This window comes from Mustela putorius, unplaced genomic scaffold (genome assembly GCF_011764305.1).
Source record: "Mustela putorius furo isolate JIRA1106 unplaced genomic scaffold, ASM1176430v1.1 tig00003898_pilon_pilon_pilon, whole genome shotgun sequence".
Classification (NCBI taxonomy): Eukaryota; Metazoa; Chordata; class Mammalia; order Carnivora; family Mustelidae; genus Mustela; species Mustela putorius.
The window spans coordinates 11,793,930-11,910,318 of record NW_025422047.1 but is presented as its reverse complement, the minus strand read 5'-3'; the positions used below and the strand labels follow the sequence as shown (position 1 = coordinate 11,910,318).

At 43.2% G+C, this 116,389-nt stretch overlaps 2 protein-coding genes across 3 annotated transcripts; both read right to left on the bottom strand.

The window, feature by feature from the left end:
• Positions 1-11,473: 11,473 nt before the first annotated feature.
• SQOR (sulfide quinone oxidoreductase) lies at positions 11,474-62,496 on the bottom strand. Of its 2 annotated transcripts, none has more exons than XM_004751317.3 (10): positions 62,122-62,496; positions 41,004-41,254; positions 37,433-37,603; positions 30,505-30,558; positions 28,242-28,436; positions 25,586-25,795; positions 19,571-19,754; positions 13,583-13,650; positions 13,110-13,288; positions 11,474-11,792 (listed from the first exon to the last, which is right to left on the bottom strand). In XM_004751317.3, exons 2-10 carry the CDS (start codon positions 41,235-41,237, stop codon positions 11,735-11,737), a joined length of 1,353 nt encoding a protein of 450 aa, XP_004751374.1. In that variant the 5' UTR covers positions 41,238-41,254; positions 62,122-62,496; the 3' UTR covers positions 11,474-11,734. The 2 variants fall into 2 exon arrangements, with proteins under 2 accessions (XP_004751374.1, XP_004751375.1); XM_004751318.3 differs by lacking the exon at positions 62,122-62,496 and adding an exon at positions 61,843-62,092.
• A 13,589-nt stretch (positions 62,497-76,085) lies between these two features.
• Positions 76,086-94,422, bottom strand: BLOC1S6 (biogenesis of lysosomal organelles complex 1 subunit 6). Its single transcript, XM_013055509.2, has 5 exons — positions 94,201-94,422; positions 89,440-89,581; positions 81,363-81,450; positions 79,260-79,346; positions 76,086-78,814 (listed from the first exon to the last, which is right to left on the bottom strand). Exons 1-5 carry the CDS (start codon positions 94,280-94,282, stop codon positions 78,695-78,697), a joined length of 519 nt encoding a protein of 172 aa, XP_012910963.1. The 5' UTR covers positions 94,283-94,422; the 3' UTR covers positions 76,086-78,694.
• Positions 94,423-116,389: the final 21,967 nt, after the last annotated feature.

Below are 116,389 nucleotides of genomic sequence, written 5' to 3'. Positions count from 1 at the left end.
TGCAAGTGACCAAGAGAACCCTTGCGGAGAACTCACTCTCCCTTAGAGGCCGAACCCATCTCCCTCACCTGAAGACCCTCGCAGCCGGCCAGGCCTCGTACATCCGTATTTGCAGAATGAATGCATAGATTCATATTGGTGGTGGAGTACAAAACAGGATGTATCCGCCTTGTTATCCTTGTAATAAAGCTAGGTTTTCACCTCTAGCATCTCACGGGAGAATCACTCCCTTCCCGCACGCATTCTCAGTCCCTGTGGCTCACATAGACCTGACACAATCCTCTTCCCCAAGAGTGGGCACATGATTGGTTCCCAAAAAAGTCACAAGCCCAGCTGGAATCATCAAATCTCTTCTTAGATTTTTCCCATTTCCACAGTCAGAAAAGAGGGACTGTTGCTTTAAGGACAAGGGAAGCCTGCCCCGGCCTGGGAGGACTCCGTCCTCCAAAGGGTCCTCCAAAGATGGTGCACTTGAGGAAGAAACCAGCACAAAGAAAAGCAAACTGAAAACAAGAGAGGGGGACTTTGAGCCTCTGGATCTGGCCATGCCTGATCTCCTTCTCAGACTTCTAGATATACAAGCCAATAAATTGCTTTTTTTGCTACTTGGAAAATGAGAGGATTTGTACGGAGGCATTTCTTCTTTTTCTTTGAGTCCTGAGCAGAAATATGATAAGGCTGAACCCTAAGAAGCCTTCCAGTGTAATCCTGATATCAATTTTTCCAAGATACCGAAAACAGACTGAGTAGATCCCTGTTCTGCTTCTCATTTGTTACATGATCTTGAAAATCTTTCAGGTCTTTTGACAATGAACACATAGTTCCTAGTCACAGATGACAGCCCATTTCTAGACTTAAAAATTGGATTCAAAACTTTCATCCTAACCATAACCATTCGAATTACTAGGTTTTTACAATTACTGATGTTTAAGCAGTAAACCTACAGTATTGTATTTGCACATAAAAACCATTAAAAGGCATTCCTCGTTTAGAAGACAGCCACTAATTAGTCAAACCTAAGGTGAATTAGTAGGATGTAAGGATGTATTTACAAGCTGGACTGGTACCAATTTGGAGAAAGTAAGCTAATAAAATCAGCTTTGCTGGAGCGAAATGGCACACAATGAGGTCCTTGAGTCTCATTGCTTCCATTTGCTCAGCTAAGGAAGGAAGAGGGTAAGGAGAATTTCTACCACAATCCTGTTAAATTTCAAAGCATGGTCCCCAATCAACAGTAAGGCATTGATTCTGGGAGGAAGGGCCCTAGCTGACCACTGAGATTGTAAACAAGGTGGGTGCAGAGGGGTAAGGCTGGTCAGCAGTTGTCCCAACACCTTCTCCACACATCCTCCCATCATCCCATATGGGGATTGATGATCTCGTCCCTGCCTTTTTTTTTTTTTAAGAGACTTGTGAGAGAAAGAGAACATGAGAGGGGAGAAGGTCAGAGGGAGAAGCAGACGCCCCGAAAAGCTGGGAGCCCTTTGTGGGACTTGATCCCAAGATTCCGGGATCATGACCTGAGCCAGAGGCAGTGGTTTAACCAACTGAGCCACCCAGGCGCCCTGATCTCTCCCCTTTATAATGAGACCCATTCCCAATTGCACCACTCTCTCTCCTCTCCATCCTTGGCCTCACGACTTCTTTATCCAGTCTGTTCTTCTCACTCCTTTGCTTTGCTTCAGGCCTCCCTCTGCCATTCGCTGTATTTTGCAGGCCAACAGGGTCATTGGGCCAAAGAGATTGCCAACATTTTCCAAGTCCTAGAAGGTCCCCATAAATCTACCAAAAGGAAGATTTATAACTGTTTTTGCCTGAAAGCTGGATATTCATCAGCTGTGGGAAGATCCATTAATCCCAGGTTTGCAATATCAATTTTTTTAATATCAAAAGTATTCCAGGAAAATCACTGAGTGAAGCGATCTGAGTAAAATCCCACTAGGGCAGATGGCAGCAACTCCACAGTTGGCAGGGGTTTGGGAATCTATCCTCCTGGCAGTGCCTCCCTTCCCGTCCAGAATCTTCTCTTCAGCTCTTCTCCCTCTCCATGGTGGCAATACCATCCATCACAGTCACCCAAGCCTGGGAGTCATCCCGAGCTCCATATCCCTTGCCCTTTGGTAGTCATCCCAAAGTCCTGGGCTTTTATATTACCCCTGTATTGAGGAGGAAACCTGGGAAAAGACAACCAGTTTCACTAAGAGTCTGCCAGCAAGAGAGGGCCACTTGCACCAGACTGAAAAGCAGAAGAGAAGAACCCTCCCCGCTCTGACAGTAATGGCTTGTGTGTTTGTAGATGTGAGGCTTGCATAGATCTGCAGGCAACCACCAACTTCAATGTGTCGGACAACTGAGAGCCATGGAACCAGCATTCGCTGCCATGTCTCAGCCTCCTGACCTCCTGAAAATGTACAGCAGTTTTCCATGATGTTTGTTTCCCAATGTTCCAGGAGTCAGCAAACTTTCTGTGAAGAGCGAGATAGTAAATATTCTAGGCTTTGAGGGCCACATTCAATCTCTGTCACAACTGCTCCGCTCTTCCATTGTAGGGCAAAAGCAGCCCTAAGCAATACAGAAACAGCGATGCCTATGTTCCAATAAAACTTTATTTATAAAAACAAACAGTGGGCTGGATTTGGCTCACATATCCAAGTTTGCTGACCTCTGTAATCTTCAGTTTCTTTCTGCCTGAACTATTTATACAGTGGTCTCTCTTTGCCTGATACAATTTCCTAAATATCCATGAATTTTCCCCTACCCTCCTTCCTTAGTGCCTTAATTCAAGCCACTATCATCTCTTACTGAAGCTTGCTGGCCCTGGATTTGGTCACTCCATCTCTAGCCTTCTCAATCCATACATCACTCATGCTGCTACAATTCCCAGTCATTTCTGTGTAAACTCCAATGTCTCTGCATCCTTTGTCGGGGGCACACCTAAGTGGCTCAGTCTGTTAAATGTCTGCCTTTGGCTTAGGTCATAATCCTGGGATCCTGGGATCAAGACCCATGTCTGGCTCGCTGCTCATCAGGAGTGTGCTTCTCCCACTCTCTCCACCTTTTCCTTTCTCATGCTCTCTCTCCCCCATCTCTCTCTCAAATAAAATCTTTTTTAAAAAAAAGTTAACTTTGTGTCAGTCAGGGTCCCCATAAGGAGCAGATGACAAGCCAAGTTAGGATCATTCATGATAGGCTTATTAATTTACACAGGGGGCTTGGATTAGGGGAGCCATTTGGGGTTTGTATCTTGGAGCTGTTTCCACCATTAGGCCCATAGGGACGGTGCAGGAGTAGTCACTGGAACCCAAAAAAGAGTCGTGCAGAAAGACCAGGTTTGGAGTTTTTGTTTTCATGTCATTTGATTTTTTTAAATCTAACTCTTCTCAGACTAGTACTTTCATAAAATACAATCAAAATTTATTAGAAGAAAAAGTGATATTTGAAAACACATAAAATACAAGCTCAGTTTTTTATTATTAGATTCAACAGATATAAAATATATCTGCCAAATTGCTATAAAAGTTTATAAACTCTTACTCTCAATTTCTGTTATTACCTCATCATGGGCCCAAGACATCCCACAGAGAAGGGGCCAGCCCCACCTGGAGCTCTCGTCCCTCTCTTTCATCTACCAACAACCTCCACTGTTGTTGCCAACAACCAGACACTAGACAGTAGGAGACAATCTCCACACTGCCCATGCCATCAGTCTCCCAGGGCAGAGGACAGGGCACAGAAGGTAAGGATGGAACTGGAGGAACAGAAAGCAACATAAATCCCAGCCCTTTCACCGAAGTACAACAAGTAATCCTAAAGTTTGTATGTATGAAAACACAAAAAACACCCTGAATAGCTAAAGCAATCTTGAGAAGAAAGAACAAAGCTGGGGGCATTGTGGTCACTGATTTCACACAATATTACCAAAAAAGCTAATGTAATCCAAACAAGATGCCATTGGCATAAAAGGAGACACCAGTGGAACAAAATAGCCCAGAAATAAACCCATACATATATGGTTAGTTAAATTACAACAAAGGAGCCAAGAATATACAATGGGGGAAAGGACAGTCTCTTCACTAACTGGTATTGGGAAAACTGTACAGCCATAAGGCAAAAGAATACAAAAATGAACTCAAAAATGGATGAAAGACTTCAGTGTTAGACCTGAAACCATAAAACTAGAAGAAAACACAGGCAGTAAGCTCCTTGACATCAGTGTTGGTGTGATTTTTTTGGATTTGACGTGAAAAGCAAAGGCAACAGAAGCAAAAAAAACAAGTGGGACAACAGACTAAAAAGCTTCTGTACAGCAAAGGAAAACATCCACAAAATGAAGAGGCATCCTACTGAATGGGAGAAGATATTTGCAAATCATACATATGATAAGGAGTTATATCCAAGATACATAAAGAACTCACACAACTCAATAGCAATAAAAAGAGAAAAAAAAATTTTAAATGGCAGCGGGAGGGGGACACTGCACGCTGCACCTGGCTGGCTCTGTCGGGGGGGGGGCCGTGCAGCTCTTGATCTCAGGGTTGTGAGTTTGAGTCCCACATGGGGTGTAGAGATTACTTAAATAAATAAAAGACTTAAATAAGTAACAAATAAATGTTACAATGTAACAAATGTTACGGTTTGTTGCAAAACAATTAAGTGAAAATGGACAGAGGATCTGAATAAACATTCTTTTAAAGAAGACATACAAATATCCCGCAGACACATGAAAAGATGCTCAACCTGGCTAATCATCATTAGGGAAATGCAGATTAAAACCATGATGCAGTATTATCTCACACTGGCCAGAACGTCTAGTATCAAAAGACAGTAGCAAGTGTCGGTGAGGATGTAGAGCAAAGGGAAGCCTTGTGCATTGTTCGTGGGAATGTAAATTGGTGCAGCCACTGTGGAAAACAGTATGGTGGCTCCTCAAAAAATTGAAAATAGAAATACCACATGATCCAGCAATTCCACTATGGGGTTTCTAGCTCCAAGAAAACAAAAACACTAATTCAAAAAATATATATGCACCTTTATGTTTATTGCAACATCATTTACAATCACCAAGCTATGGAAGCCCCCCAATTGTCCATTGATAGATGAATTGATAAAGATCATGCACACACGCACATACACACACACAATGGAATATTATCAAACCACCAAAAAGAATAAAATCTTGCCATTTGTGACAACACAGATAGACCTTGAGGGCATTATGTGAGGTGAGAACAGACAGAGAAAGACAAATACCATATGATTTCACTTATGTGTGGAATCTAAAATGAAAACAAACCAAAAACCAATAAACAAGCTCATAGATACAAAGAAAAGATGGATGGTCACCAGAGGTTGAGAGTGGGAAGTGGGTGAAATGGGTAGAGGGGGTCCAAAGGTACAAACTTCCAGTTATGAAGTAAATAAATCGTGGGGATATAATGTACAGCATAGTGACTGTAGTTAATACTACCCGATTATATATGTGAAAGTTACTAAGAAAGTAAATCTTTAAAGTTCTCATCACACACACAAAAATTTCTGTAACTATAGATGTTAACTACATTTATTGTGGTGATCATTCTGCAATATATACAAATATCAAATCATTATATTATACACCTGAACTAATATGGTATTATATGTCAATCATACCTCAATTTCAAAAAATAGCCCAAAAAAAGAAAAAGAAAAAAAATCCGAACCCAAGATCCTCTATAAGCCCATTTTCTACACTGTCTTCCTATGGTCCAATATTCTATCCATACCAAATTATCTATAGTTCCCTCATTTTCCCACCTCCATCCCTTTACACATTTGTTCCCTATGCCTGGGAAGCTTCCACTCTTCTCCTGGGAAAGTCTCGCCCATGCTTCAGGATCATAGAGGTACTAATGGTTTGGGGTGCTCAAAATATTTTTCTACCAATTTCCTGTTGGTAGCAACCCTGCTCCCCTAGACGTGGAGTGCACACATGGCCAAAATATAGCTGGTTAGTTCAGTTACTTAGCAAATATTTACTAAGAACTTACTTTGTTATATATCATACTGTTATATATCATACTGTTGTATGTGCTATTCTAGATCATACTCTTCTAGGTACTATTAATACAACACAGAACAAGATAAATCCCCTATCTGAATGATGGAGGAAACACATTTGTTTATTATGTGAAAGTCATAATCCTTCCCCCGAAATGGTTCATGGATATTTAAAAAGCAAAGTTCCTCTTTTCCCTCTAGGAAAGTGAGGCTGGGAGGACATGCATATAGTTCTCATTCCTAGCCACACTGAGAAAGCTTGTCTGCCACAGAAGATTGACTCGGGGAAAAAGAATTGGGAGATGGAAAGAGAAGTATCTTGACTATATTATTTGACTCCTAGATCTAGCCAAGCCTGAAGTCTACCCTTGGATTTCCTAGTTACATGAGCCATTAAGTTCTCCTTTTTTGCTTAGGCCTATTTGGGTTAGATTTCTGTCACTTGCAAACAGATGAGTCTTAACTATACAGGGACTTTATCTTTTTCTGGACATTTTCCCTGAATGACTAGTATAAGTCAGTGGTATGTTCTGAATTCTATGAGCACATACAAATGGGACATCTATCTTGGCACTTGACCTAAGTAACTAAACAGAGCTCACTTAGGACAAAGACTTTCATCTTTGAATCCCCAGGGTCTTGTATATATTAGACACTTCCAAACTGTTTGTGGGTGTGATTAATAATGAATTCTCACAGTTATTAAATCCCTGGAGAGAGAGGTTGATTGAGATCAAGAGAGAATTAATACAAAGGGCCTTCTAAGATCTAAACTAGCTGGACTCAACACAACTTAGGTCAGAGCAGCTGCCCACAGGACCCCTCCTGTAAAGGCACCCATCTGTTTCTATGAGATATCTCATTACAAATCACTAGGAAGCAGCCAGTCCACTTTTTTATTGACTTGAGGCAATTAACAGCTTACACCTAGAGCAGTGCTTACTATTTGCTGAGCACTAAGTAAGAGTCCTCACAGTAACCCAGGAAGGTAAATACTACTACAGTCCCAAACTTTATAGGCAAGAGAACAGGGCCTGGAGAATTTCCCCTAGATCACACAGCTCAGTGAGACTCCGGCTCAATCCCAATCTGTGCTCTTAGCTACAACTGTGCACTGGCTCATCTGTATCACCAGGAAATTCCCAACTCTGAAAGTCTGTTGAAATGAGGCAGAGAGATATACTATTGAGTCACACAATCCACCTGGCTTCCAGTTAGGACAAAGATGTTGAAGTCCCCTGTCTTATGACCCCCTTTCTCCCAGGCAGGCAAGCATTCCTAGTCTAAGGGGACGTTGTATTTGAGTGCTTTGTTCAGAGACAACAGTTAACATCATAATCTTCAGTGTCTGTGCTGAACTGCTGAAAGCTACACCTTGATTCATTTGCTTACCTCAATTCTGTGAAGTAGGTGTTACCATCCACTCTTCAGGCCCCAAGGTGATGGTTAAAAAGCCTGAGCTGGGGGTGCCTGGGTGGCTCAGTGGGTTAAAGCCTCTGCCTTCGGCTCAGGTCATGATCTCAGGGTCCTGGGATCGAGCCCCGCATGGGGTCTGCTCAGCAGGGAGCCTGCTTCCTCCTCTCTCTCTGCCTATTTCTCTGTCTACTTGTGATTTCTCTGTCAAATAAATAAAATCTTTAAAAAAAAAAAAAAAAAAAAACCTGAGCTGAATGCTGAGATGCTAGTGAATGGGTCAGGACCCATGAGTCAGGACCGGAATCCAGGTCTACAGTTCCGAGTCCTGTGTTCCGTTGGGCTGCCCTTCAAGATCTGAAGCCAGTGGTACCAGCACAGCAACTGCAGGTCCTGCCTGTCTGCAGCTTCTGCCCCCTGTTGGCCTAGACAGGGCCCCAAATTGTACTGAGGGATGCAGTCGCTGTTCTACTACGGGCAAATATGGGAAGCTATCACTTAATTTAGGGTTTTTGACATGTGCTCTACTCCAAGGAAGTTAATTTAAAAATCAATATTGAGGGAGAAAACTATCCAGTATTTCACCATCCATCTTTCTCAACTGTCTCTTCTACCTCTCTGTTGCAAAGTATTAACCTTGACTTTCTCCTGCTTATTACTGACAAGCATTCTCCTTAGCTACTCGGCAGTTAACCTAACTAGAGAGATCTGGTTTTCATTAATCCACTCAAAGAGCTTCAGCTTGGGGGACACCTGGGTGACTCAGTCGGTTAAGCATCTACCTTCAGCTCAGGTCATGATCCCAGGGTCCTGGGATCAAGTCCCACATCGGGCTCTCTGCTCAGTGGGGAGCCTGCTTCCTCGTCTGCTCCTTCACCTCCTGCTCTTGCTCTCTCTCAGATAAGTAAAATCTTTTTTTTTTTTTTTTAAGATTTTATTTATTTATTTGACAGAGAACACAAGTAGGCAGAGAGGCAGGCAGAGAGAGAGAAGCAGGCTCTGCACTGAGCAGAGAGCCCGATGCGAGGCTCGATCCCAGGGTCCTGGGATCATGACCTGGGCCGAAGGCAGAGGCTTTAACCCGCTGAGCCACCCAGGCAACCCAGATAAGTAAAATCTTTAATTAAAAAAAAAAAAAGCTTCAGCTTGGGGTGCCTGATAGCTCAGTCCATTTAGCATCTGCCTTCAGCTTCTGTCATGATCTCAGGGTCCTCAGATGGAGTCCTACATCATCTGCTGCTCCCTCTGCCCCTCCACACCCCCACTGCTCACTCTCTCTCCCTGTCTTTCTCTCTCAAATAAATAAAATCTTTAAATAAATAAATAACAAAAACTTCAGGTTATCCAAAGCATTCCTCTTGTTCCTTCCTTGCCTGAGATGATCACAATGAGTTCATCCTGACTGAAAGCTCCAAGTGGTATCTTAGGGCGTGAACAGGGAACTTTGCTTCAAAATCAGACTGGAGTTATCCAGTGCATTAAAACAATCAGAGAAGCTACTCTTAAATGTTGGATTACAAAAGCTACCTTCCTCAAAAAGAAAAAATTCCACGTCTTTGATAATTTTGTTTGTAGGATTGTTGCAGGATTATGTGAGGAAAGTATCTAGTACTGACTATACCCCAATTCTCTACTAGGTATGAGACATACATGTGTTACATTAATTAATTAGTAATTCTCTTAGCCAACACAAAGGATCTGTGCTCCTCATATAACTAATTACTCGCCAGCCTACTCTCTACAACCAACCTCTGGGTCTTCAACACATAGGAAGTATAAAATACAAATAGTACTTGCAGTGTGATTTGTTTGTTTGTTTGTTTGTTTTCAGAAAGTTGACATGTGATAGTTAGGTCAACAGAGAAAAAGACACCAAGACTTATTAGTTGCTATAACTGGGGGATGGATTTGGAGTCATTTTTATTTTTTGTTTATCTCTGTTCTCTACATTTTCTACAAGAGTCAGACATAGAGGGTGCCTGAGTGGCTCAGTCAGTTAAGCCTCTGCCTTCAGCTCAGGTCATGATCTTAGGGTCCTGGGATCGAGCCCCACATCGTCGGGCTCCCTGCTCAGTGGAGAATCTGCTTCTCCCTCTCCCTTTGTGTTCTCTCCCTCAAGCTTGCTCTTACTCTCTCTCAAATAAATAAATCAACCCCTTTTTTTTAAAAGTTTGACATAAGAAAAAAACACTAAAAGTGTTTTTAACAGAAAAAAAATCTACTAAATCTGAAACCATGTCCCCCTTGATGACAAGTGCTACTTCCCTCCCTGGACCCCAGTGGTCCCTTAGCTGCCATCCCAGCTCTGTTATTACACCCATAGCTTGCCCACGGCTAATGCCAAGGCAGGAATTTCAACTCCTGGGAAGAAGCTCCTGGGACAAGGTGTGGGGACCAAGGAGAGACTGTTCAAATCAATAGTTCCAGACTGGTGTCCCTTCGGTATTCTGAAGGTATCAGCCTCTGAGTGAGACAGATCTCCTCACAGGGCAGGACCTGTAACCTCACTCCGACAGGGACCCCACCACTAGAGAAACAACCCACCCTCACCTCAATTGTGGTCTTACGTCCTCTTCCACTACCTGATCCAGTAACTGGAGGCAGTCCCAAGGGAAGGTCTCTCCCTTGGCCAACCCTACATTTGTGGTTAAGGAGATAAGGTTTCAAAGACCAAGCTTTTCTGGAATTCTGGCCAATAGCGGTTACCGCCCCCTCCAGCGTTGGCAATAAATTCTGCCCAGCATGATGCGAATCCAGAAGCAATTCCCTGATGCTTGGAGCTTTATTCAGAATACATGATCGTAAGTGGACCCAGGAGGCTCTCTGGTTCACCCTGCAAAGGGTTTCAAATTGACTTGACCTCAAGCCAATGGCGTCCTCAGCCATTCCAAGAATCCCAGCCCATCCCTAACAATGCAGAAACCGTCTTCACCAGCACTTTTGTCCACATCCAGGGAGAAAGTAACGGCTGGCTCTTTCCAGGCCCTCTTGGATCTTGCAGAGGAAGGTCATGGGAGGTAAACAGCATCCAGCTCTCCCTGATTTCACATGCCTGAGGGAATGAGCAGCCCACCAGGAGCCAGCCTGCAGCCACCTCAGGAAGGAGTCAGAGTAAAGGGCAGAATAATCCTGCCCCCCGCCTGCTTCACAGGCACTGGGTGAATGTGCAGGAGGTGATGAGCTCCTTTGCTCTCCCTTTCCAGGCCTGAGGTGGGGTGGGAGGCAGTGAGCGCACCTGTGAGAATGATCAATATATTGTCCAAACAGGACATTTTTGAATAAAAGGGGGCACTGTTAATAGCTCTGCTAGGATAGCAGATGTTAGAGAGGAATACTGCAGACAAGCCAGAGATGTGGCTACCACAGAAAACATCTTCCTTCCACGCCTATAACCGGGGGTCCTCTGCTGGAGTGGTGCCCTGTACCCTCCTGGAACGGAAGCCACTGAAGAAAGTCTGCTTTCCGAACCAACCAAGGTCTCATCCTGCAAACCCTCCCACATTCCAGGAAAAGAGGAGGAAACTATCCCATAAACCTCAGAAGTCTGGGCAGAGCACCCTCTGTTCACTGCTGCGTCTCCCAGGCCAACATCATGCGTGGCAGGTAGAGCTTGCTTTGTAAATATTTGTTGAATGATTGACTGAGTGCCTGAGCAGTTTCTACAGTCATCAGCAGAATTCCAGGAAATCAGAAAGACTTAGCAGTCCTGGGTAAGTAACATTGTTACCTAAACTAGGTAACCGTTCAGGTTTGAACTCTGAATGGTTGTAACAGGCAGCGGCCACCAGGCCCCTGAAGAGGAGGTCTATGCATCATGTGCTCAGGGCTATCTCACACACACCGTTTGAAATAGTATTTTCCCTGGAGTGACTTTTCTGTGAATCCAAGCAGGCTCTGGGGAAATGGCGCCAGCTGTCCGTGGGACACTTATAAGTAGGCAACAGGTAAGCTTCCACCACCAACTCTGGCTCCCAACAGCTATAACTTTTCATCCCACCAGTCAAGATAAAACTGTCTCATGGAATCTCAATCAATGGCAAGCTTTTATTTAAAAAATAGAAATCTATCCTCTCATTTGAATATTTCCAAAGAATCAAACTCATCTGGGGCAGACCACATGGTGGCTATCCAGAGGCACTGAAAAGGGAGGCATTTGGTCACCATGATCCAGCAATTAAGTCTTTGCACAGGGTTAGGTTTTAAGTTCTTCTTGCTGCTCTTGGTCAGTCAGCGACTGTGATTTGGGTTCAGAAGCCATCCAAGGAGAGCGAGGGTTGAGCCCTCCTTAACTCATACCCAGATGGAACACCTTCCTCAGAAAAGCTGGTCCTCCCCAGTAGCCCCTGGAAGAAATGACAAAGAAGATTATTTGCATCAGAAAAGATGAGGGAGACTTCAGCAGCAGGAAGTTGAAAGGGAGGCGAGGTTGCTCTGGAAGCACGGGCTTCTCAGCACGGAAAGCAATGTCTGTCTAGTGAAGTAGAAAGATCCCATGACCACAAGGGGACAACCTACTTTGGATCCTGGCTTTAACACAGACTTGCTGTGTGAGCCTGGACACGCAGACTCAGTTCAACAAATTGTTATGAAGTCTTTGCTGCAGGCGAACTGCAATCCTCTCTACGTTCGTTTGCTCGTATATTAAGTATAGGTCAGGGTTTCTCAACCTTGGCCCTGCTGACATTTTGGACCAGATATTTCTTTGCTATGGGTCTGTCTTGTGCATTTTAGGATGTTTAGCAACATCTCTGGCCTCTGCTCACTAGATGCTCCTAAGCATCTCCTCCATTGTGACAATCAAATATATCTCCCAATATTGCCAAATGCCCCCTCAGGGGCAAAATCACCCCTGGTTGGAAACTACAGGTATACATATCCTGATTTAACCATCTCTTAAGGGTTTGGACAAGTGAAATGAGATTGTCACTTTTGGGACAAAGAAGAACTATTAATTTTTATTCTATTTACTGAATGCCTACTATGTAGCTGTCTCTGCATCATCTCATTAATCCTCATCCTGTGAGGGAGGCAATGTTCCTTTCATTTTGTAGATAAGAAACTTAAACATAAAAAAGAAAACATAAAGAAACTTAAACAGAGTGTTTAAGCAACTTGCCCTAGGACACTCAGTTAGTGAATGGAAGAAGCAGGACTCAGACACAAGTCTGACTCCAAAGCTATGCTCTTAATCACTAGGTTTTCTTTTTCCTGGCATACAATAAAAACCAAAAGTGGCAGATGAAAAAGTATTTGACACGTGGAAGTGATTTACTACTACTACTACTACTACTACTACTACTCTACTACTACTATTATTACTATTACTATTAATCTAGCACCAAGAGAGAGAAAGGGCATGGAAAACAGAAGATTTGATCACTGCCACTAATGAAGAAGGGAAGAGGCTGCCTCCCCCTGTGGCTGGCAGATGTGGAATGATTCCTTTCTTTCACCCAGAGCGGCCTCTTTCCCACCAAGTATGTCTGAGGTGAGAAGACCCTGGGCCGCCATCACTCATCCAGGAGAAAACACAACAAAGCAGATGCCATCTTCCAGTTCTGCTCTGGGTCCTGATGGCTCCTACAGCTTGAAGTCCTCCTTGAAACAACCATCCTGCACAAGTCAGTGAGGTGTGTCTCTACCCTAGAAGATGACCTTACCTCAGCATCATATTCCAATACAGGAAAGGCATCAGGTCGGCCTTCATGAGGTACATGGTAAGTCGCTCTCTGCTCTGGTCAAAGGGGAAGGTTTCCAGCGGCTGAGCATTGTAGTCGAACTCCGCAAGAATCACACGGTTGTAGCCAGTCACCAGTGGACACGAGGTGTAGCCATCGTACTAAATTTGCATGTGAGACCAAGTGAGAAAGTGACTTTTTTCATGGTATGACAGAAATACTTGAGAATTTATGATTTACTCTAGAGAGTGGCAATTTTCTTCCTTTTTTGTATATTTTCATTTTTTATACAGTGAAAAATGTAAATTATCTAACAAAAATACATACTAAAGAGGCAAAAATTAAAGTGCCCGTATGAAAGAAACCAATTAACAAAGTGGCAGATTGTGGGAAAACACTGCTTTCACACAGAAGAGATGTTAATTGAGCTAGGGCTTCTTATAAGGCATACAAACCTTTTTCATTGGTTTTTGATTCTTCATAATCAGAGAAATTGTTCTGTCAAGTATTCCTGACTGGGCAGCTAGGAGAGAAATGGAAAAGTCAGAAAAATATACGCATCTAGGTTTTCTAAGAAAACTAAGTTGTAGGGCGCCTGGGTGGCTCAGTGGGTTAAGGCCTCTGCCTTCAGCTCAGGACATGATCCCAGGGACCTGGGATTGAGCCCCACATCAGGCTCTCTGCTCAGCAGGGAGCCTGCTTCCCTTCCTCTCTCTCTGCCTGCCTCTCTGCCTACTTGTGATCTCTCTCTGTCAAATAAATATATAAAAATCTTAAAAAAAAAAAAAAAAGAAGAAAGAAAACTAAGTTGTAGATAAATACCAACAAGTTAAGAAGCCTTTATTCCCTATCCCTCCAGATTTTTACCTGGAACATGGCTCACCTTACCACTCTGGCTACCAGAAGGGGTTCTTTAATTCACCAAAGGCCCACACAGATGCCTCTGTACGTTTGAAACTCAAGAGCCAATCCTATCTGAACAAGAGAACTGTAACAGTGGCCCTACCCCAAACCCAGTTCCCCTTCTCCTAGGGGTCAATGGTTGTCAACTTGGCCTCTGTGTCCAGAATCCCCTAGCCTATTCGGATGTCCCTCTGTCCTTGTTCAGACGGCCTCAGATATATTCAATTGGGCCAAACAGTGAGTTTTTCTTTGTCCTAGAATGCCCTGGCAGAGGCTGGACCAGATGTAGACAGTCAGACAGGTAGACGGATGTTCTTGGTTTTTGACAGCAAGAGTGGAAGGCTGCCTTTTCTATTATGAAAATATTCAAACTCTACCATTCTTGCTCCTTCTATCCTATCAGATGCTACTGGTTTTTTTCTGGAGTATTTTCAGAGCAAACAATCACATCAATTCACCCATAAATATTTCTGTGTATATCTCTGAAAAATGAGGAAATTTTATTATTTTTTTAAAAGATTTTATTTATTGGGGCACCTGGGTGGCTCAGTGGGTTAAGCCTCTGCCTTCAGCTCAGGTCATGATCTCAGAGTCCTGGGATGGAGCCCCGCATCGGGCTCTCTGCTCAGCAGGGAGCTTGCTTCCCCCCTCCCCTCTCTGCCTGCCTCTCTGCCTACTTGTGATCTCTACCTGTCAAATAAATAAATAAATAAAATCTAAAAAAATAAAAAATAAAAATTTTATTTATTTGACAGTGAGACACGAGGTGTAAAAGTCAGGAGTCAATAAACTTTTTCCGTAAAGGAGAATTATATAGGGGTGCCTGTGTGGCTCAGTCAGTTAGTGTCCAACTCTTGATTTTGGCTCAGCTCATGATCTCAAGGTGTGAGATGGAGCCCCCTCATCGGGCTCCATGCTGGGCATGGAGCCTGCTAAGGATTTTCTCGCCCCCAACTCCTTCTCTAAAAAAATACAATAAAGAAAAACTTTACAACTTGTGGGCCCAGAGGACAAGAGGCAAATATCAAAGATATTATATAACAAGAGAGAAAACAAGACAAAAAATTATTTAAAAAATCCAAAATAAAAAAATAATTTTTTGTAATACAGGTCTACTAGAAGAATGGAATTCTTTTTCTGACCCTCAGTGCTCCCTCTCATCAAACTGATTATAAATGTTAAACGAAAGAAATCATTCCTACAAAAACAGGCAGAACATTGCACCTGTCCAGCAGAGTATAATTTCCTGATGCCCAAATCAAAAGAGAAATAAATGTTTTTCCAAAATGTGGAAGTTCAAAAAAATGAGGAGTAAATAATTCTGCTTAAAAATATAAACTGGCTGGGGTGTCTGGGTGGATCAATCGGTTAAGCATCTGAATCTTTTTTTTTTTTAAGTTTTTATTTATTTATTTGAGAGAGATAGCGAGCATGGTGGGGGGTGGGCAGGCAGAGGAAGAGGGATAAACAGGCTCTCCACGGAGCAGGGAGCCCAATGTGGTGTTTGATCCCAGGACCCTGCGATCATGACCTAAGCCAAAGGCAGATGCTTAGCAACTGAGCCACCCATGTGCCCCAAGCATCTGACTCTTGATTTCAGATTAGGTGATGATCTCAAAGTCGTGAGATGTAGCCCCGTGTCACGCTCTGTGCTCAGTGAGGAGTTTGCTTGATGTTCTGTCTCTCCCTCTGTCCCTCCCCCTGCTTGCGCTCGCTCTTTCTCTAATATATAAACTGGCTGTCCTCATTGTTTTAACATAACTAAAGATCCTATTTCCATTTTGGAAAACTTTGTTCCCTTTTGAAGGCCACAAAGAGTTTGGAATCTTTACTGAAAGACCCAAGGAGGCTTCTGCACCAGGACATCCAGGCCACCAGATGAGGAGAAACAGGGCCCAGCAGATACCACCTGCAGAGAGGCCGGGACCCAGGAAGCAGTCACACTGTGAAGTGTCGGGTATCCAGGTTTAAGGTGTGTGTGCATGAAAGTGTATGGGAGTTGTAGGTTTTCCCTGTATTATAATCCCCTTCTGTTATTCCCAAACCTTCTCTTAACTTTTGTTAAATATCACATCCCGGTCTTGACTGTGGTGTGGGTAATGAAGGGACAATCTTCAGAGAAAGAGGTCTGAGCGACGGGGAAGCTAGATTCAATGTGGCAACATGGGGTCTCACTCAGAGTAGCACAGTGGTCTGGAATGAGGTTCGACACCTGGCTGGGTGGCAAGTAAGCCAAGGATGGGTTATGGAACAAGTGAAAGCCTTGCTAGGGCTACTCAGGACACCCAGGAAAGGGAATCTACTGAGCAATGTGGATCCACCTAGGGAACACTGGGACTGCAGTCATTTCGTCGCTAAAATGTGAAGTGACATATATATATGCATTTAACATGAATGAATGAAAACATTCATGCTGTTTGAAATGCAAATGGACTGGAAACAACATAAATATAAATTAAAGAGTAGACTCATTAAATGAATTCAGGAGCAACCATACAAAAGCATACAGACTGGAAAAAAAAAAACAGATGTAGGGCGCCTGGGTGGCTCAGTGGGTTAAGCCGCTGCCTTCGGCTCAGGTCATGATCTCAGGGTCCTGGGATTGAGTCCCGCATCGGGCTCTTTGCTCAGCGGGGAGCCTGCTTCCCTTCCTCTCTCTCTGCCTGCCTCTCTGCCTACTTGTGATCTCTCTCTGTCAAATAAATAAATAAAATCTTAAAAAAAAAAAAAAAGATGTAAAAACAATGGGGACACTCTCTAAGTGGTTAGGGGGAACACAGAAGCAGCAAATTTTCCACTTAAAACTTTTTGTGTAGGGGCGCCTGGGTGGCTCAGTGGGTTGAAGCCTCTGCTTTTGGCTCAGGTCATGATCCCAGGGTCCTGGGATCGAGCCCTGTGTCTCTCTGCTCAGCAGTGAGACTGCTTCCTCCTCTCTCCTCTCTCTCTGCCTGCCTCTCTGCCTACTTGTAACCTCTGTCAAATAAATAAATAAAATCTTAAAAAAAAAAAAGACAACTTTTTGTGTAATCGTACTTAATATTATCTCTTCAGAACAGTGAATGTAATGTGTCTGAAGTAGGCCACACTCTGGGTAATCTGTGCCCCACGTGTACCCACAGGCATTTTCCACACATAAATTCAGCAGGTTACATTAAAAGAAATGTAAATTGAGAGTATCGTCACACAGTCTGCCTGTAAATCACAAAGAGAAAAGATATCTTTATAGTAGAGAGAACTGACAGGCACCCCTTTACCCACTGATAAAATCTAGCTTCACCAAGGATAAGACAAGCTAACATGGTGGGCCCCTAAGGGGAGGCAGCGGGAGGAACACAGTCTCATGTGTGGAGGGTCTTGCCAAAATGAATCACCTGAATCTAATTTTAAGACCACCACCAAACAATTCTAAATTATGGGATGTTCTACAAGACAACCAATCTCAACTCTTCAAAAAGCCAGAGTCATAAAAGTGGGGGAAAAAAAAAAAAAAAGGTCAGAAGGTCTATTCTAGATTAAAGGAAACCAAAAAGACAGCCCTTAACTGGCTTATGGATTTAAGGGGGGTGACGTGGGGGTCATAAAGGCCATTTTTATGAAAACTGGAGAAATCTGAACTGGATATGAGATGATTATATATGAGACAATACAGTGTTCGATTCCTTCGACATGATCATGGTCTTATAGATATAGAAGAGAAAGTCCTTGTTTTGTTTTGTTTTTAAAGCGAAGGTCAAGCAAAGCTTTATTTCGCACCAAGCATCAAGAATCTAACCAAATGTTCGGGATGCACCTCTTATAAGAGAGGGCGACCCTTCTCTGTTTCACAGACTAGCTTTTAAAGGCAAAGGCCATGCGGTCGGGCCTGGCCACGCACAGGTGGCCAACTGAGTTATAATTTACCCTAGTAGACATTTGACCCAGCCTATCACCTTGGTTGGGATTGGCGCCCAAAAGGCTCCCAAAGGGCAGGGCCCATTCTCCTTGGTAACCAGGGAGACAGTATGCATCCCCCCACTGATCAGATGTCTCCACCTGGCCTGACCCACCCTTATATCTGGGCTTTATTACCTGGAGCTGGTTATCCGGACTTGTTTTTAAGTGAATCCCCTGGGGGAACGGGAGCAGGGACAGTTGAACTTTAATGAAAGCCTCTTGCTAAGTAGGTCCTTACATTCCCCCCTTTTCTTTGGAGACTAGTCAAATCTTTGACTTTTTAGCCAGTTCTATACCCCACCCCCTTTTAACGGCTGATAGACTGTTTTAATGACTCCAGTGTGATTTACCCAGAAACAGTATTTCTCTCCTAAGGTTATGCAGAGCCCCCCCTTCCTTTTATTAGAAGCAGTAAGTTAAGTACCCCCCTTTTTATTTTGCAATTGCTTATACCTCCCACTGTATCTTAACAACAGGGGCAACAATGAATTTAATGAAATCATTGTTTTTTGAGTCTTAGTTTTAGTCCACGATCGGTGGGGTCCATTGGCAGCAGATGGTCTTATGGATATAGAAGAGAAAGTCCTTGTTCTTAAAGAGATATAGGTTGATGTACTTGAGGGTGAGATATTACTACGTCAAAACCCACTTTCAGATGACTCGCCAAAAAAAATATATAGAGAGAGTAATCAAGCCAATGTTACAAAAGATGACTGTTGGTTAATATTTAAAGGCTATCAGAATATTCATTGTACTTCCCAATTTTTCACGGTTTGAGATTTTTGAAATCAAGAGTTGGGGGGGGCAATGATTATTAATAATGATAAAGACATTGAGTGGGTTTCCCAGAAAGCCCTTCGTGGGTTGCAGTAGTGAAAGTAACAGCCAACCTGTTCTATGGGTGTGCAATTCACACAAAATACTCTCATCCCAGCCACGGGAATGTCTGTATTTTATAGCACCCGGAGAAGACAGTTCTTGTCTAGAGAGGACAGCATCTAAAAGCCAATTCTCCTCATCACTGCTAGTGCAGAACATGGAGGGAAAGAATTTAGTTTTCCAGGCTGAGGCCTTAATCGTGCACCAATGATGGCACGCTCCACTGTATTTGTCCTACGAGAACAATTTTCTGGTCTGCAAGCTTTCATTGACTTGCATGTGTTTTCTGTGGAAACAAACACTTCCCCAGCTTTACAGTGTTTCAAGCTAAAGAAAAATAGCCAACCTGCCTTGTGTCACAGGCAAAAAAGAGGCCGGGCAGAGGAGTGTGGCAGGATGAGAAGTAATGGAATTCCAGAGATCTGGAAAAATGGTACCCTCTCCCAAATGCCCCCTGCCTGGCAAACCACTTCTCGGACCCAAACAAAGGCAGATGAGGTCAGGAGGCTCTTTTTTCCTCATAGGATGCGAAAACTTAGTTCACAGACAACCTGTTTCTGTGTCAGGGTGTTGGGGTAGCTGTGTTAGGATGGCTGAAGTCATTTCTAGGCCACAGAAGGTTTATTATTAATGAAATGCCATTTGTGCCAAGCTTTGGTTTTTGTGATGACAGTGACTTCAGGGTGACATCATTCTGAAAGAGTAAGAAACCTAGCTCATTCTCTTACCCACTGCGGCTGCGGTCTTTGACGTGGGAAGGTTGGTGCAGTCCCCGATGCCGAAGACATTGGGGTATTTCTTGTGTTGAAGAGTTTCTTTATCAACGTCCACCCAGCCAGCAGCATCAGCCACAGGACTTGTCTTGAGGACATCTGGCGAACTCATGGGTGGTGTTACATGAAGCATTTCATACTACAAAGGAAAACATCCACATGGGTGTTTTTTCCAGTTATTTGTCCAGCCTCAAAAGTTGTCCCCCAACCTCCCTTATCCAGACACTGAACCGTGCACTACCTACTTCACGTTTGCACTAATCCACACCTTCTCCAAGGTCTTAAATGCTCCCAGGCAGCGTCCTGATAAAACAACTAACCATTCTCTTGCCTGATGTGGTCTCCCCGTAGACAGCTGACGTGATCCTTCTGGGCAGAAGGGATTGGGAATCAGAAACACCGGAATGAACCTCACTAACCCCAATGTGTCTGTTACTCCTAAAAAAAAAGGACGTGGTGGTTCTCAGTTGCTCTCCCTGATCCTTGGCTGTCTACTTGCAAAGTCTGGTACTTCGGTTTTATTTTGCAAAAAAGGTGCTCAGAGTCCCCAAAACCTGTAAAAACTGTGTGCAGAGCTGGTAAGGGAACACCCTTCCCAAATACCGGTGGACTTCCAAAATCTATGAAGAAAACCAACAGAATGCCAATTTAAGGTGAAATAAAGGGTGGTGAGAATATTCACTAGCATTTTGGAGGAGAGAGGAATCTGATTCAGTGAAGGGTTTACTGAACAGTGTAGGGGACAGGGTGGATTTTTCCCCCCCTAAAAAAAATCCTATGTCAACCACACCCTTGGCAGCACTGCTCTAACCCACCATGATCAATTCGGATGGCTCATTTAATTTTTTAAATTTATGTAATACCTTTTTGTTTATATAACATTTCTGTAGTTTATCCTTTTCAGTCTTTTTATTATTATTATGTATAAACTCTAGTGATTTCAACCTGATTTAAGAGTCCCAAAACATTTCATTAAGGTGCAAACTTTAGCCTCTTAAGACAATCCCAGCTTTGTGACAGTCCATAGGTCCTGGCTTCCGTAAGGAGGTCCATGCCCTCGTTAGTGGGACAATCATGGCAATCATGGACAGCAATCACGGACAGCAGAAGGAGTTAAGGAGGTGGCTTGTCTTTATTCCCACTCTCAGCCGGTTAGAAGTGTAATTAGCCCTAAGGCAGAACAGTGCTGTAAATGGCCAGTACTCCTTTCCAAGGGGATCTTGGGTAGTTCTTTATTGGCACAGGCCCCTGAGCCTGCGTCTCCTAATGACCATGGAAACCGAGCACATGACTGCAAGATAATGTATGAAATGGGCCACAGCCATCATCCACCAAATTACTAAGGCTGGGTCTGTTTTTCTATAATTAACCAAAACTACTTTTTCTTTCTTTTTTTTTTTTTAGCTGAGGGAGAAATCTTACCAGAGTCATCTCAATCCACTGGCATCAATGTGCTTAAATTTCACAAGTACACATGAATTCCATACATCTTTGCTAGAAGGAAAGTTAAATGTTTCCATATAATCATAAAGGCATGAAGTTTTAATTGAACTAAAATCCTACAAAAGATATACTAAGGTCTGCTTTACAGATGTATTGAAAATTAACATGGGCATTTAGCCGTAGCTTGTCCTTCATACGTTATTTCCACAAACCGTGTATAATGAAGAACTTGGTTCTCCTTCATCACCAGAAAATAATCTATTCCAAATAGCGGTTTTGAAATTTTCATGTTGAGAAGCAGCATTTGGGAGGCTTGTGGGAAATGCAGGTTCCTGGGGCCCACCACCCCCAGAGCCCAGTGCAGCGGGTCTGGGTGAGGCCCAGGACTCCACACTCTAACAAAATCTCAAACAAAAATAGAGATTCTGACACACAAAACCTGTAGGTCTTAGAAGCTCTGGCCTGAAGGAACAGGTTTGTTTACAATGAAAAACAGGGGGCGCCTGGGTGGCTCAGTCCTTAAAGGTCTGCCTTCACTCCACAGAGCCCCACGTGGAGCCCTGCACTGGACTCCCTGCTCAGCAGGAAGCCTGCTTCTCCTTTTGCCTGCTTGTGCTCACTCTCTCTCTCTGACAAATAATAAAATCTTTAAAAAAAAAAAAATGAAAAACAGAATGTCATTATATGGACAAGCCATTTCACCTTCCATTTGCTTATCTATAAAGAAATACATTATCACTGACCATTGAACAATTTAGGCTATAGGCTTTCTTTTTCTTTTCTTTTCTTTTTTTTTTTAATTCTTTACAGTGGTGATTCTCAATCCTGCCTGTACACGAGAATTATCAGAGGAAATTTTGAAACTCCCAATCATCATTTCACACCCCCCAAACTAATTAATTAAAATCTGTGGGGGTTAGACTTAGCCATCAGAACATTTAAAAGCTCCCCAAGTAATTTCCATGTGCAGTCAGGGCTGGGAGCACTACTTCAACACCTTTTAGCAAATTTTTTGAAATCCCTTGGGTTTGGAAAGAAAATCTGACCTGAAATCCTATCACTCAAAGGGGACCAAATATCCTTCTTCTTTATAAACCCTTTAGAAGAATAACCATTTAGGGGTGCCTGGGTGGCTCAGTGGGCTAAAGCCTCTGCCTTCGGCTCAGGTTATGATCCCAGGGTCCTGGGACTAAGCCCAGCATTGGGCTCTCTGCTCAGCACGGAGCCAGCAGAGCCTCTCTCTTCCTGCTGCTCTGCCTACTTGTGATCTCTGTCTGTCAAATAAGTAAATAAAATCTTAAAAAGAAAAAAAAAGAAGAAGAAGAAGAACCATTTATTTATCCAAGTTCTCATCCACAACTTCAACTATCAAGAGCACAGCTGAGAACTGGAGTAAAAACCACCGAATAACAAAATTAAAGGCATACACTTTGCTCATATAACTATGCTGGGGGCCCTGACTTGTAGCCCATTCACTTTACTTTACAAAGAATTGAACAAGTTTGGCTATCTCATTTGCCAGTCAATAAAGAATAAGCAGCAGCAGCTTAGATGAGCTGAAGCTGGAGGGACCTTCTGAAGTCACTTAAAACTGCCTGACAGCCAGGAAAAAAGAAAACTGAAAAGCTAAAAAAAGGACACATACAAAATCAAATAACAGAGTTGTCTGAGACCCTTTTGGAGGTGATAACTAGCCCCAGTAGGCCCTAGGAGCATAACTATATAAAAAGCTATTCAAAGGGGCGCCTGGGTGGCCAAGTTGGTTAAGCGACTGCCTTTGGCTCAGCTCATGATCCTGGAGTCCTGGGATCAGTCCCACATCGGGCTCCCTGCTCAGCAAGGAGTCTGCTTCTCCTGCTGACCTCTCTCTTCATGCTCTGTCTCTCTCATTCTCTCTCTCTTCCTCTCAAATAAATAAATAAAATCTTTAAAAAAAAAAAAAAAAAAGCTACTCAAAATTAGGACCGTGAGCTGTAGCAAGCAGGTATCAGATGAGCCTGGGACATCCTGTGACACCAGAAAGCAAGAAAATGCTCAAAAATATGGCAGCAACAAGTCACAAGGCCATCGCCATCTTGAAAGGGCTCCTACTGACCAAATCTGAACAATGTGAGCACCAAAATAATTATGGACAGTAAGGAATTATAAACCATTGGGGGTTAAAACAAAATTCATGAGTTCATACCAATAACTAATGAATTAAGAGAGAAGGGAGGGCTTTTGCAGACAGAATGCTAACAGCCTACTGTTAAAGGTAGAGAAAATGCTTAATTGGAAAAAAACGCCATTTTCCAACTGCCATAGTAAAGACTGGATTAGGCAAAAATGATCAGTGGATGGTAAATCCAGTGGGAAACTTAATGAGGAGGGAGTACAATGTTTGCTTGATCTTAAGGTGTTTCCTCACAACCTTTTTTTTAAGATTTTATTTATTTTTTTTGACAGAGATCAAAAGCAGGCAGAGAGGCAGGCAGAGAGTGAGGAGGAAGCAGGCTCCCCGCTGAGCAGGGAGCCCGATGCAGGGCTCGATCCCAGGACCCCAAGACCATGACCTGAGCTGAAGGCAGAGGCTTATTAACCCACTGAGCCACCCTCCCCACAAACTTCTTATTAGTAGCAAGAGGGGAAAATGAATAATAGTTAAACAGTAGAGAAATTGGGCCATCTCTTGACTGTTGATCCAAATGAATATCATCAATGAGGGGCATTTGACCACTGTGTGCTCTCAAACGTGATACCCTAAAAAGACAGGACATCACTTATACAGTACACTTCAGTCTAAAATGCACAGCCAGAAACTGATCACAAGAAAACATAAGCAAACCCAAAATGAGGAGCACTCTATTAAAAAATGAAGCAGTGTGAGGTGGTCTGTATTATTCCAAAATATCAACCAAGGAAGGCCATAGAAATGTTCCAGATCAAAGGATGCTCAAGAGACATCCCAATTATAGACAATACCTGCCTGTGGACTGGGTTCTGCCCTGGAGGGAGAAAAACACTATAAATGCTACTAGGCCAATCAACAAAACCGAATATAAACAACAGACTAAAATATTGTGCCCATGCTAAGTTACCTGAATTGGTAACTGTACTGTGGTTATGTAAAAGAATAGGGCTCTCTTAAAAGATTTACAGTAAAGTATTTAGGTAAAGGGCCATGCTATATGAAGTATATAATTCACCTTTAGAGGCTTTGAAAATATATTATATTATATTATATTATATTATATTATATTATATTATATTATATATTATATTAGGAGAGAGAGAGAGGTCAAATGATAAAGCCAATAGGGCAAAACCCAATAATAAATGAATCTAGGTAAAGGCTATGCAGCACACAGTTTTCTTTGTCCTGGTTTTATGTTTGCAGCTTCTCTGAGTTTAAGATTATTTGCAAATAAAAGTTTAAAATTGGGCGCCTGGGTGGCTCAGTGGGTTAAGCCACTGCCTTCGGCTCAGGTCATGATCTCAGGGTCCTGGGATCGAGTCCCGCATCGGGCTCTCTACTCAGCAGGGAGCCTGTTTCCTCCTCTCTCTCTCTGCCTGCCTCTCTGCCTACTTGTGATCTCTCTCTGTCAAATAAATAAATAAAATCTTTAAAAAAAAAAAGTTTAAAATTATGACCTTGAGTCATCAGTAACATTTTAAATGAGAGTCAATACACACCACTTAAGAAAGGAAAGATATGTGCAATACATTTTCGAACAAGCCTGCACTAAAAAGCTTAAAATGTGAAGTTTTGATGTTTAGAAGATACGTCGTTGACTCACTTCAAAATTCCTTTTTTTAATGGAACCCTTCATTCCTCTAAAGCTGCAGAATGAATAAAATGTCACTGTGAGCCGTTTTCTCATTGCTAATGGCTCTTGCCAGCGTGCTGTAAACAAGTGATTCTCCCACGGATGCTTCTCCAGATGCCTTTACATCCTGCTCTTCAGCCTCATACACGTCTGCAGAAGGACCATTCCCTCTACACGGAAGAAGGAACACGCACACGGAATCCAAGCCCATACACAGAGGCTCCATCTTCCCACATCAGGGCATGGCTCTGCAAGATCCTGCAAGGATTCTGAAGCGCCTCCTCTTGTGCACAGGTGAAAGATGTTTAAAGACACCCCCATCCGTCGTGAACAACCCACAGGCAGGGCTGTTTCTCCGTAAAACAAGACAATCACCAAATCCTCCATTGAAGGAAGCCCTTCCTGAACTCTAGGCAAGACCTGAAGTCATCAAATATTTTTGGCTACTTCAAGTGACTCAGGGGAAGAAGAATGGAGATACAAAACAGGATCAAAAGGCACCTGATACCAGTAGGTAAATGCTCCTCAGCTCCCAGGGACACCACCTCTTGCCCCTTTCTCCTTCCGGTCTATTCTGGTCCACCTCCTCCCCTCCGCTGCCCTGGTGCGCTCATTATAACCAGCCTCCCCCAGCACAAGGATGGCAACTGGGAGGTGGGAGGCATGATGTTGCCAGCATCCAGAGGTGCGTGGGGCTGGCAAGCTTCACTCCCCCACTCACTGAGATCACTTGGGTCTCTCCAGGTTTGTCCAGATTCTCAAAAACAGCCTCCTGTCTATCAGCTCGGACTTCGATGAGGTTTTGCTTATAGTTAACGGTGAGGTTCCTCTCCTGGATGATCTCCTGCAGGGCAGCTGCATACTTCTTAACCCCAAAAATGGTTCCAAGAGAAGTGTTGAAAATGATATTGGCCTTGGATCGCTTCCCTGTCTGGAAAAAATGGAAAGAACAGAAACAACCAACATCAAAGCATTACTCCAGCCACCTTTTTTTTTTTTTTTTTTTTTTTAAGCCTAGACAAGAGGGGTGCCTGGGTGGCTCAGTTGGTTAAAGCCTCTGCCTTCAGCTCAGGTCATGATCTCAAGGTCCTGGGATCGAGCCCCGCAATGGGTTCTCTGCTCAGCGGGGAGCTTGCTTCCCCTTCCCTCTCTGCCTACTGGTGATCTCTGTCGAATAAATAAGTAAAAAATCTTAAAAAACAAAACAAACAAAAAAAAACACCTAGACAAGAATTAAAAGAATTAAAACCCTCAGAAGAGAGCTCACAGCTTGCTCCATCACTATACACTGGTGGGGCAAGGTGTGAACCAATTCACTATCTCCTTATTTTCTGTCAGTGACATAGGAACTAAGTGCATATTTGAGTCAAGGGTGCCATCCATGTGAAGGCCAGAGATGAAGTCAAGTCCAGGGAAAGACAAGCTGAATTGTTTATTGATATACTCATTTGGTCATCCACTCAGTCAGTATTTAATGAGGTCCTAGAGGTGGCTGGTACTGTTCTAGGTGCTGCGGGAACAGCAGTGACCAAAGTTCCCATCCCATTGGCTCATATATGCTTGTATTGTTCATATGTTTCAGAGGCTGGTATTTTCCCAAATGCCTAAGATCTCACAGGGCCTGAAAGAGAAACTTCCTCTTGGCCATCTAAGCCTCTATAGAAAAGAGTTTGCAAAGAGAAGTCCAGGTGGGAAGAAGCAGCTAGTCTCTCTTTTTCTTTGTTCAGCTCCTTTTGGGATTTGTTCATCTGGAGCACACTATTTGCTTGTCTGTTCATCTGGAGAGAAAGAAAGAGGTTGGGGAGGCGCAGGGGAGAGAGAGAGAGAGAATCTCAACCAGACTCCACGCCAAACACAGAGTCCGATGTGAAGCTCAACACTGGGCTTGATCTCATGACCCTGAGATTATGACCCTGCAATCATGACCTGAGCCAAAAATCAAGAGTCAGATGCCTAATGGACTAAGCCACCCAGGTGCCCCTGGATCACACTATTGGAAAGAAGTTAGGTGGGTAGAAACCTCAAAAGCCTGTGCCATCCAGTAATTCTCATGACCCAGAATGACATTTCTTAGAAACAGAAACAATGACTCGAACTGTTCCTTAATTCCCCGGGGTGGCTGGCACGGGTTCGCATAACTCAGGTGAAGGCTTCCCAGGGTGGGTTCCAAGCATTGCATTCAGAGGGCTCTTCTGTCCCAGCTACCTCTCCCCTTCTCTCACCTGCCCCTTTACAGAACCACAGGCTGCTCTGAATCCTGCCATTGCCTCAGGTCAAACTACACTGCAATAAACCAAATGTGACAACCCACACCTCGGTAGGAGGCCGAGAGCCGCTTCCTGCTGCTTCGGGCCAGATGGACTCAAGCTGCCGACATGCTGGAGGCATGTGGAGTGTCCCCACCCAAAGAACTCTTTCCACCCAAGTCTGAAGTTCTAGGTCAACATTTTTTTTTTTTTTTGCCTTTAGAATTGGCATTTTGCCTACTGTGTTTTCTAAGATGTTTATCAAGAGCCAAAAAATATTCATAACTTTGAACTTGAGTGAGAGCAATGGAGGATACTTTTTTTTTTTAAGATTTATTTATTTATTTATTTGACAGAGAGACAGAGAGAGAGCACAAGTAGGCAGAGCAGCGGGCAGAGGGAGAGAGAGAAGCAGGCTCTCCACTAAGCAGGGAGCCCAATGCAGGGCTCCATCCCAGGGTCCTGGGATCATGACCTGAGCCGAAAGGCAGCCACTTAACCAACTGAGCTACCCAGGCGCCCTGAGGATATTGTTATGTGAACAACCAATTATTCAGCTACATGGAAAAATTTAAACAATCTCTAATGTATCTCCCCAGTAGATGTCTATATAGACATTAAAATTATGTTACAAAGATTATTTAATAACAAGTAGCACATCAAAATTTGTATGGCATGATTAAAAGCATGTTAAAAAAAAAATTGGGGCACCTGGGTAGCTCAGTCACTTAAGGCTCCAACTCTTGATCTCAGAGTCCTGAGATCAAGCCCTTCATTGGGCTCAACTCTGGGCATGTATCCTGCTTAAGATTCTCTCTCTTTCCCTCTCCATCTGCACCCCCCATGCTTGCGTGCATGCTCTCTCTTTCTCTCTCTCTCTCTTAAAAAAGGAATGTATAGGGAAAAAATAGAAGGACATGTCAAATTGATAACAGCAGCTATATTAAAGTAATTGGATTATAGTGACTCCCTTTTTTCTACTTTATAAACTCCCAATTATATAATTTGGTGGATACATAATAAAAATTTATAAATAAAAAAGATATTTTGACATGGATAAAATGGAATTCTGGCATTACTGGATCAGCACCGCCTGCCCTCAGTGTCTCTATCCCTGGGGAGGAAGCGTACCTTCTGGAAATAGGCTTCTGACAAATACATGATCTTCTGGGGCGCTCCAGCACATTTTACAGGGGTATTTGGGAAGGTAAAGATGGCATTGCCTTCCTTGAAGTCCTGCAGAGCTTTCCACGTCTTCTCCACCGTCTTCACTGAATAATTGGACCCTATTTTGGGATGGTCAAAACCTTCAGGTAAGCCTTTGATCTGCAAGAAAGCACACAAAACAATTATTTCTTAACAAAACTGCAAATTCACAGGTATAAATTTTCTAAGTGCAAAACTCTTTTTTAGCGCCTTCGTTCTCTGCCATTTCAATAACCAATATTTCAGTGCAATCGTGAGGCCCCAGGATTCACACACACTGGAGTAGGCAAGAGGGCGAGGGACCTGCTAAGATCAGGACTGTGGTGCCTGGAGTCAGGAGCCAAACCACAGAATGGACTCGGCCCACGGGAAGGCCTTTGCCTTGCTGGCCTTGGGAGTGTGGTTTGAACGTATCTCTTCCCACCATCAAGGTGAGGACAGGAAGCCAGCCACGCTTCCTTTTTGGAGAATCAGTTGCCTTACTGGGAAGAAGGACAGGCAGAATCAAGGGCCATATTGTCAATAATCACAAACCTAAACTACCCTTTATCAGTTGTACCAACTCTTGGTAAAGGCAGTAAAGGCTGGCCATTAAAAACATGGACTTGGGAACCACACCGATCTGGCTTGAGTCCCAGCTTTTCCACTTACAAGTGTTATGACCCTGGGTAAATATCAAATATCCCTAAGCCAGTGGGTCTCAAGGGCAGTTCCTGGGAACTTGCTAGGAATGCAAATGATCAGTCCCCACCCAGACCTACTAATTCAGAAACTCAGGGGCAAGCCCAGAACTCTGTCTGGCTCTCTGGTTGGTTCTAATGTACACCGAGTTTATGTTCATCATCTGTAAAATGGGTGTAAAAGTAACTGCTCCAGAGGGCTGTTGGCAGAAGGATATGAGACCACACACAGAAAGTGCTTAGAAAAATGGCACCCACGCGGTAAGTGCCCCACAAAGTGTCTGTGTTCCTGCCAGTGAGATTAACTGGACACTTGACTTGGCTGCTAGAAGGTTCATAGAGTGCTGTGAAGATGGCTGAGTATCGAGCACCAGTACTTCCAGCAAGAGCACAGAGAACCATCAAAAATCAGTGATGAGGGTGGGTTGGTCCTTCAGAACCTCCCAGGCTGTTCTCTAGACTGTAGGGCAACCACGCGACACGCACCCCTCAGCTGTCAAGGAAACAGTGCTAGGATCTCCTCCACGAGGCTCAGTGTGAAAAGCGGCTATTCCTCCGATTAATATTGACCATTATCTCCTGCTACAGTTTAAGTAGTTGTAATAGCAGCAGTTTCAATAGCAATAATTCTCACTATTATTATTTTTATAGAATCTCCTCATATTTTAATGCTTCTGAAGTCTCAGCCCATGCTAACAGTGGATAGTTGTTCACTGCAGGCCTCTGGGGCAGATGGGGAAATCATCCTGGATCCTAGACACAGATGAGGGAACTGAAGAAGAGCGAGGTTGAGAGACCCACACAGAACCAGACGCCGAGACTCTGGACCACTGCCTCAGGGTCCCCTCTTGTGCCCTCCATCTCTCCCGGTTCCTAAAGCAAAATGCACTATCCAAGGGATAAACAAACAGCTGATCTCGTATCTCCTTCATTACTTGTCTCTAGTTTGAAGAGGTTGTTGTTAAGGAAAAAGGTGCCAGAAAGCGGTAACCAAGTTCGTTTTAGAAGACTGGTCACAAAGGGCACTTTATGACCCCTCATCCAAGTCAAGTTGCTTCCCCAGGAACTCTGGAGCAGAGGAGATAGGGACAGTCAGAGAAAGAGAGGCAATCTGATCCCCCCTTTGGCTGACCAGGCCAGGGAGCAGGACATCATGGTGCAGACACCCCGTGGAACTGAAGGGAGAAAGAGGCAACTCAGTTCTACACAGCAAGGGGGTTTTCTTGTGAGTCTGGAAAAGCCTGCTGTTTTACAAGAATTGCCATTAGGGTATGATGCTAAGCTTGGATTAAAGCTTAAAGCTAAAACATATATCATCATGGTTGACATTGTTGACAAAATCTTAAAGATTTTTTTAAAAAACCATAAAAAGACTGCTGCAAAAAGAAAAGCTAAAAGAGGATCCCTTAGCACCCTTTCCTGCCAAAATGAATACAAAGCAACTAAATGCAGCATTTGAACTTGGCATAAGGAGGCCAGTGCAACATAGAAGTAGTTTAAAATCGTACCTTCTCATAGTCCAGCTGAATCCCAAGAGCAATAATAAGGTATTTGTAGGAAATCTGCAACACAAAACAATGGCATTTTAGACCAGGATCCCAGAAGTGGCAGCCGGAGGGGTAACTCAGCCCCAGCCCCATGCCTCCATTTTCTACTGAGGACGCCTTGGGGCTGTGGGTGATGGGCAGGGCACAGGCAGGGAGTCACGCTCCTATCTGCCATCATGTCTGCCAGTCTGTTTCTCACACCTCAGTGCTTCTTTCTCACACCTCAGTGCTTCACAAGCATTGAATAGCCTGCCTGGCCCCCAGAGGGCTTGAGACTCCTTGTTTTTACACAGTGAAGAGGGATACAAAGAAGCAGACTGTTTGTGTGGTGCTTCTGTTAACACCTCCTCCCGCTGAGGCTGAGGCGCTGAGGAGTGAGAGAAGCACTTCCTAATCTTAAAAGACAATCAGTTTTAAAATGTGTGGAGTCAACTGTGAATCCCCGGCAAATCTGACCTGCCATATGGATCGGATCGATTTTGTAAGTGAGAAACTGCTATTTTGAGGGTCATGGAAAAGGATGTGATTTAAAATCCCCTCTTTAAATATGGGTATTGTGGGGCATCTGGGTGGCTCAGTCGGTTAAGCACCTGCCTTCAGCTCAGGTCATGATCCTGGGGCCCTGGGATCGAGTCCCACGTTGAGCTCCCTGCTCAGCGGAGAGTCTCCTTCTCCCTCTCCCACTTCCTGCCACCCCCCACCATGCTTGCGCACAAGCTCTCTCCCTGTCAGATAAATAAATAAAATCCTTTAAATAAATAAATAAAACATTTAATTAATTAATTAATATATTGTGATCACCCATGCCAAAGGCAAAAGTTTCCATAAGTATCATGACGGGAGATGTGGGTTTAAGATCAAAGGGAAGAAAGTTGAGGCCAGAAAGTATAAGCAAGAGAGATGTAAAGAAACAGGACTTGCCTAGAAAACTGGAGGTGGAGAAGGATCGTGATGCAAGTCAGGAGCCCAGCAAAGCTGTTGTAATGAATTGGGTTGGTAATGAATTGGTAACGAAATGGGTTGTAATGAATTCCTGTACTCAAAAGGAAAAGCAGAGCAGCAAGATGGGTAGGTCACAGTTGAAGAGAGAGGACTCTAAGACCTGAGAGTGCTCAGCTCAGGCTGAGAAACCAAGGGCAGCAAGTTTCTGCAGAGGTCCTTCCCTGGGATCCAGGAGGCTCAGCTCCAAGGTCACCTCCACAGTGAGGCCTCCCAACGATTCAATTGCCCTCCCCGCTGGCCCCTTCTGGGAGCTTCCTTAGTGTATATGATGCTTTATAGAACTGGTTGCATTATATAGGAATAATATCTTCCCTCACTACACTGAGTACCCCAGACAATAAAGGTTATGTCTGTCTTATTCAATATTCCTGAAATTAAAGTGAGGAACTCAGTCATGTTTCTTGGATGGACGGATGATTTCAGTTGTTTGTGAAATATGTAATTTATCAAAGCACACAATAATATACACATCTTCCTCTGTGTGATGTGCCTATCCATAGAGCGCTGTACCCTGAAAATTCCTTGTTCCATAGCAGTGTACCAGGCCCATTAACTACCTGACTGAGCTATGCTGAGTTTTCAAGGTCAGTGAGGCCAGATGGGACATGGGATCTAGTGGGTGATGATCTATAGGCAAAACATGAACACGGTCAACAAGAAAAACCTTTGGTTTGTATGCGCCCTGATTGTTTAATTACAGTATAATATTGATTATTTTTAAGGACTGGTAACAGACAAGCTTAATATTATGGAAAGAAAATCATTAAGGGAGAATAAACCCTAAGAGAGCAAAGAACAAAAAGAAAGCCTTAAGCCTTCTAAGTTTCCAGGCCAGATGATTTAAATTCTAAGGAACTGCAAAAACTTGTACACAAGACTTTTGAGCAATTATAGGCAACAGTGCAGATATTGCCAGAAGGCTCAATACGGGCACCTATTCTCATCTTCTACAGGAGGTGGGGGCAGTAAACTCTGATACTAACAATCTCATAAACGGGATTTTCTCCATGGTGAAATTCCAGACTCATCTACCAAATAAATGTCTCCTGGTGATTTGGAAAAAGAACACCAAATAGGTTCACAGACTGCAAACTGCTTTCAGTCAGTCAGGGGTTAAGAACTAGGTCAGCACACAGTGGATACCTAATAAGTATTTCCTTTTTCTTTTTTTTCTCCTGTGTTCTTTAAAAAATAATAAGAGTAACATCTCTTGAGCATTCACTCTGCAGGAGACTGTTCTGAGTCTTTCGCATGTTTTAATTTGTTTAGTCTTCAAAACAACTCAATGAGGTAGGTGGTATTATAACCATTTTTTTTTTTTAGATTTTATTTATTCATTTTAGAGAGAGAGAGCGAGGAGGAGCAGAAGGAGAGGGACAAGCAGGCTCTGCACTTAGCACAGAGTCCAGTGCAGGGCTCGATCTCACGACCCTGAGATCATGATCTGAGTCGAAATCAAGAGTCAGATGCTTAAGCAACTGAGCCACCCAGGCACTCCTTATTAGTCCCATTTTATACAGGTAAAGAAACTGAGACACAATTTGCTCACATATATTTACTGAGCATCTCCTATGTGACATACTGTGCTAGGTCCTGGACATACAACATTGAACCAGAAAGATACTGTTCCCACCCCTCCAAGAACTCAGTCTAGTGGGTGAGATAGGGATTATCAGATAATCATAGAAATAACTACTACATCACAGAATGCTGTGATAGCAGGTCAAGGGGGAATCTGACCTAGTCAAGTAGGTCAGGAAAAGCTTTCCTGAAGGGGTATATCTAAGGTAGAGATGAGTAGGAGTTAGCTAGGAAAAGAGATTAAACTCAGCATGTGCAAATGGCCTGGGGAAGAAGGAACCCGAGGCTTCTGAGGAAATGAGAGGGAAATGTGCTGGTGCAGAAACTATGAGAGAGAGAAAGGAACCAGAACCAGGTTAGGTCTGGAGAAGGACAAGGGCCAGTCCACACAGCCTACAGGACACATTCCGGACAAGCAGACCCCTGCATCAGGGAAGAGTCAGAGACATACTGCGTCTGAATGTCAGCAAAGACTTCAACTCAGTCTTGAAGAAATACTAATGTATAAACTAATAATGGAATATTTTGGTAAAATGTTAGCAAAACATATTTATTAAACAATGTTGATTAATTTTTGCAAGCTAGAAAAAGCTCTCTAGGGACATGTTATCAAATTAAAACCTTGAACTTAAAGAGCTTGAGAACCTTGAGAATCAAGAGCCAAGCCATCATGGATAATGGCTAGGGAAAAAAAATACTAACTGGATGACAGAATTGTAAATCCACAAGATCCAGGCAAGTTGGGAAGATCAATAAAACCAACAAGATGACATCCCCCATGAGTTGTTATATGCAGATTTCTGAGATCTGGCAATAGGAGACTTTTGCTTAATAAAACCTTGGAAGAAAGTCCTGCCAGTTTACACCAACTTCTTCTCTAACCCTAAAACAAGACATTGCAACTTTCCTAACAGTCTGAGCATAAGTAAAGTCTAAGTAAGGTCAGAAGTGAGAACACCTACCAGTGCCTCTCTTTCTCAAGAGATGATATAATTTTATGATTCTTGAGATGCGCATGAATCGAACCACAGAGGGCTCTAAGCTCTATGTGGAATGTGAAGGGGTCTAATCAAGGAGGCAAGCACTGCTATACCAGGTGATGTACGTGGTCAGAGACAGGTATCCTGGACCCAAAGGAAAGGAGCCCTGAACCTCAGCCTTCTGTTTAATACTGTTTGATCTCCTGGAGATTCTGGAGAAAATAAGTCCATCAACAGGGAGACATCATTTGTAAGTTTTATATATATATATATATATATATATATATATATATTTATATATATATTTATATATATATTTATATAAAACATTTATATATATATCAATCTTATATATATCCTCATCTATTATATAGATTCTAATCCATTACATATATCCATATATTAGATACAGATGGAGAAAGCGTGACCTGACACTGGGTCATGTGGGAAAAAAAAAAACAGAAGTCTGAAGTGACCTTAAGCCAAGCATGAATCAGCACTGTGCTAATGGTTGGTAAAAAGGCAAATGCTAATTTAGGCTATATCCAGTTGTGAGAAAGAAGAGTGTCACTCTGTTCTGGGCTGTTCTGTAAACCTGCCTCCTCTTCTGGGCGACCTCTTTCATGGGGCACTGATATCCACAGATGATGTCCACAGCAGGGCAGAGACAATGGCGAGGGCCGTGGAGACGCGGCTGGAGGACAGGAGAAAGTGCTGAGCAAAGTAGGGTCAGGGCACAAATCTACCTGAAGACTAGATGTACCCAGACAAGAAGAGCCACCCTCAAACAGTTGAAGAATTCCTCCACAGAAACTGAATGATACTCTTGGCCACCCTACATACAGGACAAAGCAAGGAACAAGAAAGGCATTAAGCCCCAAAACGCCCTGGGGGCCCAAGAGAATATGAAAGAGGCTACAGAAAGGGTGGGTTCTGGCTCTGCTGAGGCAGAACTTTCATGTGACCCGTCTGTTAAAAAATGGAGACTGATCGCTTGTTGTCAGAGAACTCCTGGACATGTCAATACCAACCCATTTTAAATCCAATCCCTCCCCACAAATGGCCCACTTCCAAATACTGTGCTCTACTTCTTTTCATTAATACTCATTACCTTCTAACACACTGTATCATTTACTTATTATGTCTACTGGTTATTGTATGCCCTCCCCTGCTTAAAATTAAAACCAGGAAAGTGGGGGGCCTAGGTGGCTCAGTGGGTTAAAGCCTCTGCCTTGGGCTCGGGCCCTGATCCCAAGGTCCTGGGATCGAGCCCCGCATCGGGCTCTCTGCTCAGTGGGGAGCCTGTTTCCTCCTCTCTCTCTGCCTGCTTCTCTGCCTACTTGTAATCTCTGTCTGTCAAATAAATAAATAAAATCTTTTAAAAAATAAATAAATAAAACCAGGAAAGTAAGGATGTTTGTTCTTGTTCACTCATGTATGTCTAAAACTGTATTGTTGATAGAAGACACTTAATAGGGCACTGGGCCGGCTCTATCAGACCAGAGCATGCAACTCTTGATTTCTGAGTCATGAGTTTGACCCACACTGGGCATAGAGCTTACTTTAAAAAAAAAAAAAATTTTTTTTTTTTTTTTTTTTTTTTTTTGAGAGAGAGGGAGCATGCATTGTTGGGGGTGGCCAGCAGAGGGAGAGAGAATCTCAAGCAGGCTCCACACTCAGCTCAGAGCCCAACCTGGGGCTTGATCTCACAACCCTAAGATCATAACCTGAGCTGAGATCAAGACTAGGAAGCATCCAGGCACCCCTAGAGCTTACTTTAGAAAAGAAAGAAGGAGGGACACCTGGGTGGCTCAATTGGTTAAAGCCTCTGCCTTTGGCTCAGGTCATGATCTCAGGGTCCTGGGATAGAGCCCTGTATCAGGTTCCCTACTCAGCTGGGAGCTTCTTTCTCTCTCCAGTGTTCCCCTGTTTGTTGTGTGCTCTTTCTGTTTCAAATAAATAAATAAAATCTTTCTTTTAAGATTTTATGTTATTTAAGAGACAGACAGTGAGAAGAGAGCATGAGCAGGGAGATGAAGGAGAGGTAGGTTCCAGCTGAGCAGGGAGCCTGATGCGGGGTTCAATCCCAGGACCCTGGCATCATGACCTGAGCCAAAGGCAGATGCTTAACTGACTGAGCCACCCAGGTGTCCCAATACATAAAATCTAGAAAAAGACAGAGAGAGAGAGAGAGAGAGAGAAAGACACACAGACAGATGGGCTGGAGGGGATAAGGAAACCCCAACTCTGTGCACTCTCTCTCTCTCTCTCAAATAAATAAAATATTTTAAAAAAAAAAAAAAGACTCTCTAAACTCAATGAAATTTAATGCAAAATTTAATCATCTCAGGATCCTGAGATGGAGTCCCAAGTGGACTCCACACTCAGTAGGGAGTCTGCTCAGAACTCTGTCCCTCTTCCTCTGCTGCTCCCCCAGTGTGTGTACGCACATGCGCACATTCTTTCTCTCTCTCTCTCTCAATCTTTTTTTCTTTTAAACTGGTATGTATATGCACTTTCTAGATAAGGCTTTTTATCGGGTGCTCAGAAAGATCCATGACCCCAGGAAGGGTTACAACTCCCTGCAGCCAATGAGTCCCTGTTTAGAGGAAGGGATTGGACTTGGAAACCTTTCAGTTCCCCAACAACTCTCAGATTCTACAGTTCTGTGACAACGCCTACCAGGGTGCTTGGCTCAGGGGCAGACCAGAGGACAGAACCCTGCAGAGGACTTCTGAGTCTGTCACCTCACCATCCTGCTCTCGTGCCTATAGCGGCTTTGATCTCTGGGTTTTAGGAGCAGACTTCTAAGTGGTACTGACACTTCAGAGTCTCAAACTCCAGGAGCAGAAATCTTCCTTAGCCCTTCCTTAGCCCCACACCGTGGGGACTGCCATGGTCCCTTACGACTCCAGCATAGCACCCCTGGCATAACAGGAAAGGTTATTTTCCAAATGTCTTCCTCCTGAGGTCAACTGACAGTGAGAAGCGACTGTTTCAAAAGTAAAAGGAAGGAGGTGCTGCTATTTGAACATATGGTGATAGTATCTGTTGAATAAACACTCAGATGCAAGATACTGTACCAAGCAACCGAGCAACAGTTCCACAAATCCGTGTCTTAGTTGTTCATTTATTCGTCACTCGCTCCTTCCATCTAGCCCACCCTTCACCCACCACACCCCTTCCCACCTCGTGTACTATCAACACACACACACCCATGCACACACATGCATATACGTTGCCCTCCATGTGGCGGTCCTGTTTGCTAATGGCTGTCCATGAACACAAGCCCTAACTAACAAAAGCCAAAGGACCCCAATGCTTACCTCCTTGCCACTGTCTGTGTGGACACAGTTCTTGTCGGGGTTCAGCTCAACCACTCGAGCTTTGATCCATTCTACGCCAGAGGGTATCACACTTGCAGTGGGACGGCCCGATGCGGATAGCTGCTTGGCTCCAGCACCCACCAGTGTCCAGATTGGCTGGTAGAAATGCCTCTGAGAAAGTATTTGAAGATCAGTTTCGATTTGAGACGAAAAGGGTCATAGAGAAAGGTACATAAGCTAGACTCTCAATTATCCCTCCTACCCCTTGCAGCATCCCATAAAAAAGCCTTAGAAGGTTAGTCTCCCCCGAGCCACCTACTGGCGTCTCCCATTATGTTAAACTCTGAAGGGAGTTTAACCTAACACAAGAATTCTGCCAAGATCATCCCAAAAAAGCCATCAACTATCTTTTGTGACCATTTTATTATTTGTTGCTCAAAGCTGATTTGATGCTTAACATATACATGTTATATTATACACATACACACACACACATATACATGTTATATTATACACACACACACATATTATGGATACATTTATATGCACAGACATAAAGAAAAATTAAGCATGGCAGCCTAAATGTGGTTCCTTAGAACCATCTGGAGACATTGGGAAGTCTGGGAAGTTTACAACCACTTTTGAAGAGTCTCAAAACTTCCTGAACTTCCAATGGCGCTTCCCAAGCCCATGGAGGACTGTAGACACTATTGGCCTATTGGCCCTAGGATGTCCTCTCCTTTCTCAGGGTTTTTTTTTTTTTTTTAAGATTTTATTTATTAAAAAATAAAGATTTTATTTATTTATTTGACACAGAGAGAGAGATCACAGGTAGGCAGAACAACAGGCAGAGATAGAGGGGGAAGCAGGCTCTCTGCTCAAGCAGAGAGTCCGATGCAGGGCTCAATCCCAGGACCCTGAGATCATGACCTGAGCCAAAGGCAGACGTTTAACCCACTGAGCCATCTGAGACTGGCACCGTCTCAGGAGTTTTATGCCCGAAGATAGTAGGCACCAGATCTTACCCCCGATGCCAAATTTCCACTATTTTTCAAGAGTTATCTAGAGTTATCCACTGTTTTTCTAGATGGTCCTCACTTAAACTAAGCTAGTTTTTTTTGGCTCATGGGCCAAGGGCAGATTGATCTAACCGTTTCTGAGAATCCTGGTGCACTCATGCAGTGGCCGGAGGGATCAGGAACTCTCAACACGGCAAAATGCCTCAAACTGGCTGGACAGAATTGCCAGCCACAGAGATGCTAAAGAGGATACGAAAAATGCCTTTGCAATCTCCATACAGCCAGTAATAGAGGTGCTCAAAGAGAGGAAGGCAGAGGTCTCCAGTAGTGAGAACTCACTAATTTCGAATCCATCTTGAACAGGAAAAGGAATAAAAACACAACCTCAGATTCTGTTTTAGACTACAAACAAGCACTGGCTCCACCAATCGCTAAACCAGACACAGGAGAGAAAGTATCAAAGACCCGAACCCCTCATAGCACCCCTGAATGACTTCTATCCTTCACCTCCTCACGGGGGAGGACAGCCATGACTCCGGCCTCCTGAATTGTGCCCAGTGCCTCAGAGAGCCGTTGTTACCAAGACTAGCCCCAGTGGGACACGTGCCCATGGGTGAGCTACAACACACCACAGGCCCGATGGAGCTCTCAGTCCAGTGTAATTTAAAACACTGGGGCACCTTGGTGGCTCAGTGGGTTAAGCAGCTGCCTTTCACTCAGGTCATAATCCCAGGGTCCTGGGATGGAGCCCCATGTCTGGCTCCTTGCTCAGCGGGGAGCCTGCTTCTCCCTCTCCCTCTATCCTTCCCTACTGCTCATGCTCTCTATTTCCCTCTCTCTGACAAATAAATAAAAACTTTTAAAAAATTTAATTTTGGGCACCTGAGTGGCTCAGTTGGTTAAAATTTTAATTTAAAAAAATTAAAAATTAAAAATATAGGGGTGCCTGGGTGGATCAGTGGGTTAAGCCTCTGCCTTCGGCTCAGGTCATGATCCCAGGGTCCTAGGATCGAGCCCTGCATCTGGTTCTCTACTCAGCGGGGAGCCTGCTCCCTCCTCTTTCTCTGCTTGCCTCTCAGCCTACTTGTGACCTCTGTCAAATTAAAAAAAAAAAAAACAATTTTAAATAAAATAAAATAAAAATTAAAAAAATAAAATGCTGACCCTGAATTAGTCACTTTAAACAGGAAATGGTTGAGAACACACCCTCTCAGATCACAGCCTATCCATCTGAGACTACAGGCACGCCCCGGGACACCTCACAGTGGCTCTGCAGACTTCTTGAAAAGGAATGAGCTTTTCTTGACCTGCCTTCCCCATCAAACAGGCACTGGATCCATTTTGCTTTCCTCCCAAGGACACTGCTCCCAACTCGTGTACACCCAGCTCCTCACAAAACATTAGTCAAACCACCAAATATCTGGAATATTTTTTATGAAGCTACTGGATCATCTTAAAATGTTTTGCATGAAATAGAGCCTTACACACACTTCCCAGCTTCCTGGCACCTCTACCCTTTTCTGCTTTATAATCTGTTTATAATCCCTGGTTCTTCAATTTCTCAATCCCACTAACATCTTTCCCAGAGGCCTCCCTGACTCTCAACTCATCACCTGTTCTCCATACTAGAACAGAGAAAGAAAGTGTAATGGCCACTGATCTCCCTCTGGATACTAGCTTGGAACTGGGAGACCTTTTTGGGTTGAACTGTCTCTCCCCAAAAGATACCAGTACCTGTGAATATGATCTTATTTGGAAATAGGGTTTTCACCGATGCAATCAAGTTAAGATGAGGTCATGCTGCATTACAGTTGGCCCTAAATCCAAGGACTGGTGTCCTTATAAGAAGGTCACTGAAGACATTAGAGACACACAGAAAGAAGGCCATGTGAAGAGAGAGGCAGAGATTGGAGTGATGCCAGCTATAAGTCAAGGAACACCAAAGACTGTCCACAACCACCAAAGCTAGGAGAAAAGTATGGGACAGATTCCCTCTCCTCTCCACAGCCTTCAGAGGGAGCATGACCTTGCTAATACCTTCGCATTAGACTTCTAGCCTCCAGAACTGTGAAAGAATAAATCTACTGGGGCACCTAGGTGGTTCAGTCGTTAGGCATCTGCCTTCGGCTCAGGCCATGATCCCAGGGTCCTGGGATCGAGTCCCACATCGGGCTCCCTGCTTGGCAGGAGGCCTGCTTCTCCCTCTCCCACTTCCCCTGCTTGTGTTCCCTCTCTCACTGTGTTTCTCTCAAATAAATAAATAAAATCTTTAAAAAAAAAAAAAAAAGAATAAATCTACTGTTTTAAGCCACACAGTTTATGATCATTTGTTATGGCAGCCCTAAGAAACTAATACAGAGAACACGAAAGCCTAGAGATCTGTCCTCTCCCATTCTCCCTCTCCCCACCTTCTCCCAATCCTTTGTACACAGAAGGAGAAGCACTAACATGGGAACAGGACAGCAACAGGGCCTACAGCCATCCACACCCTAGCCTCTAACACGCACGCACACCTACACACAGGCACAGGGATTCAAAAAGGGGAGACTTACCTCACTGGGCTCAACAATGGCGACGTTCTCCGCACCCACTCTCCTCTTCATGCGGGCGGCCATACTGATCCCACCGCTGCCCCCACCCAGCACCAGCACTTCATAGTGGTTCTTGGCGGCAAGGCTGGACCTTGTGTGCAGCTGAAGGAGGCTAATCTGCTGAGTGCCCAGCCTGAGGGAGCAGGCAAAGAGCTGGGCTCGAGGGCCAGACGCCACCGCGGCCAGTGGGGTCATCTTCAGGCTGGATCGGGCTAGAAAGGAACAGATAAGGCTAGGAGTAAGGAGGGACCACTATGGGACCAAAGCCTTTTCTTTCAGGGAGGAAGGGGAAGCTGGGAACTGACCAGCTCTAGTTGGTTCCCACCATCTGCTCTCAAGACCATTTTCCCATCTGGCTGTAGTCAAAAGTCTCCTGGGAACATCACTGAGGCTAACGTTGGGCTAAGCTTTCCATTTCTCTCATCCTCCTTTTAGGACACCTCGGACTCTGTCTGAACTAGGTAGGCCTCACCTTTTAAGTTCTAATAATTTGCCTATACTTATCCTTATCCTTCCATAACCCTAGGGCATCCTGTGGTTTATCTGCCTGCCCCCCCCCATTTTTCCTCAGACATACTCTATTTCTTTGACTTTTTAGTCCCTCAAAGATGTGGGAGTCCACAGAGAGATACCTGTATAATTCCTTACCATAAAGCACACCTAAGACCTTGGGGAATTCCTAAGACACCCACCTTCCGCAACTCAGAGTTCAGACCAAGGTAACTGGGGCATTGGCCGCCCTCAGAAGCCTCCTGGCTCTGCTTCCCCGCAGACATGCAATGTAATCACATCACTGACCACACGTCAGCAAAAGCCCTCCACACCCTTGGTAACTTCAACCAGAAGATAAAAAAGCCATAAAAGGAGCCCTGCCTGGTATCGTAAAGTTATGTTTTATATACAGAATCTGCACGTGCTGCTGACCAGTCTTTTATTATGTCCAATTCAATAAACAATCTTCCCTTCACGGTTCCTCCCAGAGACCCACTTCACCGGTTTCTGTGCTGAGCAGTTAGTGCTTTGCCAGAGAGGAAGTAAGGGCCTCTCGGGACCTGGGCCTGGCTTCACCCCATCCACGCAACGGGTCTCACACTTTGCACACCCTCCATTTGCGTAACTTGAAGGGCCCAGACTCAAAATATCACCCTCTTTGTGTATTCCACTGCCCCAGATTTTACCATCAAGTTCCGTCCTTCAGGTTCAACAATGCTCCAGGAACCCTTTACTAAAATGAGGGTACCCGGCTGGGGGATAACACTTCTAGTTGCTAAGGTCATGAACGTCATCATGGGAACACTTCAATTCCATGATTTTTTTCCCTCCAACTAAAGAAGAGGAAGGCTACACGAGGGGATCACACAAAGCCAGGATGGGAAAGGGATTAAGAAAGGCCCTGAAGGAGGGAGGAATGAACTAGTGGGAAGGACCAGGAGGTGAGAGCTGATTTTGATTAGAATTAACTATTGCAGAGTTTTGGCAAACCCAACAACTTCCTCAGTGTCTCTGCTCTGAGGTCCAAAGTGGAGGTGGGGAAGGGGGCGTGGAGGATTTGGGAGCCTACAGTAAGTGGGGCAAGCTCGTACATTGTAGCTCTAAGTTTAAAATCAGTGCAACCCTTCTAGAAAACAACATTTCTCATCTGGTGACGCTGTGTTTCCATTTCTAGGATTCCAAGCTAAGGAAATAACCTCTAACGCTGAAGGAAAAAATCCTTTACGAAGATACTTCTCACCTACTCATTCCTAATATGGTGAACCTTCAGTTAACTGGTTGTGGACTGGCTCTGATTTCATCCTGGTTACAGAAAACCCACAGGCTCCACTCTGGCTGGGGAAAGCTCAGGTCCCAGACTGTTTTAACCATCACTAATTCATGACTGATTCAATTTAATATGGTATGAAGGGGCAGGAATAGCGGTCTGAATGTCAGAACATTGGGGGAAAGGTTAAGTACCGTTATACATGATAATGGGTGATTTTGAGTTCTTCTGCTTTTCTGTTTTATAAAATCTCACCTATATACATAAATTAATGTTACAATAAAATCTTTATTTTGACAAGAAACATGTATGAAGTCTTTTACATTAGCCTTCAATCTCTGAGTTAGATGCCATTATCATCCCCATTTTACAGATGATAAACTTGAGCCAGGGAGCAGTTCAGTGACTTCAAGGTCATACAGCCCATCAGTGGTGGGCTGTGAACTGAATCCAGGCACTTTGGTGCCAGAGCCTCTACTCTAAACCACTGTCCTCTACTATCTGTGTGATCTTTATCAACAACAGCAAAACGCTGCCTATGTGATAATGTTAAATGAAAAAAAAAATCCAGATATATTTTCCACCCTTCACCATTCCTTTTTATGGTACTGACACCTAACTATTAATGTTGGGGTATTAACTATAATTCATTTTTCTTCTTCTTTGTACATGCTTTTCTCAAGTTTTTGTTAATGAACTCTAGATTTTACATTTTGAAAATCAATTCTTTTTTAAATGATTTGAGGAAAATCGCCATGTAGGATTTTGCTGTCTCATGGGGAGAGAATTTTTTTTTTAAAGATTTATTTATTTATTTATTTGAGAGAGAGAGAGAAAGAGAGTGCGCGAGCATACCAGTGGTGAGAGGGAGAGGGAGAATCTCAAGCAGACTCCCCACTGAGCATGGAGACTGATGTGGGGCTTGATCCCAAGACCATGAGATCATGACCTGAGCTGAAATCAAGAGTCGGAAGCTTTGGGCGCTTTCGTGGCTCAGCTGGTTAGGCGTCTGCCTCCAGCTCAGGTCACAATCCCCGGGTCCTGGGAGAGAGCCCCACATCTGGCTCCTGCTCCCTGGGGAGTCCACTTCTCCTCCCTCTGCTCCTCCCCTGACTCGTGTACACTCTCTCTCTCTATTAAATAAACAAAATCATTAAAGAAAAAAATAGATTTGAAAACTTAACCAACTGAGCTACCCAGGTGCCCTGGGAAAGAAGTTATTTTATGGTGAACAGATACCTATCACTTCCTGCTTTTTCCCTATTTTTCACAAAATGACAGAATCACCACAAAACTCTTCACTTCCCAGAAAAGGGAAACCATTTTTTCATGATCTTGAGGCTACATCTTAAACCCCACTGGAGAGGGTTAAACAATAATGATCTAGGAGGAGGCCTGGCTAAGTTTCTGGTTTCTAGCTGCTCCATCTATGGTTATTTAACCTCCTAGTCCCCCTTCCAGCCTAACACACCAAGTTTTTCTCTTGGAAGAGGAAGAGTTTACACAAATATTTCCTTCATTCGGCCAAGATAGCTAGTTCTGTTCTATTTCAGCAGCTACCCATAGCCTGTTTCTAGATTCAGTATTTTTAAACACAAAGTCCTCTCAACTCCAATAGCAACAGTCATCAAACAGAATGTCCTGAGGATTGACTACAATAAAAACTCCTGAAGAAGATGCTGAGAGCTTCTGAGTTCATGACACATGCTAGGAGGGGGAAGCGCTCCCCGACCCCCATACATATGCTCTCGTCAATGTGGCTCTTTCCGAGTTGTAATAAACTTTAAGTATGTTGTAATAAAATGGTAAGTTTATAACTGGCAAAATTTAAGTTGTAATACTGGTAAGCATGAGTAGTGTTTTCTGTGTGTCATTCTAGTGAATTGCCAAACCTAAAGGGGGATCATGGGAACCCCCAAATATGTAGTCAGCTAGGTAAAAGTGTGGGTAACCTGGGACCACATTTACAGATGATATCTGAAGTGGGGGCAGCCTTGTGGGACTGATCCCTTAACCTGATGTAATTCCAAGAGTTACCACCAGAATTTAATTGTTGGGACACCCACTTGGTGTCAGAGAACTGGCTAATGTTGGAAAAACCATACATTTGGTGTTAGAATATTAGAAGTGGTGTCAGAAAATATCATGCAGGAACCAATAAGAAGTTCTGACATTATCTAAACCAAGTCTATAGCAACAACCAAAAAAAGAAAAAAAAAAAAAACACAACAATGAAAGGAAGCAGCAGTCACACAACCTTAACCAGAAGGCAAACAGAAAAGAAAGACCAAACTTGACCCTGAAGCCAGCAGAAAAGAAACAGAATATTTCTGCCAACCAAATAACGAGGAAGCATAAATCTAATATGACTTCTTAGTCTCTCAAGAAGATTATCTAAAACATATTTACTTATTCAGTTAAGAAATAAGAACTACCCACACAAAACAGACAATCATATAAAAAAATGGGCAGAAGATATGAACAGACACTTCTCCAATGAAGACATACAAATGGCTATCAGACACATGAAAAAATGTTCATCATCACTAGCCATAAGAGAGATTCAAATTAAAACCACATTGAGATACCACCTTATACCAGTTAGAATGGCCAAAATTAACAAGACAGGAAACAACATGTGCTGGAGAGGATGTAGAGAAAGGAGAATCCTCCTACACTGTTGGTGGGAATATAAGTTGGTGCAGCCATTTTGGAGAACAGTGTGGAGATTCCACAAGAAATTAAAAATAGAGCTTCCCTATGACCCTGCAATTGCACTACTGGGTATTTACCCCAAAGATACAGATGTAGTGAAAAGAAGGGCCATCTGTACCCCAATGTTTATAGCAGCAATGGCTACGGTCGCCAAACTGTGGGAAGAACCAAGATGCCCTTCAACGGACGAATGGGTAAGGAAGATGTGGTCCATATACACTATGGAGTATTACACCTCCAACAGAAAGGATGAATACCCAACTTTTGTAGCAACATGGACGGGACTGGAAGAGATTATGCTGAGTGAAATAAGTCAAGCAGAGAGAGTCAATTATCATATGGTTTCACTTATTTGTGGAGCATAACAAATAGCATGGAGGACAAGGGGAGATGGAGAGGAGACGGGAGTTGAGGGAAATTGGAAGGGGAGATGAACCATGAGAGACTATGGAGTCTGAAAAACAATCTAAGGGTTTTGAAGGGGGTGGTGGGAGGTTAGGGGAACCAGATGGTGGGTATTAGAGAGGGCACGTATGACATGGAGCACTGGGTGTGGTGCAAAAACAATGAATACTGTTAGACTGAAAAAAATAAATAAATTTTTTAAAAGATTAAAAAAAAAGAAGAAGAAATAAGAACTACCAACGAGGGATACCTGGGTGGCTCAGTCAGTTAAGCAAGGACTCTTGATTTCAGGCTTGGGTCATGACCTCCCGGTTGTGAGATGGAGCCCTGTGATCTCGGTGCTAGGTGTGGAAACTGCTTAGGATTCTCTCCATCTCTCACTCTCTCCCCCCTCCCCCTCTCCTTCTCTCTCTGCCCCTCCCACACCTAGGGGGGAAAAAAGAATTAACTACCAATGATACAGAAGAATGCAGCCACTTTATGTCTACTTTCTTACAAGGTGAAACACACATTTTTTAAAAATAAATAAGGCAAATTTAACTTGCATTTAACAAGTGCATGTAATACATTTTATAATTAAATGATTTCATGACTCTAAGCTAAATAAAAATTCTTCAGTGAATCCTACATCCATTGAGAGCCTCCTGCAAGGTATCAAAATAAATGCTTTGCTAAAAAAAAAAAAAAAAAAAAAAAAAAAAAAAAAATTTAAAAAGGGGCACCTGGGTGGCTCAGTGGGTTAAAGCCTCTCTGCCTTTGGTCTAGGTCATAATCTCAGGGTCCTGGGACTGAGCCCGCATCCGGCTCTCTGCTCTGCAGGGAGCCTGCTTCCTCCTCTCTCTCTCTCTGCCTGCCTCTCTGCCTACTTGTGATCTCTGTCAAATAAATAAAATCTTAATAAGTAAGCAAGTAAATAAATAAATAAAGGCTTTGCTCTGTCTGTAGTCTAACTGACAAATGAAATCCCTGCTGACTGAAAATAAGACCGTAACCTAGGCATCTCCTACTTACATCACTGGCAGCTGGCTCCCGCCTGGGGCCAGATAAGTCTTTGGGACCCCTCACCTTTCCACTGCTGGCCCTTCCTGCAAAGGCAAAACCCAGCACCTCTGTAGAAACATCCCCATGATCAGGGAGCCCCACAGCCCGGATGCGGGGCTCGACTCCAGGACCATGGGATCATGACCTGAGCTGAAGGCAGACGCTTAACGTCTGAGCCACCCAGGCGCTCCTACTCAGGGCCCTCTTACTGAAAGCTCCACCAGGCCAGTCAGACTTGCAGTTAACCTTTCAGCGACTTCTGCTCTTGCAGAAACAGTGGGTCTCTGTACGGTTCACAGCTGTTTTACCTCAAGCCTACACTACACCGGGCAGAGCCCTCCTTGTAGAACACCTCCAAAATCAAAGCGGAAAAGAGATAAGGAATAGCCTCCAGCTCTGGCCATCCCCTCTGCTCCTCCCATCCTGCCTCTCTGCCCCCGGCTTCCCTGGGCCAGGCTTTCTCTGAGCTGCTCTATCCTGAAAGTCTGAATCCCTGCGGGTCCGGCACCAGTGAGCCTTGTCCGCTCAGCCTCTGTGATGAGACTCCAAAAAGGCTCCTCCTCCTCCACTAGCCCCTCCCATTTGGGCTTTCTAGGCTTATTTACTTAAATCGGCCCTGTGGCTGTCATTAGTTACAGCTCAACCAAATTACTTCCAGAAGATAGTATTTGATAGGAAAAAGTAGGGAGAAACTGTCACAATGATAATAGCTACATTTACTGAGCATTTACTAGTTCTACTTTACTTTCTCTCAGGGACTCCTTAAAATAGCATTGTATAAGGGATGGTGACATCCCCATTTTACAGAAAAAAAATGACGTTTAGTGTAAGGTTGGAGGACTTTCCTGAGGTTACATCACTAATTTAAGCAGGAGAGTTTAATTCAAACTGACTCCTCAACTGAGTTCTCACAGTGTTGGGTCTAAGAGATAATTGGAGGAAAATGACTACTGGCTAAATTGTACTGATACTCAAATTTAAAGTAACTTCTGCCACCCCCCCCCCAGAGGGGTAGGAGGGAATCTACAAATTGAAAGAAAAAAAATTACATTTCTTGAGGAGGGGTGAGATACAATAACAGCACTAATATAATTTTTGAAGAGCCCTTATCTTTTAGAAATACATACTAAGATTCTTAAAAATGAAATGATTTAGAACTTGCTTGAAAATACTACAAGTGGAGTAGGTAGAAGCTTAGAAAACACAAGACTGACCATGAGTTGATAATAATTTGAAGCCAACTATGGATATATAAGGGCATTCTCCATGGTAGGAAAGTGTCCAGAATTAAAAAAAAAAAAAATGAAATAACAAAAAACAATGTGTTAGAATGGGCAGCTCTTTAGTTACTGAAATGATCAGTTGTGGGCATATTTCAAGTAATAGCAAGATAACAGACATGCAAGGAATAGCAACACAATTACAATCATACTTCCCTCCTGTGTGACTTCCCTCCTGTGTGCACAGAGCTGTGCAACTCACCCGGCCCATACCTGAGCCCCCCTGGAGGTACTGATACCACTTTACAGATGGGCAAACCAAGGCTCAGAGAGGAAGGTGATCTTCCAAAGGTCACACAATGTGTCAGCAGCAAGACTGGAGCCACAGTGAGTCCTTTATGTGAACAGCAACTTTTACTGAATGGCCCCTGGAGCACCAATGCAGACATTCACAGGAGCTAGTAAGTCAGAGAACCATTACCCAGCTCGAGATCTCTTCTGGGCTGGGCTGGCCCTGGAAGGGCAGAAGAGTCCTACAACCCCTAGAGGCCCCACACACCATCTCCCAGAGAGGCGGGACTCTAGGCAAGGATAGATCCAGGTTTAACGGTCATCAAAGCCTATACATGTAGGGACTGAAATTACAAACACAAAATTAGATATCATAGTTATTATTAACTTTGAATGAGAAAAGAAATCACAATAACTGTCTGGATTCTTGGTGATTCATGACTCTTCTGATAGCTCCCTCAGGCAATTTATCGGAAATACAAGCACAGAAATATTTCCTGGTTGCAACTTGGCTGCCCCACCCCATCCCCTCACCCCCACAGCCACGTACCCCTGCTAGAACTCCCTGCCCCCACAAGGACCTGGACAAGAGACCGGGCCTGAAGCTTCAACTTCATGTGCTTCTGGAGAAATTCACCTCTAGTGCCCACAGCACGCGTTTAAAGCACTCTGCCCACCCACCCACGTCTCTCTCCTTCTACCAGTCCTGAGTTTTGTCAATCCCCCCCACCCCCTCCCAACATAACATGGCTTGTTTGGACAATCGGAACCTAGATCCTGTGAAACTGGTTCCTCACTGTCCTACGGCAGATTTTTATGTGCTGGGCACTGTGCTGGGCACTGGAGGGAGACATATTATCTTCACTTTACAACCAAAAAAAGTAAGGCTACAGAAAGACTGGCTATATTCTCAAGGGACACAAAGACAATAGAAAGAGAGAAAGAAAAAAAGAAAGAAAGAAAGAAAGAATTAAACAAATAATAAAATAAATAATAATTAAAAAAATAAAAACAGGGGCGCCTGGGTGGCTCAGTGGTTTAGCCTCTGCCTTCGGCTCAGGTCATGATCCCAGCATCCTGGGATCGAGCCCCGCATCGGGCTCTCTGCTCAGCGGGGAGTCTGCTTGCTCCTCTCTCTGCCTGCCTCTCTGCCTACTTGTGATCTCTATTTGTCAAATAAATAAATAAAATCTTTTAAAAAAATAAATAAATAAAAATTAAATAAAAACAGGATTCAACCAGAAGAGACGGTAAAGAGGGAGGTAGAGAAGGAAAGCAAACATCGTCACTTTCCCTGGCGCACGGAGAATACTCCTGGGAATTTGCTCGCACAGCTAGAGAGGCTGACACGTCCGGAGAGCAGCAGTCAGCAAGAGGGAGACCTAGGAGAGCCAATGGTGCTGTTTTCGTCCAAAAGTCAGCAGGCTCGGGACCCAGGAAGAGCTCATGTTGCAGTTTGAGTGTGTAGGCAGAAGAAAACTACTGTCCCAGATCAAGGCAGTCAGGCAAGAAGGATTCTCTCTTGGCAGGATTTTTTTTTTTTGTTCTCTTCAGACCCTCAACTGATTGGATGAGGCCACCCACACTGGAAGGGGCATCTGCCTTACAGATTCCTCCAGAGACATCTTCATAGACCGCCCCAGGATACTGTCTGACCAAATGTCTGGGCACGAATTAACTGTCGACTGTCTGACATAACCTATAAAATGGCAAGTCCAACTCCGGAAAAACCTCAGGAAGTGGAAATCATTACTATGACTGGATTAGTATCATTTTGGGATCTCAAGAAAATGCTAAACATTGTCTCATAAATCCTATGGCTCCTTAATACGATCTCATCTTAATCTACATGCAAATGAAGGATGCAGTCATTTCTGTGGGAATTATCAATGGCACTGGACTAGACAGACACTTCATGAAGCCTTCCTGGAGATGTTCTGAGTCCTACTATATTCATAATGTTTTTAATTGTATTTTATGATTGTTTGACATATGGGAGCCTTGCTAATCCTAGTGAGACTGTCCCTCCAGGGCTAGCTAACCCCTAGAGAGAGTAAATAACTTGTCTGGGAGCACACTTCTGTTATGTAAACCAAACCGTCCACCATACTTCCAACCACTTCCTCCATCTGGCTTTCACATTCCAAGAGGCAATATTCCAATGACCTAATTATCCCCGGGCCAGACATCAGACAAATGGGGTAGGCCCTATACTCCAAAGCCCACTAAAATTATTCAAATTAGGGGCGCCTGGGTGGCTCAGTGGTTTAAGCCGCTGCCTTCGGCTCGGGTCATGATCTCAGGGTCCTGGGATCGAGTCCCACATCGGGCTCTCTGCTCAGCAGGGAGCCCGCTTCCCTCTCTCTCTCTCTCTGCCTGCCTCTCCGTCTACTTGTGATCTCTCTCTGTCAAATAAATAAATAAAATCTTAAAAAAAAATAAAATAAATAAATAAATAAATAAAATTATTCAAATTAGTCAACCCCAAACCTGGTCAGCCCCTTCCCCTTGCCTCACAGTAACTCCAGTATAGGCTTTGCCCATGTCTTCCCCTCCGTTTTCCCCCAGGTGCTTCCCCATGTGGCCAGATGTGGTAAAACATGCTCCCGTCCCTGAAGAAAAGCTGCCTCATAGTCCTCTTGGGACATGATGGAAGATTCTGTATGTTTAGCCAATTTTTTCCTCTGCTCCTTCTCCTTACATCTCCACTCAACAGTCAGGTGGCAGGCATTTAAAAAGTAATCTAGGGGCGCCTGGGTGGCTCAGTGGGTTAAAGCCTCTGCCTTCAGCTCGGGTCATGATTTCAGGGTCTTGGGATCGAGTCCCGCATCCGGCTCTCTGCTCACTGGGGAGCCTGCTTCCTCCTCTCTCTCTGCCTGCCTCTCTGCCTACCTGGGATCTCTGTATGTCAAATAAATAAATAAAATCTTTAAAAAAATATTTTTAAAGTAATCTAATTATATAAGACTGTGGAACACTAGAATTACGTGGATGACTGGACCAAAGTTTTACAACTAAATAACAGATACAATGTGATTTTCCTAATCTAATAATTACTCTGATAAACTAGAGTGCTGGACCTTCCTTTCCTTTGTCATACTCTTATTACCTGCTCTACCTAAATGAGCTATCTTCTCCACCAAGGAAAGTGTTTTCACCTCCTTTTTATCCACTTAACCTTGGTAAATGGGAAGTGTCATCAGTCAGAGGTACTCAGAAAGGCGTTTCATGAACGAGTTTCCTGCAGGATATAAATACATGTGCATATTTATACCTATGCTAAACGTGTCGCAATCATACTGTGCCTAATGTGCACAACCTAAAATCTGCACAAAAAATCTGCAAATTAAATTATATTTAGCTGTGCTAAATGTGTAAGTGTATCTTTATGGAAAGAACAGAGTTATGTTAAGTCCACATGGTGCTAAGACTATTTCTACCAGTATTCACTGAGTCTCTGCTACACACAAGGACCTGTGCGGATGGACAGAAATTTCCCCAACCCATTCCTGCTCCCATTCTCTATTAGCTTTAGGTGCTAAGGGAAGAAGAGCAGATTTGCCAACAAATGCTAATGTAGGCCAAGAATAAGGTGAGGCAAATTTCAGGGGAAATTCTTTTTTAAATATTATAAGGTCCAGTTTGAATATTAGAATGTTTAAAATAAGCCATAAAAAAGCTAGGAGAAAATTTAAATGGACATTTACATCATCTGTGAGTAAGATTTAAAAAAAAAAAAAAAAGTTCTTAGCACAACACCTTAGCATAACAAAAATCAGGTCAATGGTTTGAATATTTAAACATTTTTCAAAACTTCCTTTTCAAAGATTTTTTATTTATTTGAAAGAGAGAGCAGGCCAGGAGAGGGGAAGAGGGAAGTAGGGGGAAGGGAAGGGGAGGGGTAAAGGGGAGAGAGGGAGGGGAGAGGAGGGGAACAGCAGCAGCTGCGGCCTCGCTTATACATAATTTAGGTTATCCAGAAGATGAAACAGAGACTTGGGAGCTGATGAGACTCAGATTTGATTTTGTGCCTTAGTCAATACTCTGATAGGAGACCTCTTCAGGGACCTTGGAGTGAAGATCTTTTGTATATGGGATAAGAAGGAATCTTGGGGAGCCAGAGTATGAACGGTGTGGTGGGCAGAATAATGCCCCTGCCCGAAGACGTCCTCCTCCCAGGAACCTATGAGGTTACATTGCAAGCTAAGGGGACTTTGCTGGCGTGATTAAGTTAGGGACCTTGAGATGGGGAAAGTAGCCTGCATGATTCAGGTGGGCCCATGTATGAATGGGATGGATCCTCGAAAGTGAAGAACCTTTCCCAGCTGTGGCCAGAGGGCAGGCGTGACTCTGGAAGAAAAGTGAGAGAGATACCAAGCTGCTGGCTGTGAAGATGGAGGAAGGGGTCCATGAGCCAAAGATGTGGGCAGCATCTAGAAGCTGGAAAAGAAAAAGGGAAAAACAAAAACAAAACTAGATTTTCCCTTGGAGGTTCTGAAAAGAACGTGGCTCTGCTGGTGCTTTGATTTTCTAGAGAGACGCATGCTGGACTTCTGAACTACTGTACTGTAGGAACGGAAATCTGTATCCCTTAAGTCCATGGTAATCTGTTAGAGCAGCAGTCGGAAACCAATGCACCACCTTACTCAAGCTTCACAACAATCCCATTCGTTAGGTATTGTTATTCCAATCTACTGTTGCTGAAACTGAAACAGGGATGTTAAGTACATTCTAGTTAAATCTAATAGCTTGGATATAAACCCCAATTTTTTTTTTAAAGATTTTATTTATTTACTTGACATAGAGACAAAGATCACAAGCAGGCAGAAGAGCAGGCAGAGTGGCGGGGGAGGGGGCGGTGAAGCAGGCTCTCTGCTGAGCAGAGAGCTCCATCCCAGGACCTTGAGATCATGACCTGAGCAGAAGGCAGTGGCTTAACCCACTGAGCCACCCAGCCACCCCTAAACCCAGATTTTTGAAAGTTAACCCTAACACTCCTTCAACTAACCCAGAGACGGTGGAGGTGTAGAAAATAAAGGTAGCCCATTTTTTGGCAGCTGTTCCTACAGAGACAGCCAGAGAGTTTGGTGCTATGCTCTTGGCAGACTACAAAGGTTTTCTGCCTGCTACTACTCGCTATCCTGACCATCCTAGGGGATGACCAGAACAGTCCAGTGGGGATAAACATGACCAGAGTCTAGAACCAGAGTCCAAAAGCACCAAGAGGTTTCAATCTCTCTGGGAAAAGAGATGCATCAAAATGCCAGCAAATAAATGAGTGGCCACAAGAAAGTTCGAAGAAAGGCAAGGAAGGTAAACACAATGTATAGAATTGGCTTGAACTGGCAGGACTAGAGCAGTGTAAGCCGGACTGGATGTTGGGCCATGGCTGAGATCAGGGTATTTCAGGGGAGGTATAATCATGGGAGGGGGACAAGGGAGCACCATGTACTCCATTCCCCCTGGAAAGTAAGTTCTGTGTGTGCAAGGACCCCATGTGCCATGCTCACTGTGTTAGTCTCAGCACCTAGCACAGTGCCTGCCACGATGAGGGATCTCGGTAATCGTTGAAGCCCATCTAGCCTACTAGAAAATACCACAGACACGGTAGCCTATAAACAGGAATTTATTCCTCACAGTTTTGGAGGCTGGGAAGTCCAGGATCAAGGCACCAGCATAGTCATGTTGATGAAGTTCTAGAACATAGGTGAGGTTCGGTGGGATGAGATCCAGAGCCAATGACCAAGAGAGAATTCTTGAGACATCTTTGGTCCAATATGGTGGCTTATTAAAGCACGGGGACAGGACCCGTGGGCAGGAATTGCTGCTGCCCTGGTTGTGAAGGATGACAGGTTCTGTACCATGCCGTTCTGTACCATGCCTTGGGAGAAGGTAAGGGATACCAGTACTACAAGGTACTGGATACCAGAGATCTTGCAGCGTTGATCAAGGTTGTCTTTCTCTTTTAAGCAAGCCATTAACATCAAGATAGTTGGGGGATTCCTAAAGAATGTAACATGTGTCCCATCCAGGAGTGGTGGGGACGAGAGGGAGATTGCGAGGTGTCAGCCTTTTGCTTTGTCCTCAGCCAGCCTTCTGCTCCCTCATCAATGTGAGGGCCTTTTTTCCCTGTGTCCTCACCTGCTGGAATTGGCTCTGGATCTCCCTGGACCCTCTTTCGGATAGGCAATAATCCCATTCATGAAGGCCGGTGACTTCATCACCACCCAAAGGTCCCACCAACTAATACCATCACCTTTGGGGCATAGGAGTTCAAAGATGAATTTTGGAGGGAGCACAAACACTCAGACCACAGCAGTCATATTTGCTTTGAAACATGAATTAAAAAGATGAACAGATTTATGGGAGTTAATTCATACCAAAAAAATCTACCGAGTATGGAGGAAAACACGTTCTAGGATGTGTCCCTTCTTGAGCTAGTAAGAGAATGCTGTGCACAATTCCCACCCTGCCCTTTAGGGACAGAACAAAGTGCAGTGTAGTCAAAAGGGGCTGAACACCTTAGGAGTTTTGATGAAAAAGTAATCTATGAAAACATGGTGAAACAGACAGAATCTGAGCAGGAGCAGGCAGGAGTTGACAAGTGGACATGCTAGGGAAGGGAAGAGCACAAATCAATGAATCAAAGAGCACATCTCACTCCAGCCTTCTCCACCCTGCGCTGAGCCCTGAGAGCTGACCTGGGAGGTTGGTATCAACCGGCCTGCTCCACCAAAGCCTTAATTCTTATGGGGAGGCCCTCAGCTACAGCTCAGCTCTTTCCTCAGGGTTTTTTGTTGCTTTTTTTTTTTTTTTTAAGATCCTATGACCCTACTATTGCACTACTGGGTATTTACCCCAAAGGTACAGATGTAGTGAAAAGAAGGGCCATGTGTACCCCAATGTTTATAGCAGCAATGGCCACGGTCGCCAAACTGTGGAAAGAACCAAGATGCCCTTCAACAGACGAATGGATAAGGAAGATGTGGTCCATATACACTATGGAGTATTATGCCTCCATCAGAAAGGACGAATACCCAACTTTTGTATCAACATGGACGGGACTGGAAGAGATTATGCTGAGTGAAGTAAGTCAAGCAGAAAGAGTCAATTATCATACAGTTTCACTTATTTGTGGAGCATAACAAATAGCATGGGGGAAATGGGGAGATGGAGAGGAGAAAGGAGTTGAGGGAAATTGGAAGGGGAGATGAGCCATGAGAGACTATGGACCCTGAAAAACAACCTGAGTGTTTTGAAGGGGCGGGGGTGGGAAGTTCGGGGAGCCAGGTGGTGGGTATTATGGAGGGCACGGATTGCATGGAACACTGGGTGTGGTGCATAAACAATGAATTCTGTTATGCTGAAAATAAATTAACTTAAAAAAAAAAAGATTTTATGTATTTGAGAAAGAGACAGGGAGAGAGCGAGCATAAGCAGGGGGAGAGGGAGAAGCAGATGCCCCACTGAGCAGGAACCCCCCCTACGCATGACTCAATCCCTGGACCCTAAGATCATGGCCTGAGAACCAACTGAGCCACCCAGGTGCCCCTCTCAGGGTTCTGGTAATCACACCCTCTGCTTTTTCAGGCCTTGAATCAATACAATCACTTCACCACTCCCACTGGTTTTTCTTAACCTTGCCCATACCTTTGTAAACAGTTATTGTATTAAACCCTGCTTAATAACATGTTTGAATGTGCTGTTTCCCAGAGACTCTGGCTGATAAGGCGGAAAGGCCCAGAACCTGTCTGGGCAATGGAAGACCAACCAGCTTTGGCTGCTGTTCAGAGGAGTAGAAGAGTAGACAAGAAAGAAATATTATAGCCCGATTCTGAAGGGTCACACTAGGGAACTGAGACTTTCCACCAAAAAATCACCTTTGAGAAGTCACAGAATCAAGGGAATAGTTTTGAGAAAATGAACCTGGTATCAGGGGACAATTTTTTTTTTTTTAAGATTTTATTTATTTATTTATTTATTTATTTATTTGAGAGAGTGCAAGCAGGGGGAGGAGCAGAGGGATGGAGGGAGGGAGGGACAAGCAGACTCTGCTCAGCGCAGAATCTGCCGCAGGGCTCAGTCCCACAACCCTGGGATCACGACCTGAGCCGAAATCAAGAGTTGGATGCCCAACTGACAAACCACCCAGGTGCCCCTCAGGGAGCAATTTAAATAGGGGGAGAATCAAACCAGTCCCGGAAATCGGTTTTAGAGACGAGTGCAGTGGTGTAGGCGTGAGTGATAAGGGCTTGATCGGGTACTCGCATTAGAAATGCAAATAAAGATTCAGATAAGAATGAGGCGGAGGAAAGGGAATGAATTGCGTGAGAGGTGGGGAGGGCACCCTGGGGGGAAAAGTCAAAGTTGACACCCAAGAAGCGGAAGAGAGAGGAAGTATATGAAACAGGAAACAGGGCAATCGAGCAGGCGAGGGAAAACCACCTTGAAGAGCATTATATAACTGTGGACAGGAGGAGGGCAGCCTGCGGCTGATAGGTGTCCCCTGGGAAGAAATAAGATTGGAGAAGCATATGGCACTGAAGCTCAGGCTGGGAGCTTAACCCCAGATGACTGCAATCCCATCTAGGGGTCACAGGTCACCGAGCAGCAGTCTGCAGGCCAAACGCAGACCGGAGCTAACCCCCCCCAAAACTCCAGAGTCTTGGCCTGATAGCACCAGGCCCACATTCTCACGTGCCGACCCTCACCTGGAGCTGAGCAGTCCCAGGTTCCAGTTCACCCCAGCTTCCCCCCAGTCTTGGTTGCTCCTCTGCGTCACCTGCCCCGCCCTGGCCAGCATTTGAACTCATGGCCGCCCACAAACGGCAGTGAGAGCCCTTGGAAGTTCTCAACACTGGAGATCCCCTGCGGGAAGCACAGAGGATGAACCGGAGCAATTCAGTTGCGTTCAGCATTTCCGAGTGTCTGCTCTGTGCCGAGCGTCACACTAGATGCTATGGGGACCGCCACGAGATAGTACGATCTGTCTGTCTTACTAGAAGAGACTGGGAATACAAGCCTTCACTAAGTGGCTGCTTCAGAAACTCAGGCACCAGCGAAGGCCCGGAACAGACAATGCGAACAGAGCTGAAGGCAGCAGATATGAAAACACAGGCTGAGCGGGCTTTGTGTGACACACGGACTACAGGGGACCGAGGAGGAAGAATGTGAGCGATGACCTTGCTCCACTGGCTCTAATGAAGAGAGGCTGTAAGTAACAGTGCTGGGTTACTCAGAGCAGAGTCAAGGTCCAAAGTAGGGTGGAAGAGAAGGAAACCACACCTCGAAAAGGGCAGGGAGCAGTGCTCTGTGAAGACCAATGTCAGCCGCGCCCTTCCTCTTGGCACATGTCCCCTTGAGTAATGGCAGAGCTGTCACCACCTGTGTGTTGGGGAACTGGATTACTATATTGCTAGCAAATAAACAAAATGGAGCAATCTTCGTTTAGACCTACAGGGCCACAACGGAATTCTCCAGAGTTGCTATAAAAATCAAATATTTTATTATCTTAACATTAAGTATTAAGCCGTGCAGCAAATGCTCTGGTTGTGGACCAAGAGAAAATCATCCAGGAAACAAATATCATGTACCGCTCCCTCATGACTCAGGGGTCAGAGCCACACTGGGGCTCATTAGTTCCCTAATTCTTTAAGAACAAACCATAAAAAAATGTCTTTGAAGAGTGACTGACACAGTTATCAGTGAGGAGCTGGCCAAGAAACAGCAGTCCCCTTGGCTGCTAAGGAATTTCCTACCAGTTTCCCTTGCCTGTACCCATTTTATAATCAAGAAAGTCTTATAATGTGGGATTGACAATTTCACCAAGCCATGTATTTGCAGAAAATAAAAATTACACTTACACAAGGAAAATGCTTGCACTCTGACTTCAGACAAGGAAGAAATAAGTCAGCTGGATTATTTCAATGGAAAGTTAGAGGGTTTGACTGAGCTGTTGGCAGGTGGGGGGATGCCTTGCTTCCCTGCTTGAGTTAGCCAATGGGAGTGTGGCCGCATGTGTTCCGGTATATGAATAATCACCCTTTAGCTCTCCTTCAAGTCCATCATTCACAGTTGGCCTCTAGTCAAGTATACTGCAGGGTTCCTTTCAACGTCTGCATATGCCTATGTGGTGGGCCCATCCCCAGACTGCAGAACAGGACACACTGGAGAAGGAGGCCTGATGTGGGATTAATTTGCTCCCAGTTACACAGCAGGGGCAGCTTAGGCTGAATCTGATAAATGGTCACAATAAAATTACTCATCAGGCTTGAGAGTGCTGGGCCTCCTGCTCAGTCTCCCATACAAGAAGGCTCTGAAGGGTAGAATTTCATTATAAACAAGGACTGGCCAAATTAATCAGGCGTATTAGTCCCTGGAATCCAGTGTGTGAGGTCTTAATACAATGAGAAAAGACTCTTTAATTACAAGTTATATATCTGCTGTTTGAACATGACTGAAGAGACGCCAAACTCAATCCTTTAATGGTTAGGACAGAACGAGGGGTAGGCTAGGTAACAGGTGTGCCAAGTCGCCTAAGCTGATGTCTGTCCTATGTCTAACCCAATGACGCAGTTCCCCATCCTGGCGAAGTTCTGTTTGAGGGTGTGTCAGGAGTCAGGGAGTCAGAAGACTGGGTCCATATTCCAGGCAGTGCCAGGCAGGGCTCCTCCTGAACCATTCTGGGCCATGCTTTCTTCAGCAATGGATATAGGATTGAACTGGGAGTCTCCCAAAGTCCCTTCCTTTTCAAAACACTGTGATCTTCCAAATGAAGGGGGAAAAGGGAGGCTCACAAGCAGGACTCAAATGGGAATACTTGTTCTCCTAACTCCTGAGATTGATCCCAGCTGTGTATTGCAGCACAGAATCCCACAGGTATAACCAGGCTAGCCCCTGGTATCTCTTCCTTTTATAAAAACATCAGTCATATTGGATTAGGTCCCATCCTATGATCTCATTTAATCTTAATTTCTTTTTTAAGGGCTCTATCTCCAAATACAGTCATATGCCAAGGCCTTGGGGGTTAGGGCTTCAACATAGGAATTTTGAGCAGGCACAATTCAGTCCATAACACACCAGAGTTAGCCCCGGTGTGTTCTAAATTTCCTATTCCTTTCAAAGTTCTCTCCCCATCTTCCAGCCCCCAATTTAGGTAAGAAGAAAAGATGAACAAGAAATGTGCATCTATGCCCAGAAGTGCCTCATCATGGGTCTGTCTCCATTCCCTATTAGACATTTCCTGTGTTACAACATACGGGATTAACAAGCTTAGACACAGTAAAGATGCAAAAGAACTGTTCTGCAGAGGAATGCGGGTTTCCCAACAACATTCAAAATCATTTTCTCAGGCAGAACACCAGCTGCACAGACCCACTCACACGATCCATCACCCCTGACTGACATCCCGAGCACTCAGCTCCAGATGTGTTTATATATTTGTTTAGCCTGTAAAAAAAAAAAAAAAAAAAAAAGCCACCCAAATTTTAAATAGTCGTATCTCAAACCACCAGTTGTCTCCTCAATGAATTTTCAGTTTTTTAGATGTAATCATAAGCAACCCTCTCCAACCTGCTTATTCATTCAATAAATGTTTACTGAGTACCTTCCATATACCAGGGCTGGGCATACCAACCATGATGGCCATAAGCGTGAGGGAGACAGGTTCTAATAAATGGTATTTATTTCACATCTCTGTGCCAGGTGCGGTGCTAAGTACTTAAACAGATGGGAAGACACAATTGTATCTCCACCATGCAATAAAAAAGCTAAGGCGGAAGGATGCCAGGGTGGCTCAGTTGGTTAAGCCGCTGCCTTCAGCTCAGGTCATGATCCCGGGGTCCTGGGATCAAGTCCCACATCGGGCTCCCTGCTCGGCAGGGAGCCTGCTTCTCTCCCTGCCTCTGCCTGCCTCTCTGCCTGCTTGTGTGTACTCTCTCTTTCTGGCAAATAAATAATAAAAAAAATCTTAAAAAAAAAAAAAAAAAGCTAGGGCGGAAAGAAGTTCAAAAGCCAAGGTCAAGCTGCCAGTCAAAGCAAGTGTCAAGACACAGCCATGTCACCTGACCTCCAGGACTGCTCTTTGCACTCTGCAGGGATCTTAACGGGAGGCCTGTGAACTTGAGTGGGAAAAAAAAAAAAATCATATCTTTAATTTCACTAATCTCTAGCTAAAATTTAACATTTTCTTCAGTTATACATGTAGGCAAAAAACCACAGCAATATCAGCAGTACCTATGATTGCCAACAGAAATCACAGGTGGTAGGGCACCTAGGTGGTGCCCTCAGGTAAGCATCAGCCTCTGGCTCAGGTCATGATCCCCAGATGGATCCCTGCCTCTGGCTCCATGCTCAGTGGGAAGTCTGCTTCTCCCTCTAGCCCTCCACCTGGCTTGTGCGCTCTCTTTCTCTCTTGTGTTCTCTCCCTCTCTCTCTCTCAAAAATAAATAAATAAAATCTTAAAAAAAAAAAACAACAAAACCGGGGCACCTGGGTGGCTCAATGGGTTAAAGCCTCTGCCTTCAGCTCAGGTCATGACCCTAGGGTGCTGGAATCAAGCCCCGCATCCGCCTCTCTGCTCAGCAGGGAGCCTGCTTCCTCCTCTCTCCCCACCTGCCTCTCTGCCTACTTGTGATCTCTGTCAAATAAATAAATAAAATCTAAAAAAAAAAAACCAAACCACAGGTGTTTTCTTATATCACAGGTGTTGCCTATATCTTGAAATATCGTTTATGCTCATTACTATTCCAAAATTATGGTAGCTAGATCTGCTGCTAGATCTTTAACGCATTAGGTTTTCTTTAAAGCACATATATTACGACATTATAAATTCTTTTAATATTTTGATAAGTGCTTTGGAAATAGTTCCCTTTACTTTTATTTTATAGCTTTAAAAGTATTGTTCTGAGAAGGCAACCTTACTCTCCCCAGAAGGGCCTGCCAGAGGGGCTACACGGTACAGAAACGGATCAGAACCCCGCATTACAGCAAAGAAGCCCAGGCAGGTGCAGAGGCTCTCCTCACTGCGTCTTTGAGCAAGAAGCGAGGCTGGGATTTTCATATTTAACAGAGAGATGAAGAGCAAACGGTAAGAGCCCCAATTCCGCCAGAGGATTCTCTCCTTTCCACCAATTCCCGTTCAGCACGTGACCTAAATGCTATCTTGTTCCAGCCGAAGCTGATTCCTTGAGTGTCCGCCTCAGTCCGACGCTCGGCGTCGGTGGATAAATGTGCCTCCGGGGCGGGCTGGGGTCAACCTCGGATCCCTGAGACTGGGCACTGTGTGCCGCGACGGCGCTAAGGGACATTTCAACAAGTGGAGGGCGTCACCAATTCCCGCATACCAAGCCGCCAAGAAATTCCCACGCACCAAGACCACGGATCCTTGGGTTTCCAACCGCCGCCCGCAGGTTGGCGTCTCCGCGCCCCCGAAACCCGACACTCCGCGAAGGAAGCACGAGTCCCCACTGCCAAGTTCCAGACAAGGGCAGCTAGAGCTGCGGGCGTTGCGGGTGGGGAAGGAGCGTGAAGCGACGGTCCGCGCACAGTCCCGGCTGCGTGGGCAGAGCGGGGCCACCAACCAGCCTCCGGGGCGATCTGTCCCCGCCTGGCCCCCTCCCCTGGCCCACGGCCCGAGATGGCCTCTTACCCAGGGGCGAGCGGAGCTTCCGGCCACTGTGTTGGCGCAGCAAGAGGGGCTGCTCCCTGCCCGGGCTCACCGCCTCCGCTGGGGCTCCGCCCGCCCGCCCGCCCGCCAGCCTGCCCGGCCCCCGGGCGGATGCTAGGGGCGGGGAGAGCGGGGTTTCCCCCAGGAAAGGTCCGGAAAGGTCCTGCCGCTGCCCCGCCTGGCGCCCCAGCCCGAGACCAAGGCCAAGTGCAAACGGTACCGAGGCTTTGAGTACGCCCGGAGGACTGAGCCAGGGACGCGGGTCCAGCCGGCCCGGGACGCTGCGGGCACGCTGCCCCCTAGCCCTCGCGCACTCCGGAGGGTGGCCGGCGTCCCCACGCGAGTCAGCGAAGGGCACGGAGGCCACCTGTTACTCCCGCCTCCCCTTCCCCCCGCGCCCTCCTGCCCCACCCCCTCTCCCGGCCGGCGCCGCGTAACTGGGAGGGGCGAAGGGGAGGCCGGGCTCTGGATAAAGGTCCGGCAGTTTGGGTTAGGTCCTCCTGGGCGTGCTTCTGCCTGGTTCCCAGCGCGTCCCAGGAAAACAGCGACCCCTGCGCACACTTAAGAGATAAGGCCACCTTGGCCCAGAGCAGCCCAACGACTCGCTTTGGTAAAGACTGGAGCCTCCTCTCTCTTAGCTCGGGGAGCAGGCTGGGGCCAGCTGGCTTCAGCACTGGCCTTCACACCATCTTCCATCCTTTCATGACTGGACATTTTCAATTGGCTGCTTTTTTCAAGGGGGGGCTGCAAAGTGTGGATAAGCGGGTCTCCACCAAAACAGATCAAGCAGCACCTCTTTATAATAAATAGAGGGTGTCCCAGGGGCACATGGGTGGCTCAGTGGGTTAAAGCCTCTGCCTTGGGCTCAGGTCATGATCTCAGGGTCCTGGGATCAAGCCCCGCATCAGGCTCTCTGCTCACAGGAGCCTGCTTCCCCCCCCCCCCCGCCCCTCTCTCCTGCCTCTCTGCCCACTTCTGGTCTCTATCTGTCAAATAAATAAATAAAATCTTTTAAAAATAAATAAATAAAGGATGTCCCAAAAGTCTTACTACAATTTAAACTGCCTGAGACCTTGAAAACTGTTATGAAACTGATGAAAGAAGTTGAAGAACACACAAACGGAAAGACAGTCCGTGCTTGTGGATTGAAAGAATTAATATTAAAATGTCCACACTACCCGAAGCGATGTGTAGGTTCAATGTAAATCTTTCCAAACATTTCAGTGACATTTTTCCCCACAGAACTAAAACAAACCCTCCTAAAATGTGTATGGAACTACAAGACCCAGAATATCTAAAGCAATCTTGAGTAAAAAGAACAAAGCTGGAGGCGTCATGCCTCACCTAAGACCCCTCCTCCTTCTTCCAAGACCAGTGTCTGTAACATCACACAGCCAGGAAGGGGGCTAAGAGTTTGTGCACTCGCTCCTGCAATCATTCTTTCATATGATGTATATACTCCCCAGTCCCCCTGCCTGCTACGTTTCCAGTAAGCGCTGTGCCTGCTCCCTGGTTGTACAGTGAACAAAGCAGACTTGGTTCCTACCCATGTGGGGCTTGCAAAGTAGTAAAGTGTGCTTGCCCTGATGGGGGTCTAGCACAAACATCACTTGAAGTGAAGCTGTTTTTCAGAGCAGAAGAACTAATGTAAATGGAGGGACTTCACCAACTACAGAGGGCTCTATCTCAATCAGCATTCTTGGTTGTGAGCAGGAAACAAGCTCTGGATACCATATGTAGAAAACGGTTATTAAAGACTCTCAGGGGTTCACGGAACCACCAAAATGATGCGGTAATGGTGGCAGGAGAAGTGGACAGTGTAAGGGCCTACTTAGCCAGAGCGAGCCATTTTGTTGTTTATGCAGTAAACTTGGATTGAACCTGCCCCTTCCCCCAAAGAGGAAAGTGCTTAGAAACAGAACTGGTGAAATACGGCCAAATAGCCCCCAATAATGGAGCACAGATACCAGGACATGTCAGGCTGGGCAGAGATAATGGAGCCCAGATACAAGGACATATGGGGCCAGGTGGAAATGTCCAATCAGTAAAAGCGCACGTATTACCTCCCTCCCGCCAAGGATGAGCCAAGCCAGGTGGAGACATTCAATCAGGAAAGCACCTCCCTAACCATCCAAGAATGTGGGCCCTGCCTTTTGGGCACCAATTCTGACCAGAGTGATAGGCTAGTTCAAATAACTACTATAGGGTGAATTGTAATTCAATTGGCCACCTGTGTGTGGCCAGGCTCAACCACATGGCCTTTGCTCTATAAAAGTTGCTTGACCTTCGCTTTGTATCAGTCTCGTCCTTTTGTCCACGGACCCTTTCAGACAGGAATCAAGACAGCTCTGCAGAATCAAAACCCAGAAAGCACAATACCATCTGGTGGCACCAAGAATGTTCCACTGCACTCTCAAATGACCCAGATATAAAGGAAATGAGAATTCAAGTCCTCTGTGGGAGTGTCCACTGGCCAACTCTATGTCAAAAACCAGCCCATTGCTATTGAAGCAGAGTGAGAGCACGTTCCGTCCCTCTTCCACCAGTGTTCTTATGACGGGTGTGGCCCCAAGTGGGGAAAGGGGTGGGATACTGGGCAGGAAAACAGGGGAAAAAAAAAAAAGAAAGAAAGACGCTGTCTACCATACACTCCACAAATATAAGATCTTATTAGTATAGATCGTTTTCTACACACATAAGCAAGGTGGTATGAAAGTGAAAACTCTCAGTCCTAAAGCAACTGGGGGTTCCGCCAAACCTTTCACTGTTAGAATGCTGTAGAGTGGGGGTGTGGCTCAGGGTGGCTCAGACTCTCCATCCACAGCAATCTCCTGGAATATAAGAAAAATACTGGGTCTGCAATCAAGTGTTTCTCAGAAACATAGTTCCAAACTCGATTTGAGGTAATTTTATTTTATTTTATTTTTTTTTTGCCCAGATTTCCTGGTCTATAAACTCTCTCCTCTGATCTCAAGGATATACTAGAAGAATAAACATTGTGTCTCTTGGGCCATGGATACTTCAGAGTGTATGGAACTAGGAAGACCCATATACTCTGGGTTTATGCACCACCAGTCTCAAAGACTGTTATCTGTATCAGTAAAATGGGTATTTTTTTAAAGTGCCTACCTCATAGTTATGCCTATGAAAATTTAAATGAGTTAATACATATTAAAGGAAGGGCACTTGGGCGGCTCAGTTGGTTAGGCAACTGCCTTCAGCTCAGGTCATGATCCTGGAGTCTCGGGATCGAGTCCCACTTTGGGCTTGCCCATCAGCAGGGAGTCTGCTTCTCCCTCTGACCGCCCCCCCCCCAATGATCTGTCTCTCCCTCTCTCATTCTCTCAAATAAGTAAAAATCTTTAAAATAAAAAAAAAAATCATATTAAAGTGATTGGGGCCATATGGGGCACCCAAATGCCCTTTAGACACAAAATTGAACTTGAGAGTGGGAGTGATAATCCCAAGAGATGAAGCAAAATGGGAGGGGAGGGCCCCAGTCCATCCTCCGGGGCAGATACCTGCTGTGTGTGTTCCTTCTACCCCAAGGGCAAGAGCTGGGGAGTAGGAGGGGTTTCTTTGGAGTTGATGCTTGGCTCCTCATCAGCATTGGCTCTTTGCCTAAGATACATTTCTTCCCAAACCTGCCCTAGTGGCCACAGTGAGTCCCATCATTCACGGTCTCTGTTCTTGTGATACTTTATGTCACAGTTACTTACCACTCCCTCTAATAAAGTTATGTACAAGGTGACAAACTGTATCTCTCCCAGAAAAATATAAACCCACTGAAGACAGGAACTGTCTTCATCTTCTTGTCCCCAGGGCTTAGCACTATGTCTTTTATCCAATAAAAGTGTGTTGGGTTCAACAATGGTTTCTAGGTAAGAGTATAAGTATCAAAAGGGGATTCAAAAACAGGCTGCCTCAAAGGAATGTTAAAAATCCAGTAAACTTCTAATTCACATGTGATAGGCACCATGAGGGCTAGTAATTCAAGGAAAAACTCAGAATTTGAGGCAAGTATGGTGATCTAAGGCCTTTGGGACCCCCAGAGCAGGTAGCAATTCTCGAACTTGGCCACTTACCACTGTTCTACATGTTTGAACAACACAGGAAAAGCCCACCTAGAAGGGAGCTCTAGGGGGCTATAAAGTTGCAACAAGCATTGCTCTGGGGGCCTAGAGACTCCCATGGTTCCAGATGCAGCATGAAGAATGGAGGAAATTCGGGCCTGGTTTGTGGTAACTCTATTCAGTTTAGTTGGGCAGTTGACACAACCCTGACAAAGTTACTGGGTGCCTGAACACAGCAGTGAGAGCAGGAAAGCAAGCAGCCTTTTTTCCAACAGCCGAAAGCATTGGCCCTGGGGCCACCAACATCCAAGATCCAAAGGGAGCCCTACCCAGGGTCTTTCTCCAGAAAATGCCACTTTAAGGATTCCTTGTTTTCTCTCTCAGCTATGCTCTACTTTTGTCCTTTCTTAAGTACATTGTCTCTCCTGTTACTGATTTCTCATTTTTTTATCTGGTGTCTCTTTCTCCCCACCCAGGAGTTTTAACCTCTACTACCACCGCATGCCCAAAATACAGCCTTGCCAAAGAGAAGTCATGATGAAAATGGAATAAAAAGGCTTAGCCTTTATATAACCTGGGCCACCCACTTGAAATCAGGTCATTTTGTGAGTAAGCAGTATGATCCAGCTTGGACCCAGGAGACAGGGGGCTAAATTGTTTTTATTGTTGGGAAGAAAGCCCTGGAAGTCATGTGGAAGGATTTGTAACATACATATGTGATAACGGCGGCAGGATTAATGGGCTGTGATAGTCTAGGCATTGTGAGAAGCAGATACCAATACAGAATTAAACATGCAAGGATTTTATTGGGAAGCTCTTGGGAGAGAAAGTGAGGGAGATGGAGAAGACTGAGATAACCATCAGAGCAGGATCCAAGTCTGACCCTAAAAGAAGAGGAAAGGGAAGAAAGGCTGAATGGAAGCTTTCTAGACAGCTGCGTAGGTTCAGCAAAGCTCTCAGGGGGAAGTCAGCTATTAGAGGAGACCAGTACTCTCCCAGGCAGAGCCACCTGTAGTCTCACAGGGCCCACACCTGGTTCAATGTTCTGTGGCTGCCATCTTGAAATTCTCAATAGAATTGAACAAGGGGACCTGGGCTTGCCTTAATATCCCCGCTGAGCTCAGTCATTGGCTCGGAGCAGCCCGCTGGAAGCATAGGTTAGCAAAAATGTGGCAGTGGAATCCAGAGTGAAGTAGCTGAGGCCTTTGTTCCGTTATCTTCCTGTAGCTGGAGAGCTGTGAGCCATAGTCTCTTGGCTTCCAAAGTCCCCCTCCTGTGCCACATAGATCTCCTTCTCCACAAAGGTGCAGAAAGCAGCTCCTCCATGGGCCTCCTGGCCTCCCTCTTGAGGAGCCACTGAGAAGAGGAAATTTACTGGATGAACTATAGTCCCCCAAGATCATCGCAGCTGATCCCAAAGCCACAATGAATACTCACTTTCTCCCTTCTCCAACATCCATTCTAAACCCCTTTCAGCCTCTGCTCTCACTTTGGTGGGTCTTGAGACAAACCTTGATTCCTGAAGGGTTTGAACACTTGATAGTCATAGCCTCTCTTCTCAGGCTGGGTGGCTGCATGTGTCCTAGTCACAGTTACAGTGAGACAAGGGAGTAGAGAAGGTGCCTGCATGACTCACCGGAGTCCCACCCGCATTCCTCCTGGCCCCCGCGGTGTACAATCAGGTTCAGTTACTCCTGCTAGGGTGACAACTCCCCTCTCGCCTGCTTGTCCCAGACAGGAAACTTCAAAGTGCCCTGTCAGCAGCCATAACTTCTCATTCAATGGAGCCTCCATTGTGCCTCTGGTGAGGGCGTTCCCTTTGGGGACCAGGCCCCTCAACCATGCAGAGCCCAGGGTTGCAAAGAAAGAAAGCACAGATTCCCTGGGGATCATCAAGAATGATGGTAAATTAGGCCACTTCTGCTCCCACCCCTTGGTTTTCAGAGCCTTGTGTCCTTCCTACTGAGAACTCAGCACCACACAGAGGGCTCTGATTTAAGAAATGCACCATGTCCTAAAGGACCGCACTCCACCATTTCAGTGTGACTTTAGAAGGCCGTTTCAGCAGTCTAAGTCTCAGACTAGTTAAGTCTCCACTTGAAGTAGATCCCGTGGTTGGACACTTTGCTAAATGGAATTTCACACCTGTGGATGCGACACTTAAGCCTCCAGCGAGAAGCTTTGGCAGAGATTGTGGGCAGGGAAAACAGACAACATTCAGTTGACAGTGTGCTTCAGGTTATGTTCCCGTCCCCACGTCTTGTCATAATACGGTCTGACAGATCTGGGCCTGATATCCAAGAGAGTATCACACTGATCCATTTCACTGATGACATCCAGTGACTGGACAGGACCAGCCAGAGGGGCTAGAATGCTAGCAGGCCGCGATCAGATGCATGCACTCAACAATGGGAGAAAACTCTACAGGGAGTCAGGAATAGGCCATTTCCGTGACATTTTTAGAATTCTAGTCATCAGGGGGTATTCTGGGATATCCCCTCCCCAAATAACAGGCAGACTGCTGCATTGTGCCATCTCGTCACATAAAGGAAGCACAGCGCCTTGCAAACATCTTTGTGTTCTCGAGACAACACATCCCACTCCGCGGGGGGGGTTTGCTGGCCCGTATACTGGGTGACACAGAAGGCTGCCAGCGTCAAGCAGAGCTGAAGCGCGAAAGGGTGTTCCCGAAGGTTCCACCCAGTGCCTTTAGCCCTGCCTCCCTGCCACCACAGGCCGGGAGAGGAGGGGGTCAGGGGAGGGGGTTAGACAGGTCAGTTGTGGGAAAAGATGCAGTATGGCCATTGGGTGGAGCTGTGGCTCCCGCAGGGCCATCATAAACTGGACTTCATGCTTGACCTCATTTTTCATCTGGTCCTCACAGGCCCCCATTCGAACAGGAGGACCATGCCGCTCCTTTGTGTCTCTATGAATCAGGGTCAACTCAGAACCTTTTGTCCAACAGTCCTAGTACACAGTCACCCCAATCAATGGCCATGGGTTCCTAAAAGGAAGAACTGGAGGGACTGTCACAGTCTGTACATGTTAGTGTTGCAGGTTCCTTCCTCCAACCACCTCTTTAGTCAGTGGGTTCCAGACCTCAAAACTGACTCAAGTTTGGGAACTGAGCAAGAGAACATGACTTGTATTTTTTTTTTTAATATTTTTTATTTATTTAACAGAGACAGAGAGACCACAATGAGGCAGAGAGGCAGGCAGAGAGAGGAGGAAGCAGGCTCCCCGCTGGCTCGATCCCAGGACCCTGAGATCATGACCCAAGCTGAAGGCAGAGGTTTAACCCACTGAGCCACCCAGGTGCCCCAAGATCATGACTTGTATTGAAATGACTGCCCTTAGTTTCTTGCTCTTCCAATTCTGCTTAAAAAAAAAAAAAAAAAAAGATAGATAAGGGATCAGTAAAAAATGGTCCATGGACCAAATCAAAACAACCACCACTTTTTGTAAACTGAAACACAGCTACACTCATTTGCTGACATAGTGTCTATGGCTGCTTTTGTACTAGAACAGCTGATGGGACCTATAAAACCTAAAATATTTACTATTTAGTCCTTTACCAAAAACGTTTGCTGACTCCTGTTACAGATACTAAGCTGCACCCTTTCTATCTCCCAATTTGGCCCCCAGATGCAAAACCAACACCATGCCCTGTTACCTATCACCATGACACCCTGCTGGCAAAGCCCACTAACTGCCCTCCAACCTTGCCTTCTGGTGAGGAAGGTAATTCTGGCCTTGGGACTTTTGACAGTTGAATGCCACTCCTGACCTCCACCAGTCTTAACATATGCTAACATGCTCAGTTTATAATCACTTCTCAGAACTTCCACCATCCCTGGCCTGCAGAACTTCCTAGGGATGTTGGTGCCCCTCCTGGTGGTGTGCTCTGTGCTCTTTCATAGGACATATTCCTTGTAGGTCTTCTGGTCTTAAGTAACACACCCTTCCCACATGCCCACTTCCATCCACCTCTTTTCTCCTTCTTATGCTGCCTGCCGGGATGAAGAAGAAAAGGAAGGAAGTTTGGGGGTGGGGGTGGGGGAAGCGTCCTACACTGCTGAACAGAGCTTTGGTAATGCCAAGGGGGAGACCTTAGCCAAAGCTGAGCATCAGAGGAAGGCCCATCTCTCCTAGGAGCAGGCTGTGCTAATGCAGAGAGGCCTCAGAGCATATGGTTCCCACAGGTAGAGGTGTGCGAGACATAGTCTCCTGGCCACAATGGGAACAGAAAGATTAGGGTGGAGGTGACACAGCCTGCTTAAGTGCCAGTCTGCATCCTTCACGTTAGGTGGGACTCATAAGGTGGCACAAGCAGCAGCTTGTCACCTTACAAGTTTGTCCCCTCTCTTGGGGAGCAGAGGGTGGGTCCCCCAGAGAGGCTGCAGAGATAGAGGGTGACTCATGTGTGCTTTACCTCCTCTCCTTACCATTATGCTTTCAACCCAGAAGGGAAAGGGGCCTCTGCCCTCATTTAGAAGCAATCTCTTCTCTACTCCCCTCTTCTGAGAGGGTCCATTTGTGGACCTCAAGGTTTGTCCGAGGCCCAGACTGTGAGGCAGTCAACAGCCAGGAACCTCTCATTCAAGATGAAGTCATTGCCTGGATGTGGCCACAGCAATGAACAAAGACACTGGTGCATCATTAAGTGAAAACAGCAGACCAGAAGCCAAGGCTCGATAGCCACGGAATTCAAGCTGTCTTGTGTTAAGTAGCACTGGGAAAGTGTTAGGGCTCACCTCAGGTGTGCGCACTTACCCCCAGGGGAAACTGAATGACGCCAGGTCCTCCAGTGAGAAAAGCTGGCTTCCAACCTTACCTGTGCTCTTCCCCCAGAGTTAATAAGGTACAGAAGAGCTGGAGCTGAGTGGTACAGGCCAAAGATCCAGAAATGCAGGCTCAGCGAGGCAACATCAAAGGTAGCTTTTTTGACGTGGTGGTGGTGGAGAAACGACTCAGAACAGCCTTAATGGGACTGTCCTTGTCCTTATTCCTCCTAGAGGCTTGGCTTGGCTTCTGTCAACTCCAGCATCATTACCATTTCAAGGCAAGGCTCCTGAACTACGTCGCACCCAGTTCCAGTCTCTGCATCGCTTGTTTCTATCAGAGAGGTGTGGGGCTTTGCAGTCAGCCTTGCAGTTAAATCACAGAGTTCTGTGCTGTCTTCCCACTCACCTCTCTACTAACAGAGATGCTCAGGCCTCCTCCACTTCCGTTCTTGTGATATTATCAGAATGCATTAAGAGGATTAGCAAATGAAATGGTGTAGCCATGTAACTCCCTATCCTTGGTACAGTTTTACCGCAAGAGTTAAGGTAAAACTCTTACATTCTATTGTTACAATCTCTGTGTCTAGGGTCTCCAGCCCAGGGAAATTCCCCTGCAATGCAATAGCTTTGGGTTTTTCCCTAAACCAAATCCCAGCTCCACCCCTTGTCCTCATCTGGAAAATGGTGACAAGAGCAGTGTTATGGGGATGACCTCCTACTACCGCTGGTACAAGGTAACACATGTGTAAAGCGGCACCTGGGATGTGACAGATGCTACACAGAGCTGGGGCTCTGAGTGCTGGGCTTGAGAATAAGTTGCAAGTATAGTGGGATCGGAAAGATGAAAATACTCTAAGAAACTGAACAAGAGAAAAAACCCAAAAAGCAATGAGAACAGATGAGTGGCTGACAGCAGGACTGCACCTGGGCGCTGGTCATTGTCCTCTTCTTCCTTGAATTCCCGGGTGAGCAGGCATGGACATACCTATGCTCCTAAGTAGCATCTTCATTATTAAATTAGTTCATGCATATTAAAACACTTTGAAAATTATAACATTCTAGAGTCACCTGAAAAACAATGACAATGTTAGGTGATTTTAGTTGTAATAAGTGGAGATTTGTTCAGGTGACTTCAGAAATGGGAAAGGTAGGAAGGAGATGGGAGGGAGGCATTATAAAATACTTGTGGAAAATAGTCAACTTAGTTCTGCACTCAAATCCCATAGGAACCTAAGAAAAGAGCCTTCTACAGGAAAATGGCTCAGGATCCATGGCATTTTGAGGGATCTGGTCACCTTGTCGCCTTTTTTAGAAGTGGAAGCTCATGGTTCATTACTCCTCACTTAGCTATTCTCTATCTGCTTTCTATGTCTTATTTCTCCTTCAATGACTAAAGGACTGATTCTGAGTGAGTATTCTAATATATATTGCCAAGATAGTAATCAACAAAGCCAGTGAGATTCTCTGTAGTTCCCATTTAGGCAGTTTTTACTGCGAGGCTATCTTTTCACCAACTGGCCTCTGCATTTGCTGCCATTGGGTTAGGTGCCCATCCCAGATCCTATCAGCTGAGGCCCAATGTGTAAGTTCGGGGGAATAAAAACACAGGACTTGCCCACAGTGAGATCTCTGGCCTGTAATGTTTTTCTCAGAACAGGACACTGAGTGTGGCTGATGATAAATTACACAACAGGTAAAGAAAGAGAGAGGAAAAAAAAATAAAAGCCCTCAAGCCCACCATCAGACTAAGACTCAGGGTCCCTTGCTGGCTCAGTTGGTAGAACATATAAGGTAGTGAGTTTGAGCCCCATGTCAGGAGGTAGACTGACTAAATATTAAAATAATATTTTTTTAAATCTCTAAAAAAAAAAAACCCTCAAAGACTCAAAAAGTTAGAAAAGTGTACTTGTAAACTTTATCAGACATTTCACACAGATTACTTTCAAACACCTCACTGTGTAAGCAAAAGTTCAGACCATACAGAAAAGCATGACTTACCTAAAACTATAGTTGAAAACCCTAAGCCAGGGGCGCCTGGGTGGCTCAGAGGGTTAAAGCCTCTGCCTTCGGCTCAGTTCTCCATCCTGGGATAGAGCGGCACATTGGGCTCTCTGCTCAGGGTGCCTGCTCCCCCCACCTTCTCTGCCTGCCTCGCTGCCTACTTGTGATCTCCGTCTGTCAGATAAATAAAATCTTTTAAAAAAAGAAAGAAAGAAAGAAAACCCTCAGCCAAATTTCATCAGAGACAACACTAGAACCTGTAGAACGAGGGGAGGAAAGAGAACCACAAGATGGCAGCATTATCCCATCCATGCTCTATCGGGTTCTAAATCTAAGTCTGTGTTTGGCTGTTGAACCTGCTCTAGACCAGCTCACCTTCTTCCTTGAAGCTGTTTTTAAGAGACTGGAACAGCCCGTAGTTGACAGAGAATGTATAAATCTAAAAAGCACATTCATTATCTCTGGCTATCATGTTTTTAGTCTAACTGAATTAATGGAAGCAGTAACTTGGATTACCCAAGGATTACAGGCTCCTGAGGCTAGTCTACATTGTAGAATTTAATCTTTTTATTGTAATATTCCTTATTTGACACAGAATCCAGTTTTTTAATTACAGCTATTTTTAATATCTGTATCTCTCTCTCCTACCAGATTCATTTCAGGCTCTTAACCGAGGTTAATTTCCTATGGCAGCTTGGCTAGACCATAGTATTTAGGTATTTGGTCAAATGTCAGTCAGGATGTTGCTGTGAAGGTTTTTCTTTGACTTAAAGAGTACTCTCCCTAATGTGGGTGTACCTTAATCAGGTGAAAGCCTCTATACAAAAAGACTTATTAGGTCCCCTGAGCAAGAGAGAATTCCCTCCAGAATGCCTTTGAACTCAAGCTGCAACATCAGCTCTTCCCTGGGTCTCTGGCCTGCAGGCCTGCCCTGCAGATTTTGGAATTACCAAGCCCCAAAGTCATGGGAGCCAACTCCTGAAAATAAATCTTTCTCCTCTCTCTCTAAACACACACACACACACACACACACACACCCTATTGCTTCTGTTTCTCTGGAGAACCTTGACTAGAACACCAAATACAGACCAAGCACTAACAGCACTATGGAATAATAAAAAAAAAAAGACTACAAATTATCTTTGATCCTAAGATACATGTGAGCATAGAATTAATACTGCAAATGTGAAGGCATGTGCATTATTAAGTACTACAGAACACAAGAAAAAAATTCTTTAGGAAGTGGTTTGGAAAAGACTGCAAAGAACAAATAGGTGTCTCAATGGGCAGACATTACAGGATGAAGGATCCCTGCCAGTGGAAACCCAGGGAGCCAAAATCAACATGTATAAAGGGGCAAAAGAAACACCGCTGCCCTGTGGCTATGTGTGACCTCGAGCTACTCTAACATCCACCATTTCCTGAGCTCTACTTTGTTTTTATGTGGATATCATAAAACCTTATAAATTAGAAAGCCAGAAACACTCATCCCACCTTACAGTTTAGAAAACTGAGGTACAGGGACGCCTGGGTGGCTCAGTTGGTTGAGCAGCTGCCTTCGGCTCAGGTCATGATCCCAGCGTCCTGGGATGGAGTCCCACATTGGGCTCCTTCCTCGGCAGGGAGTCTGCTTCTCCCTCTGCGTCTGCCTGTGTTCACTCTTCCTCTCTCTCTCTGACAAATAAATAAAATATTTAAAAAAAAAAGAAGAAGAAAAGAAAACTGAGATACAGGAGGATCAAACAAGTCCAAGGCCCGAAGATAATCAGGAGTATAAATCACACGAGCCTGACTTCAGAGGCTGCAGTCCCAACCACTATACTCCGAAAACCCCACACACTGTAGTTTTATGGCCAAAGCAGAGGCCAGAACGTTCTGGTCTGTATACGCATTTTTGTTGCTTAGGATTCCCACATTCCCTTGCACAGTGTTCAATACACTTTTTGACTACCTTTTCCAACCAACTGAGCCACCCAGGCGCCCCCTTGACTACCTTTTCCAAAGTTCTAATAAAAGTCAAGCCTAGAATAGGAGTAAGCAGCACCCACACATGCTCAGAGATTTTCAGCCCCATCCTTTTCCAGTCTGAAGCATTGCAGGCCTCCTGAAGCATATTAAGAATATATTTATGATCTAAACCAGAATGAACAGCCAGCTACAACTTTCTTTCCAATTTCGGATGTAGTGATGACAGTAGGAGGGCGACCTTGTGCTAAATAGGTGGATTTTACTAATTTATTATTCTGTATATGCCTATCAGCTTCCCTTCTTTTCAGGCTACACAGGTCTGCAAAACATCATTACCTTTCCTTCTACTTCAGTCTTGGCCTTCCCTTGTCTCTTTCTTGATTACCATTTCCACACTGCCCCAAATTTTACTTCTCTTTGACCTTCTCTTTTACTTCTCTTTGATCACACTGTGTTTCTTCAGAATTTTTGCTCTAAGTGCTTTTCAAACTAGTTATTAGAATGTCTCCCTTGACTACTCTCTTTGCTCTCTTAATGGCTTTGAAATAAACCTAGTCTCATCCAAATGCAAACCCGAAGATTGGATGGCCTCTGGCCTCATACATTCAAACAGAACTAAAAGAGTATGAAAATGCAAGAGAACAAATCTTAAATACCTGATTAATCTGTATAAACATAGTCTTTGAACAAATACGCAACACAGGAACTATCTGGGTGCCTGACTGGCTAAGTGGGTAGAGAATGCAACTCTCTTTTTTTTCTTTTCTTTTTTAAAATTTGTTTGAGAGAGAAGGAATAAAATAAGCAGGGGAAGGGGTAGAAGGAGAAGTAGGTTTCCCACTGAGCATGGAACCTGATATGGGGCTCAAACCCAGAACCGTGGGATCATGACCCAAGCTGAAGGCAGATGGTTATTAGCTGAGCCATCCAGGCACTCCTCTATTATCTTTCCGAAAAGGATTTCATAAGTAGACCAGTCATTTTGTAAAACAATCTACAGAGAACATTAAGAGGTAGATAATAGGAGAGGAAAGCAAAGGAATGAAATGTTTGAAATAATATGCATAAAGGGAAATACACATTGCTATGTACAAAACAGAGCTTCATAAATGACCTGGGATAATTCAAGACCTTTTTTTATTAAATGTGTAAAAAGTAGTCCACATTGTACAAGCTCAAAATCAGACAAATGTACAAGGGTGTATAACTGGCATATTTATGAACTATATCCACCCAAACACTCACTGCAGACACAATCCATATTACATTCAGTGTCTGCATATTTACATAATACCACAAAGTAAATACAAAATTAATTGTCATCATTTCAGTTCAGTATGTATGTGATATACTTCAAAACAAAGGCAATTTCTTCTACCAAAAAACTAAAAGTAATTATTTTCAAACCAAATACCAATTCATTATATTATGCAAAAATATTTCAAGACTAATATAAGGGTTCCATTTAGGTTTAGTCAGTAAAGTATGTTTCTATGCTACTGAAATACAGCTAAAGTTTTAGATTGTAATTACCAATGTAACAGTACTTCTGATTTACAACTGACCTAAAAATAGTAACTGCTAATATATTATTCTTGACATTTTAAAAAATCTTCAAACCTTAAATGCAATTCAAAAAGTATATGTGCCTTGCCACTCACACAATAAACATGATTTACTTTAATACAGGTCACAGAAATTCAACTAATTAACTAAAATTCTGTATCTATTTCCTGCCTGCTATCTACTTCAGTCTTAAATCTGATTTTGTATCAGAAGCAGCAGTTCAGAATTCACTTCATAAGATTAATCCCAAGAGTTACCGGGTAGCTTTTTAAACTATTTCATTCCTTATAAATATAAATCACTAGACAGTCCAGATGGGTAGTTCCCTGTATTGGACTTGTGTGGGGAGCTCTTAAAATTTGCACGGGCCCACCTCAGAACTAATGAGTAAGAATCTTCCAGAATGTCTGTTTTGTTTTGTTTTATTTTTAAGTTCCCAGGTGATAAGGGCATGCAGCCTAGAGTGAACCTCTGACCTAGACCACTAGACCAGTGGGTCTCAACTTTTAAGGTACATCAGGAATCACCAGCGGGGTTTAAAAAAAAAAAGACAAAACAAACAAACAGATCTGCTTCCGTTAGATTCAGAGCTTGGTGTCCAGGAACCAGCATTTTAAATAATCACTGCAGCTGGCCCATAAACCACTCTGAAAAACAATGCACCACCTTTCTAAATGAGGACATTCAGCAATTCAGGTGTTAATGACTCCTGCCCTGGGCAAGTTTAAGCTAGTGCCTGAGGGCAAATGCGGCCTTTTAAGATAAGATCTATTTGTATTTTTAAATATCCAGTAAAGTCAAGTAAATTGAGAGATCATAATTCATTCATTAAAGGGACTGGCTTTCCAATAAACTGTTTAAAACCTGTAAACAGACCAGTTTTGAGCAGTCAGCTTAAATCTAAAGCCCTCTCCCTGATTAATTGGCCTGATATGAGATCAGAGGTAGTGATTCCAGCTTACCAAAATGTAATGTAGACTACAAAAGATACACAGTTCTAAGCATACACCTTTATAGGTTCTGTACAGTCTCTATGTAATAGAGATTGAAGACCAGTTGCATATTAAATAACTCTAAAACAATGAATAATATACTCTCAATCTTAAATGAAACTTCATGTGATATTTCCCTCACATAGGTTCTACTGAAAATATGGAGGGGAACAATCTAGAAAATACTAAAGGTATCATTCATGCTGCCTCTGTGTGAAGAAGCTATTTGCTAATTTTCCACCATTCTTCTTATTATTTATAAAACGATAGTTGCTATAGGTATCATTCTACTTTACGAATTTTTTTTAAAAGCACAAGAAAAATAACCACATGTAAGGCCACAGAGCAAATCAGAGTACAGACAGACCTAGCGACAGACCTTCCAATGGAAAGTTGGACTCGTATCTTATCAATTTGACAACTGGATCTCAGTGTGTGACAACTCTAAGTATTATAAATATTGTAGCCTACTTGAGCACGTGACAGCTCTATCACCCTTGTCAGACATTAGAAGTAGGGATCATCTACTTTCAGCATGGAGAACATACGAACAAAGAGCAACATTAGGGAGCAGAGGAGATGGTTAGCAGGATCTGTCTGGAATCTTGCCCACCTGTCCCACGTCTAAGATGCTATTTCCTGTGTACACATGTCTCCATCATCTTCTTCACAAAGGCTTATACCAACTCTTTTCCAATGGCATATGTGATTAAACAGTTAGCATTTCTTCTTAACCAAACAACAAAAAGGCAATTACCAAAAACTAGCACTGGGTTGCCAGAAAGGCAAGTTATTCCATAAATAAGAAACTGAATCTTTTAAATCCACACTTACCAAGATGCTACAAGACTCATCCTAGTTTTTAACAACTTTCCATGTCCCAGTTTATATATCATTCAAGGCCAAAATAATAAATTTGAAAATTATGCACAACAGAAGTTGGAAAATTACACATAAATACTCAAACCGAGTGATATTATTTCTTCTGCTCAGGGGGGAAGCTTCTTGAGTGTGGAAATGAAGATACAGAGATAGCAGTCCTGGGGAAAGAACTGCAAGACGTGAGACGGTGGTGTAAGGCACTACCTTCACTCCAGTCTACACTGAGGCCACCCTGGATGCCAGCCACACGGGCAGGGAAGCGGGGACACACACACATTCTCTCAGCTTCTCACGTCCTCTTAGCTGGTTTGGCAGTTAACTGCTTTTCTCTTTCAAACTCCTTCTCACGTTGCTGCTCCCTTTCCAACTCTTCTTTCTGCCTCTTCTGCTGCAGTTTAAGGGCTCTTTTCTGTGTCAAAAAATTTAAAACCGAGAGAACAATCAAGGCTTATCAGCTGTGGCCTCATTTCAAAGTAGCAGCGCTCTGACTTGAGGTAATCCACATGTGTTAATAAATTTCATGTTTAACTTTTAAAATTGCTCTGGGTAATTTAACATAAAAATTTAATATAAAAATATTAAATACTTTAATATAAAATATACTTTAATTAATATAAAAAATTAATTTCTTACTCCAAACTTACTGAATGAGAACAGCAGGGAAAATGAAAACACAAGTATCTTAGTCCAGCTATTAGTAGAAAAGCCCAGAGTAGAATGTGTTTTAAACAGTGAACCATGAATTAAGTATGTTATTGAATATGGGTATCTAAGAAATCAGAAAATGAATACTGAAAAAAACAGACAATTAAACCTCTACTTCTATAAAGAATGTGAAAGAATTTTCGACTCACTTTTAACTTGGACGTCTTTTCATGAAGCATCAGCATCTCTTTTCTTATATTCACCAACTTAGCATGATAGTGTTTAGCTTCAGTGAACTAACCATGGAAAAGGAAATGAAAAGTCAAGTTAAAATAGGCTGAAATTTTAAAAAAGGGGGTGGGGGGAACAGATTGAAATAGTAAAATGGATGAGTTATCAATTACATTTCATTCCACCTCAACTGGTCACATCTTTTAAAGCCTTAATTATCCCCACATTTTAATGCCAAAATTCAAATTTCCATTTAAACCATTAATAGGTATTTGAAAACACTGGATTTAGTTCAAATTGAAAACAGTTACTAAACATAAAATAGACATTTATATTGTGTACAGGTAATGTTTTGCTTTAAAAACACACATCAGAATCCCAAAATTTTATTAAAACTATCCAGTAATGCTATCGGTTTCATGTAAGAAAAAGTAGAACATTCTACTATCTTGACAATGGAGAGCCTGAGCCAGGGTACACGGAACAATTTCAGTGAAGTGTCCATCCATCAGAAAAAACCAAGCTATGGCCAGAAAATCCTGAGAGGGCTGTGGACAAACCTGGTCATGTTCCTTGGGCTTCTAAAGTCAGACCAAGCAGAACCACTTCTGTAAGGACACTTTTCTTCCCAAGTCATGCTATATGTAGACATATAGATGGAATCTCAACCAGAGATGGGAGCAAAGGAAAAAAGCACCTCATTCTCAGGAGCCAAGGTTAACAGAAAGAGAAGACCAAGTAACAATAACGAGAGAAGCACCAGTAAAGAAATTAGCAACCTACATATATCCACAAGTAAAGTCTTAAGTCTGATGAGCTCTAGAACTCACAGACTCTCTTCCTTCTCTCTTTCTCTGGGCCTTACAGTTTTCAGATTCTGAATGATAACCGAACCACTCTTGGGCTGAGAGAGTTAAAAACAGGAAGACCCCTGCAGACTGAAGCAATACTATTACACCTTCTTGGTTCATTCATTTAGCATTCATTCACTCAGCAAATGTTTCTTCTGCTGCAATATGAATTCAGTGGGGAAGACAAAAGTAGGTCAGCATAGCCTTGTCCACGTCCTTTACAAGTTAGAAAACCATTAAGTGGAAGACTTTGTATTTACAAAGGCCTCTGCCTAATGCTAGAGAAGATGAACTCTTGTTTTTGATCATTACAAAGGGAAAACATTAATGACCCACATTTGTTCAACAAAAAGTCCATTTTTTTGACATACATATGAAAGTCCATAAAATCACGCAAACCAAGCTATTGCTTAAGGTGAACAGAAAGCTAGCCACAAATTCCTAATTTTTGTTAGCTCCCTGTTTCTTAAAATAGAGTATCAGTTCCTCTCATCAAAAAGCTATAGAGCTTCTGATGAAATTCACTACTATCACATATACTGAAAGATAAAAGGATCTATAAGAGGACCCCCGAAGGGTCCATTTCAGTATTATTAGGTTATGGTATTATGAATACATACAATTAAATAAAGTACTGATTTTTTTTTAAAAGATTTTATTTATTTGCCAGAGAGAGAGAGAGAGTAAGCGAGTACACACAAGTAGGAAGAGAGGCAGGCAGAGGCAGAGAGAGAAGCAGGTTCCCTGCCGAGCAAGGGGCCCAATGTAGGACTCGATCCCATGACCCCAAGATCATGACCTGAGCCGAAGGCAGCGGCTTAACCCACTGAGCCACCCAAGCGTCCCTAAAGTACTGATTTTTAAAAAGTCATGTAACTGATTAGGAAGAGAGATGCACTTTCCTTAAGGGAAAACAGTACCATTAAAGTTCCTTACTTTCGGTTCTTTTAGTTCTCTTTTAGAAGTCTTTCATTATTATGAGCAAATCTATTCCAGACATTCACAAATAATTTCCATTTTCTACTATAAATTCAACATTTGAAAGATAACAATTCAAGACAATGGAAGTTCTAGTAAAGTAAATCAAGGTTTCCTGTTAAAAGACAAATTCTAACCATTAAAAATCAGAGGAAAAGATCCTAAATATACCTAAGTACAAAGTTGCACAGGATAAACCCAGCTTTTTCTAAGCCAGTTCTCATTACGCTGTGTCAACTAAATCATACTTACCAAAGCATTAATATCCAACATAGAATGACATTCTTTAAATTTCGAAATCTCTTGTTCCAGTGTGTCTAGTAATACAACTTGGTTCTGTCTGAAACAAAAGCACATAGCCAAAATAAATTGTACATACTATAAGTGCTGGAATCACATTTCATCTTGGTTAATGTCAAAAGTAAAAATTAAGTTGAATATGTATTGCCTTTCTGAGACTTATTTGGCTTAACAAAATATTTTCCAAAATAATATTCCAGAGGACTAGGTGGCTCAGTTGGTTAAGTGTCTGATTCTTGATCTCAACTCTGGTCTTGATCTCACGGTCATGAAATCAAACCCCACACTGGGCTCTACATTTGGCATGGAGCCCACTTGAAAAAAAAAAAAAAGATAAAATATCAGTAATAATGTTGTTATTATTACTTCAAAGCCTCATTCTGGTAACTGTAAATCTTTTATTCTTGCCTAAATAAATAATACTTCTATTAACTGAATCTAACTGTGGATAACTCAAATCACCATATCATTTAAAATCATTTTATTATTTGCTATTTCTAGCAACTCTATTATCCAAAATGACATAGAATCCAAAAAAGTTTTTTTATACTATCTTGCCCCCAAAACTTGATTTTGTGTATTTTAAAACTGCAAAATTACCATAAAGGAAATGAGGAGCAATGACTTTTTAGGTTAGAGTTGGGTAAAATGCAGTTAGTTATCAATGCATTTAGTGAATACTAAATTAAAAGAGGTAAGTAAGATGAAAAAAAAAAAGGACTAGGAAACACAAGGTTCCCCATCAAGAACCAGTTGTGTGGGGACGCCTGGGTAGCTCAGTGGTTTAAGCGGCTGCCTTTGGCTCAGGTCATGATCCCCGCGGCCTGGGATCCAGTCCCACACTGGGCTCCTTGCTCAGCAGGGAGCCTGCTTCTCCCTCTGCCTCTGCTGCTACTCTGCCTGCCTGTGCTCTCGCTCTCTCTCTCTGACAAATAAATAAATAAAATCTTAAAAAAAAAAAAAAAAAAAAAAGAACCAGTTGTGAGACCTTGGATATTTAGTTTATTTCTTTGGTCCTAAATTTCTTTATTTATAAAGTGAGAAGGTCCAACCAGGTAACATCTAAGGGTCCTCATTAAAATTCTGATTCAAAACCTTCCATTGAAGAACAGAAGCCAACTTCCCTGATACTCCACTCCAGATCAACCAGCGCTAGTAGCACAGGAATAAGTAACACTGTATATAGTTAAACACTTACTGTTTAAGTAAACATTAAAATGTTTAATAAATTAAACATTTTTTTAAAGATTGTATTTATTTATTTGACAGACAGAGATCACAAGTAGGCAGAGAGGCAGGCAGAGAGAGAGGAGGAAGCAGGCTCCCCGTGGAGCAGAGAGCCCCACGTGGGGCTCGATCCCAGGACCCCGGGATCATGATCTGAGCCAAGGCAGAGGCTTTAACCCACAGAGCCACCCAGGCGCCCCTGAATTAAACATTTTAAAGAATACTACAGGCAAAGCAAAATAGGACATGATTTCCTTGCAAAACTATGCTAAACAGAGAATGAAGAAAAAAAGAAATAGCAATGAGGAGAATGAAGAGCAGTTACACCTTCACCATCCAGCAAGGAGCTTGGCATTCCCCTCAAGTAACAAGTTTGTCTGTTCAGCTCTGAGTGGAGACCACAGAAAGTGAAAAACACAACAAATAAGAGAACCCAGCAAGTCAATGGCCTGACATAAGCAGAACAGCAATGACAGACTGTTACAACTAGAAAACAGTAAAGAGAAATCAATGAAGCCAAAAGTTGTTGTTCTTCAAAAGATCAATAAAATTAATAAACCTCTGGCCAGACACACAAGGGCTTAAGACACGTTATAGGAGATATCATCATTAATTCCATGCATATTAAAAGGATCAGATGAGAATATTTTCAACAATTCTGTCCACAAAATTGATTACTTAGATGGAAACGACTAATTCCTTGAAAAACACAAACTTCCAAAACTCATACAAGGAGACACATAATCTACATAGGCCTCTAGTTGTTAAAGGAATTCAATCAATAAGTGAAAATACCAGAACCAGAAGGCTTTACATGTAATTGCTACCAAACATTTAAGGAAGGAATTATACCACTTCTCCACAACAGCATCCAAAAAACAGAAGCAGAAGCAGCACCTCCTAATTCATTCTATGAGGCTAACATTACACTAAAACCCAAACCAGATAAAGATATTACAAGAAAGGAAAACTATAGACCAGTATCTATCATGAACAGAAATACAAAAAATTCTCCACAAAATATTAACAAAATGAATCCAACAACATATAAAAAGAATTACATACCACAACAAGTGAGATTTATTGAAAGTATGCAAAGCTGGTTCCACATTTGAAAATCAATCTGTGAAATCCAGGATATCAATTGAGTAAAGAAGAAAAATCATTTGGTCCTATTACAAGATGCAGAAAGGTTATTTGATAAAATCCAACATCCATTTGTGATTAAAAACTCTCAACAAAATAGAAAGAGAGAGGAATCTGATCAACCTGATAAAAAAAAAAAATATTTTTTTAAAGCCTATAGCTAACACCACACTTGTGAGAAACTAGATGCTTTCCCCTTATAAGGAGTAAGGAGGATTGCCTGCTTTCACTTCCTATTCAACATCATACTGGAAATTCCAGCTAATGTAATGAGAAGAAAAAGAAATAAAAGGTATACAGATTGGAAAGGGAGACATAAAACTCTTTGTCAGATGATATGACTGCCTATGTGGAAAATCCCAAAAAATCTGTAACAAAGTATATGAGTATAGCAACTTTTCAGCACACCAGGTTAATGTATAAAAGTCAGGAGTGATAATTAGAAAAATCAATGTTATCATTTATAATAACCCCCTTCACATAAATACTTTGATATAAATCCAACAAAATATACACAGGAATTATATGCAAAAACTATAAAACTCTAATGAAAGAAATTTAAAAAGATCTAAGTAATGGATATTCCAAATACATAGAATAAAAAACTCAATATTGTTAAGAAACCAGTGCTTCCCAAGTTGATCTAAGGATTCTATGCAATCTCAATTTAAAAAACACACGAAGTTATTTCATAGGTATCAACAAACTGACTCTAAAATTCATACAGAAAGGCAAAAACTTAGAATAGCCAACATACAATGGAGAACAAAATTGGAAGAATTAAACTACCCAATTTCAAGATTTACTGTAAAATTACACAAATCAAAACAGCATGATAATGGTGAAAGAACACATTGATCAATGAAACAGTATAGAATATAGAAAGCTCTTAAATAGACCCACAAAAATTGAGTCAATGGTTTTCTGACAAAAGAACAAAGGCAATGCAGTGGAGCAAGGATAGTCTTCAACGAAGGTGAGGGAACAATTGGACAGTGATGTGCAAAGAAATTAACCTAAACACAGACCTTCTAATTTCATAAGAATTAACTCAAAATGGACAACAGATCTAAAGATGTAAAACTCTAAAAAATCTAGAAGGAAACACAAGAGAAAATCTAGGGGACCCTGGTTTGGAGATGAACCTTTACACAAAATATCAAAAGTATGATCCATAAAAAAAAATGTTAGTATAAGTCAGACTTTTAAAATAAAAAACTTATAAAATTAATTAACTGATTGATTAAATTAAAAACTTCTGCTCAGGAGCGTGGATGGCATAGCTGGTTAAGCGTCTGCCTTTCGGCCCAGGTCGTGATTTCAGGGTCCTGGGGTCAAGCCCCACACTGGGCTCTTCCCCACTCATTCATATGCGCACTCATTCTCTGCTGGAAATCAATAAATAAAATCTTTTTAAAAAATAAATAACTTCTGATAAAAAACAAAAAAACAAAGACAAAACAAAATAAAACAAAACAAAAACAAAAAAACTTCTGCCCTGTAAAAGACATTATTTTTTTTTTAAAGATTTCATTTATTTATTTGATAGACAGAGATCACAAGTAGGCAGAGAAGCAGGCAGAGAGAGAAGAGGAAGCAGGCTCCCTGCTGAGCCCGATGTGGGACTCGATCCCAAGACCCTGAGATCATGACATGAGCTGAAGGCAGAGGCTTAACCCTCTGAGCCACCCAGGCGCCCCTGTAAAAGACACTATTAAGAGAACAAAAAGGCAAACCAAGCGCTTGGAGAAAATATTTGCAAGACACATAAAGGATTTGTATCAAAAGTATACAAGGAACACTTAAAACTCAACAATAAGAAAATAACAAAACCAATTTAAAAATAGGCCAAAGATCTGAATAGACACTTAGCGTATAATCATGGATTTGTTTGATCTTTGTCCCAGGTTCCTGACATGCCTATTTTAAGACACTTGTAAGTCCCCAAATGATAGGAGTATCTTCATTATTCACAAATCCCTCTTGGAGCATCCCAGAGTTTATACTAATGAGGTGATAAGGGCTGGTCATGCAGGAAAGATCAATCATGTGGTTAAAGAGTTGGGGCTTTGAACCTTGTAATATCAGTCCTCATGATACCATGACTGTTAGTAGTCTTCTCTCCACAGAAGGGAGGTGAGGGGAGAGTGCTGGAGAGTGAGTTCAATTACAAGGCCAATGATCCAATCAATTATGCTTACAGAGCGAAGCCCCAATAAAAACTTAAAACACTGAAGCTCATGGGGAACCTGGACAGCTCAGTGGGGTAAGCCTCTGCATTCCGCTCAGGTCATGGTCTCAGGGTCCTGGGATAGAGCCCCACGTCAGGCTCTCTGCTCAGCAGGGAGCCTGCTTCCCCCTTTTCTCTCTGCCTGCCTCTCTGCCTACTTGTGATCTCTCGCTCTGTCAAATAAATAAACAGGCTCTTAAAAAAAAAAAAAAAACACACCAAAAAAAACACTGAAGCTCAGTAGCACTTTCTGGTTGGTAAACACATTTTTGTGCCAGGAAGATCACGTGCCCTAATTTCACTAGGAGAAGGGCGCCTGGGTGGCTCAGTTGTTTGGGCATCAGCTCAGGTCATGATCCCAGGGTCCTGGAATCCAGCCCCGAATGGGGCTTTCTGCTCAGCAGGGAGTTCTGCTTCTCCCTCTCCCTCTACCTGCTGCTCCCCATGCTTGTGTTCTCTCTCTCACTCTATATCTCTCTGTCAAATAAATAAAATCTTCAAAAAAAAAATAATTTCAATAGGAGAAAACACTGAAGCTCTGTGGTGAAGATAACTCCCAAACCCCACCCCTATGTGTCCCTTCATGCGGCTGGTCCTGATGTGTATCCTTTATAATAAAATAGTAATTCTAAGTAGTGTTTTCATGATCCTTAAGTCTAGACACTCTAGAAGAAGATTCCACAGAATATCTAGCTACCTTATCAGGCAGAAATGACTGGCTTTCCTTCCCCTTAAAGTTTTGTATAATCTATGGCACATATGCTGGGAGTGACTGGGAGGCCTTGATGCAGTATCTGGGGAATGATCCTGCAAGAAAAAAACTATTTCCTTGGAAGGTCGAAGCATGAATTATCTCAAAGTGAATCCCGCTAAGGATACTTACAAGTACTTTGCTAGAGACTTTTAGGACCTAGGTCCCAGAACCTCTTTTTTCTTTCTTTCCAATGTTCTTAAATTGAACACATGTATAAGAATATTCATAACCTTTCTTATATATAAAGTCATGTTTTGTTCTTGGTCTTCCCTACCCACTGTTGGCTACAAAGTAAACTTGATTTGTGTCTACTACAACCTTCTCCTTCACCTCTGTAGGCCTATAAGCCTACATGTAAACCACATGTAAATGGCTTAATGAAAATTAAACTGTTTGATAACACAGCCAGTACAGGATCCCAGCTGCCTCTCAGTTCAGTACTCCTCCCCCGAAAACTTTAACAGCAGTGGGATTTGTGGAGAGAATGATGGAAGAGGCAACTACTAGAAAACAGCTCTCTTTTTTCTTTCTCTGAAGTTTGCATATCTTTCCTTAATGCTACAGAGGTGTAACTGCTTACTCATCACATTTAGTTATTAATTCTACCACTAACCACTGCCTGTGTAATCTTTTTCAATTTACTGACCTTTCTGGACCTCGGTTTCCTCAACTATAAACAGCAATAATATTAATACTACATAAGGTGTTGGGATTGAGATATAGTATACAATGTCCTGGGCAAGTAGTCTATATAGTAACAGCAGCTGAGTTTACCATCATCATCATCGTCGTCACCATCATCATTTAGGGGCCTTGGAAGGTGAGATTACTTAAAACACTGAATTGTAGCCAATGTCATCAATTAAACTCTACAATTAAACTGTGCTTCCCAGCTCCCTGTATGCAAACTGCTATTCAGACATGTTTTGCTTGCAGAGTTTATCTTTCTTCAGTCTGACATACTTCATCCAAACTCCCCTACAAAATTTTTATGATTTTTTGCCACAAAAATGGACTGGCTTTCAAATATAAGGAATACGGGGCCTTGAGAATCGAAATCAATTTTCCAGCAGATACTACTCAAACCACCAAAAGATCACATTTAAAACAAAGACTGATCACTGGAACATCGATGAAAAGGGGCAGGTCTGTCTGCCAGTAATTAGTGCTGAAAACTGGAAGCAAGAAACCAAAACCGACCAAGTAATCCTGTCCCTCATAGCACTGGTGAATGACCACCAGCTGGAGCACCCACTTAGAGCTGATCTAGCTGAACAATACTCTAAGGGCCATAAAAAATTCTGTCAGAATGCTGAAGAGTTTTCAAAGAAATACAGGGAGAATTGACCTGTGGACCAAACTCTGCCAGGACTGATTCTAGTAAGTGTGACCGGAGACCCCAAGCAGCGCATTCAGACACCCCTGCAAAGCAGGACTCTGTGGAAAACTGACACGTGCCGCCACCTGGCATATGCTTGTGGCAGTTACTTTCTACAGCTTTCTTAATCAAAAGTGGTCTAGGGAGCCTGTAAAGGAAAGATTAAAAATTTAAGATGTTCTAGTTCTGCTTTCTTTGTTTTAAAAATCACTGCTTCAATCTACTTAACAAAAAAAGAAATACAAGGACTACCACACACTAGGGATTAAAAAAAATGCCACTGGAACTAGCAGAAAACCAGGAGTGCTGCCAACTCCCTAACTCCAGGAGGATCCCACATAGAGGAGAACACAGCACCACTTTCACACTCATTTATCACCTTCAAATCCAAGGACTGTAACATTCCTTACTAATATGTAGAAAATGGACAGTGGTTGATTGATCCTCTCCTTTTGCCCTACTACAGGCTTTTAAGGTAAGTTTTCAAAGCGTAGGTCTTAGAGCAGCAGCAGCTCATAGCTGGTTCATAGCTAACGACCACGAAAAGAAATGATAGGCCAGTTTGGGCAACCAAGCAAGGTCCTACCCAAGAGGAAGTACAAGTTCAGTCTGCTCTTCTGGGAGCTGATAAAGTTAGTATTTATTTTGCATATTGATCCTACTTCATGAAATCCCTTTTTTCTCTTGGTACATCCTCCAATCCTTTAGTTAAGTAGACTTATCTGCTAGAATTAAATGGGTCCTCTCAAAAAAAGACACTTACAAACTTTTATCAACTCACGCAAACCAGTGACTGAAAACAAATGTGGCTCTGACGGAGGCAATTTTGCAACACTACTCAAAAACTGGCGTCTGCCCATCCCACAACACTCCCAGTAGGCAATGTTTTCATAAAATAATGGTAAAACACCAAAACTAATCAAACAGTCCAGATCAGATTTAGGGGTACCTCTTATAAAAGACCAAACACTCTAAAAGTAATATTCATATCACTTTTTACATTTTAAAGTTTTATTCATTTAAGTAATCTCTATGCCCAATGTGGAGTTTGAACTCTGGACCCCAAGATGCAGAGTCACATGCTCCTGCTTCTGGGACTGAGCCAGCCGGGCACGTCTCACTTTTTAACATTTAGATTACTAAGTACTCCTTCACTCCCAACTGCCACCACTAAAGACAGAACTACTCAATGTTACAAAATGTTATACCTTAATACAGTTTATATACACATATACAATAAGTTATAACTATGCCAAAGGGGAAATGAGTGCATCTAAGGTTTCTGTTAGCTCACGTGAGTTCCTGAAGAGCTTGTTTTGATCTCTGCAAATCTGGCAGGTAGTGAGAAAGCAATCCTTCTGCCAGCTGCTCCACAGCTTTGTCCTCTACAGTCAAGTCCTCTAGTAACCCTTCATCTGGCGAAGTGTCACTTAAACCTGTCCCCAGAAAAAAATTAGATGTAGGAGTTGTGTAAATGGACATGGGGGTAAGAGAGTAGAGGGGAGGGAGGGGGTTGGCAGTGGGGTTCAAAGCACACACAGGATACTATAGGCATCCTTCCTTTGTTTTTTTTTTTAGTTTTACCTTCTGAGAGTCCTCTAAAAAACAGGATATGAGCACTCAAAAAATGTTTTTAAACTACTAGTATAAAGAAAAATCTGGATTAAAAGAACATTAACACCTGCAAAACATATTCTGTGTGTTTACGTATTTTCAAGGGCAGAGGATTTACAGTTTTCAATGGATTATTAAGAGTCCCCCTAGAAGTGGGAAACAGTCACTGAATGAAAACAATATATTCGGGGCACCTGGGTAGCTCAGTGGGTTAAAGCCTCTGCCTTCGGCTCAGGTCATGCATGATCCCAGGGTCCTGGGATCAAGCCCCGCATTGGGCTCTCTGCTCCGCAGGGAGCCTACTTCCTCCTCTCTCTCTGCCTGCCTGTGATCTCTGTCTGTCAAATAAATAAATAATATCTTTAAAAAAAAAAAAGAAAAGAAAACAATACATTCTTTTCAAAAGCATGCAGAAACGCAATGCCTAAAATAATTTTTTCTTCAATTGAATATAAGTAAAAATGTGAGTCAACATTTACTTTGCATATAGCTTGATATATTATTTACATGTAAAAGGAAGGTTGTTTATCATTTGTTAGAAGACTTTCAAAGGATTTCTCTTGAGACTTAGCACCTTAATTTACCATAGAAAATAGTGTATAATAATTGCATGCAAATTTCAACGTAATGCCAGGAACTATGCTTCATACTTCTCCTCTGAATAACAGTGTAAGCACTTGTATCAGCCATTCAAAAACATCTAAAATCAAGAGCCATCATTTACTACTCCTACCAAGTAACAGTAACATGGCAAACAACAGCAACTTTCTTTAAGGAAATATAGAAAACAAGTATTACAGACAAACAACAGAAACGTCAACCTTAAGGAATAACAACTAATACACTTCCCTTATATTATATAAACATTTTAACTCACAGACCTCCCCCTACTCTACCCCAATCTTCTGGTTTATTATGGAAGAATCTAACTTACCTTTCTAAGTACATCAAGTCACTAAATTCAAGGTACTTTATCTTGAGAGGTAAAGTAAGGAGGTAAAGGGAGAGATTAAGGAAAAAGAAAGGGGTCCTTACCCTACTCATACAAGAAACAATAGATAAACACTAGTATTAATATGAGGTACTAGTGTACCAATTTCCAAAGTTTTAAGAATAAACTAAGCAACTCCCCTTCTCTGAAAGGGCAGGGAATCATAATATATAATAAGTGCCATTAGAGAAAAAGAAACTGTTATGGGAATTCAAAGGACAGAAAGATCACGTTCATCTGCGAAGTCTGGGAACAACTTCTAAAAGGAAGTGTGGGAACTGGAGCTTAAGCTTGCAGAATGGATATAATTTTCTTTTTAAGTATCACTCATTGTAAGAACTTGAAATACAAAAGAGAGAAGTATAAAGTGAAAAGTAAAAATACTATTTCTTGCGGCACCTGGCTGGCTCAGTTGGTAAAGTATGTGACTCTTGGTCTTGGGGTTATGAGTTCAAGCCCCACGCTGGGTGTAGAGATTTCTTTAAAAATAAAATCTTAAGGGTGCCTGGGTGGCTCAGTAAGTTGGGCATCCGCCTTAGGCTCAAGTCACGATCCCACTCTGGGATTGAGCCCCACATCAGGCTCTCTGCTCAGAGGGAAGCTTGCCTCTCTGTTCTCCTTCCTCTGCCTGCCACTCCCACTGCTTGTGTGCTCATGTGTGCTTTTTCTCTCTCTCTGTCAAATAAATAATATATTTAAGCAAATAAATAAAATCTTTAAAAAAAAAAAAAACTCTCACTCCCTTACACTAATCACACTGTGGTTTCATACACAGGCTTCAAAAAAATTATCTCTGCATATCCATGCATAAACCCTGTTTTTAGGGGCACCTAGTGGTTCAGTTGGTTGGGCAACTGCCTTCAGCTCTACTCATGATCCCAGGGTCTTGGGATCAAGCCCCACGTCAGGGAGCCTGCTTCTCCCTCTCCCTCTGCCGTTCCCCCTGCCTATGCTCTCCTGCTCTCTCTCTGTCAAATAAATAAATAAATCTTTTTTAAAAATTTTTTTATTTGATAGAGAGAGAGAGATCACAAGCATGCAGAGAGGCAGGCAGAGGGAGAGGAGGAAGCAGGTTCCCCGCCAAGCAAGAAGCCCGATGCAGGGCTCAATCCCAGGACCGTGAGATTATGACCTGAGCCGAAGGCAGAGGCTTCAACCCACTGAGCCACCCATGCGCCCCAATAAATAAAATCTTAAAAAAAAACAAAACCCTTTTTTAATCATAAATGAAATACAACACATATTGTTCTTCTCTTAAATATACATTTTAGATGACCTTCAATATACATATATATGCATCCACTACATTATTTCTAACATAATAGAATTCTACCATATTTTGTTTACTAGTTCTCTATTATGGACTATTCTCTGTTACCCGTTTGTATCCCTCCCCCACTCAAAAATCCTTTTGTTTAAGTCCCAACCTCCAACATAAAAGTATTTGGAGGTAGAGCCTTTGGAAAATAATGAGGTTTAGATGAAGACATGAAGGTGGGGCCCCATGATGGGATTATTATTCTTAAAAGATAAAAAGAATCCAAAAGTCTCTCCCTCCACTGTGTGAGGAAACAGTGAGAAGGCAGTTGTCTGCAACATCAGAAGAGGGATCTCACCAGGACCTGACTGGCCAGCACATAGATCCTGGACTTTGTAGAACTCCAGAACTTCAAAGAGTAAGTGTCTGTTGTTTAAGCCACCCAGCCTACGGTATTTTGTTGTGGCAGCCCATGTAGACTAAGATACCTAAGAATTGGTATTTAGGTTATTTTCACTTTTTGCTATTCCAAACAATGTTACCATTAGTTTCCTTGCTTGTCTTTGCATATCCATGTCAATGTTTCTGTAGGATAAATTCTTAGAAATAGAATGATGGGATAAACGGTTTATGCATTTCTTAAACAGACATTGCAAAACTGCCTTCCTAAGATAGGGCACCAGTTCATACTCCTACTAACAATCTTTGAAGGTCACTATTTCCAAATGGGTAAGAGTTCTAAAGGAGAGGAAGGAATACCATATAGTTAAAAAAAAAAAAAAAAAGGCATTAAAAGGAAAGGTGGAAATATGGGCTTGCTTTAGAAAGAGGATGTAGTTTGGAGTGTCTAGAACATAGGACATATGCAATAGTGACCTTATAAGACCATGTGGCCAGCCCGTGAGGAACCCTGAGTGTCAAGGGATTTGGCTCTTTGGTAAGTAATAAGGAGCCATTTTAAGGTTTCCAAGCAAGAAAATTACATGACTGGAGCTGTATTTTTGGGAAGTGATATGACAACAGTGGGACAAGTGCAGTGGAAGAGTAAGACTGTAAGTGGATAGCCTTAGAACTGTCCTTGAGAGTGAAACTAGAGAGAGGAAATGGAAATTGCATAGCAGAATCCCCTAAATGGAGGTAGGAGGCAAGTGAGAGGAAAGTCAAGAGTAATGTCAAAGTCTGAACTGAGAGTGACTTGGCACCATTAATAGAATCAGACATTGACTTTTACTTATGCACACCCTATATGCGAAGTTAGATGTCAAAATATCCAGAAAGCAGAGAGGCAAGTGAACCCAAGCTGCACATATACACAAAGGAAGTTATATTAATAGAAGCAGCTTATGAAAGAGTAAAGAGGGGGCGATCACTGAGGAAGAGCATGACCAAGAAAAGGCTGAAAGCACTATATTTTTAAAAGATTTTATTTATTTATCTGACAGAGAGAGAGAGAGAGAAATCACAAGTAGGCAGAGAGGCAGGCAGAGAGGGGGGGGGGGGAAGCGGACTCCCCACTCAGCAGAGAGCCCGATGCGGGGCTCGATCCCAGGACCCTGAGATCATGACCTGAGCTGAAGGCAGATAACACTGAGCCACCCAGGCGCCCCTAAAAGCACTATTTTTAAGCAGCCCCTCTATTCCTAGAACTGGAGGTAAAAGAAACACATAAAGCCCTGCAGCCTTCCTCATTTGGGGTTCCTCATCTGAACAGAAACTGTCTTGACGATTTTCTCAATTCTCCTAAGGATGGGACATAAATAGTACCACTCGGGATGCCTGGCAAGACAATTTATTACAGTCAATGAATGCCTTTGGGTATTCGGGCTTAAATCTCTCCAGGAACTCAGGCTGAGAAAGCTGCTGGAGGAATGTCAACAAGCAACTCATGGGTGTGCGGTCAGTAAAACGTGGATACCTCAATTCTCTGAACCACAGAACCGATCTTTCTGACAGACGACTCAACAGCCAACGACACACGAACGCAGAATGACCTCACCATCACCCGCCCCCCAAACACCGCCTTCCCCCCAGACTTCGTTTCCCACTCATTCAGCTCCGCACCGGGGCTGACGCGATGCCCCACTTCCTCGCTGGGGCCAGAGCCTCCGACACCAGCAGCCCTGCCGCGCGAAGGAGCCGGGGAGACCCAGCCCCTCGGGTCCCGGCCGCCCGCCCCGCCCCATTGCACGTACCTGGCGTCAGCTTCCCGGCCCCGAGGCCGTGGGGTGGCCCTGCCAGGACCCCGTCCGGGGACGTCGGCCCAGGAACACTCATGTCCTTCCCGCTGGGAACAGGGAAGGGGCAGTTGCCCAGACGGCCAGATGCAATAAGAGAAGACCCAAGGCGTCCAGCGCTCAGCCGGACAGAAGCGGCGGTCGCACCCGGAAATGACGAAAGCGGAAGATGGTGTGACCGCGGGTCCGCCCCCCTTTTCTAGCCTCCACCTGCCCGACCACTACCCGCCGTGCTCCCGGGACTCGGCGCTGACGTCGTAGTCGGGTAGAGGGCGCGCTATCATTAGACTCTGCGCTGCCGGGGTCGTGTTCCTGCGACCGGTGGTCGCGGAGCGGGTGGGTCGCGCGTAAGGGAAGAACTTCGTGTTGAACGTGATCGCGCAGTCAGGCTTTGTTCACCGAAGCAGGCACAGCTTTTCAGCTTGTCTGTGTTAAGGAAACGCTTTAAGAACAAGGACTGCATGGTTTTCCTGCGGTTCAGAACATGAAAAAAAAAAAAAAAAAAGAGAGAGAGAGAAAGAAAAAAAAAAGTAAAAGAGTGTTTAGCTCTTTGAGCTTCGTACTTGCTAACTGGAGATTTGCCAGGATTCCCGTCTCCCCTTGTTGATTGTAGATGAATGATTTTAAGGCCTGGGTTGCAGTATCTACTGGACAAATTGATCCAAATTACCAGAAACTGCCCATATAGAGATCCTGCGGGATGATGTCATGATTTTATCAAAAAAACTTAGAAATGGGTAGAGGCAGCCTCAGGCCAAATGCAAATATAGTCCCTCCCTACCTTAGACCATCTCACCTTGAGTGTAATAATGGCTTTCTGATGTTGCACCCCCAAATTGCCGGTTCAGTGTTTTATGGGGCAGCCAAAAAAAAAATTTTTTTTAAATGTGGATTTATGTCAAGCCTCAGAAACATGCACCTGCTCCCCGTTGTTCTTACCAGTGCATTCACACCCTTTTGGTCTCCTTTCCTCCCAAGATCAGCTCCTTACTACCTGTGGTAAGCAGAATAATGCGCGCGCACACACACACACACACACACACCGCAAAATGTACACAGTCTTAATCCCCGGAACCTGTAAATATGTTAAATTTCACCCACAAAGAATAGTTAAGATTGCTAACCATTTGGCTCCCAAACAGATTATTTTGGATTATTAAAATGGCCAAATCAATCACAAAGGCCTTTGAAATGAAGAGGGAGGCAGAGAGAGATGGGACTATGAAGAATGATGGGAAAGGCTTTGCCCACCAGTTCTGTGGTAACCTCTAGAAGCTAGAAAGGCAAGGAAGTGAAATTCATCCCTAGAGCCTCTAGAATGGAACTCAGTCCTGCTTACACCTTAATTTTACCCCAGTGAGACCTGTATTAGACTTCTGACCACAGAGCTATAAGAAAATAAATTTGTTGTTTTAAGTTTGTGGTAATTTGTTACCATGGCAATAAAATAATGCACTACTCTTCAAACATCCTTTGTTCCTTCCCAACATACGACTAAAACTATGCCCTTTGATGTCTTCAGTGTTCTTGGTCATGTTTCAGTCTGGAATATTCTATTCTTTTCAAAGTCCTACTCATCTTTCAAGGCTTGATCTAAATAATACCTTTAAAATAATTCACAACTCCCCTCCCCTCTCAACTTCCAGAAATTATAGTAATAATCTTTTCTCAACTACAAAGCATCTTGCTATTTAGCTTTTAATCCATTCTTATATGAGTTATTTCCTTTGACTTCCTTTCATTAGATTTTATTTTTTTTTAAGATTTATTTATTTATTTGACAGACAGAGATCACAAGTAGGCAGAGAGGCAGGCAGAGAGAGAGGAGGAAGCAGGCTCCCTGCTGAGCAGAGAGCCCGATGTGGGGCTTGATCCCAGGACCCTGGGATCATGACCTGAGCCGAAAGCAGAGGCTTTAACCCACTGAGCCACCCAGGCGCCCCCTTTTATTAGATTTTAAACCCTAAGCAGAAAGTCTTACTCAGAGAAAACCATAATGAATTTTCAATAAATGTGTACTGAATGAATGAAGTATTGATTGTCCAGAGCCAAATTCCAAATACCTATCATCTCCAAAGTCTGAATCACACAAGATGGCAATTAACTGCCTGGTCACCCTAGTTGATTATTAGTATTATCCCAACTATCTATTAAGGTCCTTTAGAAGAGACCTGTGTCCTACGGGTTGTCTATAACCTCTTTTTTCTCCTAGAACAGTGTTAAGCCATATTACTTGGATTTTAAAAGACTGGTTGTTTGAAATTAAACTGTCACACCCTGCTATTTTTATTATCTTGTCCTCTCTTCTCTTTTGCTTTCGGGTAAGATTCATGTTAGAGATTTTGATGAAGTTTCTTTTTCAACATTTTACTTAAATAAAAAAGGCATCAGCTAAAGAGACAAGGAGGACTTTCTGCTGGACCCATCTTTCTTTCCTCCTTCTCCTTTTCCATCTTTTCCCTGCAGATTTCAGCTCAATACATCAAGTGTTTGTTGAAGATCCACTGTGTTCCACCCTCCATTATGCAGGTACTGTGCATTTGACACTACATTTGAGAGAGAGCTCAAAGCACAAGATTAAAATTTGATGCTGAAGGGATGCCTGGGTGGCTCAGTTGGTTGGACGACTGCCTTTGGCTCAGGTCATGATCCCGGAGTCCCGGGATCGAGTCCCGCATTAGGCTCCCAGCTCCATGGGGAGTCTGCTTTGCTCTCTGACCTTCTCCTCACTCATGCTCTCTCTCACTGTCTCTCTCTCAAATAAAATCTTTAAAAAAAAAAATTTGATGCTGAAGACATAAGTTCATTGAGTCATATATGTCTTTCAAAATATCTTTCATCTCCCCATTGGTAGGGGCTGTCCTCTCTCTCTCTCTCTCTCCCCCTCTCTCTTTATTCGAGAACTCATGCAAAATATTCCAAATGAGTTTTAATCGTCTTCCTCCTCTTTTCTCTCCTGGTTCAACTGGAAGTAACGCGATTCATAACTCTCTTTGCTGTTAGCAACTACACATAACCAATCACCTTGGTTATTCTTCAAATATTTTTTGGTGAGGTATTTCAAATGCCTTTTAGAAAAAGACACCTCAGAAGTTACAGAAATCTTGCTCTTTCTCCTTTTAATGGTTACAACCTCTCCACCGAGATTCCCAGCTCTTCCATTCACTTATTTTCTTTTCTAAGTCTAAGCCTGTTTATTTGGTCACCTTGATTCTCTCTTCCAGAAACTGCTCAAAATTGGCACCATCCATGATTCCATCTTCTAGAGGGTGAGTGCAGTCAAGGGTAAGCTTCAGAACTTGCTGCTTTTTTTTTTTTTTTTGGCTCCCTTTCACTAAAAGCTTTTTCTTGGGCACCATGGCAGCAGTGGAGACAGAAAGGGGCCATTCTCTTTTATGCTTCAATCCATTCCAAATACCTTAGTTCCTAAGATTGGACTAGACATTGTATGTTGTTTAAAAAAAAAAAAAGAGGTAGACATTCTGGTTCCTGTCCACCAATAATTTATATTCTACCATTTAATATAGTAGGCTTGGAGAACATGACAGTAAAGTGCTAAATTATGTGGAGCAGGCCTAGAGGATTGTCAAGGGTATAATGATGTCATGTTAGTTTCCTACTGTTGCTATAACAAATTACCACAAACTCAGTAACTTAAAACAATACAGATTTATTATCTGACAGTTCTGGAGGTCAAAAGTTCACAATCAGCCTCAGTGGGCTAAAATCAAGCTGTTGGTAGGGCTGGTTACTCTGGAGGGTCTGAAGAAGAATCTGCTTCCTTATCCTTTCCAGCTTTAGAGACTGCCTTCATTACTTGACTCCTGGCCCCACGTCTCATTGCCTTTTCTCCCTCTACTACCATTGTAGAATCAACCTCTTCTCCCTCTGATCCTCTGGCTTCCCTCTCAGAAGGACCCTTATGATGACATTAAGCCCCCCTGCATAACTTCTCCAATCTCAATGTCCTTAATTTAACCACATCTGCAGGGTACTTTTTGCCGTGTAAATCGTATCACAGATTCTAGAGAATTGAAAGTGGACACCTTTGGGGACAGGGGCCATTATTCAGCCAACCACAAATGCACAGTTATATAGGACACAATTGGGAAGTAACTAGAGAAATCTTTAAAACTGAAAAGAGGAAATGAGCTTAAGCCAAACCTTGAAGGTCAGATAAAATGTAATATGCAGAGAAAAAACAGTAAATCCTTCCAACAGGAAGAAAACACCACAAGTGATGAAACAATACTTCAGACTCAAGGACCTCAATACCCTGGCTTTGGGGAAAACAAAACTTACACAGATCCAACAGTTAATAGAAGAACCTAAAGAACCTAACAGGAAAAAGGTATTGTATAGTCTTTTAGAACAAAATAACTTAAGACAAAAGATAACATGAAGTGTAGTCATATAGCTCTGAAGAAGTTGGTCCAAAGAAATGATGTCCAGAAAAAGTTAAATACTGTATGTATTCATAGCAAAAGGAAAACATGCCCATTGGTCCCTGAAATCCAAAAGAGAAGGAGCAAATATAATGTAATCCATCAAAACCATTTATTCGGGGCACCTGGGTGGCTCAGTGGGTTAGGTCTCTGCCTTCGGCTCAGGTCATGATCTCAGGGTCCTGGGATCGAGCCCCGTGTTGGACTCTCTGCTCAGCAGGGAGCCTGTTTCCCTTCCTTTCTCTCTTTGCCTGCCTCTCTGCCTACTTGTGATCTCTGTCTGTCAAATAAATAAATAAAATCTTTTTAAAAAAAAAACCATTTATTCATCTCAATTTTGTGGTTTTCCTTAAATTTTCTTACATCCTTTATTTTTGCTAACTGAAAAGGAATAAGGATGTGGGGGATTCAGGTAAAGAAAAAAATGTTCATCATTAAGACCTTCTATTCCTTTTATTGATCAACAATGTCCTATATTTAGAATGTTCTAAGATTGATAAATCTACTCCCAATTTGACCTACTTCTCTCACAGGATTTGCTTCATCTTCCCCTTTATTTTTTCTCCATCCTTTTCCAAAAACAAAAGAAAAATGGAGGAGAGGGGACAAAAAGATTTGAGTGAGGAGGTGTTTGAGTGGCTCAGCTGTCTTGCCTTGTCTGCCTTTGACTCAGGTCATTGATCTCTTGGTCCTGGGATTGAGCCCCTTAATGGGCTTCCTGTTCAGTGGGGAGTCTGCAGCTCCCTCTGCTCTGCACCACCCACCATGCTCTCTCCATCTCTCTCTCTTTCAAATAAATCGATAAAATCTTGAAAAAAAAAAAAAGAAAAGAAAAAGATTTGAGTGAAAAAGATGTAGGAACCAGGGCCTACAGAGACAAGGGATGATAAAGGGAAAGATAAACGGGAGAAAGACATTACAGCCCATGACCTTTTGGTTCTGGTGGATTAAAGCATAGCAAATTTGAACACACTCACACAAGGTATATGCTCACAAAATAATGAAAAAGGAAAGGAGGGAGGGGTGCCTGGCTGGTTCATTTGGTAGAGGATGCTATTCTTGATCTCAGGGTAGTGAGTTTGAGCCCCACCATGGGCATAGAGATTACTTTGAAGTAAATAAAATCTTTTAACAAATAGAAAGGAAGGAAGGAAGGAAGGAACTGAAGATAGGAGACCAGAGAAGTTGGGGTACGAAGGAAAACTAGTTCACCAGCTCACCTACGGCTAACCAATCTAAAAGGTTGCTCAAGCAATCTTAACCACTTTTCTCATATATTTCCATGAGAAATATTCTTTTATAGTCACAAAGTGCTAAAATATTTCCACGCGGTGCAAGTCTGCTGCACTTTCCATCATCCTATGAAAATTAATAAAGGAAAACGTCACTAAAGTCGAGTCAGGAGACTAGAAGGGGAGAACATTACTACTCAGTTACAGGAAGAATGATCAATTATAGGTCCCAACAGAAGAATCTTCAACAGGAAGAATCATCAATTACATGCCCCAACAGAGAAAAATGTACACTGCCTCTCCTATAAGAAATCAACTACTGCTACAATTCAGCCAATGAGAAACTCCTCACACTGAACTTTTGCTTTCCTCCAAGGGACTTGTACTCAAAATGATCCAATTTCCTCCTCCTTCTCCATAAAATAACATTCTTCTTTGTTGGATTTGCCTTTGGTTTTTGATGTAGTGTGTATGCCTCCCATTGCAAGTCTTTGTTATTCCTGCATAAACTCATTTTTTGCTGGTAAAATAACTGACAAGTTTTCTTTTTAAGGTTAACAGTTCCTTCCTTGCAGTAGGTATGGATTATTTCACCAACACATTCTCTTAACCTTGCCACCAGATGTTTCTAAGATATATGCAGAGGTCAAAAGCAATGGATTGAAATGTTTTAAATAAACTGTATTTTATTTTTATTTTTATTTTATTTTATTTATTTATTTGACAGAGAGAAATTACAAGTACACTGAGAGGCAGGCAGAGAGAGAGAGAGAGAAGGAAGCAGGCTCCCTGCTGAGCAGAGAGCCCGATGCGGGACTCGATCCCAGGACCCTGAGATCATGACCTGAGCCGAAGGCAGTGGCTTAACCCACTGAGTCACCCAGGCGCCCCTGTATTTTATTTTTATTTATTTATTTTTTAAAGATTTTGTTTTTAAGTCATCTCCATACCCAACGTGGGGCTCGACCTTAGGGCCACAACCCTAAGATCAGGAGTCACACACTCCACTAACTAAGCCAGCCAGGTACCCCTAAACTATTTTGAGAGAGATTTTAGGTTCGCAGCAAAATTGAGAGTAAATTTTTTAAAAACCCACTCCCCATACAGTAGTTTTCATTAAGATTCACTGTTTGTGTTGTATATTCTGTAGGACTGCACAAATATATAATAACATGTATTCACTACTATTAGTATCATAGAGGGGAGTTGAACTGCCCTAAAAACTCTCTGTGCACTGCGCAGTCATCCATCCCTCCCCCAAACCCTGGCAATCACTGATCTTGTTACTCTACTGTTTGTCTTCATATATTTGGAATCATACAGTATGTAGCATTTTCAGATTGTCTTCTTTCATGCCGTCATATGCATTTAAGTTTCCTCCATGTCTTTTTGTGGCTCAGTGACTCATTTCTTTTTGGCAGAGAATACTATTCCATGGTCTAGATCTGTTGTAAAAACCAACCTCCATGCTTCAGAGCCAAAATAAAAGGCGAAGACAAAGTTTGGGATAAAGAGGCACAAGAGCTTTATTGCTCTGACTGGCCAAGAAGGCTGCAGCAAGCCATGGCCTTCAAAACCTGCAAGGAAATACAGGGTCTAGCTGGTTGTGACAGGAAGTGCTTACATGCTACTGGCCTTCCGCTTGTCTTGAGGGTTGGCACCTTCTTGAAACGAAAGGCTAAGAAGGGAAGAGGGGAGGTTTGCAGAAGGGAGGAAAAAGACTACTTTAATATTGAGCTTTGCTGAAGCCTTAGTGCGGCCACTGTGATTTTTGTTCAACTTTAACCCGTTTCAGATGTATCACAGTTTATCCATTCACTTATGGAAAAACATGTAGGTTACCTCCAAGTTTTGGCAATTATGCATAAAGCTGGTATCCGTGGACAGATTTTTGTGTAGACCTAAGTCATTAAACTCCTTTGGGTAAATACCAAGGAGCAAGATTATTGGACTGTAGGGTAAGAGTGTGTTTCGTTTTCTAAGAAACTGCCAACTTGTCTTCCAAAGGGGCTGTTCCATTTTGTATTCCCACTGGCAATGAATGAGAGTTTTTATTCTGCACATCGTCACAAGGATTTGACAATGTTTGTGTTCTGGATTTTGGCCTTCTAATAGGTGTATAGAGGTATCTCATAGTTGTTTTAAATTGTATTTTCTAATAACATATGATGTGGATATTTTCATATGCTCATTTGCTTCTCTTTACCTTGTTTGGTGAAAGTTCTGTTTAGATCTTTTGCCATTTATTTATTTATTTATTTTAAAGATTTTATTTATTTGACAGACAGAGATCACAAGTAGGCAGAGAGGCAAGGAGAGAGGCAGGGAAGCAAGCTCCCTGCTGAGCAGAGAGCCCGATGCAGGACTCGATCCCAGGACCCTGAGATCACGACCTGTTCTGAAGGTAGAGGCTTAACCCACTGAGCCCCCTAGGTGCCCCATTTGCCCATTTTTTAATCAGGTTGTTTGTTTTCTTGTTGAATTTTAAGAGTTCTCTGTATATTTTGAGTAACAGTCCTTTATCAGATATGTCTTGTGCAAATATCTTCTCCCCTTCAGTCTGTGGCTTGTATTCTCACCCTTTTGATATTATTTTAAAAATGAAAACTTGAGGGGCACCTAGGTGGCTTAGTCTGTTAAGTGTCTGACTTCGGCTCCGGTCATCATCTCTGGGTCCTGGCCAATCCCGAATTGTGTCAGCAGGGAGTCTGCTTGCCCTTCTCCTTCTGCCTCTTCCATGCATTTTCTCTCTCCCTCTCTCTCAGTAAAATTAATTAATTAATTAATTAATTAATTAATTAATTAAAGTAATTAAAACTTGGGCACCTAGGTGTGGTTAAGCTTCTGCCTTTGGCTTTGGTCCTGGTCCCAGTGCCCTGGGATCAAGTCCTACATCAGGTTCCCTGCTCCAAGGGGAGCCTGCTTTTCCCTCTGCCTGCTGCTCTCTCTCTCTCTCACTGTCTCTCTCCCGCTGCCCCTCCCCTCATCTCTCATGATTGAATAAGTAAAATCTGTTTTAAAAAAAATGAAAACTTGAACAGAACCTAGAACAGAGGGCAGGTTGTCTCCTCGAAAAGAGGGCAGTTTCTCAAGTCTCTCACAACAACACCTGATCCATTTTGACATTTATGCGTGGGCTTCCTTTCTGAAATATGCAGCAGTGGAAATAGCAAAGGATGTGATGTCAAAAGATGTGTTTCAATCATAACTAAGACTTTTTAGCTGTATTAGGATTTTTTTAATTGCAAGTGAATTAGTCCAAACTTACCAAGCCAAACAAGGAATTTATGAATTCACTGAACTTGAAAATCCAGGTTAGGGGCGCCTGGGTGGTTCAATCATTAAGCATCTGCCTTTGGCTCAAGTTATGATTCCAGGATCCTGGGATCAAGCTCCACATAATGCTCCCTGCTCTGGAAGCCTGCTTCTCCCTCTCCCACTCCCCTTGCTTGTGTTCCCTCTCTCGCTGTGTCTCTGTCAAATAAAGAAAGAAAGAAAAAATCCAGGAATTGATCTGGCTTCAGGGATAGCTGTATTCATTTCCCCAATGAAATCAAGAAGATCTTTCTCCTTCTCTCTTTCATTCTCCACTGGACTTTCCTCCATACTGGCTTCACTCCAGCAGTTCTCTCTGGAAAACAGCTCCAGGTTTTCATAATTCTTACAGTTCTCAAGTGAAGCCAACTCACTCCTAGAACTCACTTATTTCACCCTGTTGAAAACAAAAAACACCTTGCATTACTTGGATCACAATACCTACCTGTATATCAGTATCTGCTTCCAGAGGCTGTAGAAGATCCTGATGTGCCAGTGTGGGTCACGTGTAGTGGAGAGAGGAGGAGCCCCTTGGTGACAGTCCTGTTAGGAGTTCCAGAAAGGCACAGGAGTAGTTCCTTAAAGGAAAATTACAGTTCTGTTACCAAAAGGAGGAAGGAAATTGGCCCAACCAAAGCAACAGATGTCAACTATATCAGTTATGAGATTTGAATTAAGGCACTTAACCTCTCAGTGCCTCTGGTTTGGTTTGGTTTTGTTTGTTTGTTTGTTTGTTTGTTTGTTTTTGTTTTTTCATCAGGAAAAGAAGAGGGGCTCCTGGGTGGCTTAGCTGGTTAAGCCTCTGCCTTGGGCTCTGGTCATGATCCCAAGGTCCTGGGATGGAGTCCTGCACCAGGTTCCCTGCTCAGCAGGGAGCCTGCTTCTCCCTCCCCCTGCTTGTGTGAGCGCTCTCTCTCTCTCTCAGACAAATAAATAATATCTTAAAAAAAGAAAAAAATTCCAGTGAATCATGGCACCTGGGTGGCTCAGTCAATTAAGCATATCTGACTCTTGGTTTTGGCTCAGGTCATCATCTTAGGATGGTGGGATTGAGCCCCATGTCAAGACATGCTTAACACAGAGTTTGCTTGTCCCTCTCCCTCTGCCCCTCCCTGCCTTTGCATGCTCTCTCTCTCTCTCTCTCTCTCTCAAATAAATAAATAAATAAAATCTTTTTTTTTTAAATCCAATAAATCAAGTTATTTTAAAATTATTGTCCTAGTCTTTGGCCTTCCTATAAATTTCCTATCAACATGTTTTAAATTATCTTATGAAAGTGACATCTTTAAATTTATTCACTTACCTTCATCTTTTAAGTTGTTTTTCTAAACTGCTCATTCAATGTACTAGATGAAAAAGCATGTTTAAAAGCATTAATTTTTATTAACAGCTGTTAAAAACAAGACAACAGTCACCAAACAAAGGCCCTGAAGCCCCAGGTCACCAAACCAGATGTAAATACATTTTTGGCTCTCCCAGAAATGGAAGTTTAAACCAGTACAATCAGAAACCACCTGGTGAGCACTAGTTAGGGCATGTGCCTGGGAGACCTCTACCATCTCCTAAAGGAAAGGAACTTTGCAATAAGCAATAAACAGTAAGCAATCTGCTTTCTCACCACTAAATTCCCAGTTCCTGCTCCTTTCTGCCTGTGAAAGTCTTTCATTTTGTAGAGCTCCTTGATGCTCCTCTCTGTCTGCTAGACTGGATGCTGCCCGATTCAAATTGATTTCTGCTCAAATAAGCTCTGAAAATATTTCATATGCCTCAGTTTAACTTTTAACACAGCTAAAGAGTCATTTTCCTTTTTAAGGTTTTGGAAAAGTCTCTGTTATGTGTTCTCATGGGGAACAATGAACTCTAATTTAATTTACATAAAGAGATAAATATAATCTGTCTGTATTTCATCATAAACCTGGCAGAACTAATTCCTTAATGTCAGTAACTATTGCAGGATTTTGCCAGTTCTGGTTGCCCTCAGGCCTGTTCAGTAACAAAATTCAACCAAGTGAATTTGAAGACCTAATTGGCTTTGTTCAACAATTCATGGGTCAGACAGCACCCCATGTAGCCAGCAGAGAGGTGCTCCGAAGAGGTGTCCAAACTGAAAAGATTTTTACAGGCAGAGGGTGAGGTCAAGAAGGTTACTAGCAAAACAAAAGGACTGTTCCAGAGGAAGCTGTTTGCTAGGGGAAAACCAGGGGTCTTCTCATTTACGTTACCTCATCTTTCTTTGGGAAGATGGAGAGGACCCAAGAGACAGACTCCTGGGCACTGATGGAAGGAAACATTTCCTGACTGACTAGTGAAGGCCACATTTCTTTAGGAGGTTGAAACTGCCATTAGATTGGGTATTAAACTCTGGTTTGGGAACTCTAAGTGACACCATTTGGGGCCTTCAATTTTCCTTTTTTTTTTTTAACAATTTTTCCTTCTCAATCACATCCCACTTTGTGGAATTTGTGGAAGTTTGTGGAATTCCCAATACTTGGAATATGCTTTAGAGCCAAAGTCCCAAGGACCTATGCAATCAAAATCAGATAAGCCAGAGAAAGACCCCTTGGGAAGAGTTCCCTTTTTTAAGCCAAACAGTTTTAACTTCCCCAGGAGGGTAAATGCAGGCCTAGCACGTGGTGTTGGACCCTGCACAGAGACCTCCTTGATGAGCTAAATGATAATCAAGGGCTCTTCTGTTATTCTTTTTTAAGGGCTCGTCTATTATTCAGGACAATTTAACCAGAGTCTAAAGATTTGTGTGGGGCAGCTATTGCTTTAGCAGCAGATTTTGTAATAATTTTAAGGATTAAGGAGAAGTTTGTGTGGGGGGGGGGGTTGTTGTTGTTGTTTTATTTTATTTTATTTTTTTTTTAATTTAAGGATTTTACTTATTTATTTGACAGAGAGAGTCACAGTGAGAGAGGGAACACACCAGAGGGAGTGAGAGAAGAAGTAGGCTTCCCGTGGAGCAGGGAGCCCAATGCGGGGCTCAATCCCAGGACCCTGGGATCATGACCTGAGCCGAAGGCAGATGCTTAATGACTGAGCCATCCAGGCACCTTAAGAAGAAGTTTTTGATCAATGCTTCAATTTGCGTTTATGCCTAACCAGGGAAATAGGGACCTGTCAAAAGAAGTGTCTTTTTAAAATTAACAATGTCAGTTTAGAAGAGCAACCAACAAGACTGTCACCAGCTAGACCCCAAGACCTGACTTATACTGCCCACCTGCTTATAGCCACCAACTTTTGTCCCACATTTTTCCTTACGCTCTTCTTTCCAGCTTATCTCTTAACTTGGGCAAGAGACCTTAGGAGGTATGGCATCCCATGCTGGAAACTGAAACTGACCTTTAAGCCATAATGGCTGCCTTGACAAGACCTCCAGCTGGCCCAGACCACCCAGAACAGTTCAAGCTCAACCCTCAACTCACACCTGTGCAAATGGACCATGGAATGACACACAGAGTAATGACTCTTACCTTTACCTCATTATAATGCCAAAATCTCTGCACAAGGAACACATAAGCCTCAATGACCTAACATACAATGTACAGATAGGTGTGTTTCCTTCAGACACACACACAATTTTATGTCCACCTCTATGTACAAGGATCCTCATGATCCTGTTATTTGCTGCAAATAAAGTTTATTATATGTGACATCTCCATCTGGTATAGTTTCTCTCTGTGACTCACCAAAGGAGCAAACTAATGTTTGTTCAGTTACAAGAGGTCTTATTTTGCTTGTGAAAATTAGAGGCGCAGTTAGATTCTTTTCCTACCCTGAAATAAAAGAGGTTACCGTCTCTCCTTAACAATGACCTGAGAGATACAGCTGAGGATGCCATCCTTTTGGGCCAGTACCAGAAAAGGACGGGAGAAGAAAGAGAAAGGGTTTTATGCTTAAAGTGTGATGCCTTGATCTGACGTCTTGGGAAGTAGTCTACACGTGGATGTCAGCTACTCTTCTTCCGGGTCAAATTGATTTAGAGCTCTCCCACATCTTTTCATTTTGGAGCAGCGTCGGTGGTCAGGAGCACTTGGGAGAATCCCTTTAATGGCCTGAGGGCTGTTTACCTCTGATGATGTTTTACAATACCAAATTATTAGGCTCTAGACTATAACAGGCAGGTTTCCTTTCATTAGGATCCAAGAAGGCTTCTTAACCTGTTGATAACAGGCTTGAGCATAAAACTTTAGAGATTTATAGCAACCGGTCATATTGACCCAAAACAGCAAGGATCCAAAGAAGGTTGTATACTGATAGAATTTCTAGAGTTTTGTAAGGTTTTGTTAAGGCTCCTATGATTTGTCCAGTGAATGGGTGCCTTGATCCCTAGAGATGATGGAAAGTATAACCCAAATAGGAAACATTGCTTTTAACAGTTGTTTTGTTTTGTTTTACTGTGAGGGCATCAGCCTGGTAGCAAGGAAAGGTTTTAGCCCATTCAGAAAGAACACAAATACAGTAACAAGTACACATTGATAACTCCTACTAAGTGGCAGCTTAATAAAGTCCAATTGTAGATGTTAAAATTCTACAGAAGTCTCTATACTTTTGTCTATTCATAATCTGAGTCATCTTAAATATACTATGGATGAGGAAGGAATGCAAAAACCGAAAAATGGGGTTTGTCAAGGAGCCAGAAAGAAGCAAGCAGCTGTCTTGGGCTTCTCATAGCCCTGACTGTTTATTGAATTTATAACCACTCTGTGTCTATTTTAATACTAATTTTTTTCAGTTGCAGACTGCTACCATAACAAAAGGACATTATGATGGCAAAGTGTGGCAATAAGGGGCCGTGTGTACGGCAGAATGGACTTTGTGTACATGTGCCACAATCTTACAAATATAAAGAAGGCATAGTACTATTTATTTGACAATATTTTCTATGCAAATTTACATAGTAAATAAGCCTAATTCGTTTTACAACTCTTTTGGAATATTTCAGGTCAAAAAATATTTTTTTTTTTTTTTTAAGAATTTGATTGGAGGGGTGGTCTGAGTGGCTCAGTTGGTTAAGGACTGCCTTTAGCTCAGGTCATGAAGTGTCCCTGGATCAAGTCCCCTATCGCATAGTGCTTCTCCCTCTGACCTTCCCCTCCTCTTGCGCACTCTCTCCCTCTTCCAAATAAATAAATAAAATCATTTAAAAAAAAAAAAAAAGAATTTGACTTGGGGAAGTTTGCTAAAAATGTAAAAAAAAAGTTTGCAAGCACTTATCTAAATAGGATCATGGATCATTATGAAATGATACTTAGAGGGTAAAGAAACTTACAAAACCTCATCAAAAGCAGACTAAAAGTCCAAGAAAACTTCATTCTTTTAACAGAGATAAGACCAAATTTTAACTTTGTACCGGTTTAATTTTGATATAAAAACATTATTTTTATTAAATTTATTTTAATCTGAGCCACTGATTTTGTTTTCTATATTCTGATCTTGTCCCATTGTTACTAAAACCCAAGTTCAGCTGCTCAACCTTGAAAGCCAGTAGTTGAGAGACAAGTGTTGGTCAGAAAGGAGAGGTTGCTAGGGGCACCTGGGAGGTTAAGCAACTGACTCAGTTCTGGCTCAGGGCCCTAAAATGGAGCCCTTTGAGGGGCTCCACACTGAGTGCAGAGTCTGCCTGGGATTCTCTCTCCCCCGCCCCTTCCCCTGCTCATGTGGTCACTTGCTCTCTAAAAAAATAAATAAGGGGCTCCTGGGTGGCTCAGTGGATTGAAGCCTCTACCTTTGACTCCGGTGGCGGTCCTGGGGTTCTGGGATGGGGCCCCATGTCAGGCTCTCTACTCAGCAGGGAGCCTGCTTCCTCCACTCTCTCTCTGCCTGCCTCTCTGCCTCCTTGTAATCTCTGTCTGTCAAATAAATAAATAAAATCTTTAAAAGAAAAAAATAAATAAATAAATAGATAAATCTTAAAAGAAAAAAAAGAAGGAAAGGTTGTTTTACTCATGAGGCCAGGCAACCTGGGAAGATGGTGGACTAATGTCCAAAGATGGTCTCCAAGTCTCCAACGAAGCACGGGGTTTTTAAGGGGAAGGCACTGAGAAGTGGTAGGATTGATGTGCTGGGGAAGCATTCTTAGTGTGAGCCCAAGTGGACTTGCCAGCATTAGGAAAGGCTGTTTACTAATGTGGTCCACCTTGATCTTCTAGGAATGCCTTGTTCCTTGTTTCCCCAGGGTCAGTATTGCGTTGCAATCTCAAAGAAGCTATGATTAGTCAGGCAATACGCTAGAGGACCCAGGTCAGTGGATTAAAAGTATGTGGCCTTTTTAAAGGGCTGGGAGCACAGTTACACTGTGTTTTCATTTCAAACCAACCTCATTTTAGGAGAAAATTGTTGTTGTTGTTGTTGTTGTTGTTGTTATTGTTATGACTACTATTACCATTATTTGTGGGGCATCCCAATTAGGTCGGGGCTGGTGGTGCAAGTGGTGAAAGGATTCACCCAAGGCAGAACAAAAGAGAGGGAAGTTTATTGAATACACGGCCTCAAGGCAGTGGTGGGCAGGACAGTAAAGGGGAAACTGTGACAAGGCAGTGGTGAAGGACCACAGTTACAGGGTAGAGTGAGTAGGTATGAGAACATACGGAATTTTCCCTTTTTTGGTAATCTTAAGAACTGTGTCTGGTCACTGAACAGTTAGGGCCAACGGCAACTTCGAGGAGGGTCATGTAACGAACCTGTTCGCATTGTTCCGACTTGTTGCCTAAAAGGGGCCTCTAAATTATCATCATCATTATTACTACTGAAAATATCTCTCATTTTCCTGGCATAGGGAGATGTTTCTCTTACTATTTTTAGTAGTTTTAATTACATATTAATTAGAATTTTTAACCCTTTGAAACCTTGGTTTCTAATTGTGGGCAGGTCCCCCTAAGACAGGCCACTTTGGCATGAACATTATTTTGAGTTAAAAGCAATTAAAACCCAGAAGACTCGGGGAAAACTCTTTAGGTCTCCCTTGACTGCCTGCTTGTACTAGGAAGAGAGCTTTTAACAAAGTCTCTTTACCTAAGTAACCTAGCTCCATCACAGGGGAGCTTTTGTTTTCCAGCATCTCCTCTCACCTTCCTGCTAATGGGGTCTTTCTCGCTTTTGTATCCTAGACTCTACCCTTCTCCTTAGCTTATACAAACAGCATGCTGCCTCACTGTCTTTGGAATTTCCATGTCTGTATGGAAATGCCTGTACATATAGCATTAAACTAGATTTTCTCCTGTTCACGTGTCACATGTCAATTTGGTTCTTAGTCCAGCTAAAAGGACCTCAGAGGGTAAAGAAAATTCTTCCTCCTTGACACACTGAAAACTAAGTAAGGGATTGCTCTCAGTCTGTCATATAATTTTTTTACATTTGCAAATTAATGAGTATTTAAAATTTTTATAAGCATATGCCTTTAATTTATCTAAAAGTAACATACTCAAATAATTTTAATTTCTCTTTAATAGAAAGCCTAAAGTAGATAAACCTATATCTAGCACAAGCCATGCTTTACCACCAAGAGACCTAAAACCTTCATTTAGAGGCAGAACTCCCTGTCCCCAGGTCTGCCCAAATCAACTCCTTGAAAAACCAAAAAAATAATAATGGATAGATAGATAGATGGATAGACAGACCAATAGCTAGCTAGATTTGTGAAGAAGACCATTAAGATTTGTATTTGTCCTTGGCAAGTCAAGTTTTAAGTAGACTTTCCCTCTTGTTTTTACTTAGTATTACTTCCCTGGAATTTGCATTTTAAGGAGATGGACTAGATTAAGAATTCCTAGAAAAGACGAGGCAGGACACTGTATTTAGTATGAAGGTATGGGGTGGTGGGGGAAATGCAAACACTTTCTAGAAGGACTTTCCTTCTCTTCAGGCCAGAATTTTTCAATACTTACAAAGCCTTTTGAGATGAATAAGGGAGGTCTTGGGATTGGTAAAAGGATTGGTCTTCAAATTGTTTTCAGAACCACAATTCTGGTCCTGTACCAACTAGATTTGTAAAACACAGAGTCATTTTCGTTTCTCAACGAAAGGAACGTTTTTCGTTTTTCTTCTTTTCCTCTGGGTACATTTAGCTTAGGGGAGAAGGTCTTAAAATTTTTTTCTTTTTAATCAGTGGGCACCCGGGTGGCTCAGTCCACTAAGTGTGTGTCTTTGGCCCAGGTCATGAATGCAGGGATCTTAGGATCGAGCCCCAGTTTGAGCTACCTGCTCATCAGGGAGCCTGCTTCTCCCTCTCCTTCTAGCTTCTCCCTCCCTGGCTCGTGCTCTTTTTCTCAAATGAATAAATAAAATCTTAAAAAAAAAAAAATAGGCACAATTCGTGGCTCAGTCAGTTAAGTGTCTACTTTTGGCTCAGGTCATGGTCTCAGGATCCTGGGATCAAGCCCTGCTCCTTGCACGATGGGGAGCCTACTTCTTCCTCTCTTTATGACCCTCTTCCTCCCTTGTGCTCTCTGTCTCAAGTAAAACAAAAATTTTTTTAAATAAAAATAAAATAGGCATCCCATTCTGTTTAATTTGGGAAACTTTGCTTTCAAGCGCACTTCTTAAATGAACAAGTTTGTCTAATTGAACATTTCCCATAGTGGCCTCTGTAATTCTTGTTTTGTTGGTTTTTTTTTTGTTTGTTTGGTTTTTTTTTTTTAAGATTTTACTTACTTATTTGACAGAGAGAGACACACAGAGAGAGGGAACACAAGCAGGGGGAGTGGGAGAAGGAAAAGCAGGTTTTCTGCTGAGCAGGGAGCCCAATGAGGGGCTCAATCCCAGGACCTGGGATCATGACCCCAGTCGCAGGGAGACAGTTAACTGACTGAGCCACCCAGGTACCCCTATTCTAGGTTATTTTTAATAAAACTGTTTTATCTTGCTAGATATCTACAACTTCCAGGACTATGGTTCTTAGACACAAAACAAGCAAGCACACCAGAAGGTAGCGTGCTTGACTTTTCAGAATTTAAGGACTTCATTAACGAACCCTTTGGGTTTCTTGGAGCCAAACTAGTACCTAAAAGGGTTGTGCGGAAGGGTTGTGGATTGTGTGTGTTTTACAGTATACCTCGTGGCTCTGAAGTTTTCTTGAGGTTGGCGGGTGACCTAGTGTCAATCTAACCTATTCCGTGACCAACTTATCCTACCACAGGAATCTTTTTCAGGTGGCTCACTCTCTAACACCCTTTAGATATGCAACTTGAGCCCACCAATTTTTGCAGCTTTAAAACCTCTAAGATTCTGCTAGCAATAGCCTTTGTTTACACAGAATAAGACAGACACACCTCCTCCTTAATATAGTAGTAGTACTGTGTCCTGGCCAAAAGAAGGCCCTGTGCATACCACTACCAGTTTCCATGGAATCTTGCTGGGTTTTCCCCCTGGGGAATTGCGGTCTAAAGGTTTGGAGGCTTGGCTTTGCCAGTTCAGTAGGACTCCAGCAAACATGTCAGCTCAGCTGGCTCTGGGAATAACTGTCTGTCAGCTCATGCCCACCCACCCTGGAAAGAAGAGCCAATTAGACGAAGAGCTCAAACACAAAACAGAGCAGACCTGAGACCAAGAAGAGCTTACCCTTGGAAGCCTCAAGAAAGGCAGTGACCTCAAAGGGATTTGTAGATACCACACCTGTGATTCTGTCTCCAAATGCTTGCTAGATATTGTGCTGTGGATCCCTCCACTGCCACCAAATCTTGTCAAATAACAAAATTCAACCAAGTGAATTTGAAGACCTAATTGGTTTTGGTCAACAATTCATGGGTCAAACAGCACCCCATCTAGCCAGCAGAGAGGTGTTCTGAGGAGGTGTCCAAAATGGAAGGTTTTTTACAGAGGGTGGGGACAAGAAGGTTACTAGCAAAACAAAGGATTGTTCCAGAAGAAGCTGTTTGCTAGGGGAAAAGCCAGGGGTCTTCTCATGCACATTACCTCATCCTGGATGGGACCCAGGTGACAGATTCCTTGGCACTGATGGAAAGAAACATTTCCTGACTGACCAGTGAAGGCCACATTTCTTTAGGAGGTTGAAACTACCATTAGATTGGGTATTAAGCTTTGGCTTGGGAAATCTAAGTAACACCATTTGGGGTCTGCAATTTTCTTTCTTTTATTTTTTTAGAAGACCCATTCCTTACCTTTCCCTTCTCTGCTCTGTGTCACAGTAAGCTGTGTTCCCTAGTCCCTGTGTCATGTGGTTTCCAGCTCAGTTTGGCTAGTGAGGGACACTGGGAGGGATTGGAGGCTGGGAGATTGGAAGGGGAGAGTAAAAGAGAAATCAGGGTCTTTGCCCCTCTTTCCTCACTGCCTCAGGAAGCAGCTCAGCTGGTGCAGTGTTCAGTTCCCTTGGCAGCCCATGGTTTCCAACCGGAGAGTTCTACCATGGATTCCAACTTTGTTAGGTATGTCAGTCAGAGTCCAATTACAGGAGAGAGAACCCATCCAGTAGTGTGAATAGGGAAAGTCTAGTATGAAGAAGTATTCACTCTAGCAGACACTGGAGTACTGCAGGAGGGGCCAGTAAGAAATAAAGAGAACTCTAAACAATTTTTAAAACAGCAGATGCAAAGAACAGTTACAACCTGGCACAAAGAGAATGAATCCAAGTACATCCTTCCCAACCTCACCAAACTAAGATTTAGATCTTACTGGAGATGGAATTGCCACGGCTCACTGGATGGTGGTGAAGATTGCTAAGGGGCCATGCCAGCAGAACTCACTGAAATACTGAGGACACCCAGCCCCAGGCTGGTGCTTTCCCTTGCTACCCACTTGCAGAGCCACTCCAGGGAATGCTGGGAGAAGCTGCCTGCAGGGAGGTGCCATGTGCCACTGGCAAGGCGATCCTGCAGAAGCTGGGCATTGGGAAGCAAAACAGACTATGGGAGCACTGGTAAGACAAGCACAGGTCATGAGGAAGAAGGAGGGAGAAAATAAACCCCAAAACTCCTCCTGAAATGTTTCTCCGGCGCCTCCTACTGACAAAGCGTAATATTATGCCAACTGACAAAGGAGAAGTCCTTGGAGTAGTGTTTACAGGACCTGTCTTAGTTTACTATTGCTGCATCATATATTACCACAAACTCAGTAACTTACACAGGACAGATTCATCACCTCCCTCTTTCTGTGGTTTAGGAGTCTGGCTCATTTTGTCTGGGTCCTCTGCTTAGGATCTCACATACCTGAAATCAAGGCGTCAGCTGCTGCAACCTCATCTAGAGGTCAGTGAGGAAAGGATCCCCTTCCACATTCATTCAGGTCGCTAGGAGAATCCAGTTCCTGACAGGGAGGTAGGGCTAAAGCCTCTGTTTCCTTGTTGGCTGTTGCCTCAGGACCACTCAACAACTGGAGGCCTCTCTCGCCATGTGGTCCCCTCTACAGGCCCTCTTAAACGTTGAATCTCTTACCTTAGGAAGAGTATAGTCTCTTTTTAGGGATCACCTGAGTGCCATGCCCACTCAGGAAAATCACCTTTTTTATTAACTCAGTCACCTGATTTAAGACATAAACTATATTTGCAAAAGTCCTTCATCTTTGCCATCTGATGTAACCCAATCATGCATGTGAAAACCCATCACGATCACATTCTCACCACATTTAAGAGGAAGGGATTACACAGCATGTATACCAGAGAGGTAGGGATCTTGGGGGCCATCTTAGAATTATGATGATGAAGTGTAGATTTGGGGTGGGATAACCCTGACTCCTGGGTTCCAGAAAGATTACCTCCTCTCCAGCCAAGAACAAAGCCACTGTCCACCATTGCTAATCTCTGAGTTGCCTCCCCATGTCCTCCTAATTTTTTGGTTGTTCCATCACTTATACATTATGACTTCCTGTGCAAAAGTCTTTGTATCAAGCACTCAGAATAGTTCTTTTTCTCTAGATAGACCCTTATTAAGACAAAATTTTGCTGCCTGTGTCTTTTCATTCAGGCAACACTGGGTAAAACCATAAAAGTGGCAAAGTTAAGATAAATGGAACTGGGGTCTGGATTATGTGCTTCTGCAGTTTGCTTGTGCCCTTGTGCCCTCTGACCCTGCTTGTACCTAATTCAGATGGACCACTTCCCAATTACAATGGCTTGCTGGTAGACCCATGTGGCTTTATGACGTGGTGGGTCATACAGAACCCAGCTCGCAACAGCTCTGGCCACATGGATACTTGCTGTTGCATAATCAGATGCTCCAATGCTATCAAGGCCCAATAGCACAATAGAAGCTGATTTTCAAAAGGGTTTTAGGTCTTGTGCAGATCATAGACCTTGTTCCAGAACCTAGAATCTACCACGGATGATTCTTCTATGGGAGTTTGTTATAAACCACACAAGGCATGTTTTCCCACCATTAATATTTCCAACATCAAAGGGTCTTCTAGATCTTAAGTTCCAAGCAACAGTGCTGCTTATTCCATTGGCTCCAGGAAGCCTTTCATGCTACTGAGTAAATGGGTTGGAAGGTGGAATATGCTGTTTCTGGAACACAAAGAAATCTATGAGGGGTTGTACTTCCTTCTTAGTGGTGGGAGGTACAACTGTCAGTGGTGAGTGTCTGCATTATATAAGCGGGGCTCTCAGTTACCAGATTCCCCATGAGATGATTTTCTGGGGATCATCCACTCTCATAATAAAGACAGAAGGAAAGTAGCAAGCACAAGGCAATTTATTAAAGCTCAAGTAAACGCTCTAGGTGGGAGAGCTAGCAAGTTCCTTGCAGTAGAACCAGCCCCTAGGTTGTTTTGGAATTGAATAAATTTGGGTCTCTCTGGGCAGGGAAGAGCTGTGACTCACAGTGGGGTAGTCTCTAATAGAGGCTGTTTCCAATCATCTGGGAAACTTCTCCCACAGGTTGGGAGGGAGGAGTTTTTGATCCTTTAAGATTTGTACCAGATCTGTCAAGGCAGCTTTTCTCAAAGGAATGGGGGAGGGCAGGCTGGGCCCACAATGCAAATTCTTTATAAAGAGTCTAGGGGTTACCCTGGGGCAAAGTAGAAGAGGAAAGGGACTGTTCTGCACCTGTGGCTCTTGAGGCCTAACATCTTGAAAGCCACAGGTCAGGATGTTGAGCTCCTGGGCTTATAATGTGTAGTTTTGAGGGTTGTTTTTTTTTTTTAAAGACTTATTTATTTATTTGAGAGAGGGAGAGAGTGCATGTGGAAGCAGAGGGTGCTAGG

Excerpts from the sequence above, each read along its gene's own strand:
- SQOR (XM_004751317.3), bottom strand. The coding sequence starts at position 41,237 with ATGACCCCACTGGCCGCGGTGGCGTCTGGCCCTCGAGCCCAGCTCTTT. Across the intron at positions 30,559-37,432 it reads ACACAGACAGTGGCAAGGAG|ATTTCCTACAAATACCTTAT; the intron begins GTAAGCATTGGG and ends TTTGTGTTGCAG. Across the intron at positions 25,796-28,241 it reads CAGAAGCCTATTTCCAGAAG|ACAGGGAAGCGATCCAAGGC; the intron begins GTACGCTTCCTC and ends CATTTTTTCCAG.
- BLOC1S6 (XM_013055509.2), bottom strand. The coding sequence starts at position 94,282 with ATGAGTGTTCCTGGGCCGACGTCCCCGGACGGGGTCCTGGCAGGGCCA. Across the intron at positions 79,347-81,362 it reads TGTTGGATATTAATGCTTTG|TTCACTGAAGCTAAACACTA; the intron begins GTAAGTATGATT and ends TTCCATGGTTAG. Across the intron at positions 78,815-79,259 it reads AAAAGACGTCCAAGTTAAAA|AAAAGAGCCCTTAAACTGCA; the intron begins GTGAGTCGAAAA and ends TTTTTGACACAG.